Source organism: Pantherophis guttatus, chromosome 2 (assembly GCF_059756535.1).
Source record: "Pantherophis guttatus breed Tessera chromosome 2, ASM5975653v1, whole genome shotgun sequence".
In the NCBI taxonomy this organism is placed as follows: domain Eukaryota; kingdom Metazoa; phylum Chordata; class Lepidosauria; order Squamata; family Colubridae; genus Pantherophis; species Pantherophis guttatus.
The window spans coordinates 168,339,265-168,483,443 of record NC_142064.1 but is presented as its reverse complement, the minus strand read 5'-3'; the positions used below and the strand labels follow the sequence as shown (position 1 = coordinate 168,483,443).

General features: G+C 39.7%; 1 protein-coding gene and 1 long non-coding RNA gene across 2 annotated transcripts; one reads left to right on the top strand and one right to left on the bottom strand.

Annotated features, from left to right (window-relative positions):
* Positions 1 to 40,539: 40,539 nt before the first annotated feature.
* On the bottom strand, positions 40,540 to 46,509 carry LOC148115416 (uncharacterized). Its single transcript, XR_015732503.1, has 2 exons — positions 43,903 to 46,509; positions 40,540 to 42,734 (listed from the first exon to the last, which is right to left on the bottom strand). It is a non-coding gene; the product is annotated as an uncharacterized LOC148115416 (long non-coding RNA).
* Positions 46,510 to 48,079: 1,570 nt separating this feature from the next.
* On the top strand, positions 48,080 to 139,083 carry LOC117660302 (heparan sulfate glucosamine 3-O-sulfotransferase 3A1-like). Its single transcript, XM_034408361.2, has 2 exons — positions 48,080 to 48,477; positions 135,276 to 139,083. Exons 1-2 carry the CDS (start codon positions 48,080 to 48,082, stop codon positions 135,892 to 135,894), a joined length of 1,017 nt encoding a protein of 338 aa, XP_034264252.1. The 3' UTR covers positions 135,895 to 139,083.
* The last annotated feature ends 5,096 nt before the right edge of the window (positions 139,084 to 144,179 follow it).

Here is a 144,179-nt window from a genome sequence, read left to right as displayed (position 1 = left end):
TTATCCTCATATCATGAGCAAACCGTCTGCTAATCCATCTGTCTGCCTTTCCATTTATCCCCACCGATGGCTGTTTCATAGAAGTATTTATACCAACTACCCATCATAGCCATCTACATTTCTGCCCTCTCCAGGGACCAATTTTCAAACAAGGATAGATATGTGGTTTTCTAGGAGAGTTAGGTCTCCATCCATATTTAATATTGAGCCTGAAGATTCACAGTTCATTGTGAATGTCAGTACTGTAGCACCGGTACATTTCTCCGATAACTGGCTGGTAGTTAATTACTATAATCAATTAACTGGGAGGGGATGTGTCCCTATTATTCACTGTTACAAGTAGAAAGAGCTATATGTACATCTGAACAGATTTTTTGCAGCTGTAAAATTCCTTTGCTGCCTTTCATCACACTTACCCTGCACTGTCTCTTTGGTATCAGGGTGGTCCAATGTTGATCCTGTGGTTGTAACAGGATTTTACAAACAATACCACCCCAAACATCCAGTGCAACCTTGCTGGTGCAGGATACTATGGGAACAAAGGACACAACATTGTCTTTTTCCTCCCAACCGGTCTTGTTTCCATTCCTTCCATTCTAGAAAGAAGACTCCACTCAGTTGTTAACTAGACAGGCCACAATTCACAGTTATAGGAACAACCGACCCCGTGTCCCTTCCAAAATGTGTGTGAGTGTGTCTGTGTGTGTGTGTGTGTATAGCATGGGGGTGGGTGGGGGATGATGGTATTGTATTATATTATAAATCCTTCCCTGTGCAGGTCAATCGAATATGCCGAAAATGGGACCGATAATGCATCTCCTGTACGTCCCGCAGGAAGAAATTCACAGAAGTTTCTAAGCTTTCCAAAATAGATAGCTGCCTTTGGGGATTTGAAAAGCTTTCTTAGGCCAACAATAAAAAAGTTTTGTATGCCTGAGGAGGATTTCACCCCCCTCACCCCAAATACACACACACTCATTCTTTCGAGGATTAAGTATATTTGGTGAAAGCGACATGATGCGCCTTTCAGAACCGAAGATCCAGAAAGCATGGCTTTACTGGGTGAGTCATAATTCACTAAGTTTCTCCCAAATGAAATTGATGCTTCTCTGGGGGAAAAAATGCCAGTTCTAAAAGTTTATGTGTATACAAAGTGTATAATGGCAGTGCTAGAGAGAAGCTTTGCAATATCAGTATTTTGGCTTGAAATTATTTTTTCCTCTCTTCAGTTGTGCAGTTACCTACTTGGATTTGCAGAAAGATTCAGTTTGGAAATCTGATTTGAAACCAATTCCTTTGAATGGCAGCATCAAATCAACTTGCCAAATCAAATCAGAAACTCAGTCTGACGCATCCTATTGGATGCTGCCAAAGGAATTCAACATTTTGGAAGAGCCTCTGAGCGCATGTACAAAAGCTTTCTTTTCCGATTTATATTAATCTGATTCAGTGCTCAAAATCAAAGCATTGAATTGACTCCGTATTTTCTAAATAATTGAATAGGATTGGACTGGCAACAAGAATGGAGCTGACCATTTGAATTGCCCTGGAACTGATCCACACACTCTTACTGCATAAGGTTTCATGTCAAATTAATACCTGATACGTATCTTCTCAGTTTCAGTCCTCTAGTTCTTTTTTTCCTTCTTGCTTTAAATATTTTGAAAGAAGCAATGAGGGGAGGGAGGGAGGGAGGGAGGGAGGGAGGGAGAGGGAGACTACATATTTTCTCAATAATTCCAAACCAGATCATATAATAAAGTTGCCTGGGTAAAACTATTACCTGAATTTTCAGGAATAATTGACAAAGTTACAGCAATGAATCTTTCTGGGAAATAAGCTACACTGTCTTCTTCAGGCCTTGACTTCTCATGTAATGAAGGTAGAAAAAGTATTGGAGGAAAAAAATGTAATGTAAAAGTACCCTTAAACATGATCATTTGGGACGTGACTAACTGTGTTTTCTCTTGCACTGAAGGATTTATAAAAACTATTTGGCATTCTTTCTGGGTTGTATCCTTCCCAAGATAATTTGGTCTTCAGAGAAATAATAAGGAAAGATATTTATGTGCACACAAAACTTAACATTCACCCTCCTTCTCTACAACACACACACACACACACACACACACACACATACACACACACACGCATACACACAGACATCATTCAAGAAGCCAGCTGCTCTCAAGGGAAACAGGACTGGGATAACATCAATTCTATTGACATTGCCCAGTTGAAACTCTGCATCCCTAGAGACAACCCGTTTAATTGAGTGTGGTTATTAATATTGTATCATCAGCATCCAGATGGTCCAGAAAGGAAAATAGAGAGAGTGAAAGCGGGGGGGGGGGGCTGGGGAGGGTTGTACTTTTCTCCAGCTTACCGAAGACCTTCACATCAACATTCATTTCAGTCTATCTCTTTTTCTTGAATAAATAATCTATATACTGCTAAAACGCTAGTTGGCATGATCTTTATACTGGGTAAAACAATGTATCATAATAGGGCCAAATACCTCAAATGGGCTAACTTACAAAATGTATCCAAAATCTGAGATCCCTTCATTCCTAAGGGAATGAAATTTGGGGAAGTTGTGCCTGCTTGAGTGCTACTGGCTGCTTCTGGGATCATGTGATCTTCATTTTCAATATTCCATGACAGTTTCCCAGTCAATCTCACAATCTCTCACTCCGTCCAACACATCCTTCTTCTTCTTCTTCTTCTTCTTCTTCTTCTTCTTCTTCTTCTTCTTCTTCTTCTTCTTCTTCTTCTTCTTCTTCTTCTTCTTCTTCTTCTTCTTCTTCTTCTTCTTCTTCTTCTTCTTCTTCTTCTTCTTCTTCTTCTTTTTTTTGGAATTTTTTTGAATTTTTATTTCTTATACACATAATGTAAATGTACATTCTCTTATACATAATTGGTCATACATATACATATTTTTCTTAAAGAAAGCATAAAAATAAGGCATTTTGATTACATTCGGGGTTGTTCTTCTACCCTTTCTTTCCCCTCATTTCACAACAAACCTTCTCCTTCTTCTTTCTTTCCCTTCCCTCCCTCCTCTCCTCTCCTACTTTCTCCCCCTCCTCTCCTTCCTCTTTCCTACTTTCCCTTCCTTTTCCCAACTCCTCCCCTCTTTTCCCCCTTTCTCACCTTCTCTCCTACTCCTATCCCCTGTCCCTTCTTCCTCTTCTTTCCCCTTTCTTCCATTCCTCTCTCTCCCTCTCCTCTTCTTACCCTCTATTCCTCTCTCCTTTCTTTCTCCTTCAACACATCCTTCTTGACCAAGCCCAACCCCCATGTGCCCTACCTGAGTGATACAACACCTCTCGTGCACTCTTGTGCATCCTTCTCAAACGATGCTGCCCACCTGCACACCCTCTCTGATCCATACAGTATCTCTGTATGCACACTCACACAACCTTCGAAATCCCACATAGCACCTCTTGTGCACTCCCACCTACCATTCCTCATCCACACTCTCTCATACCCCCTGGCACCCTCCCCCACCTGACAGCAGCCATTTACTTGCCTGCTGGCTTCAGATTTGCAACTTCCTGTTGGCTTCCCCTCATGTTTTTTCCCTGCAAACTTTCCATAAGCAAAGTAAATAGGGAAGCTGGCAGTATTTCAAGGAAGGAAGAAGGGGAGGGAGGGAGGGAGGGAGGGAGGGAGGGAGGGAGGGAGGAAGGAAGGAAGGAAGGAAGGAAGGAAGGAAGGAAGGAAGGAAGGAAGGAAGGAAGGAAGGAAGGAAAAATTAATTCTGGAGCAGGAGTCCCTAACCCCCGGTCTGTGGCCTGGTATGGGTCTATGGCCCATTGGGAAGCAATCTGTGCAAATGGTATGCAAGTGGTATCCAAACGGAGTTTTGTGAGTGCACAAAACTCCACTTGGGCCAGCGGCGTGCACACAAATAAAATCATCCCCTTGTCCCTCCTCCTCCACCATTGCTGCTGGTGGTTTGTGGAACCAGAAAGGTTGGAGACCACTGTACTAGAGGGCACCTTCTTGCTGGAAGCATACGTAACTATCTCAAAAATAATTTTAAAAGAGGATTAAACAAGTGGTTGGCTGGACTTGGGAGTTTGTCCACTTCCCAAGACTTCAACTATTCCTAGTAAATAGGCCAAAATTGCACTGGGCTCTTCTATAAAACAAACTCAATGGACCTTACAAATAGTCCTCACGTAATGACTGGTTGCTTAGTGACCATTCTAAGTTATGAAGGATTTTGCCAGAGCAATTTATAATTTGATTTTGAGGTTTTGATGGCTGTCCGTGCCACCCCATGGTCATATGATCACATTTTGGGTGCTTGGCAACCAGCTCGCCTTTATGACCATTTATTGCATCCCACAATCACATGACTGCACTTTTTTGGGGGGTACAATTTCTGGTGTTTACTTCTGGTTTCCAGCATAAAAAATGTCCATTGGCAGAAAATTACTTAATGACTACTGTGTTGACTTAACAAGCATGGCATTTGCTTAATGACCGCTGCAAAAAAGATTGTAAAATCAGACACAGTCAAGTGGTGACCGCTTAATGACTCACGACCATAATTCTGGGCTCAATTAAGGTCCTAAGTTGAGGACTATCTACTGCTATATAATAAGCTTAGGTTTTTCTGGAAAAAGACAATAATGATCATGCCCTCCGGCATGACAGCATGCAAACAAGCTCTATATAAACTCTACAAATAAGATAGGCATGTGAAAAGAACATCTACAATTAACAATGTTTCTCGGATACATTACTAAGACGGCTCTCTCTATTAATGAATTAATAAAAGGCTCATTCACACATTGCAATAAGCGAAACACCGTTTGACAAGGGGGAAAATGGCTGCTTTACACCTTGTGGCACCAATAAATATGCCAACAGTGCATGAGTATGATTAGTTTCTACTGATTTCTTATCCACAGCGGTGTAGGTATGTATGTATGTGTGTTTGTGTGTGTGTATGTGTGTGCGCGCGTGCATATGTGTGTGCGCGTATGTGTGTGCGCATGCTTGTGTGTGTGTATTCCCCCTGAGAGATCAGTTAGCAAAGCATAATGTATCTATAAGTGTTTTTCCCTTCCAACTGGGACCCTTCAATTATATCACAGGTTCTGGTGAGTGTATCAATGCAGCTGTGATAACATTTTGCAGACAAGCAAGGAGAGACACCTAGTAAGAGAAAGGAATAGCTAGTTTATGGCATGGATTGGCAGAAGATCTTCTCCAAAAGAGAAGAAGTTTAGAACAGGAGAGATGAACTCCCCTCCACCCAAAAAAATAATGACTATATTATAGTTCAAAAATGACTACAGTAACTGTAGTACAGTTAAACTATAGTTAAAAAATGTTTGCTTTGTGGCCAGACATATGTATGTTAAATATTATATCTGAATGTTTAAAGGCTGTCAAATGTAGCATTTTGGCAAGTCTTTTTCAGCCCTCTTCCAGCAAATCTTGGAGTTTTTGGAAGTGTATTAAAACTCGCAGTGAAAAAAAAAAAAGGTGAACATGGTAAATAAACTTTTATAATTTTTTTTGGCCATTTCTGAATTTTGGCAGTACAGAAGTAAATTAGCATACCCCCCCCCCCCAAAAAATGTATCCTATGGCCCACAGTGGGAAATGCTGACACTAAACATGATTCTGATGAAAAGTTAACCATCATTTATTTTTTAACCCATCAAAGCTACCTTTAATGCCTGAATAATGTACAGAGTTTTTGCAAGTGATTTTTATTTTTTCATGCCAAGAAAAAGTTCAGCAGATGTATTTAGTCTACCAAGCAGTGTATATGCATTCATTTCTACTTCTATACTGCCAATTTGTTTAGTTTTATCTAGCCAGTTTACAATTAGTAAAGCTAAAAACAGTTAAAAATGGAAACAAATAAAAACAAACACAACCAGTTTAAATGTTGAAAACACTAAAAGGAGTTATCTATCAATTTGTGAAACCAACTTTTTTAACAAAAAAAACCTGCATATCAAGGGCAATCAAGATTTGGGTTTACATTTTTAAAAAATCATTATAATGGCCATAAAAATGTATAACTAAATGCCTTCTCTGTTACTGCTCCCCACTCACTGGAACAACATCTCCTCAGATGCTGGCATTTGGTGCCACCTACCTGATGTTCCAGAAGGTCCTTAAGATTCATGTCCTAGGCCTAAGGTTGGTATGTTCGTGGGGCTCCTGTTCAGAAGTGGATTTCAGCAGGTTCTGACCAGTTCTGGAGAACCGATAGCAGAAATTTTCAGTAGTTCGGAGAACCGGTAGTAAATATTCTGACTGGCCCTGCCCCCATTTATTCTCTGCCTCCAAAGTCCCAGCTGATCGGGAGAAAATGGGAATTTTGCAGTAACCTTCCCTTGGATTAGGGAGGGACTGGAGATTTTACAGTATCCTTCCCCTGCCACACCCATCAAGCCACGTCCACAGAACCAGTAGTAAAAAAATTTGAAACCCATCACGCCTCCTGTTGTATTTTCATTGTTATAGTTCTTTTTAGTCTGGCCTGCCCCATTTTGTTTTATGTTTTCAACTGCTTTAACTATGTATTTGCATCTTCTAAGGCAGACTCTACTGGAGTGGCTGGCCATAACAAATTTAATGAAGTACATAAATAAGATTTGAGAGATGACTCTCAAAACACTTTTTTTCCCATCAGACTTGGGGTTTCCCTGGCAGCAGGAAGCCTGCGTGTTGGCAACATCATGTAAAACATTTTGATTTTAACCCTCTTGCAATCTAATTTTTATTCATGTGTAATTATTTCAGTGTTTTAAGTGGTTTTATATCTTAATTGTTTATTTTATTGTACACCATCCAGAGATGAGTTGCCATATATATTTGATAAATAAATAAATAGCCAGCATGAACCTGTCCCAAGTTGTTACAGATCTGACTTGTTACGATGAACGGTTGCAAGAACTCGGCACATCTAGTCTAGTGAAGAGATGGCAGGGGAGATGGCGGTATTCCAATATTTGAGGTGGTGCCACAGAGAGGAGGGGGTCAATCTATTTTCCAAAGCACCCAAAGACCAGACAAGGAATAATGGATCGAAACTGACTGAGGACAGATTCAACCTAAAAAATAAGGAGACATTTTCTGACAGTGAGAACAATCAACCAATGGAACAGCTTGGCTTCAGAAGTTGTGGGCGCTTTATCACTGGAAGCTTTCAAGAAGAGACTGGACTGCCATCTGTCAGAAATGGTACAGGGTCTCTGGCTTGGGCAGGGAGGTTGGACTAAATAACCTACAACAGGCGTGTTAAACCCGATTGCATCATGCACTATATCGTGATGTATCAGGATGTTTTTTGCCTTTGCAGAGCTGGGCTGGGTGTGGCCTATGCGGGCTATATCTGCCTGTGGGCCGCCAGTTTGACAGGCATTACCTACAAGATCCCTTCCAACTCTGTTAGTCTGTTTTTTTCTCTTAGAGCAGTAATAATCTGACTTGGCATTGGATGTTATTACTACATGGTCGAATCATTCTCTGTTAGCTTTAGGGTACTCTGCGGGCAGTCATCCTGACAGGGAAAATATAATTGTTCTCCTTCTTCCAAGTCTAATTCCATCCAGTGTTTTTAAGGAGGAAAAGATCTAGCCTGAAACCCCTTCTTTGTTGGTCCCTTAGACTTATCTACTCTCTCCCTGTTTCCATTTAACACATACATGAAACTGCTGAGAGAAATCATTCATTGATATGGAGTCAAGTATCATCAATAAGCCAATGCTATCCTATTTTACATCTCCATCCTAAGCCACCCAAGTGATGCAATCAATATTCTTTCCAGAGTCTGAGGGCAAGGGAGAGCTGAATGCAGAAGAACAGGCTTTGGCTCAATTCAAACAAGAACCAAGAGGCTGTGAGTTTGCGGTTTCCTGGTTCTAGGAAGGTGTTTCCTTTAGTTATATATGGTATTGTACTTCCTTTCAAAGAACTGGTGTATAAGGTAGGGGTTCTCTGGACTCTCAGGTCCTGTTAGAAGAGAACCTGGTGTCTAGGCCAAAAGGGTCTTTGCACAGATTTACTGTGTGTGCCAACAATATGTGTTCCTAGATAAAGAGGTCCTTTTTATGGTTATTCGTGCCTTGGTCAATTCTTCTTTGGAATATTGCAATACACTTTGCAATTGGTTGAGAATGCAATGGTGCAAGTATTTACAAAGTGAGCCCATGTAACACTACTATTTTGCAAGCTTTACTGGCTCCTTATAGATTTCCAAGTAAAATTCAAGGTGCTGGTTATCGCCTATAAAGCCTTTCATAGCATGGGGCCAAATTAATTTCAGGACTGCCTGTCTGCTCAGCCCATGAAATACAGTAAAGCAGGTAAACTTCACATCCCAATATGAAGCAATGTTATCTGATGAGGTAGAGCTTCTTTGTCATAGTGCCTGCACTATGGAAAGAAAAATGATGCTTTGGGTTTAGGCTAGAGGATGAGATGAATCCATCTAGAATAAAATGGGCCATTCCATTGTATGCCATTGTCAGAGGAATTACCGAACTGGATAAAACAACATATTTAGCTTGTAGCATGATCCCCTCATATATGGAGGATTTTATATATATTATAAACTGCATTTTTATTGTGGTAAAAGTTGCCATAAGTAAGATATTAAACAAAATAAAGTTTCCTTTTACCTAGACCATCTCAAAAGAGCCACTGAATATTTATATTTAGTTTATTGTCAAGATATCACTAGCGAAGGTAGAAGAAATCTTCAAATTGGTAGCTGCTACCAACGACCTCCCATCGACCCGTGCGCTCCCACAGAGAGGGCCTCCTCGGGGTGCCATCAGCCAGACAATGTAGGCTGGTGACCCCCAGGGGGAGAGCCTTCTCTGTGGGGGCACCTACCCTCTGGAATCAGCTCCCCCCAGAGATAAGGAGAATCCAAGACCTCAGTGCCTTCCGTCGCGCCCTTAAAACCCATTTATTTAAACAAGCCGGGCTGGCTTAAGATGAAATTTTTAACTGTTTTTAAATGTTTTAAACGTTTTTAATTGGTAAATGAGTTTTAATTGGGCCAAATTTATATATCTTTTAATTGTTTTTAATATTTGTTCTGCATGTTTTTTAATCTGGCTGTACACCGCCCTGAGTCCTCAGGGAGAAGGGCAGTATAGAAATCCAATATAAATAAATAAATAAATAAATAAATAAATAAATAAATAAATAAATAAATAAATAAATAAATAAATAAATAATGATCTGTCACATGGAAAAGCTGGAGAATATGAACATCATATGAATGCTGTTAGAGGTTTGTATTTTCCCTTTCAATTGCAAGGATTAAGAGGAGCATTGATGCTCAGCCCAGAAAAAAAATTATCAATAGATAACTGGCTCTAACGACATCTTTATCTAGTTACCCAAATTCTAAATTCTGTGCAAAATGGGAATGTAAGGGGCATAGATTTGATTGACATGTTAATGTGAAGTTTTAATGTGTCTTCGAAAAGACAAATTTTGCAACACTTTTTTTTTTAAAAAAAAAGGGAATGAAAATGTATGTATTCAGGAAAATATGCAAAGCAATGCTTATTTTGATGAAAATGTATGAAATGTGTTGTATCAGACAAACTGCTTCTCAAAATATGCATACAGAAATGTGTAAATGAAAATGCAGGTGCACAAAATTATGTATGAAACTGTTCTTAAATGACAGAAGTTGAGTAAAGAAGACTTAAAGTTGGAAAATTTGAAAAACCAAAAAAAGAAGAAAAAAAAAGAAAATTTGCAGATTTGTATATACAGTATTCGTAGCAAAACATTTATGAAAAATCTTCCTTCATCATAAATTGGAGAAAACCTGTCTGTAGTTTCCTTAAAATGTTTCTTTCTTAATGATCAGGGAACACAAGAGGATGGAGCAATGATGAAGTGACATGATACAAGTAAGAAGAACAGATCTGAGACGAAGGGGGATTTATGCAGTTTAAGGCAAGCTAAAGCTATAGGAAGACTTAGCATTTTGAGCGGTGGCTCAGTGGCTAAGATGCTAAGCTTGTCAATTGAAAGGTCAGCAGTCCAGCAGTTTGAATCCTTAGTGCCTCGTAACAGAGTGATCTCCCATTACTTGTCCCAGCTTCTGCCAACCTAGCAGTTCGAAAACACGTAAAAAATGCAAGTAGAAAAATAGGGACCACTTTTGGTGGGAAGGTAACAGTGTTCCTTTGACATTTAATCATGCCAGCCACATGATCATGGAGACGTCTTCAAACAGCACTGGCTTTTTGGCTTTGAAATGGAGATGAGCACCACCCCCTAGAGTCAGGAACGATTAGCACATATGTGCGAGGGAAACCTTTACCTTTACTTCTTAGTTCTGCTGTCTGATTTCACAAGGAATCAGAGAATCAGTGTGGGGTCATTTGCTTCTAACAAATTTGAGGGGCTTTGGTGGATTCACATATGGGTCCAGAGGGACACACAAAGCAAGAATTGGCTAAATTAATACATCACCAATTTCAGTGTTAATTTCATTTCTTTCTTGCTGACCCACTGGAGAAAGCAAAGAAAGGAAACTGGAAACTGTAGCTAGTTACTTAGGAAGGATCTTTCCAATTCACAATAGCCTCTCCCTGAGCCCAGGTTATATTTTGTAGGAAATAAGAGCAGGTTGATATGACAGCTGTTTCCACCAGGTATATTTCAGCTGTGGGGTCAGATTATTTGTCTTTTTTTTTTCCTTCCCCGGAAGCATCACAGCCGGAGTTGATTATAGCATCGAAGGGGACAGTGTATATTCTGCAGAGCATATCGCTGTTACAAATATCACAAGCAAAACAGCAAACAGATGTCATCCAAGGGAGTTCATAAATTTTGGATGGTGAGCCATGAGCCATGCAGGGAAAGAAAGACATGGCAGTTGCCTGATGGAGCTACTCATTGGAGCTAATTGACTTGCTAAGAAATACAATAACATTACTGACAGTGGGGCACAGCACAGTTCTTAATGCTATCATTAGTTTCCTAGTGGGGACCTTGAGCTTTTTTTTTTTTTTTTAAAAAAAAAACCTCACTCAAGAAACATGGGCAGGCAGTATAACTCAGACCTGCTTTTGCTTGCCTGCCTCCCCTTATTTGCTGAGAGTAATTATTTTATAAACATGAATATTCTAATTTTTCTACATAGACCCTGGGAATACTATGATCTCCCAGGCTGCTTTTGATGGCCAGATTGAAAACAAAAAACATCAGGACATGTGGATGAAATATGTGATGCAGGCTTCTATTAAGCTGCTTCTGCCTTTGAAATGGATTGGGTAAACTTTCTTTCGAATGTATTGCTCTATGATACAACCTGTATCCAAAATATATCTTAAAATTAACCCATTTAGATATCTTGTGTTTAACATTCCTGTGTGTCTACTTGCGAGGAAGGTTAATCAACAGCTACAATAGCAGAAGGAAAACACAGAAGGTTGTAAGAAATATCTTCCTACTTGCTTTTTAGAAATGCTAAAATATCTTAGCTGTCCTCAGACAGGACAGAGCAACAAGTATGTTTAAAATGCCAAAAACCCATAAAGGGATGTCCCTTGGGGAACCTTGCTAACTAACAATTTATATGATTTTGAGGGGTTGAAGAGGATGGCTTTCATTAACCGAAGCCTTTTCATTTAATCAGGCCATTAATTTTCTCAAGGTGGTGTGGTTTTCTTTTGATTTTTCTGTATGTTTTCCCTCCTTTTGATTCCAAAGTTTTGCTTTGAAAGTTCACTAAGCTAGAAGTGAGCTTCCTATTCATAGTTCTTCATCATCCATCCACCCATCCACCCACCCATCCATCCAGGGATGGGCTCCTGGGCGTTCAGCAGGGTTTGGGTGATCCTCTAGCCAAGGATCACCAGGGTTCAGCGAACCCCCAAATGCCACCCCTGGATGGCCACACCTTTCCCCTCCCCTCCCAGGAGTCTCCACACAGCCTGTTCATCATTCCAGGTAAGTGCAGGGGCTGTGAGGAGGATCTGGGAGGGCAAAAATTGGGCCTACTGGAGGTTCTGGAAGTCTGGAAACGGGCCTGTTTCCGGCCTCCGGAAGGCCTCTGGACCCTGGGGGAAGCAGTTTTCACCCTCCGAGAGGCTCGAAGAAAGCCTCCGGAGCCTGGGGAGGGTGAAAACCACCCCCCTCCCCAGTGCAGGCGGCCGACTAGGCCATGCCCACCATAGCCACACCTACCCAGCAACAGGGCAGCGAACCCGTTGCTAAAGGATCTGAAGCCCACTCCTGCATCTATCCACCCACCTCATCAGGAATGGATGAAGAAAGAAGCCTTTTAAAACCTGAAAAGTGTGTGCATAGGCGGGGATGGAGGACCCTTTATTCTCACGAGCAAAATGTTTGGGGTGTTTGCCTTTTGTTAACATGCTTTTAAATCTAGAGTGGTTCCTAAACACTCTAAATCAGCTGTGGGATTTGCTTTCCCAAACTGTTGCGATGCGAAATATACGTGCAGCATTTCCTCTCAGAAGAAGATCCAAGTATAAAAGTATAATTTTAATTGGGTGCATGAGCTTTTCAGGGGGTTTTGGGTGCACTAGGCAGGGTGGAGAGGGAGGAAAGGGAATGTCTGCTAGAGCACCACTGTATCTCCACCATAGCAAAGGCAACATACTTGAAGCATGCTGTAAGCTTTTTCTCTGCTGCTTGAGTAAACCATTTAAGTGCTGTTAAGAATTGCTTTATAAACTCAGGACAGGAAAGGGATGATTGATTATTCCCCGCTGGACATGACACGGCTCTCACACTTCCCTGTATTTATAATATCTCTGTGCGTGCTGTACCTAGATCCTGCCATTACCAGTCCCACTTTACAGGGCTAAGATTTTGGCATAGGCTGACATAGACTTCATTGTTCTGGGCCACCAAGGGAGAAAGCCATTGTTCTTTCTTGTATTTCTTCCCCCTTCTGCCCACCAACATGTCCCCTAGTTACATTATTTCTTTACAAGCCAACTAGAACGGGACAAAAATGTTTCACATCTGTTCACATCATCCATCCATTTGCATGAGAATCAATGGCCACAGCTCACTAGTTGAGGGGGGGGTAGAGAGCTGAAACTAGTTGAGGATGGTTCCTCATTCCTATGCCAGATGTGACCACTTTTTAAACACATGCACGTCCAGAGTTGGATGTGATCTTATTCAGAATAGATTCATGGAGAACAATGAAATGCTAGGTTTTCTGATTAACATGACTAAGGCAAGTCCCTGCTGATTTCATGAGGCATATAAGATAAATTTTAGAAATTCTTTGGTGGGTAGTTTAGTTGAAGCTACTGTGTGTGTATGTGTGTGTGTGTACAAATACATACATGCATACATACATGAATTGCCTGCCAATCTCTGGTACAAATATTTTAATACTACAATAGGTTTAAATTCCTTCCTTCCTTCCTTCCTTCCTTCCTTCCTTCCTTCCTTCCTTCCTTCCTTCCTTCCTTCCTTCCTTCCTTCCTCCCTCCCTCCCTCCCTCCCTCCCTCCCTCCCTCCCTCCCTCCCTCTTTCTTTTTTTCATGTTTTCCACTTTTGCTCTATGGATATAATTCAATGACACCCTCAAAAGTTAACAGGACAATGTAATTAATCACTGAAGATCATTTCAATAGCCTAGAATAGATATGATTGGGAAGATGTTTGTTGAACTCAGATTCTAAACTCTAAAAATCTGATTGTAACAATAAAGTAACAATGCCAGCAGAAGAATCCCTAAGATGTCATAATATTCAAGATGGCACACATGATCATGTGATCAAAGTATGCAACACAAGGAGTGAGGCTTTAATTGTATGGTTGCAGCAGACATCTGGAATTTTTGGATGACCCTGAATACAAAAAATAATGATTCAGCATTATATCACATATATATTTCTTTTTATGACCCTGTAATCTCTTTTATCGGGGTGGAGTCAGGACAACTGAATGGAACTGAGCATTTACTGGCTGGATGCCCTTTCTGATGCCTATGCGGAGTTTGCAGCAAGTATTTTCTCTTTGCGCCCTGATAAACATCTGTCACTGCCTACTAGGATTGAATTCTCAACCTTCTGAGTGGCTGAGAATTCTAGGCCATTGTACCACTCCCTTATATAATACTTTATAGTGTTGAAAATATCCCACTGCACAAAATCTCATTCTAATTTCAAATCTATGGATGCTCTACATGCATAGATGTAGATGCTACTTCAGTAAATGCTAAGGCTCCAGAATTCTTATATGGAATACTAGTACTATCCCCATCTTTACTAGCTGTCCCCTCCCACAAACATCTTTTCTTTAATCCACTAGAATCAACAAGGCTGGATCAAGATTTTTGTAGGCACTATGCATTCTCCTAGTCAGTGACCTTCAAGCCTCTATGGGCATGATCAACCTAAAGTCCAACCCAGCCTTAACGGATCCCACTGATTTCAGAAGGGCCTTACTATTTTTAATTGAAGAACTGTTGTAATCTTAACTAACTTTAAGATCATTCAATTTCAATGAAGAATTAAGTCATGTTTAAACTTTCCCCAGAGATGTAAACAGAATGTTAACAATGCTTAACATTGGCTAAACTGTGGATCATTAATCATAAGGCTATTCACATCTCATCCTGATCATACTGGTATTAGCTCTAGTGTATCTCCTGTATGATTTCCCTTAAAGGCATTGTTTGAGATATGAGTGATATAAAACTAACAGCAAACATTCCCTTCTCTAAAAATTCATGTATTATTACATTTTTAAAACAGTTGAATAAAACTCAGGACTTTTGTCAATCAAAGAATAGCTTGTACATATTCAGCTGAAATTTTGTCAGAACAGCTGGACACAAAATGATCAGATGGGATGAAAATGAAAGATTCAGTCTTCATGACTCATTGGGCTGGGAGAAAGAAACAGTTTTGAGTGTAGTGATGTTCTCTATAGTTATGTCACCATAGTTCTATTACTTTATATAAATTGTCAATTCACTACAGAGATGTGATGTCGGGTTATGATTTGTTCCCCCTCTCTTTTATTTTTAACAATCAGTAAAAAAAAAAAAATAGTGATCATCCAAATAAGCAAGAAGTGAAAATACGTGTCCTTCTGCCTATACTCTCTCAGTCAGTGGTCTTGCCAAGGTGACTGTTACCAAAGGACATTGAATATTCTCTTCTATTAGGATATTGAAGAGCCGCCACAATTTACATCTTTGGAGGGCAGAGGTTCTCCCAGTCTGCCCCATCTCAGACTTGACATGTCCGGTCTTTAGAAGGGTTACTTGACTGGTATGTGGCTGATCAAAGAGTTGTTGTTTGCAAGAGCTGGTAAACTCCCTCTCAGACGTTTTGGCTGGGATGAAACAACAGTGGGAGGTTTTAATCTTCTATTTACATCTACTGTATGTTTCAGTCTATATGGTGTCTGAGTTTGTTGTTAACCATTTCAGCAACAGCATCTTGTTTCCCCTGAAAAGAGGGTTGCCCGGCTGCAACTTTGAGTTCTTCCTTGTCTTTTCAGACACAAAGTGTTATTGGCACCGAGAAAACAAGGCGAAGTGGGACATCGGAGAAACTCTGAGCTCTGTTCCAAGATCAGATCAGATTTTGAAGAAACTCCCAAATGGGTGCATTTTTGTATCAAATTTCCACCTCCGCTAACACATACTTGACTGCTGAAGGGGCAGCATGGTAGCTGGAAAATTAATTTTATCAGTGTGTCTAATGTCAAAGTGTCCTTGTTCAACAAAAGGTTATTTACAACCATTCATGAGATGACTGTTCAAAGTTACAATGGTGCTGAAAAAAGTGACTTACGACCAGTCTTTGCCCTTATGACTGTTGAAGCATCTCACAGGCATGTGATCAAAATTCAGGGGTTCGGAAACCAATATGTATTAATGATGGTTGCAGTGTCCTGGGTCACATGATCATCATTTATGACCTTCTGATAGGAAAAATCAATGAGGGAATGTAGTGATTTGCTCAGCAATGTGGCAAAAATGGTTGTAAAATCAGGTGCAACTCACTTAACAACTGTCTTGCTTAGTGATAGAAATCCTGGTCCTAACTGTGATCATTAGTCGAGAACTACCTATACAGGTCTACAGATCCAGAGACTAGGGAACTATGCTTCCTAGCTTCCCTTGTGCTTTGGATTTATGTAGATCTAATGTAGACTTTCCATTGATTGCTCATAATCCACACTTCAAAAAGGAATTGAAAAAGAAATTGAAATATGGGCTTTCCACCCTAGAGTTATGCTGATGCTACTTTCCTTATTGGTCAAGTCAAGAAACAGATATCATTTTTTAAAAACTAATCTTAGCTGAGTTTGACACAGTTTGCTCATTGCAGATAGGCCATCCTTACTTTCTGAATATGTTCAATGTTGTTTTTTTAATACTGACATCCAAACCAGTGAATTAAAAAAAAAACCAAACACATAATGTGAATAGATCTATATTTATATTTATCTCTTGTTTTGGGTAACCAGAAAATGTTGCTACTTTTCAAGAGATCCTTTGTGGCTTAAATATATATATAGAGAGGACATTAAAACTCCTTACTCTTCCTTTCTGTAATGCTCCCACTATTGTTTTTGACTGGATGTGTGATCATGTGGCTATGTAGTCTCTTAATATACATATTCCATCTAGTGTGACTAATGGGGCCAAATGAAATGTGCATCTGAATGGACATTTGATTAAAAGAAATCATTATTTATTTAGCGTATGGCAAATACATGGATTTATAGTGGGTCAGATGTTAATGTCTAGGGTGGGTGAATTCAGAGTGTGATGGAGTCGACCGTCAAAAGGCTGAGCCCGCTTTCTTGATGGTAGTTGAGTGCTCTTTCACCCTTGGGGCTTTAGAAGGCCTGTTTTGTTTACTCATGGTCATGTATTTAGAGAGCCAGGCAGGGGTGAAATGCTCCCGGTTTGGACCGGATCTCCTGATCTGGTAGCGATGGTGGCGGGTGGTTTGGAGAACTGGTAGCAAAAATCCCTGCCCCCCCACCATGCCCAGCTGAGCCGCACGATCATCAGAGGCTTTTTTTTTTACTTTTAAAAGCATTTTTTCTACAACCTCTTCCGATGAAAAAATGCTATTAAAAGTAAAAAAAAAAAAAAGCCTCTGATGATCGCGCGGCTCAGCTGGGATCATCAGAGGCTTTTCAAAGCATTTTTTTCTGCAATCTCTTGGCCGAAGAGGTGATAAAAAAAATGCTTTGAAAAGTCTCTGACGATCCCAGCTGAGTTCCTGATCGGCAGAGAGGCTTTTCAAAGCATTAGAAAAAATGCTTTGAAAAGTTTTATTTAAAAAAAAGTTGGCCATGCCCACCCAGTCACATTACCCCACCACCACCAAGCCCACAGAACCGGTAGTAACAGATTTTACATTTCACCCCTGGAGCCAGGAGTTCTACAAAGATGTTTGACTGCCAACTGTCATTAACAGGGAATTCTTCAATGTAGTCTGGCTGCCGATTGTTGCTAATCATTTGGTTCACACTACCGTGCTATCCAGGGTGCACCATGAGGAGGTGAACTAGCATCACACCAGGGATGAAATGCTACTGGTTCGGTCGGGTTCAGACCCCAACTTCCAGCGCTGTTCTACTTACCTTCCATAAGCTTGCTTTTGGTGCGCGCTGTGCGTGCACATTGTGCGTTTGGTGCGCACTGCACATGCATGCAAGCTGTTAAGTTCGTTATTGGCGTGGAATAATGACTGAGGCAATTTAACTCGAACACAAAGATTTATTGTTTAACAACTAGTAACCAGAACGCAACGAGAGAAAACTTGAGGCAGGCTGCTATTTATACCAGCAGCTGTCAGAGATATAGCCAATGGTTAACGAGTACGCCTCCCGCCTCAGGAACTGTCAACTGGTAGCCAATCAGCGGCTAATCCTGGTTGCTGACAGCAACAGGCAGAGGACGCTACACATGCAGCTCATGTTTGATGCGTAGTGTGCATGTGCACACACAGCACGCATGCACGGCCAGCGAACTGGTAGTAAACCGGTTCAGATTTCACCACTGCATCACACCCCATTAAAAGAAATGAAAAAAGACTGATGCTTCATGGATTGAAGTTTCCCTCCATGAAACACCATCAGCACTGTTACTCTTCATTTGTGGAGAATGACTCCTATTGTTACATAATTTCAAGGAGGTTTTTTTGTTTTTTGTTTTTGCCTCCTGTAGTAGCAGCATAGGAAATTCAGCAAATTAGTGGCTTTGCTGAAATGTCTTACTGACAGGCTGTACTGTGAATCCAAGCCCACTGCTTGGAGTTCCATGAAAGGCAAGAAGGATGAAACAAAATAATGTATGGCCCTGCAGCAAAATCTTGTTGTGTGAAGTGCTGGGGCTCATGTTGCAAGCCAGCAAACCATGTCCTCTTTCCAATGCTCTGTGCCATCTTTCCCCACTGCCTGCTTTTGATTTTGGTTGTATCTTACCTTCCTCACAGTGTAATGCAGCATTCCATAATCAGTAAGTGTGATTATTAAGCAACCCATGGGCTGCTTTAAGAGTACTGCTCATTTATTGGAGCAGTACTCCAATACTAGGAGCCCTCATGGCACAGTGGTTGGAATGCAGTATTGCAGGCTAACTCTGCCCACAGGCTAGAGTTCGATCCTGAGGGGACTCTCAAGGTTGACTCAGCCTTCCATCTTTCTAAAATTGGTGAAATGAGGGCCCATATTGTTGGGGGCAATATGCTGACTCTATCAACCACTTAGACAGTGCTGTAAAGCATATAAATCTAAGTGCTATTGTTATTGCTATTGTCTCCCCACCCCAACAAGGATTTTAATCCTTTTTTGATAATCACCTGATTATTTTGATAATCACCAACAAGCTAATCCCACTCTCTTATTTTTCATTAAACTGACTCTGTCTGCACTCATAAGAAGGGAGGGAGGGAGGGAGGAAGAAAGGAGGGAGGGAGGAAGGAAGGAAAGAAGGAAGGACACTGCAAATTTAAATTTTGTGAACATTCAATGCAATGCTTCTTAAAGAAAAAAAGAAAGATAGAAGCATGCTTTTCTCTCCTTTTTTTTTCCTGCTCTGTGTCTGTGGACCACGTTACAGAGAAGGATGGGTGGATGGGGCATCTGCCGCATACAGGCTTTAGCTACAGGCTGCGCTTCCAACCAGCTTTTTCAGTACCTAAAGCAGGGAGCAGTGAGCTCTTTAGCGCTATGGCACTGGGACTCTCGGTAGAATTAATTATGCTCAAATTGCAGCCCGATAGCAATCCGCTAATCGGCTTCACCAGAAGGATAATGATGTCTGACAAAAATCGAGCTGCCAAAAGAGAAAGCTGGGGGTGGTGGCGAGAAATGTAGCTTATTAAGTTGGAACAAAAGAAAGTGCTTTTTAAAAACAAACATTTAAGTGCTGTGCTGCTTCATTACTCAATGAATGGGAGAGTCCGACTCCCTCCTCCTCCTCCTGAAGAAGCATCAGTGCCTCTCGGGGTCTCCGCAAACAGCCAGCAGCTGCTACAAGATCCAGAGCTAACAGCCTTGCATTATTAGTTCTTCTGCTCTTTGAGGGGTCATGTTAATGAAGGACTGAAAGCTCCTTGAAGTGCTGGGCAAACACTGCAATTAAGCTGCCAACTAAAACCTGGTCCCTTCTAGATGGCTTGGCCTGCCACTGCCATCATTCTCAGCCATTTGAGAGATTTGCAAATGGATGATGGGACTTGCAGTACTACGCAACTGAAAAAGGCTGGGGGAAGATTGGTCAATACGTTCTGTAACTTTTCCAAAACTGCATATTTCAAACGTTGGACAGAAAGAAGCACAGGTTCCAAGAAGTTTTTTTTTGTTTCCCTCAATCATGTTGCTGAATATATTCCTCTTGTTCCTGAATCTGATGAGTTCTCCAGTGACTGACTCCAAAGATCCCTTATTTACTGTATATCCTATAGGTCTTTGTTACTCTAACTTCTTTGTGGTAGGGAGGTCCATGTAGCTATCATACAAAAATATAGATTGGCAAATGGTACCATTTGATTATGATACCATACTGATTAGTCTATTACTCATGTTTTGTGAATTAACTCAGATTTCAATATTATGGGAGTAGGGAAATGCATCTATTTTCTCAATATCAGAAATAATTTTAACTACATATGCAATAGATTTTACTTCTGCCCCAATTTGCCTTTTTTTTTCTACATTCAAAATATTGCAACTTTTCTTCCTAGAGGATGGCATTATCCTCTTAAAATTATATTGATTGTCCTTTCCGGCATTTTATGAAGAGTTACGAATTAAAGTAGGTGTGAAGAATAAATGGACCTTAATGTGTATAAAGGCACTATTATTCTAATCATTTATTTGCTATCTTTTCCAGATGATTTTTCACTATCCCATGGATTTTGTTTTACTTATAACTGCTGTTCATTGATTTAAATTTTGCATTTTTTTCTTCTGCTACAATTCCAGAATCTTTTCCTAATCAGTCCCTGCTAGTTCAAATGGCGTCATATATGAAAATCGGATTTTTTCCCCCTATCATGCATAAGTTTGCTCTTTTTTCCCCCTTTATTCAATATTTTAATACACACTCTCTTTGGAAATTTTCATTTTTCTTCTTTCTTTTAAACACTCCAAATAATTTTGCATTATTAGCAAACTTAGGAAGTTCTCATCAGATTACTCCCTCTCACTTTTAGCTTCATATGTTTCCATTTCGATCATTTATGAACAAGTTCAGCAGTTCTGATCACAATAAGAATTCTTGGAGTGAACTTAAAAGACAAGATTAGAATCTTCTAGTGATAGGCCTTGGACTTTTTTGAGTAATGAGTTGGGCAGAATGGGTATAAAATTGTATGATAAACTTCTTTTTTTCCTCTACCATATACAAATATAGACATTCTCCTGGTATTTTGCATTAAAAGCATATCAAAATTTGCACAAGTCCATTAATATTTATACATTCTGCCTAATGAAGAAGCCACTTACACTGCCTGTATTGCTAGTTCCAAAAGCAAAGTCAGGACTCAAAATAGTAACGGTCCATCACTGCTTCTATAACATGAAATGGAAAGGCAGTTATCTTTGTGAAATTTGCATTGGATGGACCAATGGTTAATTTTGTCCAATTGCTGTTGCAGCTAATTACAGGTAGTCCCTTGACTTACGACCACAATTGAGCCCAAAATGTCTGTTGTTAAGTGAGACATTTGTTAAATGAGTTTTGTCTCATTTTATGACCTGTCTTGCTACAGTTGTTAAGTGAATCACTGAAATTGATAAGTTAGTAACCTGGTTGTTAAGCGAATTAGGTTTCCCCATTGACTTTGCTTGTCAGAAGGTTGCAAAAAGCGATCACGTGACCATGGGACGTAACAACAGTCATAAGTATGAACCAGTTGCCAAAATCTGAATTTTGATCACATAGTCATGGGGAGCAGGGGTGAAATGCTCCCAGTTCGGACCGGATCAGGTGATCCGGTAGCAATTGTGGCAGGAGAACTGGTAGCAATGGCGGCACAAAGCTCCGCCTACCTGTCCGGGTGTCATTACTTCCTCGTTTTAACCAGGAAGTAATATGTTTTTTACATTTTGTGTGCGCATGTGACGTGCGTGCACTTTTGAACCAATAAGGAAGGTAAGTAGATTTCACCCCTGATGGGGAGGCTATAAAAGTCATAACTGTTAAAAACGGTCATAAGTCACTTTTTTCAGTGCCGTTGTAACTTTGAAGGATCACTAAATGAACTGTTGTCAGTCAAGGACTCTCTGTATATGAAGAAAACCTGGTTTAAGCTGCAAGGGGGCTAGGGGCTCCATTAATATTATCAGTGCAGTTTTCTTAATTGTCAATAAAGGACAATATTTGTAACTGATGGTTGACATGAGGGGGTCCCTGGTTCTCTCTGAGCTTGATTGTTTTCTTGCAGATGTTTCATTACCCAAACTAGGTAACATCATCAGTGCACCTAAATCAGTTACCTAATTTGGGTAATGAAACATCTGCAAGAAAACAGCCAAGCTCAGAAAGTACCAAGGACCCCTCATTTCTTAATTGTCCCTATTTGATTTGAGGGCAAGGAAAGACCTTGCAAGGGAAATTCCCATGAGTGGTGAGATGAAATGGAGTTCTGGGGTTTGCTTGAGTTACAAAGTCTCTTCATCTTTTAGTCTCTCTAACTTTCCACTTTCAATTTAGGTGCACTTTTCAATTCAAAATACATTGCAACAGAAGTTGCCTTCGGAAATTATGGGAGCTTCATCACTGGAGGCTTTCAAGAAGAGACTGGACTGCCATCTGTCAGAAATGGTGTAGGGTCTCCTGCTTAGGTGGGGGGTTGGACTAGATAACCTACAAGCTCCTTTGCAACTCTGTTAATCTGTTAATCTACATGGTCAGGCAGAGAAGCTTCAGAAGGAAGGATAAAATGCTAACTAGAAAGATCAGCAAGGCCAGCATCCTCTATCATTTTTGAATAATAAAGTAATCTTAATAAGACCACATAAATAGAACAAAGTAGAAAAACAGGAATCTCTTTGAGAGGAGAAGTATTCATGGTGTAAAGTAATATGCTCCATCAATTCAATTTTACCCATTGCACATTGACATAGTATTTAATTTTGTTAAATTTATCCATGAGTCTTGCTGAGGATCAGATCCCCTTTTGGCTTTCTGGCTAAAATCAAGCACATATGAGCAACCCAAGTCAGATGGTCTGTAGGCCAACAGAGAGACTTCGCAGGCTGCATTTGGTGCATGGGTCACTAGATCCTCACTTCAACATAAAATGTACAAGGCAATTTAAGTGATGCTCTTCCGATGCCTTCAATTGTTTTGGTTAAATGAAAATAAGTTTCCTGATGAGACTTATAATATTAAAATTATAAAAATGGAAATAGAAAACAAGAGGTTAAATTGTTCCAAAGGTGCTTTTTTCAAGAGGCAACTGAACTTTCTGGTTTTTATTTGAAGACGTTTCGCTTCTCATCCAAGAAGCTTTTTCAGCGCTGTTAAATTATTTAGAGGTTAAATTATTTTAGGAACATTTTAAAATAATAACATGAGCTATAGTTCCTGCATAATACTAATGTTTATCCAAACATTATCCTTACAGTCTATGCATGCCTACTAAAAGGGCCCACTGATTTTACTAGATCTGATGCTCAGCTAAATGTGTTAAGAATTACTACCGTAATAATTGTTGTAAAACTATGTGCAGTTGAAAAAATGTAAGATAGGAACTTCTAATCTCTGATATAATAATATGAAAATGCACACTTTTAAGAAGGGGGCAAAGGCAGGAGATTGGAAAGCGGAAAGATGGGAAAGCAAATCTTGTGATATGGAAGATTGGGAACAGCTGGAGAAATCATTTGCTACCCAGTCATTCAGCTAAATGCTTGCCCATCCATATAGACACATTATGATTATTGTGATTTTATTTTGTGAAGCAATAAGGACCAGATTTTCAAAACATTCCAGTGTGCAATTGCCTGCACAAATCGACCAATTGAACACAAAGTCATGGATGCTGCATATGCAAATCAGGCGTGAAATTGCATCGACATTTTGTTGCCCTAAACTGTTGAACTACTGGCTGCAGCAGACACCCAGTCCCTGGAAAAGACCATTTAATCTTGGCATATGTGTGTTTTCTCTATTGGCAATGATCAGGAAATCTCATTGCCCTAAGGGGGGAAAAAGAGATTTGCAGGTTTTGAGACAGATAAACAAACAGATCCTGTTTTGCTCTGAATTTTTTTCCCTTATAGCTTTTTTCCCTTATAGCTTTTTTCCCTCATACATTTTAAAATTTTATTTATTTATTAGATTCTCCACCCCGCCATCTTTATTACAGGTAGTCCTCAACTTATAACCACAATTGAGGCCAAAATTTATGTTGCTTGTGAGAAATTTGCTAAGTGAGTTTTGCCCCATTTTATCACTTTTCTTGCTGCAGTTGTTAATAGCATGGTTGTTAAGTGAATCTGGCTTCCCCATTTGCTTGTCAGAAGGTTGCAAAGGCTCACATGACCCTGGGACACTGCAACTGTCATAAATATGAGACAGTTGCCAAGAGTCTGAATGTAAATCACATGACCATGGGGATGCTGCAATGGCCATAAGTGTGAAAACTGGACATAAGAGCCAGTGTGGCACAGTGGTTAGAATGCAGTAGTGCAGGCTACTTCTGCAGCCAGCTGCCTGCATTTTGGCAGTTCAAATCTCACCAGGTTCAAGGTTGATTCAGCCTTCCATCTTTCTAAGGTGGGTAAAATGAGGACCCAGATTGTTGGGGCAATAGGCTGACTCTGTAAACCGCTTAGAGAGGGCTGTAAAGCACTGTGAAGCGGTATATAAGTCTAAGTGCTATTGCTATTGCTAAGTCACTTTTTAGTGCATTGTAACTTTGAACAATCACTAAATGAACTGTTGTAAGTTGAGGACTATCTATACCTTCATAACTAACTCAAGGCAGTAAACAGACATAATACTTTTTTTCTTCCCTTATTTTTCTCCTCCTGTTTTTCTCCTCCTATTTTTCCCACAACAACAACCCTGTGAGATAGACTAAGCCCCAATAGAGTAACTGATTAAAGGTTGTTCAGCTGGCTCTCATACTTAAGGCAGGACTAATTTCATAATTTCTAGGCCATCATCTTCACCATTACACCAGTCTGAATCTTATACATACCCTTTGCCTTAGGGAAAAATATAAATATCAAGATTAGAACATATGCTCTCTCTCTCTCTCTCTCTCTCTCTCTCTCTCTCACACACACACACACACACACACACACACACACACACACACACAGAGAGAGAGAGAGAGAGAGAGAGAGAGAGAGAGAGAGAGAGAGAGAGAGAGAGAGAGTGAGAGAGGACATTTAAAATGTTTTAAACACCATAAAACAAATAAAATGCATCAGAATAATAATCCAGTGCTAAACAGATACCAGACAGAAGGCTTTGTCTGCCATTGTCTGGGAGAATGAACAGAAGTGCAATTTTTCCTATATTTTTTTCTAACCTATAGCCAAGTTTTTGCAAAGGAAATCCAAAGTCATTACAAATGGAAAACAAAACTTCTTACAATTTTTTTTAACAAATCAGCTTCATATAAAGTAAAGAAATAAGAGAAGGAAGATTATTAATATAGGAAGTACAATACTGAAACAATACCAAGAAAAGTAGTTGTCTCAAGAGTCAAAGAATTGGCGGGTTTTTTCCTTTCTAAGATCAGAGGAAAAATGGTGTCAGAGGAGAAAATCAATATTAAATTCTTTCTCCTCCCCTTCCTGCCTGTGGTCATTAAATCCTTCCAAAAGGTAGAATGGAAGCAGGAGAGGGAGAGCAACAGATCCAATAAATCCCTTCCTCCCCATCTCATCGTCCACTTGGAAAAATTGATCCAAATACTTTCTTTCCCATTATATGCAGTGTGAGAGAAACAGCTTAATAAATTTCTTCAGCAAGTAAGTTGCAGGAGATGCAGATGCCTTCTTGGCCTTAAATTCTTCTTTGTTGGTCTTTTGCTGCCATATCCTGGGAACTGCTGAAGCATCCTAGTGTCAGAGCATTCCAGATGAGAAATAGGCTGCTCTGCCCAAGCTGCAATCAGAGTGGGGGAGGGGGAAACACCACAAGAAAAAGGCAGAAAAATGCTTTTCAAAATGCTTTTGAATGTTTGCTGTCACAATGGTTGCGGTTGGGCTTAACAAGGTAATCATGGCAAAATGGCAAAATGAGCACCAGCACTGAAGGGCCACCTTTTCTTGAGGATTCTCATCACAATTCAGATGTCTAAGAAATATGGGGTCATACATCAGATGCTAAGAGATGATAGAGGGAGGTTCATGTTGAAGATTGTTCCAGTATGTCTTTCATCCAGAAGCCAATAAAAGGACAGTTATATTGAAACCACTGATTTAGAAGTTGGGTTGCAAAGTCATAGGCAAAAGGACAAACAATTAGAAGCAAAGTTCATACAGTTCTCAGCAGCAAAAATTGAAGATTATGAGAATGTAGAATAGGGGTATCAAACTTGATTTCATTGAAGACCTCATCAGGGTTGTGTTTAACCTTGGGGGGCCGGGGGGGGCATGGCCAGGGTGGGTGTGGCCAGCTCGACGTCACTCATGTCGGGGGTGCCTGTGATGGCCCGAGCACTCTGCCAGTGAAAATGGAGCCCAGGAGGGCCATGCGCAGCCCTCCCAAGCTCCATTTTTGCTGGAAGAGGCACCACAGGCTGATTCTTCACTGTTCCCAGGGCAGCCGCGTGGGCCAGATCTAAGCACCCCGTGGGCCATATCAAACCTGCGGGCCTTGAGTTTTACTCCCCTGATTTAGAATGTGAAAATTAAATTTTAGCTATTTTACACAATCCTGGAATGTGTAAAATAGCTATAAAGGTAAGATGGCTTCAGAATAAATCAAATTGTTTTCTCTTTCTCTTTCTATTAAGCCATACCAAAATATAGTTATAGATTTAATTATAATAACTATTGGCAATTATAAACTTACATCAAGCCAATTTAAAATGACATAATTTCTTTCCAGATGTTAAAGACAATAAATGCGTGCTTGTTAACCACTTATTGAAAACAGCTAATTACATCTTCTCTCAAGGTTGTGCATCTGTTGTGAGAAAAGTGTACAATGAACGTGCTCTCCTTTATTTCTGGGAAAACATTCAGAAACCAAAACGTTTCGTCTCGGTGCCATTTCAGGATGTACTTAACTTTCATGCTCACTTAGCTTTATTTTCAAAAATAAAAAGTAAATGAGAGTTTCTTCTGCCGCAGCTTATTTTTCTGTAATCCTTTGAAAGCTGTTTATTTGCCTTCTTCAGAAGAGCTGGAATTTATTTGGCTTCCAAAAGCAATGGACATAAAATTTTATAATACATATACCAGTATTAATACAATTATAACAACCACAAAATAGTTAATATCTTGACTGTTGTTAATTGGCAGGCGTTCAATTAGAAAATAACACTATTACTACTGTGTTTTCCCCAAAATAAGACCCTGTCTTATATTTTTTTGAACCCCAAAATAAGCGCTTGGCCTTTTTTTCACGGAGGTCTTATCGCTTTGGGGCATGTGGAGCAAGACGAGACTCCTCTTGCCATCTTACCTGATTTCCAGCTCTGTCTCCCTAACCCTAACCAGAGGAAATGGCGGGGACAGGCTGTGCATGCATTTAAATATTTTCAGGAAGGGCTTATTTTTTTGAAGGGGGGGGCTTATTTTAGCGCATGCGCTCAAAAGCCCGATTGGGCTTATTATCCAGGGAGGTCTTATTTTCGGGGAAACACTGTATCCCATAATTAAACTTAAGTATGGACTATACACATAGTTCTTGACTTATGCCCACAATTGAGCCCAGAATTTCTGTTGCTAAATTGAGACATTTGTTATGTGAATTTTGCCCCATTTTATGACCTTTCTTGCCACAGTTGTTAAGTGAATCACCGCAGTTGTTAAGTCAATAGCATGGTTGTTAAGTGAATCTGGTTTCTCCATTAATTTTGCTTGTTAGAAGGTTGTAAAAGGGGATCACCTCACCCCAGGACATTGCAACTGTCTTAAATATGAATCAGTTGCCAAGTGGCCAAATTTTTATGACATGACTATAGAGATTCCGCAACAGTCATAAGTGTGAAAAACAGTCAGAAGTCACTTTTTCAGTGCCATTGTAACTTTGAACTGTCACTAAGTGAACTGTTGTAAGTCGAGGACTACCTGTATTGGTTTTTTATTTTTAAAGCATATGCATGGGGGAAGGGGAGTAGAAATTCAAAGCAGGAGTCATCTGCTATGCGAACACCCTAATGCAAATTATGAAGATCAAAGCTACACCATTCTCCAAACAAGGCTGTAATTTGAATTTTATTTTAACTCTGGAATATTTGTTCACGTCTCACTTTTTCCTTCTCATTTTCTAAGCTAGAAAAGCATTGCGTTATTGAAAAAGACAGGGGCAAGGAATATAATGGCAGAAGTTTCATAAGCGTGCAGTGCTTGAAAAAAATTCCTTTAAGAATTTGAGTTCCAAAGGGATTTGTAGCAGGACCACCAATCTAATCAAGTAAATGGCAGATGATATGAGGAGCATCAATGTTCATAAAAAATAAAAAAATAAAAAAACCCAATAAAAAAACCTTGGGAATTTAATTGTCTTAAGTAGCTGGTAGGAAAGAATATTGAATAATATGTTCTTAGTGCTATCAAGATAACCTTGCTTACTCAAGGTACAACTTTGCTTGTATTTTGCTTTTATTATTTGGAGAAGTTGTTAAGCAGGACATAGAGCTTTTATTTATTTATTTATTTTTAGGATAAAATAGAGGACAATCACTTAATCCCAAAGATTTGTTACTAACTGTGGCAATGGTTCATATGTTGTGAGATCTTCACTGACTGTTCTTTATGGCTTGGGTGAGATCTTCTCATATTCTTTGGACATAATTTAGAACAACATATATGGTCACAATTCATTACAAGTTTCTTCCATCAATGAAATGAATGGGAAGATAAGCAAGAATCAAGAGGATCCATTAATTTAAACAGGAATGAATAATAGATATACTATTCTGTTGGATAGCACCCAATATCAAGCAAGCCTTGTATAACCAGAATATACAGTATCGTCTTCTTTCTTTATTCTGATTGATTTCCAAATTCTTGGAATTATGCCTCCATAATTAGAAACTGGGCACTTTAATGACAAGGTTGTTGGTCTGGGAGAGTGTCAAGTTATATGTAAAAGAAACATAGTCTTTAGATGACACTGGAAACATTCAGGATATTAGACTATAAATCTTCCTGGTTTATATGTCAGAGGGAGTGATTTTCTTGTTTGGTGCATTAGTTTATTAGCGCCATAAATTCTTGGTGTTGACTTCTTATGAGAAATTGCACCAAGAGATAGAAAAATAATTGGCCAGAAGCCAAACACAGATGCTTAACATGGAATGGAATGCTCCAGAAACAGAAAAGGTAGCCCAGGGAACCAAACTAATCTGAAGATAGCCCTTTAAAAAAATGGGATTGATATGAATCTGTATTGCACTTCAAGTCTTCTTTAGATGTTTTCCACTATTCTCAAAGAATGCATGGAATCAAACGACACAGTCCATCATCAGTACCCTTTGTCCTCACTGACTTCAGCTCCAATTGTTCCTTGGGACACAAGGTTTCATTTTTAATATAAAGAATTCAAAATGGCTAACAGCATAAAAATATATTACAAGATCTAATTGTCAAACATAATAATATGGACCTTATACCAGTCCTGGATTGTTGAATGTTGACAGAATGAGGGCAATGTTCCAGGATAACATTGCAGGATGTAATCGGTGTTGGTCACCAGGACCAGTCTTCCAAACTTTTGGACTCATGTTGGAACCTATCTTCAGGGAACTTCTCTCTCTGTGTGCGGAGAGAGAAATTCCCTGAAGATGGGTTCCAACACAATTCTGAAAACTTGGAAGACTAAATTTCGGGCCCCGATGTCTGACTCAGATTGGATCCTGTAATGCTGACAGAATTGAGTGTGAGTCATTAAAAATGAAAAGATGCTATTAGCATGCTTAGGTGAACTCCAACATATACAGGAGAAAAAATACTTGGGGAAAAGCCAAAAGGAGATCCACATTAAAACCACTGTGATATCGTAGTGAAATGCTCTCCAGAATGTGGAGTATTGCCAGGAAGAAAAATAAAGAAACGAAAAAAGGTGGTAATAAATTAGCACTTCAGAATAGTTTCATTCCTGAAGACTTGCTGGTGGTTGGCACAAGGCACTGTGACATGATATACTGATACATCAGTGGTGAAATGTAAAATTTGTTGCTACAAGTTCTGTGGATGTCACTTGGTGGATGTGGCTTGCTGGGGGTGGTCATGTGACTGGGTAGGCGTGGCCAACTTTTAAAAGAACTTTTTTAAAGCATTTTTTTTTTACTACCGGTTTGAGCGAATAGGTAGTAAAAAAATGCTTTAAAAAAGTTTTTAAAAAAGGTTCCGGCGATAGCGCGGCACAGCTATGATTTTTGGAACCTTTTTTAAAGCATTTTTTTTACTACCTATTAGCCGGAACCGGTAGTAAAAAAATGCTTTAAAAAAGTAAAAAGAAAAGGTTCCAACGATCGCACAACACAGCTATGCGGCGTGATCATCGGAATCTTTTTTTTAACCTTTTTAAAGCAATTTTTTACTACCAGTTCGCCCAAAACCGGTAGTTTTTATCACTACCGGTTTGCCTGAACCGGAGTGAACCAGTAGCATTTCACCCCTGTGATACATCTCTCTTGTGCATGGATGATGGCAACTGGAATGCACACTCAATGACACTCAAAGTTGATTATCACATATAAAAATATTCATGGCAGCTTCCTAATTCAGCCAAGGCCCTCTATGCTAGAGACAAGTCTGTTGCTTACCCAAAGTACAGCAATCAAACTCATAACCAGATCCTGTTTTCATGGGGTGCACACTGATTTCAGTTAAAATCAAAATGGACAGGACTGGTCCTACCGTAAGACCGAAGGAGATGAACGTTTCACTTAGCAAAGCTATGAAAGCTTTTTCTGACCATTGCATTTTTTTTTTCTACCAGAGAAAGGGCATTTTCTGCCTTATATCCTAAAATAACTGGGACAGCTTTCTTGATTGGGAAAGGTGGATGCAGACCATTTGCTATCTGGCATTAGGTAGCATAATGTTTCTTTGTTTTGTTTTGTTTTAATTTGGCACTCCAAAAAGAGCCTTATTAAAAGAAAAATCAACTGTTCAGGACAAAATGCCTTCATTATTTGAGGCCTGAGTTTTTGAAGTATAGTATTAGGCTGATAGTGGAAAGATACTGTAGTTGGGTTTTACCTTGGAATTTTTATGGCAAATAATAAAATTCTGCATTTCATAGTCTCACCGGGAAGAAAAAAGGGTAATGTGTTCCAACTGGCTGGCACTGAGGAAAGAATAAAAACCATCTGGTAACTATCCTCCACCCAGACAGCAGCACCTGAACATGAATAAATAAAATAGCAAGAAAAGAAAACCTGAATAGAACTCAAAGTCCTTTGTGATCCATGATCGGGTTTTTTTTCCCTTCTTGATAAATCTTGCTAAAGCACAAGCGATGCTATTGATGTAAAGATCAGGGGACCATGTCTTTGACAGGAAGAAATTCCTGAATTGTGGAGGCTCACACACATGACAGAAAATTTAGCTGTATTTCTGAATTATGAGCCACTATATAATGTGAGCAAATGGTTCAAAAGAATTGATTCCTGTAAAGAAAAGCCATAAAACGAAGTCTACTTTAACAAACAAACATGGGATGAAAAGAGAGATAAGGCCAGAAGAACAGCATGGCTAATTCTTTTACATGTTGCATCAAATATGAATGATTTGCTTTGCAAAAAAAAATATTTGAGGGAGAATAGGACACAAATAAGAGGATGGAGCTACCAGAGATCTAATTTCTCCATTTTTGGTGATTTCCCTTATCTGCCAATTTTTATAGGTTATGGAAAATTAAACTGGTGGAATGTGGAGCTTCATTAGTTCCTTTAGTCCTTTTTCTCTATAATTTGAGAACTGGGAAGAAGTCAACAGAATGAAATTGCAGAGAAAACTGATCAACTGCACTTGAAAATGTCAAATGTGGCTCAGTCTCTCAAATTTAAAGCCCAGAGAGATTAGTATCCTCTTTATTTTATTTTAGAATATTCATCAAGTATGTTGCAGATCTATGTCAAAATAAAACATAACAAAAGAAACTATAAAACTGCTATTTAAGCCTGTCAAGCTATTGCCTGGTTTCTGCTAGCAACCAGAACTGGAAGTGGCTAATCCCAAGAACATGTTTTCCAAGTTCTGATTAGTAAGATTAATTAAGAAGTTTAAAGTAAGAATACAAGAATCCCGGTGTGTATTCTACTTTTGAATGAAAAATCTCTATATAAGCAATTCAAGGTGCTGGTTATCACCTTTAAAGCCCTTCATGGCTTGGGATGAGGTTATCTGAGGGACCGTCTCTTCCGGTCACATCTACCCGACCCACTAGAACAGGGAGGCAAGGAATGTTGCCGGTCCCATCCCCTAAGGAGATACATCTGACACAGAGGTGGGGTTCAGCAGGTTCTGACTAGTTCTGGAGAACTTGTAGCGGAAATTTTGAGTAGTTCGGAGAACCGGTAATAAAAATTCTGATCGGCCCCACCCTCATCTATTCTCTGCCTCCCAAATCCCAGCTGATCGGGAGGAAATGGGGATTTTGCAGTAACCTTCCCCTGGATTGGGGAGAGAATGGAGATTTTATAGTATCCCTCCCCTGGAGTGGGCTGGGAATGGAGATTTTACAGTATCCTTCCCCTTCCACACCCACCAAGCCATGTCCACCAAACCAAGCCATGCCCACCAAGCCACACCCACAGAACAGATAATAAAAATTTTTGAAACCCACCATTGATCTGGCGGGACCCAAAAGAAAGGCCTTCTCTGTACTGGCTCCCTCTCTCTGGAACATCATCCCCCCATAGATTAGACTGGCCCCCACTCTAACACTCTTTCAGAAGATGGGGTTCTATCAGCAGACCTGGGAACCCAGAGTAGGATGGAACCTATTAAATGGCTAGTATGATTGTGTGTTGTCACCGGGGTGGGGGTTATTATTTTATTATTTTCCTTTTTTATTATCTTTATTTCTTTTATATGCTGTTTTTATATCCTTGTAAGCCGCCTTGAGTTGCCATGTGCAAGTAGGCAGCGATATACATTTTCTAAATAAATAAAGGAAAGGATTTGAACTTCTAAGAATCAGGAGACTTCACTCAAAAGTAATATTCCCATTTTTTTCTTGCTTATCTAGATATTTGCCCAATTTCAAATACAGTGAAATCATCTTTATCCACATCATCCCAAATGTAGAAAATAAAAGGGACACATGTATGAGAAGTAGTAAATTCTTCCCTACATATCCAAATTCCTGAAATCTGTTCTCCCAGCTTTTCCCCCCCTCTCAGTACAATTGTAAGGGAAGAAAGAAATTAAGAACATGAGAATTATCTAGAAACTTGATTGTTTTTTTTTTTTTAAATGGTTGCCATTTGTAGCTTTCTAAGCAGGGTGTGTGGATATGATAGGCGTCTGTTACTTTATTCACTAAAAACTAGTATGCAAAGGCATGTTCTCTTTCATCCTGATATAGCATTTTTAAAAAATAAAAATAAAAGTAATATTTTTGGTGGGAAATAAAAATATTAGTTTCAATGAGTGACAGATATGTCTTGCCTAAATTAGAGCAATCCTTGAGATAGTGTAGGAAGTTAGCACCCAACCCCTCCTAGAAAAATGAAATATTTTAGGAAATATTAATAGGGCAGAATATTTCCCCAAAAACGGAGGCAGAAACTCAACCCCACCTCCCTTGTCAATGGGCCATTAAAGCCTGGGCCAGTCTATTCTACATAACAAAGATAGGATTAGCCCTCTTACCCATCTAGAAACAGATCTCACCACATGGCACCTGGGGAGATTACATCAGCTAGCAAGGCTCAACCAAGCCTGGGAGACATGTTAAAGGTGTTCAAGGATCGAGCCCAATAACTCCATTACACAGGTATTCATTTAATCAGCAATCTTTATTCATAACGTGTCTTTTCCTTGCAGGTGCTGTACTGGAACTGGCTCTGGACCACATGGTTGGACCTTAAGTACCACTGGGGCGGAGCTAAGGTAAGGAGGGGTCAATGGGTTAGGGTGGACCCTGGGAGTCGATCTTGCCAGCCCCCCTGCCTCCTGGCCTGGGCATGAGGTCAGGTATTTATACGTGACAAGACAGACAGCCTACAAAGTTAGCTAAGAACCCCACCCCCTGGGAGTCTGACCACCAATCAGAGTGCATTTCTTACACAGGAACATGAAGCTCTAGGGTGGGGTCCAGAGAGGGCATAAAACCAAAGCACTCTCAGCATCTCGGGCCTTTTTCTGCTCAGGAACTCAAGGCATGTGATCCTGTTCAGGAACTCAAGGCATGTGATCCTGTTCATCAATAAACCTTCTTTCCAAGCAATTTCCATTAATCCAGTGTCTTTTTCCTCCCTTGGAATTGAACCCAGAAGGATATTTCTTCCAACAATTGTCATTTGCAATCTTGTTCATAGACAATGAGAAGCAGAGGGTCAAACAATAGGATTATATATTCAGAGTCAAAGTCTTGACTGGTATGGGCAACCATAGAAATTGAATAAATAAATAAATATTAACTTTTGTTGCAAACATCCCAGTTGCCTAGTTTCTCCCTCCAATGTGTGGTTTCCAGGGCCGGATTTAGATGAAGAGGCCCTAGGCCAGTGGTTCTCAACCTTCCTAATGCTGCGACCCTTTAATACAGTTCCTCATGTTGTGGTGACCCCCAACCAGGGGTGGGTTCTAAATTTTTTTACTACCGGTTTTGTGGGCGTGGCTTATTTTGTGGGTGTGGCTTAGAGGTCATGTGACTGGGTGGGCGTGGCTAGCTGGTCATGTGACCGGGTGGCCATGGCTATATGTATAGGGACTACTCAGAGGGCTGAAAAAAGTCATTTCTGACAGGTCCTCGCACTTTTGACTGGTCCTCACACTTATGACCATCCTCACATTTATGCCTGTGCAGCATTCTTAACAACCATGTCACTCATTTCACAACTGCTTCTCTTCAACATGGTATAAGATAGGGCAAAAAACGTAAAATGTGAGGACAGTCGTAAATTCGAGGACTGGTCAAAAGTGCGAGGACCAGTCAAAAATAACTTTTTCAGCCCTTTGAGTAGTCCATATGCATAAAAGGATACAGCAATAGAGAGGGATGAAGGAAGGGAAGGGAAATTAGAGTAGGAGTGAGGGTAAGAGAGGGAGGAAGAGAGGAGGAGAAGGAGAAAGGAAGAGGAAGTAGGGAGGAGAAGAAGAAGGGGAGGAAGAGAAAGTAAGAAGAAAAGAAAAGAGAGAGGTGGTAGGTTTGAGGAGAAAGATTGCTGTACAATAAAAAAGATGAAAGGGAAGAAAGCCCAAACAAATATTAAGATATTAAGATAAAGAATGAATTGTTAAACTTTAAAGAATAAAAGAGAACAAATAGCAATAAATAGCAATAATTAGAAACACACATACAAACATACAACGTATTTTCTTTGAACAGAGTATTTGGCCGGTTCATAAATTTAAACAGTTGTAGGAGGTTAGCACCCACCCCTTTCCTAGAAGAATGAAATATTTTGGGAAATATTAAAAAGGCAGAATATTATATTTCCCTACCTGGATGAGAAATGGAGAAGCATATTTTACAGACAAAGCAACTCCCACCTTCCTGCCCCCCACCCTTTGTTAATGGGCCAGAGGCAGAAAGTCAATCCTTTGTCAAAGGACATTTGCAACACAATAGCAACAGAAACTAACACAATGGGCCCCATCAAGCCATGTGATCCTGTCCACCATTAAACCATCTTTCCAAGCAGTCTCCATGTTTCCAGTGTCTTTTTCCCCACTTGGAGCAGAACCCAGAAGGATATTTCTTCCAACACAGTATTTAGTCATTTCAATTAAATTTACAATTTTTATATTTCCTTTTTACCATATTTATTCCTCATCTATTTTTTAAAAAACCAATATTACCCTTCATCCTCATCTCTAATCTTAATCAAATTCAATTTTTCCCTTCTATTCTATATTATACCCCTTCCCATTGTCATCTATTTTTATATCCATCCTCACATTGGTTAATTATGTAATACAGTTGTTTAATACAAATTCAACATTTTAATATAAATCAAGTAGTTATATAGCTACCTTTTTTGTATATTAATCAATATGAACATGAATATTCCAATTATTTCCATGCAATCCAATTTCTTACAAATCAATTAATTATATTTACCAATAATAATAAACCAAATAATTTCCCCCATATATTCCTCCAAACCACAATTTAACCATTTCTGCTTTCAACACAATATACAATTAATAGTATCTCAATTATTACAATTCCCTAGTTAAATAGAGCTTTTTTTCTTTTGTGTTTTAAAATCTTGAACCTCCTCTTTTGCCCTAAATTTCCCATTGTTTGCAGTTTGCACCTACCTTTTTTGGTGAGGAAAAAGAAATCTCTCTGCCTCATTTTGTCGTTGCAGCCAAGATCCTGCTTACTTTCAATTTCCCTTTCTCAGCATAGCTAGGGGGGGGGGAAATCTGCTCCAGGAATTTACCTCTTTGCAGCTAGCTAGCAACAGAGCCCTCCGCAAAACAGCTGAGAGTAGGGTGGCTCTTTGAAGCCCCGCGGCAAGAATTTAAAGTTTTTTTCTCCTCTAGCCATCAGCGGGGACTCCGGAGGCAGCAATAGATTGGGAGTGGGCGGGGTAAGCGAACGGCGACCGGGCGATCCGGCAGAGGGTGAGGGTGAGTGAAGACGTGGGGGGGGGGCGAGAGAGGGCTTTGGCGACCCCTGGGAAATGGCCGTTCGACCCCCAAAGGGGTCGCGACCCCCAGGTTGAGAACCGCTGTCCTAGGCTATTCCACTTATGAGGTCCTTTCACCTATAGTGAAAGTGTAATTTTAATTTTGCTAATAATTTGAATGTAGGCCCCTCTTGATCTTGAGGCCCTAGGCTGAAGTCTAGTTAGCCTATAGGAAAATCCGGCCCTGGTGGTTTCTGTATGCAATGGTGCCTGAAATCTTGCTACTGTTTTTTTTTTTAAACTCCTTGAATTGGTTTATTTATCTAAACTTCCTTGTTGGCTTATTTTTCTCCCTTCCTGCGGTTTTTTCTTTTGTTTTAAATCAATAGACTTTCAGAAATACTAATTTATGTAGTGTTTTCCCATCTTAACAATCAGTCATCAAGTATCATATATTTTGATTTTACTGCATGAAAAATTAATAATTTAATTGTGTTCACCCTCTTCTGTCTTTTTGTCATGCTAGCAGCATTCCCACCTGCCTATCCATTTTAATCCTACCCTTCGATGTGTTTGTGTTGGTGTATTATGTAGTGTGATGAGAGCAGTTAAGGATGCTGAAGATCAGTCAGAGGAAACGGGTTTGCAGAACCTAGATGCCTAGGGGTCAGGGGTCTCCAACCAAGCCAGCTGAGGAATTCTGGGAGTTGAATTACACAAGTTTTAAAGTTGCCAAGGTTGGAGACCCCTGATCTAAATGACATGATTGCAAGGGATTAGCAGACTGTAAGTGAAACTGAAAAATCACAGCTCTTTTTATCTTGCTATTCTTTGTCATCCTTCATCGCTTTCACAAAATCATAGAACTTTAGTTATATGTAATGACTAGACTAGCATCATTTAGTCTAGTCTAATCAGCCAGTTTATCTAATCATCAAGAAGCTGCCCAGAGTCACTTTTTAAGAGTGAGATGGGCAGCATATAAATGTATCTGGTTTAAATTAGGAGAATTTTTATTTCTAGCATATATAAATCAATCCCTTCATCTTTACCTTGTTATAACAAGCTTATTTTGGATTCCTAAATTTGGACTCTGCAATGGTAGAAGTTAAGTAGCTGTGAAACAGGGTTCTGATAATATTTCTCCATGCGACAACTGATCAGTCCTCTTAAATGCTTCCCCTACTTCCATTGTTTTAATGTCTACAGATAGTACAATCTGCCAATTGTACCAAATATTTTTTTTCAGAACGGAAGCTCTAGCATAGAGCTTGTCCAACCCAGAACAAAACCAACTCTCTTATTTTAGATTGGAAGAAGCACTATTAGAGTGATTTAATCTTTTCACAGAAGGAGAGATTTTAGCAAGGTCACCCATCATTTATTAATTAACAAATTGGCTACATTATACAGTCAGTTTCCAAAGGTGTCTCTTCAAGTTTTGTTTCACCTATAGAACCTTCTCACACGTGCTAAAAATAACACCAGAGAACCTCTCGGGTATATTTGGTGATGAGGTTTGGAACCTTTTTTTTTTATTTTTTTTTATAGGAAACTGCCCATTGTAAACGGTGGATATGAATCTTCACTGACTCCTTTGCTGTAGACTTTTGTGTACTCGTGTGCAGTGGTGAAATCCAATTTTTTTTACTATCAGTTCTGTGGGCATGGCAGGGGAAGATATTGCAAAATCTCCATTCCCACCCCACTCTGGGGCCAGCTAGAGGTGGTATTTGCCGGTTCTCCGAACTACTCAAAATTTCTGCTATCTGTTAGAACCTGCTGGATTTCACTCCTGCTTGTGTGGCCTTTGGATTTGTTGCTGTTGTTCCCATTTAATCTGAACAGCAAAGGAGCTTTTGTTGCATAAACATTAACGGGTCAGATAGCCTCTTGCTGATCAATCTCCCCTTCCCCCCTGTAATTTCAGTTTCTTTCCCTTTTTACTGCTGCATGAAAACAATCCCATATTTTCTTCTGATTCTTTTTTTTCAAATAGAGGTGACTGCCTTTGGCTTTTAACCTTGTAATTGGTTGTAAGGAAGTCTTAGCCTAAGTGCCCCCTCACCAAGTTTCACTTTTAACCTTTAGGGCAGTGTTTCTAAACCTTGGCAGCCAGAAGCTGTGGGGATTTCAGCCTTCAGAATTCCCAAGTCAGCAATGCTGGCTGCAGAATTCTGAGAGGTGAGAATTGAATCCCACCCAGATTTTAGTTACCCAGGTTGACAAACACTGCTCTAGATTCCTCTAAAGAATCACTAACTACAAGAATGAGTCAGCAAGCCTTGCAGTTTCCAGAGGAATAGGTAAGTATCCAGACCATTTGCACAGTTTTTTTTTTTTTGCCTAAAGATCCCGACACTGTAGGGGAAGGAATAAGGACCACAGTGCTTTACCATTTCTGTAACAAGGCTCTTTTCTGAGCAAAATAATCAGTGCAATGAGTGCCATATATTGAACATCTCATTTTTGCCTCCGTTTTATGGCGTCCAGGGATTTGGCTCTTCTAAATATTCCAAACTCATATGCAGAGCCTAAACTGGTATCCTCCATTTGAGGAAAAAGCTGCCAAAATGATGAACTGCCTTTGGGTTAAACAGATTCAGTACATTGATTTTTCATAAAGGGGCCCCCAAGTACAAATAGTTCAGTTTAATAGAACTGCATACAGAGTTTAAAACAACTTGTAGCTGTGCAATCCATTGGGTTAATAGTGGGTCAGGCAGTGAAGTGTGCAAGAGCATGCAGTATAGAATTTTTGCATGGGAAAATCCCAAATTCTCAAAATAATTAGTGAATTCCATAATTAGAAGAATATGTTATACAAATATGGAAATATGAGTTTAATTCACATGCAGCATTGCCTGTGTTAATCAGTGCTTGCCTTTCAATTAAAATGCACATTTATAAAAGAATTATCTTGGAAAGGTGAGTGACTACAGCCACAGGTGAATTTGCCCCATGATCTTTCCAGTTGATAAAAAGTGCCAGAAATTATCTGAGAAGTCAAGAATAGGGGCAAATGCCTTCTTTGGAGCAATAGCAATAGCACTTAGACTTATATACTGCTTCATAGTGCTTTACAGCCCTCTCTAAGCAGTATACAGAATCAGCATATTGCCCACAACAATTTGGGTCCTTATTTTACCCACCTCAGAAGGATGGAAGGCTGAGTCAACCTTGAGCCTGGTGAGATTTGAACTGCCAAATTGCAGGCAGCCAGCAGCCAGCAGAAGTAGCCTACAGTATTGCATTCTAACCACTGTGCCACCACAGCTCACTATACCATACAAAGTTTAATATTTTGACTCTTGGGGGCATTTTGCCTCCAAATAGTATATGAATTATCTAGATTAGCAAGCTGAGGCCACAACTCAACAAATTTTGCCCTCTGAGCAAGTCTTCAGTATCATCCTCAAAGTTTCTACAAAAGCTGCTCTTAAACTGTAATTTTAAAACTACTAAATCCATGTGAGGATTTTCATACTATTTATTTCATTTTCATTAATATTTATCCTGACCATTCTCACTTTAGGAAATTTGGTAGTCTCTACAAATTGCTAAAAAAACAAGTATAATACTCACAGTGAAATAAATTGTGTGTTCCTAAACTAGATTAATTTCAGTCTGGGTTTGATTTAAATTATATTCTCAGATGGTTCTGCTAGTGTTAGGCAACTCTCAATGCTACCAACTTTGGCATCTTGCTGGTCTCCTTTAGTTGAAATGGGAATTCCAATCCATCCTAGTAGGAAGGAGCAATTCAGTAGTAGAACTACTCAAAAATTGAGAGAGTGAACTTATTTTCATTGATATGTACAAGCAGAAGCTGGACCTCCATCTACAATGGGATGGACAATCCCATTCAAGACAATCCTTCACTGATGAGACCCAGGAGCCTAAATGGCAGGTCTCTGTGAATCAGGCAAAATCAGATTAAAATTGTTTCATTTCGAAACAGCAATTTTATTACATGATTTAATAGTATAGCCTTTATTGTCATTGTATATCATGTACACAACGAAATTGGTTTTAGCTTCACTGGTGCAATCCATGACAAAAAAATAATAATTTCACTTGGGAAAGTGATTTGATTTGATTTAATTAAAATTTAATTTAAAACATTAATTTCTACATGTGTGCAGAATTAATTCAGACAAATCTGATTCAACTTGACAATTCAAATCAACTTTCTAACAAACTGGTCAGGTAACATTCAAAACTGCAACAAATATGTAGCTTGGTTCTTTCAAACTTACTGATTCAATGTTTGTATGACCATAATCAAAATCAGAAAAGAAAATGGAGGGAGATTTCTATTCCTTCTCTTAAATGTTGGCTACAACAGGGGTGGAGGAGATATTTTGATCCAGAGACAAGAAACAACTCTGGACAAGCAATGTCAAGGGTACATATGTATACATGATGGTTTTATTTGCTATATATCTATTTTAACTTATTTTTATTTGCTTTTTGGTTTTAATTGCTATGAGCCACCCAGAGTCGTTTAGATGAGATGTGTGGCCATTCAAATTGAATACAGACAGACAGACAAACAGACAGACATGGGTGCTGTTGTTTTTAAGAGCACACCCGTTTGCTAAATTGTCATGATCTGGTCAACACAATCATGTTTCTAAATTGACCATCCCTCTACAAAATGTGTTCCAAATAATTCCAGATTCTGGAGGACGACATAAGACCATTCCCCGACCTTGCATCTTGTTCTCATCCAGATTGTCACCATGGTAGCTGCATAATTGAGTGATATCATCTACTCAGTACTGCCACTATGGAACCACTATTCCCACATGCAAGAACCTTGTCATGTCCTCTTAGCCTGTACATGTGACAAAGAATGTGGGTAAAGCCCTTAGGGTGAGAAAGAAGGAAACAGATAGTATAGTTATAGGTCTGTGTAGGATATTTATAGATATTTATAGTTTATGGAAATAGTAGTTTGGGATTTATAGTTTGTAGTAGAAGTAGTAGTTAGGGATTTGGCTGGTGGGTTGTAGAGGATTGAAGTCAAGAGTTATTACCTATAACATATCATTTCCATTGTCAAATTCTCATTTAAGTATCCTTGTGAATGGCCTTTCTTATCTTGGAAGTATTTTATTTTCCAAAAAAGTATTTAAATAGTTTATGCCTGAATCTTGCTAATTTTACACAATATTTTAATTCTCAGACTCCTGTACAGATCAAATTAAGCTCTTTACTTTTCCAAAACAGCATTTTAATTCAAAAAGCATATAAGTGCTGCAGGCAAGAGCCTTGATCATCCAAACTATTATTTAGTTGAAAGGGCTTGTTTCAGAACTGAAATCTCTCTCTTTTGCATTTGAAACATTATTTTATTTTTATATTTTTATTGTTCCATTAAGTCCAAGCAGAAATCCAACTCAAAAACAAATCACAAAACAATATTTACTTTCTTACATTCTGAAGAGGGAAGGTCAGACTTTATAAAACCATCAGGGAAAAAAGAATCACATGTATGCCTTTCATGAAACATGGACCTTTAATTTCTCAATACCTGTGAAAGATTGCATGAACTGAAGGGTCTAAGTAAGGTGAGGCATAGGGCAAATGCAGAAAAGCAAAACAATGTAAAATGCTCTGGGATGCTGGTAAGCATGTGGACCAAGCCACAAAACTCATTTTGGATTCTTTTTTCACTGAAGCACAATTGGCTATTTTCTACAAATGGCAAGTTCAATAAACTGGTAGGCAGAATGTTTCCAGATATGAAACAATTAAGACAAATGCATGCAGATGCACAAAAGCCAATCATTCCATTCATTCCAATGGAAAGGAACACATATGCAATCCCAAATTTAACATTACTGAGTTTGGGTGATCTAAGTTTCTGACAAGAATTTCTTAGCTGTAGCATAAGAAAAAATAAGCCCCATATAACAATAACAGAATAGCAAAATAACAGAGTTGGAAGGGACCTTGGAGGTCTTCTAGTCCAACCCCCTGCTCAAGCAGAAAACCCTATACCATTTCAGACAAATGGTTCTCCAATCTTTGGTTAAAAATCTCCAGTGTTGGAGCACCCACAACTTCTGAGGAAAGTCATTCCACTACTTAATTGTTCTGTCAGAAAATTTCTCCTTAGTTATAGATTAGTTCTCTCCTTGATTAGTTTCCATCCATTGCTTCTTATCCTGCCTTCAGATGCTTTGGAGAATTTCCAAACACAATTTCAGCCATAGCCAAAACTTGAGCAAAAGCTAAAAAGTTGCTTGCAACTGTTTCGTTAGAACCTGAAAAACAAAATATGTTCTGGGGGAAAGAATGAATAAATTAATTGTTGCATTACATACAGCAAGATTTGCCCCTACTTCTGCCCCTTCTGATCCTGATATATTGCAGAGCTGAGAGTCACTTTGACAGAGAAAGGATGTTTTGCCTTTCCCTTCGGAGCAGTTTAAAAAAAAAAAAGAAAGAAAGAAACCTCTCAAAAATTGCTCCCTGTGCAGCAATGAAGCATTCAAATAGCCTCTTTTGACAACAACTGAGACTATTTTAAAGACTTGCAGGTCAGAGGAAAATTCTACTTTAATATCAGATGCTGAATGGAAATAAAAATGTCCCTTCCTCTTTTGGGGGGGGCCAGCAAGTTTGGCTAAGAAGTAGAGTTTCAGGGAAAAGGACAGACCTGACTTTGGGGTGTTCTCTTCTGGAGAACCGGTAGCGGAAATTTTGAGCAGTTCGGAGAACTGGTAGTGGAAATTTTAAGTAGTTCAGAGAACCGGCAAATACCACCTCTGGCTGGCCCCAGAGTGAGGTGGGAATGGAGATTTTGCAATATCCTTTCCCCAGGAGTGGGGAGGGAATGGAGATTTTGCAGTATCCTTCCCCTGCCATGCCCACCAAGCCATGTCCACAGAACTGGTAGTAAAAAAAATTGGATTTCACCACTGGTTCTCTTGGCTTTATAGGCCTGTGGGCTGCAGGCTGAGGTGAGGATGTCCCAGAGAATTCTACCCTTGTCCTACATGCTATTTAATGATTGTGTGAACTATTTCGGCATTGGAGTGGAAGATTGCCAAAAGGTTTAGAGTACTGTATCACTTCCCTTTCTGGCCTGTTTCAAGGAGACCATTTGGAAGCTGAGGTGGTACTTGAGAGGTGTAGTGGAGAAACTGAAAACTGAGATTGAGAATCTGAAGTTGAATGCAGAATTTTGGATGGAGAAGTGCACTACATTGGAGAAAAATATAATCGGGGGCTCCTTCTGGATCTTTGTATCTGGAACTGATAACAATGAAATGTTCTTCTAAGGCCATGATGGTGAACCTATGGCACATGTGCCAGTGGTGGCATCCAGAGCCCTCTTTGCTGGCATGCATGCCATCGCCCCAGGTCAAATCTCTGTGGTGTTTGTTTCGTGAGCTTCTCTTTCCCTGCAAACAACGAAACAGAATCTCACAAAAGAAAAAGATCTTACCTCTTGCCATGCTGCTGTTGTTGGGATGCCCCGCCTCCCACTGGCCAGCTGGTCTTCAGGTCTCTGCTGTCCATACATGCACACGTTCATGCATGTCCGTGTTGTGGCTCCGTTACCTGAGCCTGTGTCATCGGCAGGAGACGACTCCGAGAGTGAAGGAGAGGAGTTGGCAAGGCCTCCCTCTCCAGGACCCTCCTCTCTGGCAATGCCTTCGGTGTCCGCCGAAGGTCAAGAGATAGGCCCGGGGCCAAGCACATCCATGCAGCCACAGGTGGACAGTAATGAGGGAGATGAGTCTTGGCTGGATCCTCAGCAGTGTCGCAGAGATAAGCGCGCGCAACAGAAGAAGAGGCGTGCCAGAGATTAAGCTGAGTCACTGGACCACACCCCACAGGGTATAAAAGGGGGTGAGGTGGCCATTCAGAGTCTGTGACGGACAAAACTAACTACCATCGAGTCACATTGCATCTTTGGAAACAACATCTGCCTTGGATTTAATTACAGACTGGACTTGACAATTCTTGAACTGTGTGTATTTTGTTTATGAGTAAAGTCTTGGCAAGCAGCTACTGGGTTGCTGCCAATCCTCTTATCGAAAGAATTGGTTGTTTGCCAGTTTATTTAACCCCCAGCTGTCTCTTTGTGTGCGTGTGTGAGACGGGGACAGAACAGTCCGTGCATGTCTGCATGTCCATGCATGTGTGCATTTGCACATGCATGCACCTTTCAGTTTGGGCATGCACGTGCGCAGTTTGGGCACTCGATGTCTAAAAGGTTCGCTGTCACTGTTGTAAGGAGATAGATCTCTACAATCTTGACTATAGGCCAGTGGTGGAATTCAAATTACTACCAGTTCTGTGGGCGTGGCTTGGTGGGCATGGCATGGCTTGGTGAGCGTGGCTTGGTGGGTGTGGCAGAGGAAGGATACTGTAAAATCGCCATTCCCACCCCACTCCAGGGGAAGGTTACTGTAAAGTTCCCATTTCCTCCCAATCAGCTGGAACTCGAGAGGCAGAGAATAGAGGGGGGTGGCGCCAGTCAGAGGTGGAATTTACCGGTTCTCCGAACTACTCAAAATTTCCGCTACCGGTTCTACAGAACTGGTCAGAACTTGCTGAATACCACCTCTGCTATAGGCACATGCTTAAGTCTCCCACTAACATCTGCTGGACTTTGACAGGGCCTCTTTTGGACTTGTTTAATAAAGGAGTAGAAGGTATGTCATCCTTTGATATTTTTTAAGGTGATAAAAAGCCTGCTAAATTTAAATTGTAAGTTAAGCCTGAGAGAATCTGAGTAAAAATTTTCATAAACATAATTTGTCTAATATTCCAGAAATTATTAGAACCATTTCAAGTGACCTTCTTGTTGGCTTTGGTACACTTAATATCAGTCTGAATCTAAAATGCAGTTAAATGTAATAGATCATTCAGTCTCCAAGATGAATAGTGGAAAAATAAGAAACATCTAAAGACTGAGTGTATGAGCGTGCCTGTCTAGGAACTGCCTCATAAGTGCAATGATTTGTCTGTATTTTTACACGTTTTTATAAATATAATCCTATAATTTCTTGGGATCCAACCAATTTATGCAAAAGATTGTTGGAGAAAAGATTAAGAAAATGGTGTCAGCTCTAATAAATGCTACTCTGTTGCAGAGATTAAGAATGAAATCCTGGTATGTGCAGGGAATCAACAATGAACTGCTTTGTGAAAATATATCTATCTCTATCTCTCTATCTCTCTATCTCTCTATCTCTCTACTATCTGTCTGTCTATCTATCTGTCTGTCTGTCTGTCTATCTATCTATCTATCTATCTATCTATCTATCTATCTATCTATCTATCTATCTATCTATCATCTACCTATCTGAATATATGACTGAGAGAACCTTACATTGTAAAACACTCCAGAAGTGGAAACAAAATGTAAATCTATGGATATGTATAGATTCACTTAAGGGTTTTTAACCACAACAAAATGATTCTACTACCTTTTACTTATGAAATTTTATTTTCAGCTTGAAGAACAACATTGCTTTGGAGGAAAATGTGTGAGATGTTTTTTTGTCACTGTTTACACAAGCATCTGCTTCCATCTGCAGTGCAAACTGTGTTGAAGTGCCCGTTGCTATTTTGTCTTTCTGGCTGGGCTGTTCTATGATAGGCCTTTAGCCAAGATGCAAAAAGCTTTCCCTGTTGACTTACCAGCATCTGGTACCACACAAAATGTTAAAAGAGACAGACAGGACTCCTGCCTCGAAGTATAATCCTAACCTGGAAAAACATTTTTAAAAAAAGAAAAAAAAAAGATTCATTCTAGAGATTGTGGGCAAGGCTTTGATTCTAAATATTTGTGGTTACTTTGCTGTGGAACTAGGATGTACACTTCGTTTAAATATTCCTGTTGGCTGTGTTCATTTCTCACTGGTTTTATTTTTCTTCATTTCAAGGCAGTAGACTTTAATTTCTCTTGACTATCGGTATGTCCCCACAAGTGGCCAACATTAAAGGAGGACCTTTATTAGATGTGTGTGGATCAGGGTAATTTTAACAAGATTGCATTCCTGTCTGGCAAGCTGGGGAGCGAAGAATTCTCATCTCAGCAACCACCAGAAGTAAAAACTCTTTTCTCATCGCTGCATTTAGTCAACCTCAAAGAGGGTTCCACGCACACGAGTCTATTAGGCAGCTCCCCCCACCCAGAGGCTTTGCTTCCCCTCCACCTTCTCTAAACAGTTTGAGCATCAGACTCCGAGCCAGCTTTATCCCAAGCCGTCACCCACACCCCCTTCCCATCTCTGGGAAGAGAGTGTGTGTGTGTGTGTGTGTGTGTGTGTGTGTGTGTGTGTGTGTGTGAGAGAGAGAGAGAGAGAGAGAGAGAGAGAGAGAGAGAGAGAGAGAGAGAGAGAGAGAGAGAGAGAGACACTGCACAAGAAGATCCAGAGATCTCCACAGAAGCGACATTCAACCGTAACGAAACCTCCCTTCGTTCTGAACCGCAAAAGGAGAAACTCCGGAACCTGACGAAGGGGCGTGTCCTTATTAGTTCTGTCCCCGCCTCCATTCCGAATCCCCTCAGAAAGGCAGATCCGCCCTTCTCGCTTTTTCTCAAGCTTTCATTGGTTTCTGGGCACGTCGCTAAACAGCCCGGCGGGGTTCGGAGATTGGCGGGGGGGGGAGTGTTTGCCATTCGGAGAAGTTTGAGCTACAATCGAGAGCTCCACGTGTGGCAGCCGCCAGAGCAGCCGGGAAGAGAGAGAGAGAGAGAGAGAGAGAGAGAGACTCCCACCGGGAAGGTGACAGACGAACGCTTGCGAAGGACTTTCCGCCAGTCTGTCCAGCCGTTCGCGGCCAGGTGAGGACCTCTTTCCACCGTACTCCTCTCTGGAACAGCAGGGCAGCTTCTGCTGGCTTCCTGGAACCGACCTCTTGTTGAGTCTTTCCATCCTTCCACCGAAATCCAGAAAGCTCCGCCTGAAGCTGGTCCTGGAGACAAGAGTACCAAACCTGTGCTCAGTCCCATCCCCAACCCTGGACTGGCCTTCAAAGAATTGCGGAGGTCATCCCGGCTGCTCAGATCTCCGCCTAGCAGCTAGTCCGGAGAAAGGAGGAGAGATGTATCCGCTGAAGATCCTCGGCCAGGTAGCGAAGTGCGTGCCGCCGGCTTCTCCGGACCCAGCAGCTGCTTAACTTCCCGGGATCTTCTCCTCCTCCGCCTTGGCTGCGATTTCAGCACGGCAGAAGAGCCGTTGGCAAGGCGGCTGCCAATGTTACCACCGCTTTAGATGCGTTGCTTCTTGGCTAGCTTGGTTTAGTTTCCAGGCGGCCAACTCGACCCTGCCGAGACCCTCCCACGGTCCCCGGGAGCTGGGGCGCGATGCTCCCGTCGCTGCCGGGCCCTTGCTTTAACCCCCGAAAGGCAGCAGCCTTCTCCTGCCCTTCCCTTCCCTTCGGCCCTTTACGCCGTTGGAGCAGGAGCCCCCGGCTTCCCGCTAGCGCGCGGGAATGAGGCGCCTGTGAACCCCACTCCCCGTTGGAGGTGGGGAGGGGAGAGACCACAGCTCTCCTTCGCCATCCTTATCCAGATCGGCCGTCCATGGGGCTGTCCGCTCCCCGCCGAGTGCAAAGCGGCTGAGAGGAGGGGGCGATGGCCCCTGCGCGGGGGGCCGCCTAGCATGGCCCGGGGAGGGACGCCCCCCGCCTCCTCGTCTGGCCCCGAGCCCCTGCCCCGCCGCGCCTTGCGGAAGCTGCTGCTGGTTCTGGGCTCCGTGCTCATGTCTCTCTACGCCAGCTATTGCTTAGCGGGGGCAGCGCGCGTCCTCACCCGGGATCCGGCCCCGATTCCCGTGGCTCAGGGCGAAGAGACGGCCGGCACGCCCCGGGATCCCTTACTGCAAACCCAGCCGGGGGGAGAAGGCAACAAGCGGCTGCCGCAAGCGGTGATCATCGGCGTGAAGAAGGGCGGCACCCGAGCGCTGCTCGAGTTTCTGCGGGTGCATCCGGACGTGAGGGCGGCGGGCGCCGAGCCGCACTTCTTCGATCGCAACTACGGCCGGGGACTCGCCTGGTACCGGTACGTATGTATGTATGTATGTGGCTCTTGAATGGCGCCAGCAGGGCAACGCTCCAGCCTCTTTGGGTGTGTCAGGCGCGGCACGACGAGAGGGCGGCCGGGCGGCCCTTCTTCTCCCTTCCCGGGTGGGTTGGAAAACTCGCTGGGAAAGCAGTGGGCTCCCTTTTTCCTTGCCTGAGTTTCCCAGATCTAAATTTAGAGCTTCGTGGACAGCCTGCCTGCCTGCCTGCCTCACGCATCCAGTAGAGAGAAGAAGAAGCCAGCATAAACATCTGGGAGGAATTCTCCACAACTGTCTCAAATTAATACCCGGACTAAACTTGTACACCCTGGTATCGTCGGCTTCTTGGTATGCGAAACCAAGCATGGGGAGGGAGCCAAGGGTGAAGTGTTGGAAGTGCGGTTGTTTCTGAGCATGTGCAAAGTATCTTTGGTCTCACTCAGAAATGTAGGTACCCTATGTGTTCCTGGTTTGAAATAAGCTTGGTATTCAGGGAGAGAGGGGCATCTGGATCTCTAAATATCTTAGGTTTATGTATGTGTCTTTGGGACTCTTACAGGGTGTATTCTGAAGTAATCCAATAGAAAACTGCCTCTTACAACTCCTAGTTATAATATGCAAAAGAGGCTCCCTCCTCTTTTGCATATTCACTATCCCCTTTTCCTTGTAAGGTTATTAAGTCTGTAATCCTTCTTTCCTATAGTTCCAGGGTAGCCTGTGCATTGGGATGATCTCTTATCCACTTGGATATGAAGTGGATATCCCAATGATCAAGGTCTAGTTGAGGACTTTGATTTCTAATTACACCCCTCCCCCCCAAACCCCCATCACCTATAACTTCATTAATTCTTACCTTAAGTTCAACTCCCTCCAGTTCTCTTTGTCCTCTTGTCTTCTGGCCCCCTAAGCGATAACCCTCTCCTACCATTATAATGTCCAGGCACCCGTTCTTAAACTCACCTTTGTCTTCCTATCTAAGCCAGCTCCTTTATAAAATATTAGAAGAGGAAATTCTTTGCAACATTTACCCCAAACCTCTCATTTCAAGCCTCCTATTTCAAGTCCCATGATATTCTACAGGAAGAGAAAGAAGCTGTAGGCAGTATTTATTTTACTCTATTGAATGAATTAGGTAAGAGTATATTTAGAACTTTCTTTTTCCAACCCCGAATACCACCCTCATACTTGTCTCTGAACTCTTCAACCCATGGCTCTTAGTTCATTGTTGTGCCCAGTATGGCATTCCCTACACACACACACACACACACACACACACACACACACACACACAGAGAGAGAGAGAGAGAGAGAGAGAGAGAGAGAGAGAGAGAGAGAGAGAGAGAGAGAGACACAAACACACACACTACACACAGAGGGAGGGAGGGAGGGATGGGAGAGAGAGAGGGAGGGAGGGAGGGAGGGAGGGAGGGAGGGAGGGAGGGAGAGACTCCATATATTTTCCAAAACGATTGCTTGAAATTAGGGTTACCAAACCTGGGTTGTAAAAATCTGACCTTGAGATGATATTAAAGAGGGATGGGGCCTTCTATATCTATATCTATATCTATATCTATATCTATATCTCTATATCTATATCTCTTTATTGCTCTTTACTGGAGATTTGGGTTTTTGGGCCCCAGAGCTAATTTAAAAAAAAGCCCATGAGCTAATAAAAAAGCCCATGGCTCTGCAAATTCCTGGAGTAAAGTCATTGATTTGCTCTAAGTCCTGTTCTAGCACTTTTTCATTTTATTGTAGAGGCTGCTGCTTTTACACACAGTTTTACACCTTTTGCATGTATTTGGAAATGAAACAAACTGTATAGATTCCAATATAACTTTTACCACCTGAAGTGGTCCAACTGGTTTCAGATTGCCAGCTTGGCTCTTTTACCTACTCTGATCCTCTTATATAAATATTGCAGACAAATTAAATTGACCTGCAGACTTGTCCATTTCAGTAAATAAATCCTTAAGTAAACTACATTCCTTCCATGAATCTACTTTCCCCGCCCTGACCAGCCATCAACCCTGTTCATATCTGACCTTTTTCAGGCTCAGCATTGGAAGTAACCTTGCATGGCATCTGTCCTAAAGTGCCTTCATTCTTATCTTCAGAAGTAAAGAAAGAGGTATATGAGCATGAACAACAAAAAGAATCAATCAAAGTCTCCATTGGGATGAGGAGGGAACAGACAAAAAAAGAGATACATACTAAACAAGATTTTGGTGCAGGAAGTTTTCACCAACAATACAATGAGTGCCTGTATGAAATGGCTTAGCACTCTGGGAGGAGATAGAAGAGAGATGCTTTAAATCTGCATGTGTATTCTAAATCAACCAATGTTTGTCCATATATGTTTACTTTGTGAGAAGCAGGCATTATACTGTAGAAATCTGACTTTACAGCAATAGCAGCAATATACACATCCCACAAATTACCCATAGTTTGCTCAATTAGACCAATTTTCTGAATCATGCACTCAGCTAAAATGTAGATTGTATTTCATGAGATGTTTTGTGAAAATACAGCCAGTGTCATCTACAAGAGAGATACTGTTAGTGACTTCCTTCCTTCCTTCCTTCCTTCCTTCCCTCCCTCCCTCCCTCCCTCCCTCCTTCCTTCCTTCCTTCCTTCCTTCCTTCCTATTAACAGAATAGCAAAGTTTTATATGGTGTGACTTTTACTCCTAGATTTAAAAATTCAAAGTTAGGCTCACTGATTTTTAAGAATGGTAAGTATAAAAACTGGTTTATCCTTTCAAGTATATGTGCCTGATCTCCACCCAACCCCCAGCTTTGGACAACATTTGGACAGATGGTAAGAAATTAGTGCAATTAAATGCCTTTCTCCTTCTGTAAATATTTCAGCTATTTGCTATTTGCGGTCTGAAAGTACTCAGGGTTCTGTAGAAAATTTCTGCTACTTTCCAAGCTATCTTTTCTAAAAATTGTAAAGCCCAGTTTAGAAAATTTCATTCAAATCAGTAAAATTTAAATTTATTTCAGTAAAAACCAAACACTGTTAATTTTCCTTGGGTTGGGACATATGGTTTTCAATCAATAATTGATAGTTGAGTCAGATGTTCATTTGACGAAGAGCCAGATGTCTTAAGAGCCTAGGAAACTGTTTTATAAAGAGTCTGGTTATTGGTCTAGTTAGCTCAGTTCCGGCTCCTCTACATTAACTAAAAAGAGTTCAGATATCAGTATTTCCCAGCCTTCTGTGGAAATGTCTGTCCCTCTCCCTCTCTCTCACACTCTTTGTGTGTGTGTGTGTGTGTGTGTGTGTGTGTGTGTGTGAGAGAGAGAGAGGGGGGGGGAGGGAGGGAGAGAGAGAGAGAGAGAGAGAGAAATCTGGGAATTCATGTATATAAAGGACTTACTTTATCACTCTCCAATAATTCTTCTTTATTTCAATTTCAATTTCTAGTCACTGAAGTGTCAGTATTTTGTACCTAAATAAAAGTATTATAATTGGGAATAGGTGTTTGTAGGCTACAATTGTAGAAGTGTTGCAATCCCACTGGGGAAAAAAGAAGATGGATAGCCTTGTCTCCATCTCTCATTTCTCATTAATATTGTTCAGACCGAACTTCTCTCTGCGCTCTGAAGCAGCAACTTATGAGCACTCCATTCCACTTAACTCCACAGGTTGTCCTCGTAGACATCCACATTGTGCTCTGTGTTCCTGTGTTCCCACAGTGGTGTTAGTTTTCAGGGGCTTCCCTGCAGCTGAGCTGATCAGTGTCTGACTCCAACTCCTGAGCTGCAAAGACAGTTTGTAATGTTAATTCCTAGAGTGGCAAGCAGGTGCTTTCCTCACTCCATCCTCACTCTTCTCGCTCCGGGCTAAAGTCAAGGCACCGTGCTGTTTGCTATCACTTTGGTAGGGCTGGCTTTGCGTTCAAGAAAATACGATACACGGATAAGGCTGCAGTCCACTTTTTACACTGCTCTGTCAGTCATCTGGCAAAAGCCATGGTTGGATCATGGGAAATACGATCATAGAATTATGGGGCTGGAAGGGACAACAAAGTCAGTCCAATCCTCTGCAATTTGCAGAAAAAAAGTTAATCCATCCATGAAGGATGGCCTAAGGTCCCAGTGTTGTGCTAATGTTACTATCACAATGTCTTTCCTTTTATTAAAATAAATCTGGATAACTGCAACTTATGGCCATTATTTCTGTGCATTGTGTAGCGTAGTCACTGACAAGGTAAAGTTTTATAGGGATGATCTGGTGGTGATCTGTAGGTATCCTAAACTTGCTATTGTTGTGTGTGTGCGTGTGTATTGAAAAGATTCTTGTCCTAAATGTCAATCTGCTTTGTACTTTCTAGCAATTACATGTTGGGAAAGCTGGCATATGACATAACGTGGTACAGAACAGTTAACAGCCTTGCCGATAAGAGAGTTGTAGTCTCAACTTCTGGGAGTTCTAGTTTCAACACATCTGAATGGTTCTAGGCTGGAGTAGACTGGTATAGTGTTTAGGTTAACTGGACTTGGACTTGGGAATGGACATACATATTTTCCATCCATATTTTGAGGGTAAAGGATAGTGTAAACTAGGCGCCCGTTAATGCTGAGCCAAAAGAGAATGCTTTGAATCAATATTTTGTTAGCATTAGAAAACGTCTTCCCCCAGGGTTTTTTTTAAAAACGGGCACAAGTGATTTGAATACTACTTAAAAAAAAAAAAATTGCTAACAGCATGAGAGCTTGATTAATTTGCCTTGTCCTCAGGAACATCACCATGCAGCTTAAACATATTACCTGCAAATTATTAGACTGCTTTCCTGATCCCTGATAATTGATTCAAAACACTGTGATTAAATGAAATCTTAAAGACACCAAGAACTTGTCAGAACTCTGACTTACTGTGATTAAGCAACTGGTTGGAGTTTGTCACTCGGGCTCCTCCTATAAGAGGGAGTGGCTAAACAAACCGTGAAAGTACTTTCCATCGTTTGTTTAACATCTTCTGGCTTGTTCTTCTCCTAACAAGCTTGTTAGGAAGTAACACTGCAGTCTTTCTGCTTTTGATGGCATGCTAAACAAACCGCAGAAGGAGCTTCTTGGGAGAAGCCAAGTGGAAACAATGGAGTTGTTCACAGCAGGCGGAAATGTTGGCTTAGTATCATATGTGAATGCAGCCAATACTGAATAATGCCAAGTAGCCTGGATGTATATTCACTCGTTTTCCCATCACCTGCACAGAATTATCCTTTATAGTGTTTTATAGAATTGTATGAAAATCGTAGCTCAAAATGTTTTCTTGATTTTTTTTTGAACATTTTGGGGAAAGATTTGGACAACTGCCTCCCTCTCCGACAGCTGATATTTTTGTTGCACTGTGATCGGGCTCACATACCATGGTAAGTCATAAGGTAGTTGATTTGATATTGGCTTAGTGTAGTGTATGAATGCAGCTAATAAAAATGTGTTCAGTAAACCATGGTTAACCATTTCACAATTCATTTTGAGCCAGCCACAGTGGGTAAACCCTAGTTTACCATTTAGCATGTGATATAAACTCAGACAATTATGTTTATTAATGCAGTAATTCTTTAATTAAAGATATCACTGTGTCACGGTGTAAAGCAAGCTCAGCAAATATGTTCATTCTGATATAGCCTATTTCAACAAAATACTTAATGCCAGTTTGATTCACAGGTTCACAATGGTGGGTTTACCAGAGTAGATCAAGGATTATTTTAGAACTGAAGTCATAATGCTGGCTGCAGATTTCAATCCATGCTCTGCTTGGGAGGGAAAGTGACAAATTCTAGGAAAAACATACTCATGCTTTTAATGTTTCTGGAGATATTATTGACCATATCTCTATCACTGTCTACACTGGAACTCCAGCTAACTGATTATAGAAAGTGCAATTGTGTACGTCCCAATTTGCTGCTTTGATTCCACTCTACACCAGGTACATAACCAACAACAACCTTAGTACTCCCATTCCCAGAGTACGGAAGCATCTCTTCAAGCTATTCATACATCTTGTTTCATTTTTAGCAAATGAAACTTATTAACATTAATACTGGATAGACCAGCCCATAGGTTTTGAGATCCATGTAGCTCAGCAGGAAGGATACCTGGGCAGGACACTCCTATTAATTAAAATGCCCATTAATTAAAATGCTGTTTTTTGATAAGAAACCATGGACTTGCAAAACTCTCATAAATGTCCCTAACAAAAGCAATCCCTGGTGGTTCTCTGGACTCAGAATGGAAGTGTAGAACTTTGAGTCCACCCAGGAAGAATATTCCCATTTTCTATTTACAAATCACACTGAGGAGAAAAGAGAGACTGTTCCAAATCTTCAGCACACCTTGCAAAATCCAAAGAGCAGGACCCTAATTATTGCACCACATAAGTAGATGGGAAACAGGAACATCCCAGGACTTTCATATTTTGTCTTCCCTAATACATAGAAGCCAGGAGCAGAGCAAAAGAGCCCTAACTGGAAGGGAGAGCTTTATGTTTTATATTCATGGTCCTGACTCTTTGACCTATGCTAGGAAAGGAGACAATACTCAACTTTCTGGGCATACAAAAATATAAACATTCTCTCACTGACACTAAACGATATCCAAGTAGTTCTCCTGGGAACAATGCAGAAGCGGTAGCCATTGCTGTTTTCAATTGCCTAATCTATTCTACACTTCTGGGATTATCTGATGGTTTTGTTTGTTTTGGAGATAAGCCATGATCATCTAAATGTTTCCACCTGCTGCAACCTGTGACCCCCACTTAGATCTTACATGGACCAAGTGTTGCCATGCCTAGCAGTGCATGTGTCCATTTCAAGATCCATTTTCTGACAGTCAAAATTGGAATATATATGTCTTGGACTAGTTGTAGGTCAACTGCATTCTTCCTGTGAACGCTGGAAAAAAAAGCAATACAGTATGTCATTCTACTTCAGCCCTTCCTCCCCATCAGATTATCCCATCACATGAGATGAAATGAGCCTCCCTTCTGGCCTACATAGAAAATAGATGACACTGGGTCTAAGTCAGTGGAAGAACAGTCTGAAAATGGAACTGGCAACAAGGATAAAAGAGCAGGAGGTAACAGCTAGTGCACATGTGCAATTGGTTATCATGGAGTAGAAGACCAAAAGAATTGGGCCAATGTTCAGGTCTCAATCCCCCATTACAAGGCACTGAGAAACCATGGCTAAAGAATTAAAAAAAAATGGAAAATTACCTATTTTGGACATGCCTTCCACTAGTTCCACCTCAAAGATTTTCCAGTGGTTTTTTTTTTAATCTGAGCCCTCTCTCTGCCATTCCACTGGCATAATGAGCCTCTACTGACTCCTTACTTAGTGCTTCTTCTGAACAGAACTGTTCCTTCCATTTTCTGCAGCTGGGATTCCAGCAAGTCTGTAGTTGTGTCCAATTGAGTCATTGATTTAAACAAACCACTTTTGAGAATGAGAGAGTTTTTTAAAATTTAATAAGGCTTGGGTATAGAAGTTACATGAAAAGATAGCTTTAATCAAGTCCAATCAAATATTTTTAATGGGCTCCATTTTTCATTCCCCAGGAAAGAAAAAAAAAAGAAGCCACAATGAGGAAATAAACATGAAAGCCATAGGGCAATTGCCTTATTTGCAATTTGCAGATGCTTCTCCCACGTGCTTCTGTCATTTGAAGTTAATAAAGTTGTGTCCTCTGGCAAGTTAATATGAAAATAGCTTGTTGGCTCAGCAAGCAATTTGTCTTTGTTTGCATGGCAAAAAATGTTTTGCTTCCCATCAAGAACACAGGAGTAAAACAAAAGGGCTCCTGAGCTGGGATCAGTGTACATTTAGCAATGAAAGGTCCATGTTATCATCAGAAATCTTTCACATTAGAGGGTCAGGACAGGAATGTTAAGGTTGCAGTTGTAGGGTTACTAGCTGTGGGAATCAAACTTGGTGGAATGTATGTCCAAGGGAAAACGGGCAACATTTCCCCCCCCCCCATAGAAATATATCCAATTTGCATCTACCAAATGATAGGTCAACCAAAAACAAGTGCATGCTGAAACTCATTTTTTCAGAATTCTTCATGTTTCATAAATATATAAAATAATGTGAATATTGAAAAAAGGTCCTTACCGAACTAGAGTAATTATATTAAAATATTCACACAAACACGTTTCGTTACATGGAAAACTCAGAAAACTCAGTGAAGTGTAGATTAGGAAAAATGTGTGCAAAGATGTATACGAATGTCCTTCTCCAATACCAATGTGAAAATTGAGCCCAAACTGGATTTTAGAAATAGGGCAACATTTGGGGAAGGGTAAGAGAATGATAGTGAGCACACTGGCAAATAATCACTATTAGTTTTGCTTTTTTCACATTCAGTTTTCTCTAAACCTCTGTTGTAGAATGTATAATGATGAGAGGCAAGAATAAAGTAAATTATGGGAAGTACTATATCTTCTTTCTCTAGTTAGCACTTTTGGGTCCAGTGGGACTTCACAATTGGACTATTAAATTCAATGTGATTGCAGATATAATCATCTAGCTAAAAGAAGGTTCCTGCAATGAAAAATGGGAGAATGTTGTATGAGTGGATGTCAATTTAAGTCCCTTTAATTCTACAGAGACTGTGATATATAGATGATTTTTAGAGAATAAAAACTTTTTATTCCTGAAACCTGAACTTGTCTGTGGAACGGTATTTTCTTAACTATGCAGTTACCCAATTTTACATGCTTTGAAAGAGGATCAGAAAGGAAACATTTAAAGTTCTGAGGCTTTCCACATGTATTTTAAGTACTTTTTTCTAAACCTGGAAAATAAACACCTGATTCTGGAGACACTTGCATGGACATAATTTCTGGCAGCTATTCAGTGAAATCGCTTATCATGTGATCCTAAAGAAACATGGCGTATATTTCATTGTCTTCAGTGCAATGTCTTAGAGAGGAAATAACATTTGCATGCAGAAGCCAATACACATTTAGTAAAAAAATAATTTTTGAAGCTTTCATGATTTTTAGATAGATGTATTGATCTTGAAAAACATTTCAGTGTGTGGGCAGTTGCACTGTATCCCTTGTACAATAAAGAGAAACTCAGACAATAATCCTTTTGTTAGAGTACACCTTCATTCTTCTTTACCATAGGCTATCTGAGTTATCTTGAGAGAAGATGTTATGTAACAATGTGGTATAATTCGTTACCAACATTATTACACATCAGGACTGTACATACTTCATATGGTTCCTTTTCAGGTTGTAGTACAAGAGGAACAAAATGTGAAGGCTGGCTTTTGGCTGCATTTGAAAGTGCATTGAGAAATGTATTTTTCAAGAGCAATGGTTTATTGGTTAAACATTTATTCATCGTTTAGGTTTCTTTGGGTCATGATGTTGTTTGTTGGTTGTTGGTACAAATACAGTGAGAGCCAATTAGGTCAAGGCACAGTGATGTGTGATTCCCCGAAAATAATACCCTGTCATATTTTTTTGAACCCTGAAATAAGCACTTGGCCTTATTGCCGTGCACTCAAAAGCCCGATTGGGCTTACTATCAGGGGACGTCTTATTTTGGGGGAAACAGGGTAGAAAGCAAGAGTCTGTGAGTTCAAAGTTCCATGAAGCCAGTTGGTTGACTATGGGTCTCTCTCTCTCTCTCCCTCTCCCTCTCCCTCCCTCCCCCCTCTCTTTCTCTCTGTCTCTCTCTCTCTGTAAATCTTTCCATGAAAACTGTAATGACTCATTCATAAAGTCATTAGAGTCAAGAATGGCTCATAGAGAAAACCGCCTATGGTAGGTTCTCTGATACCTGCAAAATTTGATTTGATTATTTTAATGTTGTAACCTGACCTAGGTTAGTTTAACTACACATTGGATATTGATCTCAGTAGCACAATATTTGTTACATGTAAACAATGGGTTTCTTGGAAACATGTATCTCTATGGAGTAACCACCTATTGTGTTCGATATGGTATGAATCACTTTGATGCCACTGCCCTTCTAAAATGCTGTTCCTGAAACCTCAGTATGAGAACATTTCATCTGCTAGGGTTTTAGATTAGATTAGATTCCTGGGAATTGGAGACTCGGCTATTTTTTTAAAGGATTACTTTTTCAGGGACCTAGTGTTTCAGAATAAGTACCTAGGTACCTCTCTTCAGGAACATGATGTCTGAAATGAAAGAAATATCTGAAAAAAATATTATGAAGAGGTTCATTATTTGTTTGTTTGTTTGGCTTTTTGGAAAAAGTAGATAGGTTGGAAGCTTCTTGGATGAGAAGTGAAGTGTCTTCAAAGGAAAACCAGAAAGTTCAGTTGCTTCTTGAAAAAGCACCTTTGGGACAACTGTATCTGTAGTTAAACTGCAGACTTTGCATATGGAAAATGCAGCAATTGCTACCAACCTGGATCACTTTGAAAGGAAATCCAGAGTGAATATGCATATAGGTGGCCATAAGTTATATTGGTTATGTATTCTTTAATATCAGAGGCAGTATCCTCCACAATATTAATCTGTAGAGATTATGAGCAGGAAAGCACTGCTGAACTCCTGTCCTGTTTATGAGCTTCTTACAAGGTTCATTCTGGCCATCTGGAGAACATAATCATTGACCTTTTTTTTTTCTTTTTTTTTCTTAGTGCTATAATATCAGCTTCAAACATGGAGCACATCACCATCAATTATACTTATCAACCTACTTTTTAAAGACTCAAAATACATTGTTATTTTCTCTCAAAATACAATTCTTTCCTTTAAAAAAAAAAAGAAATGGTATCTTGTGGACAATTGAGTTTCTACATGAAATCCAGCAAGTTCTGACAGGTTCTGGAGAACCAGTAGTGGAAATTTTGAGCAATTCGGAGAACCTTTAGTGAAAATTTTGAGTAGTTCAGAGAACTGGCAAATACCACCTCTGGCTGGTGGGGTGGGAATGGATATTTTGCAATATTCTTCCCCTGCCATGCCCACCAAGCCACACCACACCCACCAAGCCACAGCCACAGAACTGGTAATAAAAAAAATTGGATTTCACCACTGGTACAGTATATATATATATATATATATATATATATATATATATATATATATATATATATATATATTCTATCCATTTAGAACTTTTTTCTTATAGATAGGCCTTTAATACACTATGACCTTAATTTTGACTTGGTCTGATGTTAAAAGAAGGTACCTGCAAGTAGATCATCCACATTTCCTCTCTGGCAATATCACCCCACTATCACCATCATTTGGGGGGGGGGAGGTATCTGTATAGCTGTAAGCAAATATGCAGCTTTTTAAAAAGTTTTAAATCAGGTGTAGCTTACAGAGGTGTGTATCGGGTGGTATTCACTTACCTTCGCTATCGGTTTCAAATGTGAGCGTGTGCCTTCTGCGTATGCACAAAGCATCAAAAATGGGATGTGATGACATCTGGGCAGGTGGGCGGAGCCTCCTGTAGCCATCACTACCGGTTCGGCCAAACCGGATAGAACCGGCTGAATACCACCACTGGTGTGTATTCAGATTGAGCTTGTTTTTTTAATATAAAAATTTACCTGAAATGCAGTTTGGAAATGGAACTCTACACTTATGATTTTGGACATGTGTTCATTCAGGAATAGACATGACAGATTCTATTCCTCTACTGGGAAAAATATCTGTATTGATATCCTAACATATTAAAAAGCAGATACAATGCATTATTCATAAACATGTGGCCACAGCATAGCTCTTGTGTACGGAGAGAGGAGCAAGCACAGAGGGGCTTCTAAACAAAGGGGTTCCAGAATAAATTCTCTCTCAGATTAGAAAGGCTGTTCTGCTGAGCTATCTGGATGTTTTTACTGCTTAACTGAAGATCGTTCCACTCCATTATCAACTCTGGAGTTATTTGAATTCATAATGGTGTCAGGTTATAGCAACTAAAGTCCTTGATTCAAATAAGCTATTATAGGTAGTTCTCAACATACAACCACAATTGAGCCCAAATTTTTGTTCCTAAGTGAGACATTCGTTAGGGTTGCCAAGTGTCTGAAAATTGATCACGTGTCCATGGGATGCTGTGAGGTTGTAAGTGTGAAAAATGGTTATAAGTCACTTTTTCAGTGTGGTTGTAATGGTCACTAAATGAACTGTTGTAAGTTAAGGACTACCTGTATTTGCCTTCATTTGTTCCTGGAGCTTGTATAAGCCCCTCTGAAAATAAGCCCTCCCCAAAAATAAGCCCTCCCCAAAAATATTTAAACACATGTGCAGCCGGTCCCCGCCATTTCCTCAGGTTAGGGTAAGGGAGACAGAACTGGAAATCAGGTAAGATGGCAAGAGGAGCCCCATCTTGCTCCACGCGCCCCAAAATAATAAGACCTCCCCAAAAATAAGGCCAAGCACTTATTTAGGGGTTCAAAAAAATATAAGACAGGGTCTTATTTTCAGGAAAACACGGTAGCAGCTATTGGGAAGAATATCTGCTTACAAAATTGCCTTCCACAACTCAGAGAGGCTCTTAAATTCAAAGAGGAATAGCAGTTTAGTGCTTAGGAAGTGACTGGCAATTTCAGTTCTATTGTTACATTCTTTATACAGTACTCAATCTTCCTTTGTATAGTATAACAGTCAAAGTTTTATCTCTGGTTTCTGCAAATCAGCATGCTCACAAATATATGTATTGGAAACATGGATGGAATAATTAGCATTTTGTTGCATGCCCCTTAGTTAAGGGGTAAGATTTCTGTTACTCAACCATTGATGATCACTCCCAAGGCTACATCCCAAGGTTGGATGACTATTTTTGCCCTTTTCTGTTGATCAGATGAAAGAAAAGGAAATAAATACCAGGAGAACTTGGTTTTTTCTGAGTGTTGATTACATTTTGAGGTTTACAAAATGACCTTAGATTAATTTCAAACTTCTTTGTCAGAGTTTTAGGAAGGAGAAACTCTGGTTGTTGGGAGGAAACCTAATTTATCAATATTTTTTCAAGTCTCTTCTGCAATACATTTTGAGGATTAGAATTACATTTTCTCCCATCTTCAAAGTCTAAAGACCATTATGTTTGAAGTACTTAGATCTTTTTAACAGTACGAAGGAAAGGAAGTTTCCAAATTATAACTTTCATGATAAAAGCTAGAGATGCTTCTTAAACAAAAATGTTAAATGTGGAGAAGATCAACCCCATTTTCTTTGGTATATTTGGTATATTTGCTAGAATATTGATGATGATTTCAATTTATTATGGCTGCTCCCCCAATAGATTCTTGGCACAAATCCAATGACATAGTTAAAACACTTAAAAACATAACACAAAATGTGACAGCCAATCCTAAAAAGAACTCTAACAGTAAAACATGATAGGAGCCTCACAAACATACTAATTGTGAACAAAGCCAGCTTTCCCCCCCCCAAGTTTTATTTGTTTTATTTATATAACATTCACTTTTCATCAAACAGTGTGTATTTTGGGCACAATTATGTTTAAATAGTTACATTTATACATCTTTGTTGTGATAAGTCATCACCGTCATATTAATAATATAACAATATAATATAATAACATTAATACTTAACATTTAACCTCCTCATCTTTAACAACTCTCCTCTGTCCCATTTCCTCCATTTATATCTCCTCCTTTCTAACTTCAATTTCTGTTATCTAGCCATTGATAGAATACCTCCCATATCAAAAAAATATTCAGTTACTTCTTTATCCTTAATAGCAAGTGTTAATCTATCCATTTCTTCACAATCTAATATTTTTTAAATTACATTCCCACAGAGCCAGCTTTTAAGGATCTTCTGGAATCCCAAGAAAGTAAGGAACTTACATATCTCGGGGTATAGAATGCTGTTCCAGAGGTTTGTGTGGGAGCAGCAACAGAGAAGGTCCATTTCCTCTGTCCTACAAGATGACAATGTTTAATTGAGGGGACCTGACACACACCCACTCTGTCCAAACATACTCTAGCCAGCCAAAATGTTTTGCTTATTGTGCGTGTATCTTTCCAAACTTTCTGATAGTCAGAGCAAAAGACCTATTTGTAATGAGGCTCAACACAATTAAACTAGACTAATGCAGTCTGTGCATATTTATGCTAAAATATATTAGCAGAACTCAGTGTTAGGAATGTGCAATTAGAAGACAGCAGAGTCTTTAACATCAGCGTCTAGTTCTCTTTTCCTTTTAATTAACAGAAGAAGACAACAGTGACCCCTACAGTTTTAAGCAGATTATGAGCGATAGCTAGTACAGTCAGGAAAGATGAAAGAAAAGTTTTTTAAGAAAAGAAAAAAAAAAAAGCTCAGAAAGATCTCCATGTTGCTTTTCCAATGGAAGATTATAAGTAACACTGGGACAAAGACTAAGTAAATATGATTAAACTCTTTTCAGCAGCAACAACAGTTATAAAATGTACTGTCATTCCAGCAAATCTGCCTGTTAGTCAATTAAAGCCTCTCTATTTGCTTACGGATCAGGATAAGAAATGCAACACATGTTGACTCAAGGGGAACAAAGTCTCTGGTCCCTCTTGAAATAAGGCAGATCGCTTACAAACACACTTCTTTAAATCCCTGACTTGTGATTTAGAAGCTGCAACACCTATAAGGACCATTCCATGTGGATTGAATATTAGAGGGGAATGTGAAGGCCTGCAGCAGCTTTCTTGGTTTCATGGCTGTGAGTTCCCAGGTTCACAAGGGAGTGAGGGAGAGAGGGGGGAGGGTAGCAATTCACAATGGTCTCATTGATTTAAAAATTGAGGAACTGCTGAACAAGTCTATTGAGCAGACAGAGTTCAGTAGCAGGTGAAGTCTTCCCCAACCCTTTCTGTGCACGTAATGTGACTTTGTATAAAACCTGGAAGGGGGGTGGGGGGAAAGAATGAGAAAATCTTATTCAGGTTGTGTTAAAGTGCATGAGAACAACGCAGTACTCTGGTGGTGGCAGCGGGTAGAGAAATTGTCTCAATAAAGCATATTAGAGCAAAGAGCTGTTTCAAAAGGAATGCTTTGTTCCTGTTCCTTTGTTGAACCAGCCATGGACTGGCTTGCTTACTAGAATTCCGTGAGCCTGTCAGTCAAAACCATAATATCTATTTTGTAACCAGGTATTTACATTTTGCCTTTTTTTTTTTTTAAGGCTGCCACTATTTACTAAAGGAACAAATTCCTCCAGCTTAAAGGCAATGTGAACAGTTGAAAGATGGTTCTGTGCACTGTTTTCATCGGAAACTCTGTGGGGGATTAATGATTGCATTTCTTGAGATGTTGGACCTGGGAATTTGCATTGTAAATACTAATTTGTCCATGAATAAAACTGAGATGGAAAGGATATGAAGAACATAGAAATTGGGTATGTCTAGACTAATGAAAAGAAGGACTAGGGGCAACATGATAGCAGGACTCCTACAAAGAAGATAGGGTCAACCCATTTTCCAAAGCACCAGAAGGCAAGACAAGAAACAATGGTTGGAAACTAACCAAGGAGAGAAACAACCTAGAACTAAAGAGAAATTTCCTGACAGAACAATTAATCAGTGGAACAACTTGTCTCCAGAAGTTGTGAATGCTCCAACACTGGAAGTTTTTAAGAAGAGATTGTATAACCATTTGTCTGAAGTGGTGTAGGGTTTCCTGCTTAAGCAGGGGGTTGAACTAGAAGACCTCCAAGGTCTCTTCCAACTCTGTTATTGTGTAATTGTGTTATTCTGAATCTAAACCAAAGGAAAGTTCTTGGTTTCTTAAAAGAACTGGGAGGAAAGCCTATTCCAGCAGCTGGAGGCAGCTGTGGAATATTGCTTCCTGTGTGTGGCTCCCCAGCCATGATACTTCAAGCCCTTACTTATGTGGAAAATTGAGATGGGGCTTAAAATGTTGGACCTTGTTGTAGGTCACACATACTGCAGCTGACAGGACTTGGCAGCAATCATATCCTGAAGACCACAGCTATAAGCATTACTGCTTTGGAAACTAATCATGTGAGATAGTACTTGACATGCCACAGAAGGGAATGACAATGTGCATTGCATTATTAAGAAAGGGATGTGGGTTGGTTCATTGGCATATGGATTGCACTGAGTGGAAAGGCGACTATGTTATCCAGGTTTAATCTTAACACACAGGAGAAAGTCAATTTGATATTCTCAGGATGCTTTGCATCAATTCCCATCAATGCTGGATAGTAAGGTTTATGGCATAGGATTGTGGAAATTATAATTCAATTTGGTGAGACCAGACTGGTGTGACTGCCTTAAGGAATCTTTGGATGTTTATAATCATTTAATTACTCTCCTCATCCCGTTGATAGAAATCCTATTTTTCATGCTCCAGGTTCAGTTGAAATTCTGCATTCAGTCAACTGTTGGATTTTCCACTCAGATTGACTTTTTTTTCAATCCACTTACTTGGATAGTGAATTTTTTTATCCACTCATTTTTCCCCTGGGGAATATAATTGGCTTCCCTTAAATGCATATGCTTAATATTTTAAATAGTTGGTTTAATCCAAGAGGTCTTCTTATATTTTTCCTATTTGTATTATTTTTCCTTTCTTTTCTGTTCTCTCTCTTTCTTTCTCTTTATCTCACAGATAAAAAAAAAATCTGTGTACAAAGCTTCTTGTGCTTGATCTAAATATCTTTACATCCAGATATCCCTGCACAGAATTTGTTGGAAGCAGTTGCTGAATTCTCGCAAATGGTATTAGAAATGCTGCTTTCTCATAACTGAGTTTATGCCAGTATCTTCCAGAAGAGGATCAGCCTATGCATGTAAGATATTTCCTTCAGCCAGATGGTGAACTCTTCGCCAATAGCCCTGATTTCAAACCACAGCATCCTATGAAAGCAGCTGTCGGCTCCTTGATGAGCTTTTGAACTGTGACCTGTGTTTGCAGGGGTCGGGCTTTTCACAGGCCCGCGGTTGAGATGGTAGCATCCTTCAAATTGGACTGTAACCAGGACTTGCTGCAGCTGCAAGGTAACTGTGAGGGAATGATTCTGAGACTGCTACATAATACATCTTTAGAAGTCACTTAATTAGTTTATGGCAGGAATGAAAAGAGGTCCCAGCCCAGATAAATGTGACATCTGGGAATAAAAAGGAGAAGGTAACAGGAGGTCAGATTTCAGTACAAAACATTTGTGTTCAGGGTTTGGGGGCTTTTGAATATTTGAGTGTCTTATCATGTATTTACACATATATTTTATTTATAATATAATAGTGGTTTTTGTTATAGTACAGAACAGGGTGAATCATTTTCTCTTATGTCAGAAATCTAATAATTGCTCCAATTTCAGATGAAAGCAAAAATCAGCTTTTTGTAATAGGAAACCTCAAGATATTTTTAAATTGACTCTCACATCACTGTTGGCTCTCAGTATCAACTCTCATTTTACACAAGACTAGTGTAAAAGAAGATTGGATTGAAATTTAAGGTGTTCCTCACTTAACAACCACTCATGGGCAGTGGTAGGATTCAAGTAATTTAACAACCGGTTCTCTGCCCTAATGATTTCTTCCAACAACCAGTTTGCCAAACTGCTCAGAAAGTTAACAACCAGTTCTCCCGAAGTGGTGCGGACTGGCTGAATCCCACCACTGCTCATGGGCCATTCAAAGTTACGAAGGTGCTGAACAAGGATACTTATGATCAGTCTTCATATTTACGACTGCTTCAATATCCCTACAGTCACAAAGTTTGCCTTTTGTGACCTTGAGTGCTAACTTCCAACAAGCAAAGGGAAGCTGACAGGAAATTGTAAATAATAACCACGTGATGTCCTTGCTTAATGACTACGGTAATTTGCTTAACAACCATAACCAGGAGTACAAGAACTGCTGTCATTAAGCAGCATGGTCATGTGTAGTTAGACTTTACTATTGCATTGCTTGAAATTCCAGTCCCAATTACCAATTAAGTGAGGACTTCCTTTATTGCTAATTCCATATTGACTAACCATTTAGATATTGTTGCACAAGCTACTGAGTCTTAACATATTGTTAGTGCACCCATCACTCATTTTTTTTGTTCTAGGTGGAGTAAACCTTCCTTGGCCATAAAGGGAAGCTTTCTAGTTTGCTGATGGGTTTATTATCGAGATATCATGTGGCAACGCCTCCTTCATTTGACATTAGTTAACCCAGAATTATCACGGCCAACTCTTCTTCTCCTTTGCCTGTGTGTTTGTTTCCATATCTTTTCTGACTCATACGAAAGGGTCCCCTGAGGCCATTAGTATCTTTACAACATGAAAAACCATATATGAACATCTACATTTGAGAGGTGGCTGCCTTGCAGACATGGATCTATGTTAAAAGCCAAGATCTTGGCTGGAAAATCCTGTTGAAAGGGGCGCTTATCATGTGAGAACAGGACTTGGTTGAGTGGGACCTTAGTGATTCCCCGGAGCTGTCATTTCTGTAGTAATCCCTACTCTGAAGTTAGATTTTGGTATTTGTCATTCTGCCAGGTGAGGTTGAGTGCCATCTAGTGCATATGCTTGGGGGGAAGATAAAAACCAAAAATCCAGCACATTGTAAATCCTGCTAGAGCTTACAAGTCATCTGAGATAAAAAGCAAAAATAAAACCCACTTCTGAATAAATAATGCTGGTGCTCTTAAATTATGAAGGTGTTATTTAGAGATAAATAAACCTTGGGGTAGTTTCTGCAGTTGCTTTATGTATTCAAAGTCTGTCTGGAATTAACTCACTGAGCATTTCAATCTTTTTGGGAATTGTGCAATTGTACGGGGTTGTGTTGTTCAGAATAAGGAAGTTTCAGTTTTTCCTCCTCACTTGGTCTCCTATCCAGAAACCTATATGCCATAGTTACAACACACTGTATAAAAATCAGAATGCTATCAGAATACGATATGCTTTGCAATATGACCTAAAATAACCAATGTTAACAATCTTCTACTAATATATAACCTGTCTGAAAAATTCTGACCTGCATGAATTGTTATTCTGTCCTTTTTGTTTTATTTCAAGTAAAATACAATAAAATGAACATTTGGGCCATTCAAATAAACATTGTACAAGCAAACCATAGCTGGGGGAAAACACTTCATTAAAAAAAAAAAAAACTTTCTTTTTTGGCTTTGTTGTAAATCAGTGCGATATACTGTACATGAATTCCGAAAGTATGTATATATATTTCATGTTTATTGCATTTAATGCTGTAAAATTCCATAGAAATAGCCACACTGGGCATCACAACATAGAACATGGGGGGAAAATGGGACCCCACAAATTCACCCCATTGCATTCAGCCTTATCTACATTGTCAATGAGTTTCCAGTATTTCTGCCATGGGAAACAGCCTACCTGAAGTTGCCAGGAATCTCATCTGGGGATCTTTAGTAAAGAAAGCATTTACAGGTAATCCTTGACTTACAATCATTTGTTTAATGACTGTTCAAAGTTACAACAGCACTGGAAAAAGTGACTGATGACTGTTTTTCACACTTACGAGCATTGTAGCATCCCTGCGGTCAGCTGATCAAGTTTCAGACGCTTGGCAACTGATTCACATTTATGACACTTGCAGTGTCCCAGAGTCATACAATCACCCTTTGTGACCTTCTCACAAACAAAGGAAGTTCAAATTCAGCTTACTCACTTAACAACTACAGTAATTGGCAACTATGACAAGAAAAGTCACAAAATGGGGTTAAAACTCACTTAGCAAATGTCTTGCTTAGCAATAGAAATGTTGTGCTCAGTTGTGGTTGCAAGTTGAAGACTACCTGTATTTACAGAGCCTCTCAGATACTAAGAGGATGTGAGCTTAAGAAAGCCTATCTGTTTTCAGGAGTATAGCTGTCAGAGAGCCATCAACTAATAAATTCCTGCTCTTTCTGGCCAACTGTTGAGCACCAAGAACTCTGAGCTAATAATCTCTTCCCAGAGTTCCCTTCTCCATAAACATGGGAGGGAAAAGAGCTTCTGGGCCTGTATGCATCCTATACTTGCAAAGAAAGAGAAAGGAATGGAACCTGTAGAATTTGTGGAGTTTAACTACTCTAGTTGAATGACTATCCCCTAGCTACTTCCCTGAATTATAGTCCATTAGTTCACAAATTGCAACAGCAGGTAGCAACGCTGAAAACTTGAGGCCCATTAGAGTAATTGAAATACCCTTATCTCTTTTGCCACACACTGTAAAAGCTCTGTTCTTAAGATTCATCCACTTTAATAACAGTTTTACAAAGTGGTATCATTCTCTTCTGAAATGCTCCTTCTGGAAGTCCCAGAGTCAGTTGGCAATTGCCACATAATTGGGAAAAGGAAACTATGATACCATGGATGGAGCATGTCAGAGATCTTCCAGCAATCAAGGAGCTACTCCTTCCTTCGCCATTTTATATCGGAGAGGTTTTTAATTGTGACCATTAGTATCAAAATTTATGCACACTCCTACACCCTGGGGTCTTTTGGAAGTTTTTATATGCTGCTACACAGTTCCCCAAGGGGGGATTTAAGGGAATTGCTCTTTTAAATGGGTCTTTACCTGTGTGTAAAGATCCGCAGCCCTCTCAAGATCTGCCTTGTCAAAAGTAAAATAAAATAGTGCCTGCAGGTAACATTTGCAGCAGTTGTAAGGATTGGGTCCCCCCCCCTCTTCTTTGCTTGCATTCATCATTGCTGTGCTAGTTATTTCTGTTTTTGAAAATGAGCAGAGGAGGGGATGTCATTTTGACTTTTCACTTCAGGCATGGAATTGTTTAAGGCCAGCGCTGAGTCTTTCTACTCTGATAAATGTGCTCCTGGGCTTTAACTGCTCATTTTCAAACTGCAAGGGAAAGCCCACACAGAATCTGAAAAATTACCTCAAGCACGTTTTGTAAAAAAAAAAAAAAAAAAATAGAGGGAATAGCAATAGCACTTAGACTTATATACTGCTATACTGCTTCACAGTGCTTTACAGCCCTCTCTAGGTGGTTTACAGAGTCGGCATATTGCCCCCAACAGTCTGGGTCCTCGTTTTACTGACTTCGGAAGGATGGAAGGCTGAGTCAACCTTGAGCCAGTTAAAATCGAATTGCCGTACAGGCAGCCGGCAATCATCAGTCAGCAGAAGTAGCTTGCAGTACTGCATTCTAACCACTGTGCCACCATGGCTGTTGTGACTTTGCAAACATTGTTGCATTATTTATAGGGCTACCAGATCTAGATTCCTCTACCAGGCAGTCTGAAAACTCTTAACTATTTGCTGATATCTAATGGTCATCTGGATGTTTCCAGTCTTGATTTTGCTAGAGAATTCCAACTCTGTTGCTTCTTTTATCCTTCTGAATTTCTGATCATGAATATGATAATTTAAGGGAATGTTTCTTTTATTTTGTATTGATAGGGAAAATGCTATAGATTTACAACAATGTAGGCTGGTGGCCCCCAGGGGGAGGGCCTTCTCTGTGGGGGCTCCCACCCTCTGGAATCAGTTGCCCCCGGAGATAAGAAGAATCCAGGACCTCAATGCCTTCCGTCGTTCCCTGAAAACCCATCTTTTTCAACAAGCCGGGTTGGCCTAAGAAGAAATTTTTAAAATTTTTAAATTCTTTTAATTAGTCTGTGATTCTTAACTTTCGGGCCAAAATTTATATATATTTTTAAATGTTTTAATATTTGTATCCAATGTTTTTTATCTTGGCTGTACACCGCCCTGAGTCCTCAGGGAGAAGGGCGGTATATAAATTGGAAATTAAATTAAATTAAGGGTGAAACCATAGCTTTGCGAGTCTACACCTGTCCCAAGCATAATCTGCACTGAAAATCTCCAGGTCTTACAAAAATTAATAATACTTACTGTCTTGTCCAGTAGTCTAGCTCAACATATGGGAGTTTATAACTATGCATGCAACAACTGTTCGTGAGTGATTTAGGTTGCAGTCTAAATCCACACTTGAATAAACAATTAACTAGATATTTGGAATTGTGTGGAACTGTTCAGATACTATAAGAAGGATAAAGAAACATGAATTATTAGGATGGAAACTATATATGTAAGCCCCATCTCCTAATTACTTTCCCACTTCTTTGGGAAGTTATAGAAGTCTTATAACACTTCCCCTGCCGTGTTATAAGATCCAAAGGAACTCTCACCATTTATACAGTTGGACACTAATGAAAGCCTCATGCATCCAGAAACCTCACTTGTTCTCTGGTTTCCAATAGGATTCTGAGTGCAATTCACACTGATGGTTTAAAATCTTACATACTGTAACATAGGACCATGTTATTTGTCAGATTGCCTCTCCTTAATAGTTTATGTCCATCCCAACACATTGAGCATGTTCCAGGCCCCATCAGTGAAGCAGCATTGCTTGGTGGGTCCTTGGAAATGCATCTCTTTGTCATGTATAGTCTCAACCCTGAGATATGGATGAACCCAATCCTGCTTTCTGCTTCCAGAAAGTCATGGAGATCTGGCTATTTACTTAGACTGTGGTGCTAATGGAGCTCAGATGTGAATCCAGGTGTATCTTGTTAGTTCAATTTCTTGCATTAGGGTCCTACATTTGTTACTTGTTATGCTATGGACTGTGATTTAGTTCTTATCTTTTTGCCACCAAGAGTGGTTTTTAGAGAGTGGTGGCCATAATAAATAAATGCATTCAAGTTAATGCAGACAAATGTCTTCTGCAGGATTACAGTATGTGTTATGTAAATCTCTTGGAAAAATATTCTAAAGTGTAAGTGTGTGTGATAAATGCAAAGGTAATAGGGATAGGAGTCAGAGCATATAGTTCAAATATTTATAGTTTCTGAGGAATTTATGCTCCATCTTCCTATGTGGAGTCAATTTGGAAACTTTAGGAGAATACTAGATTAATTGAGCTGAACTGCCCCCATACTGTAAGTATTGATTTTGGAAGGATGCGATGGGTGAGCAGCTGGAGGTTTAGTAGTGAATACCTTGGGGGGGGGGGAGAGAGAGAGAGAGAGAGAGAAGGAAAGAAAAGAGATATAACCCCAGTATTTTGGTTACATCCCAGCTCAGATAAGCCTATCCTTTCCCATGAAACTAACACTGTAATTTCCACAAGCATTCTCTTTCCTTCGCCCCTTCTTTGCTTACAGTATTCCTTTGTTCTAAGAGCTGCAAAAGGGCAGTTGGGATCTAGCCCAGGGGTAGCTGAATTTCAGTCCTTACCTTCTGAACTAGGGAAATTGTGAAAAGAGGGCCATGGGAGAGAATACCAAAGCAAGTGGAATGAGTGAATAACAGAGTTGGAAGGGACCTTGAAAACCCTATACCATTTCAGACAAATTGTTATCCAGTCTCTTCTTTAAAACTTCCAATGTTGGAGCATTCACAACTTCTGGAGGCAAGTTGTTCCACTGATTAATTGTTCTAACTGTCAGGAAATTTCTCCTTAATTCTTAGCTCCTTAGAATCTTCTTCTTCATGCTGGGAGCAAGGAGCACTAGCCTGAGGAATGCTTGATGAACCTCAGGATACCATCAACGACCATTTGAGAGAGTTGAAGGCTCATTTAATTTAATTAATTCAATTTAATTGATTCAATTTATATGCCGCCCTTCTCTGAAGACTCAGGGAGGCTCACAATACATTCCAAAAAATCATTATTAAAAAACATTTAAAAATTAAAAACATTAAGAACATGGCCTTTGGTGACACCCACCTGTGATGGCAAGAAAATTGAACAGCTAGAGTTCTTGCAGCTGAATCTGTATTTCCCAGAAGGACTGAACGGACTGATGAAGGACATCATCAGAGCGATATGATTTGTTGGTGTGGTTTGCTTCTCCCACTCTCAATGGGGAGATTTATCTGATTGGCCCCCAGGGATGAGCTGAACTCCCCTTACCAGAGAACTCTTCATTAATTTGAGCTGAATTTTTAAGAAGTAATATTTGTTTATGTTTTTAAGAAATTTTATTTGTTTGCTCTGCTGATGTCTTTCTGTGTCTGGTTTTAGGGATTGGGGTGGAGTTCATAATAGATTTGGATTGATCAGAAATACTGATTTGGATTTCTCTAACTGAGAAATATGTACAACAAGCTGTAGACATACTGTATAACTTACTGTCTGTAAGGATGTTTCTGTGTTTACCCATGGCTGGTACTTAATTGTGAGGGCCCAGAATGTAGAAGAAGTTTACTAGAGAGAAATAAGCTTAGAAAAGAAAAACAAACAAACAAACATCACCAAAGAAAATCCCACTTCTATAGGGGCAACATAACAGAGATATTTATAGCTCACACAGTTGGATACTCATAAATATTGCAGTAATCCAGATTCTCTTCTGAGCACTGGGAGAACATGTTTGGTCAAAAGAGTCATGGAGTCTTCCCTTTGCCATTGGCCCAAAGGAGCAGATGTGACAGGAGTCAGGGGCTGCTTGACAAAATATTGAGCATTGTTCACTTTCCTATGGGATCGGTTACATAGCAGTTCCAAGGTGCAGGCCAATTTTCATCCAGGAGCACCAACCTGCTTCCATTCCCACTGCCATCTAAGATGGGTGTTTGAAAACCTCCAGCATAGAGGATTGGCATACCCAGATCACTATTGCCATTACTGCTTGCCAGCACTGGCCAAACTGGAGCAGCCATCATTGCTGCAGCCCCTGGCAACATCAAAGACAGATAGCAAAAAGTTCTGCTATCCCAAAGCTGCTTTCCTAAACTCTTCTCTGGCTAAAAGTTAAGATGCTAGTTAATATCAAATGACAAGATTTACAAGATGCAGCCTCCATTCATTCCTCCTTGTACTCCTTTTCCTCCTCCTAATTAACATGTCCTCTGACTTTAGTTGGGTCAGTAAAACCAGAGAAGCTGTCTCAGATAAGGCTGAGAAACATCTGAAGTACATGACCATGTAGAATGTTGTGCTTTAAACCGTGCTGTCATTGGAACACTACTCTTCCTTTGCTGGTATTTGCCTTCACAGATAATCACTGCTTTCAGGGCTTGTGCTATAAAGCTGAATGTTCAGCCTACTTATTTTGCTGCAAACATCATGACTTCCCCCTCACTCTCATGCCCAGCGTGATAGTTCCTGAGCCGATACTTTTGGGAAGAGGATGACAGAGTAATTTGGGACTATGGAGAGTGGCAGTGTGCCCCTCGGTGACCTGCATCTCCAGAGATGTTTGTCATTAGGTGCCTCCCTGGCTCTCCTGAGCACTTGAGTAATGGCCCATTATCCCCTTTAATCCTTACAATAACAGAGTCAAAATGTCAATGGGGTCTCTCTTACACAGACCATTGAGCAGGGGGAGGTAGCAAACAACAATCCATATGACTTTAGTGTTTGAAAAGCCTAAGGAAAGTGAGAGCTACCAGCTGTCCTGGGACAAGTCTATCAGGCAGATCAAGTAGGTATATTGTAACCCAGAAGTAGATTTAAGGAAATCAGTGCAGCAGTGAAGATGTTGACTTGGAGTTGAATGGCTCCATGAACTTAAATCAGCCTTCTCTAAACTGGTGCACTTCAGATAGATGTGTTGAAGTATCAACACATCTGGAAGTCGTCATGTTAGAGAAGACTGAGTTTCAGATGCCATCCTTTGTATGAAATACTAAAGCCATCAATATTTTTCCACTGCCCCAAATTCTCTCTAGACTTAGTCTAGTTTCACTATTGGCCCTACCATTTCTCCTTCTGGTCTGGTGGTGGAATGATTTTTTCATACATCTGAAAACTGAACAGATGCAGTTACACCTCTCTAGCACAATTTATCAGGATTATTCCTTACTGAAAGGTAAATCACTAGTAGAGTAGAAATTCTGAGCATGCCGTTGCAATGGAGATTACCTTCTGTTAAGAATGACTTCAGACATTAAATTCATTTAGTTCCAATCTGATATTTACTTTGTGGAGTCAGCTGTAACCAAATTTGAATTCAGTTAGCTCTGAAGCTTGGGAAATCAAATTATGAAAAGGGCTCAGAAATACTGCCCTCTGCTCCAGGATTAAAAAATAAATAGCAAGTAATGGATGCATAGCAGAAGTCTTCTAGTTACCCTTATGGTGCAGTTTCTTGTACACACCTGACTTCAATCAGCTCCAAAATTTAGCTGTATGGTCTAAGTGATTGTGCCCCCTATTTGTCTGCAAAGCTTCCTGTACAGGAGTTGATGACATGCATGGGATGGCCCCAAATCACTATTTTTTGCAATCCTTTGGTTAAAAAAATTAGAACTATGGTTCTGAAGTGGAAAAAACAAAGGCTGCAATTTTAGATTCCTCTCTCCCCCAAATGCCAATAAAACAGAACAATCCATGCCATGCCCGCATGTGTGATATAGCCTTCACCAAAATCTATGAACTTGAACTTCATTATTATAGATGGTTCATCTTATATTTATCTTTGTAGCCTCTTAACAAGCCCCAAATATCTCTTGGAACCTGGATCAAAAGGAAGAGGTGTAGCTTTACAGCAGAATGACCCAACAATCTTTCTGAGATACAGTATGGCTGAGTTCACAAAATATTCTAACTCTTAAACCTGAATTTATATCTAAGTTCTCCCAATATTCGTTGCCCCACAAAATAATGTAATAGTTTGATTATATAACATACTAAGACACAAAACCAAGAGGATCTCTTAGCTTGGACTATTGCAGGAGTTCTCAGATTTTGTGCCACAACCCCCTAAAACAATACACAAATTTTTGCAATAGCCACTTCCCTAAATATCTAATCTAATTAATGCATTAGGATTAGAGTGGGCAAGAAATAAAAGTACCATTACTTAATAATTACAATTGAATGTGTGTTACATGTTAAAATGAATTCTTAAATATATGCACAGTTTTAATCTGCGTATTACAGTGGCACTCACATTTACAATATCACAGTCAATCACTATAGAGTTGCAAGACAAAATGGGAAGCAAATCCCAGATTGAGCTTTGATGGACCATTTGCTTGCAAAGCGAGAGTGTTGTCAAAACTCAGTGTTTTGTTTTGTTTTGTTTTTTTGCTATATAAACCTGCAGCCCAGCCTGTATAGAGTGGAGAGCAAAGTCCAAAGTGAGTTTTGCCAGTGCTCCTTTTTTTATTTATGGAAGCCCAATCAATTGTGATTAAACAAAAAAAGTGATTCTCCTCTAAGTTTATGCTTAGTTCATAAGACTATTTACCAAAAACTCCTACATGTAAATGAGTATTTTAATTTCAACTGTAATAACACAAGGGCTATCAATAGATTCAAACTCAATGTAATTCGCTCTAATTTTGATTGTAGGAAATATGATTTCTGCAATAGAGTAGTAAATGTCTGGAACACTCTACCTGATCCTGTTGTTAGTCTCGCTAATCCCCATACCTTTTACCTTAAACTGTCTACCGTGGACCTTTCATGTTCCTTAAGAGGTCCTTAAGGGGGCGTGCATAAGCACACCAGTGTGCCTACCCTGTCCTACTGTCCCCATTTATATGTAATCATTCTATGTGTTTATGGCTATGTTTTGCCTATTTATATTCTTTTATTTGTGCCAATTTTTTTTCATGTGTCCATGTCTATGTCTATACTGTTACTTGTTTCCTTGTACTTGTTGATAAACAAACAAACAAACAAACAAAGTAAGTAAGTTAGTTGATGGAGTTTGAGAACTCTGGACAATTGTTATGTGTAGACTTACCACTATGCTATCTACAATTTTGATCAGCAAAATAGGAACATTGTACTGTACATACCTCATTTGTGCAGTGTGGCCCAATTTTGGAATATATCCTATAGGGCAGGGTGTCACCCAGTAGCTTTCCAGTTGTTACTGAATTACAACTCCTAGCTTCCCCATCCAATTGGAGTTGTAGTTTGGCAATACGCAGAAGGGGAAAGGATCTTTTTCTCCTACTGTGTTAGTGCTTGAGATGACAACAATCTTGCAAAGTTTCAGTTTGAAGATTTGATAGGGCCTAATATGACACAGGTGAGTTGCAAAACGCTGATTGACAATGTATTTGTGCATGTGGCAGACCTATCTAGAACGTAAAAGTCTCCTTTGAATGACCTAGCTAGACAGCTCTCCAATCAGACAAGATTGCTGGCTTGCTTTTTAAATATGAATAATGGCTTTCTTTTACCAATCTAGTGATGTTTCCTGTACTCTGTCCATTCATTAGTAACTTTGAAGTCAATGTGCAGTTGAAGGAGTGCAAGAGGGAAGGAGTTTTATCATGGTATTCAGAATCTGTTAGCATAACTTCAATCTGACAAGTCTGGCAAACCTCATGTCACACATGCTTTGGTACTCAGAACCAAATGATTAAATGGAAAAGCTCTCGGGGAACCCAAGGTGAGAATGCCAACACTGACCTACATTCATGAGGCAACCATTTAACTGAATTTCATGAGTTCAAATGCCCGAAGTTAAAAGTTGCCAGAGTAACTGATGATGGGATCATAGGATCAGAGGTGATATTCAGCAGGTTCTGATCAGTTCTGGAGAACCGGTAGCGGAAATTTTGAGTAGTTCGGAGAACCAATAAATACCCTGGTTCTCTGACTGGCCCCACCCCCATCTATTCTCTGCCTCCCGAGTCCCAGCTAATCAGGAGGAAATGGGGATTTTGCAGTAACCTTCCTCTGGAGTGGGGTGGGAATGGAGATTTTACTGTATCCTTCCCCTGCCACACCCACCAAGCCATGCCATGCCCACCAAGCCACCCCCTCAGAACTGATAGTAAAAAATTTTGAATCCCACCACTGCATTTGATGCTCTGGATGGGATTGCTCACACATCAGCTTCTTCTGTAGCCCACCTTATAAGAGGTCTTAGGACACCTGTTTGCATGTAATGTCTGCTCTGTAGCTTCTATATGGATTTCACTAGGTCTACTGCCTGGGATAAAGCAGGAAGTATGTGTCCCATATTCCTCAGCTGTTGTGCTGTACAGAGATTTCAGGGTTTTAGCCCTCCCTGCTGTAATCCAGTGATCTGCTGGACCTGCTAGGACACTGATGTCCTAGCTGCAAATATTAGAAGCTGTATGGAAGGCAGACTTAATGCCCAGTTTCTGGCTCGTATCCATGTGGCCCTACTCCTATGCATCTGTGCAATACTGTATCTTTAACCTGGGTGGAGGTGAGAAATGTTAACTATCTATTCATTCATTCCTGCTTTTCTATTAAACAATAGCAACAGCACTTAGACTTATATACTGCTTGACAGTACTTTACAGACCTCTCTAAGCGGTCTACAGAGTCAGCATATTGCCCCTAACAATCTGGGTCCTCATTTTACCCACCTTGGAAGGATGGAAGGCTGAATCAACCTTGAGCCCGGTGAGATTTGAACCGCCAAATCGCAGGCAGCTGGCAGGCAGCAGGAGTGGTCTGTAGTACTGCATTCTAACCACTGCACCACCATGGCTCCTAAACAAAAACATCCATTATCTTTTTCTACCTTTCAGCTCTGTGAAGGAGATGAGCAGTTATTAATTTTGATAAACAAACAAATACCCAATTTCTGGCTCATATCCATAGATAAATCTGGTCAATTATGAAAAAAGAAGCCTTTGCTTTTCCAATCTATCCAGATACTTAAGGTCACATAGTTCTATATCTCTGTCTATTATAGGTAGCCAGGCCAGGATAAAACTGGGAAACAGCTTGTGTTGACGTGTGAAAAATTGTCCAGCGTGGCTCAGGAATGCCTTGACATGGCAGCAAGATCACTAGCAGATGTTTCCTGCTGATGTTGAAAGTGAAAGCTTTGGGATTTAATTAGAACAGGTTCATGTTGAACACTGAGTACAGACTGCAGTTATAGTCTCATATGATCCCAGAAGTCTTCCATTCATAGAAATTAGTAGATGAAATAACTTGCCTATCTTACCTGTATAGATAAATATTTATCTGAGCTGAATAATAATAATAATAATACAAAAAATCACCTTACTCGGAACAGTTTACATCCTCCGACGATACCTTAACAGTTCCTAGGTCCTTGGTTAGGACTCAAGCTGCTGAGCTATTAACCAGCCTCAAAGGCTGTGAATCTCACTAAAGATTAACCAACAACAACAACAACAACAACAACAGTAACAACAACAACAACAACTTTATTGTCATTGTACATGTATACACAGTATACCCATACAACAAAATTCACTTAACACCCAAAGACCAGGTCCAACACACATAACAATCCCCAAACACATTCCCATCCACCACAAATTCCCTCTAAACCATCCAAACATCCACACAACAGACCAAGTAATGCTGTCCAACAGCTCACTGATGGTGGCCCTTAGTTAATTGTTGAGTGAAATTATAGCTCTGGCATAAAAACTATTCAGAAAACGTAAGGGCCAAGTTTCAATTGTTCTGTATCTTCTGCTGGAAGCCAACAGTCCAAAAAGATTGTAAGCAAGATGGGAAGAGTACTGAATACAGGTAGACTTAGGAATAAGCTGATGTGCTTAGGAGAAAAAAGAATTATCAAGGGTCACAGTTATTCCCTAATATAGACTTTTTAAAAAAGTATTAAATATTTATACAGAACATAAGTTTATAATTATGATAAATGTGAAATTATGATAAATGTGAAAAATACTTTCAAAAAAGGGCTGTTAAGTACCTGAGAACCTATAGTGAAATTTGAATAAATTAATCATTTATTGATATTCTGTGATACGTTAATGATGATGATAATTTTAAAAGCTTTGAAACCCCTGTGAAATTCAGAAAAAAAAAAGCATTACATTTTGGGCAAAAATCTGAGGAAAAAATATGCAATGATTTAATTAGCCATTTGGAGAAGATAGGACTATTGACAGAAGATGAAATTTTATAATAATGCACTGTTGCCCACTTACTGTTTGTGTGATTTCTCAATCTAGCACTCCTGTGATAAGAATACATTACAAGAATTGTGTAATGTTATAAATATGCACAACTTGGCCTAATTACTAGAATAGTTGCAAAGAATTTTAGCAAGAGCTGAAAGAGAGCAGGAGTTGGCCAATAGAAGGCTATGAACAGTTCTTGTGAATGATGAATTTGATTTCTTCCTGAATCAGTGTAAGCATGGACTGAAAGCAAGATTTGTAGCAAATTCCAAAGAGGGTGTTAACACCTTGGACCTAAGTCTTTCTGGTCTTTGGAATCAATTGCTTTTGGAAAAGCTAGTCATGCATCTCCCATGGTGCTCAATCCCTCAGTCTGGGTAGCCACTAATATAGGTCAGTGATCACCAACCTTTCTGGCTTCGTGGACCAGTGAGGAGGGGAAGGGAGTGGGAATGGTTACACATGAGCAGCGGGTGAGTGTGCATGCAGCTCCCACAAGTGGAGCTGAGTGCATGTACACACGCTCACCCACTGCTTCTGCAGCCTGGTTCTGAACAGGCCAAGGCCCGGTAGTTGGCCTCAGCCCAGGGATTGGGGACTCCTGTTTCCTTTTTTTCCCTAATTGGCTTGGCTTGGCTCCATTATTTGCTGTCTCTCAATTTGGACCAATGCAAGTTTCTGACAAAAAGCTGAGAAAAGCAAAGGCAAGGTGAGGGATAGAAGGCATAATCATGCATAACAGCTCAAATAACCATATGTTTGGTCAGCTGGACGTGGTACATTAGGGATTACCACCCACCTGCCCCCTTCCGTGAATTGTTAATGGAACTTAATAGCTAATTTACATTGTCCTCTGAACATGGCATATTCTTACTTTCAGCCCTATTAGAAAGCTGTGGGGAAAATGGTTTGAATCAACATCGCAGGAACACAATAATCATGTAATTTCTGTTTATTGCATTGGAAATGTACACTCATCACACTGGCTTGGTCATGTAAATCGTCCCAGAACATTTGAATATACTACTTCTTTCTGTGCGATTCTGGCATAGACCCATAAACTGCATCAAATTTAAATGGAGGACTGCATAAAAAGATTATGTCATCTAATGAAATTTATTTTCCATAGCTTGGATTGCCAATGGACACCTTATTATTCTTATTCCTATTTCAAATTTATTCTTATTGTTCTTGTTTTTTCAAAAAAAAAAGAGAGGTTTTTTTTTTTTTTTTTTTTGCTATTTCTGTTGCAATATTTGTCCCTTTTAAAAAGAAATAGTAGCAGTAGGAACCATAAACAAGGAGAATTAGAACTGGTGTCTTAAGTATACAATATTTTTCCCTCTGTGTTTGGCTCCTTTCTTTTTTTTTCCCCTTAGTATTTTTCCATCAGTGCAAAAGATTTGAACTTCTGTCTCGTAAATCTTAAGATCTTGCCCATGGGGAGTTATGGGAGGATGAAGTGAAGAGGAAGTAGAAGTCAAAGAAAGTTTTGAGTATCTTAAGGTCTCACATCAGGATTGGGTTTCTTTTGAGTCTGCCTTTCACACTGGACATTTTTATAGAGCCATTCAATCCCAGGATGTAAGAGAGATGACAAGTAGGCAGGACAGGGCTATAATGTCAGGAATTGGATCAAATTCCTCTTTTTTCCCCTCCTCCTGGGTCCTTTTGCACAGCCGTGCTTGGTGACAGGATACCCTGTGTCTAACTGAATACGTTCAGTTGTCCTTAATGGGCAAAACTGTTTTGAGTCCTGCTGTGTTTCTGGAGAACATTTCCTGTACCCTTTAAGGAGAGAGGAATGGATGATCACTTTGGTCAGGCTATGGCTAATTGTCTTCTGGTTAGGTCATGCTCATTTGGAATAGGATACTTCATTCCATCATTCTCTTCGCTTAACTGTTTTCAGAGCCATTCCTGGATATCGCTGTGTCCCTCTTCTTCAGCAGGTTTGCCGTCAGTGGCAGCTAGATCAGATTCCAGAAGAAGCCCCTGTTCCAGTCCTTTTTGACAAGATCTGGGCTTCTCCTATAAAAGAAATATGTGTCTGTGATTATGATTACCACTATGTGTACAGTGAGACAGCTCCTAAAAGGAAGAAATAATTTATCTTGATACATGAAACTTTGCTCTTCCTCTCCCTTGAGTATCTGTATACTCTTAACCTCCTACAACCATTTGAACTGAAAAACGAGTCAAACGATGCATTTAAAGTTATTGAAAATTGATTACATTTGTTATTGTGACGCTATGGTATATGTGGTGCTTCTGGCCTCAAACATGGAATTTTACAGAGGCTTTCAATGATGTCATTCTCTCTTTGTTCCTTCTGTCCTCCCCCCTCCCCCCCACCGCTACAACCCACAATCCTTTTAATTGGTAGCACTAAGCACAATACAGCACCCACGCAATGTGGTGTAAGCATCGGTTTAGCCACAAATAGCTAAAATATAACATCATGTTTGAAATGGTTTTGGAAAGCATGGTTACCTTTTGCATTTCTAGGTGGCTAGTCATGGTTAAATGCGTTTTCTAAGAGGTGGATTAATTAAAATTGTGTTTACTGATAAATTTTGTATAAACAGCTAAATGAAATGTAGAGGTCAACTATAATTGGCAGAGATCTGGAAGATTAGTTAGGCGCTTGTGATTGACAGGGGGAGCCCTGATAAGCCTGGGTGAGGTTCCACAATGACTCCAGGGACATATCAATGGCACTAAACCAAAGAGCTGCTCCAAGGTATCACCAGCTTGACTTTAATGAGCATTTTTATATGACTACATCTGGATCATATTTTTGTTAATACTCCCCTCACCTTATAACCAAATCTGGTTGGCCCTGAGATTATGTCATCAGCCCTTTTATTACACAACTGTCAATTAGATGGATGGTTAAAATCTATTTTTTTTAAAAAAGGCACAAAATCACAATTGCAGGGAACTGTACGCAATCACAGAAACACAAATAGTAGAAAACGGGGAAGCAGTCATCCTTGCCATCTTTCACAGTTCTCCATTGAAAGGACACATGAGCATTGAAACAGAGGGAGAAAAATAGACATTACGCTGGTGGAAATGCTTAGTAATGTGAGCAAAGCGGTTGTAGGCTTAATTCATTAAAACATAATTGTCATACTTGGACAGGAAAAGGGATGCAACGTCACCGTACTATCGATCTTCAAACAACAAAGCACCAGTAACAGAAAATGAAGCCAGCTGCTCAGACATTATGAACCAGAATGCTACCGATAGGGGCTTTTTTTTCTTCTTCAAAGCTGCCTTTAAAAAAAATATAAAAACTATGCAATCTAAGTAGAAGGCAAATTGGTGTAGAATGTCAATTGGTATCAAAAGCAAACAAAACTCTAATCTTGCAAGGGCAGGCACTTTTTGAAAGGAATCTAAGGAAATGATGGGACATAGTTTCAGCCTTAATTTGCTATTTAAGGATACTCCTTGCTTGTTTGTGAGCTTTTGGATCTTTTATGGGTTATGAAAAACTACGGAAGCTATATTAGCCACAGACCCAGGGGTGAAATCCAGCAGGTTCTGGAGAACCAGTAGCGGAAATTTTGAGTAGTTCGGAAAACTGGCAAATACCACCTTTGGCTGGCCCCAGAGTGGGGTGGGAATGGAGATTTTGCAATCTCCATTCCCCCAGGAGTGGGAGGGAGTGGAGATTTTGCAGTATCCTTCCTCTGCCACTCCCACCAAACCATTCCCACCAAGCCACACCACATCCACCAAGCCACACCCACAGAACCAGTAGTAAAAAAAATTGGATTTCACCATTGCACAGACCCAATAAATTGACTTCAGGGTTACTTTAAGCCTATCAACAATTCAAGAAATCTTCTACTCAAGCTCTCTGTTTGACATCTACTGTAAGTGGCTAAGTACCTCTGCCTGCTGTGATGTTGTGACAAATCCAGATTCCCCTTCCCTGAGACTGTATGGCTAAACCAAGAGCGTGCTCAGAAGAAAACTTAGCTGAATTTCCATTCTAGGCTAATTTTCCCATAGTTTAATACCGTTCTAAACAAATAAGGTAGGAAACACCAGGAAAATGCTTGATTAGCTCATTTAAGTTGTTAATGGACAGCCTGATATTATCTTCTTCAAATCTACTCCTATCCTTTCTATGAAATCATGTTTAGTGAATTCAGCTTTGCCTTCAAGTCACTGAAGATGAGTAAAGGCTGCTGTGAAATCCTCAGGAATCTCTTTGTAAATATCATCAAAGTTTAAGACTTTGGGTTAAATTTAGTTATCAAAATCTTTATTCCTGTCCTATTTGAAATTGCTCCTACCTCTCATTTACGAATCTTCTATACTGGATTCTTTAATAAAGATACTAAATGGAAATTAGACTTACTTTGCCTAGCCAGAGAGTAGTTTCACCAATGTGCTGTATATACATACTTAGATGGTATACAAGAAGAATGGAAAGCTTGAGGAAAAGGGCCTGGCCTTTCCCTTAAATGCAATTCTTGGGCTGTTCACTGAGACCGACTTCTGCCACCAATAGCCTCCCACTGACCAGTCCGCTCCCACAGAGAGGGTCTCCTCAGGGTGCCATCGGCCAAGTTATGTCGGCTGGCGACACCCAGGGGGAGGGCCTTCTCTGTGGGAGCCCCAACCCTGTGGAATGAACTGCCCCCGGAAATACGTAAGATCTCCGACCTCCGGGTGTTTCGCTGCGCTCTGAAGACCCTGTTGTTCCGCCAGGCCGGGCTATTAACATAACGTTTTAAATTGGGATATTTTAAATTTCTGGGATTTTAATTGGAGCCTAATTATTTAATGATTTTAAATTTTAATTGTTGTTTTGTTTTTGTGTTTTTAAATAGGCTGTACACCGCCCTGAGTCCTTCGGAAGAAGGGCGGTATAGAAATAAAATTATTATTATTATTATTATTATTATTATTATTATTATTATTATTATTATTATTATTATTATTATTATTATTATTATTATTATGTCATTTCAGTATATGGCATAAGCAATGGCTACATGTCTGCCTCTGAATTGTATGTCAAGTGGAGTCTGGCAGCCTCTTCTCTTTGCACAATCAGAGATGTAGATGCTACTGGGACTGTCACATCTACCTTACAGGATGGTTTTAAGGATTGCTGAGTTCAGTCAAGAACTTACGTGTATAATGTGAAATATAAATTCCTCCCTTGCAGTGGTGAGGTAATGGCTGGGCTTCTGGGTGGTACCAAAATTTTAATACTTAATTTAATATTTAATTTAAATATCAAAACAGGTAATAGATGTGAAAAATTCAGGATGGACTTGGCTGAATAGGCAGGGGGTATGAATAAATAAAGGGAACACAGAATGGGATAGGATAGGATAGGATAGGATAGGATAGGATAGGATAGGATAGGATAGGATAGGATAGGATAGGATAGGATAGGATAGGATAGGATAGGATAGGATAGGATAGAATAGAATAGAATTTTTTATTGGCCAAGTGTGATTGGACACACAAGGAATTTGTCTTGGTGCATATGTTCTCAGTGTACATGAAAGAAAAGATACATTCATCAAGAATCATAAGGTACAACACTTAATGATAGTCATAGGGTACAAATAAGCAATTAGGAAACAATATCAATATAAATCGTAAGAATACAAGCAACAAAGTTACAGTCATACAGTCATAAGTGGAAGGAGATGGGTGGTGTGAACGATGAGAAGATTAATAGTAGTGCAGCCCATTGAGAAAGGGAAAACTAGACAGGTTTGAGAGAAAGCACAGAGGGAACAGGAAATTCTTTGTGAAAGGATTAACTATGTTTTGTTTTGTTTTGTTTTGTTTAAACGTGGTCCTTAAAGCCAGGTGGAAGAGAGGAACATGAAGGATCTAGTTGAGAGACATGGTGTCCAAAGTGAAAAAAAAAAGACAAAGAGACAATGGGCAGGTGGTAAAGAACTAAAAAGTCAAGGAGCCAGTTAGCTGGTGACACACAATTCACACACTGTACAACAGCCAGTCCTCAGCCAGTTTTAGAGATTGTCGTTAGAAGGAGGATATATATTTACCTGGCTTTAACTATATTTTAGATTTACCTGAGATGTTCTCTTTTGACTGTGCAGTGTTATCTGGCAGAAATAATTACTGGAGTAAACAATAGCTACTTTTATTCCCCGATGGCTTTATGTCAATGAAAATGCCTCTTTGTGTTTTCTAAGTCGGGAAGTACCTGACTTTTATCACTCCTATTTTTCAATGCCTTTTGTGTTTCTAATGTTGGAACACTATGTTCCCAGGGTCTTAGTCACCAAGACTTTGGCTTTCAACAAGACTTGTAGTTGAATATATATTAAGGGAACTTTTTTCACGTTTAGCATTAAATGCTTCTTGCCTCTGTTCGAAGGCAGAATGCTTGTGCAGCCATGCAGATTTGGCATGCTGGTTTCATGGCTATTTCTGGGTTGCCCAGGCAATCCACCTATTATATAGAAAGCTGATTCATATTGAGCTGGTAACGTACGTAAGCTCAGAACTTTTTTTTCCCATTTAAATATATTGCAGAGATATCAGCAGGAGTCAGAGGCACGCTGCTATCAAATGCCAACCTTACTAGGATGCTGTCTTTCCCAACTTGTAAATTCTTCGCTCCTGCGGTGCGGGCTTTAATTTCTCATTATTATTGCTTTAAAAATACCGATATTTACTGTACGTTGCTCATTTGCTACTAAAACTAGAAGCATTAGAGCAGCAACTGCCAATTACCTCCCAGGCAGGGCAGCACACAAATCCTTCCATTAGCTTCTCTGAAGCCAAGGTTCAGAGCAAAGCTCTAAATGGGCTGTAATCGAAGAATGCAGCAGGGGTGGATCGCTATTCACAGCCTCCAGGTTGATGGCTGCTGTCTGAAGCCTGGGAATTAAAGTTGTCATGCTCAAAGGTTGAGTCCCAGTGGTTCTGTCATGACAGAAACGGACAACTGCCTCACTTTAGTAACGGAGAAGGTGTTCAAATCAAAGCATGTGCATTTCCAAACTATATTCTAACAAATATATGGCCAGATCTCTGGAACAATGTTTCTGTTTAAAAAGTGTGGCCCACAGGCTCATAAGTGCCTCTTTCGTGGTTTTTCAGCGTTCCTCTTAAGTGGATTAAGCCAAAAAGCACCTGTCTAGGGGAGGGCAGTTCTTGGATGTGGAAAGGAGAACTTTTAAGGCTCTCTTGAGCATCAAGCTTCACCAACTCTACCATTGGGGCAGGGAGTTGAATTTCAGCCTTGGGGATCTTGCTCTGTGCCTGTAGACTTTCCCTGGTTCTTTACATGGAAGAGGAAACAAGTTGTCTAATATAATTTCTAGTAAATATAGTCCTAGCAAGGGGCTGGCTTACTAGGGATATGCTTATGGAGAGAATATCACTGCATGGTGGCGCTGTGGTTAGAATGCAGTACTGCAGGCTACTTCTGCTAACTGCCGACTATCAGCTGTTTGGTAGTTCGAGTCTTACCAGTTCAAGGTTGACTCAGCCTTCCATCCTTCTGAGGTTGTAAAATGAGGACCCAGATTGTTGGGGGAGATATGTTGACTGCTATGAACTGCTTAGAGAGGGCTGTAAAGCACTGTGAAGCAGTATATAAATCTAAGTGCTATTGCTATTCAGTATATTCTAGCTATTTCCCCTAATGTGCTGAGAAGTAAGAAAGATAGCAAGCATTAAATATTGTTACAGATAGTCCTCAGCTTAGAACCGTAATGGAGCCTGCCCATTGTGATTGTTAGTCAAGGTGGTTGTAAGTGGCTCATCATGTGACTGGACCCAATTTTACAACCAGTGGTTAAGTGGTTAAATGAACCTTTGTTTGCTACAGGTGCAAGCCCAGAAGTAAATGCCAGTTTTCAGCAAAAGCATATAAATATCACGGTCAAGTGACTTTGGGATGCTGCAAATGGCCATAATTGCAGGCTTGTTGCCAAGTGCCTGATTTCAAAATCCCAATTGTTGGAATTGCCAAGGCCACCTAACTCCCCCCTGCCACATGGCTGTAGTTGAGGTGGTCTTCAGAACTGGTCATAACTACCTTTCAGAGGGGTCCATTGTAACTTTGAATGGTCACTAAATGACTGGTCAGAAGTTGAGGACTACCTATAGTCCAGTTGGGGGATTGGTAATTTTTTTTTTATAAAAAGTCAGAATCTACTGGCTGGCAGATCTACAGACTGAAAGCATAGCAGCCAGCAAGGCTGTCACCACTGCCCAAAAGGTCCCATCCCACCCACTCTTTCACCCAACCCCTTAGGTATGGGATAAGTTGACCTCCTTTAATTAATTTGTAAGAATAAACTTATTTACAAATAAGTAAATAAATAAAGAGGAACCTGGAATCTGACTGTCTTTTTATAAGAGCCTTTCATGGGTTGTTTAAATATGTTTTATGACATAAACTACAGTTAGCTACATTGTCATACCTTCAGCTATAAATCATGATTTACAGATCCCAGTGAGTAGATTCACCAAACGTTGTCATTCAAAGCTAAGCCACCCATGTAAAGTATCCCTTCTCCAGACCTGAGTGGAGAGAGAGCAATTATTCCAATAGTAAAGGAGCAGTATCTTGTGGTTAGTCATTTCTATAGCCTCCCACACTACCATGTATTGAAAACAGTAGTGGATGTGGGATAAATACACGATGTTAGTTACCTCCCAGGGCTGTGCTAGGGCTCCATGGCTCTGCCTAGCATTATCACCGCAGAGTGCCTAATTGTTCATTAGATTGGCCTATTGAAGTAGAGCACACCTGCTGGGGATGAGTAAATCCAGCTCTATTTGTAGACACAGTACCCTAAATAAGCTAGCGAAGCTTAGGTAAATAGATTCCAAGATGGTAAATAAGCCTCTTAACTCCAGTGGCTGTTTGCTGGTGGAACAAAAACACAGGGTAATTCGAAAAACAAAGTCTGTGCCTCAAGCTCTCCTGGGGAAAAGAGCAGCGGGCCTGATAGCATCTCTGGATTGATGCTCTGGTAGAAAAGAGAGAGGCTGACTCAGAGAAGCAGATGGCTGGGGTGAAGAAGAGCCAGGAAGGATTCAGTCTGCAGAATGGCGAGAAAACTCTCCTGCCTGTATCACACATAACATTAAGCCGTGCGGTTGTTTGTTTGTCTTTGTCTTGGCATTGTGTACACATTTACCCACATTGTTAATAATGGGTTGTCTTGTGAAAATGTCTCATTGGGGCTTGCTGACTTCTCTCACTTCATTTTGAGAGAAAGAGTATCCGACAAATATCCCCATGGCCAGCAGCACTTCCATCAATAGGCATTTCGGCTTCAACCAGGGGGGTTGTGGCCTATCCCTCAATTCCAATGCTCTGAGCCACAGAGATTGCCAGTGGAAGGAGGATGTTCAAGCTAGGATACTAACATAAAACCTGGTCCTGGGAATCATTACAGAGCTAAATGCAAAGTATTTAGAGACCTGATATATAGACCCCAATTTCTAGGATGCTCCAGTAGAGCACACAAACTCTTGGCAGCTATTAAGAATCAACTTCAGACTTTCCTTGTTCTCACAATATCAATTGTGTTCTGGAACTGAGTCAGTTTATTACTGATTTTACCTTAAGTCCTCCTGCCAGAATCAAAAGATTGGACCCAAAAGTTTAGGGCCTGCCCTTTGCAGGAAAGGTGAGCGCGGCTTTAAGTGTTGGATTGCCCGTTGCTGTCTTTGAAGACACAAATGTGCTAATGCCACTTCCCAACCTTTGCAGATGGTAGACTGGGTTTCCCACTGCTTGAGGCATGGTTGCCAGACAATTGCAGATGTTCCTGAGATAACATGAGGTGTTTTGAATAAACAAAGATGATAGGTTAGGATGCCAAGTGAATTCACACAATTAGATTCTGTCATCTAGCAACTTCTGTGGAAGATGAATCTGGGGAACTATCATCAAAACATCTTCAACTATCCTTTTGCACTTACGTTGAATATATGGTTTTAGCTCATCTGATGTAATCAAACTTTGATGAAACATGGAGTAGTTCCTTTGCACAGTGCCCCCAGTGGCAATGATCTTACTTACATTCTTTGATTTTTGCTGAGTAGATGAATGAGAATGAATCCTCTGCCACACCATATAAATTGTTTATTGTATTCTGAGTATTCTGCTTGGTGAGCTGGTCTAACCTTGTATCCGAGAAGTTATCTTGAGATTACTGGATTTGGATCTTCTTGAACAGCAGTGATGTATCCCTTAGATGAGAAAATAGTCATGGGGAAAGGGTTGACTTTGCAAAAGGCAATATATGCTACAGTTTGAGAGTAGAGCATGTTTTGCTCTGTCTGAGAAACAAGCTGCACTCCTTGATTGGACATCAGGAAGCAACATGCAGAGTTGACTTACAAGTCATGCATGGAGAACATGAAGGTGCTAAGGGGCCTTTTTTGTGTGTGTGAGAAATGGGTGAGCCTTCCCACAATGGCCTGGTGCTTTCATTCATTATGCACATCTCTTTACCCTGGCCTTCATTACTCACCTGCTATCTTATGTCATTAAGATATCAAGTTCATTTAGGTACATCCACATTGGCAGTTTAATTATGTCTGAGCATCGGTCCGTATTTTATTCATGGGCTAAGCCATGGTGGTTGTCAGACATCAGGCTCAGGAGATAAAGGCAGAGTGGCTGCAGAATGCTAATGCCCTGCTAGGTCCTGTCTGCCAAGTCACGTCCTGGTTATTATTGCCCACCTGATTATTTCATTCATTAACACCACATACATCAGCTCTCTTTGCCCTGGATTATTGTGTACATTCGTCTTTCGATAAACAATTACATGACAAGGTTGAGACAGGAGGGGCAGGGGAAAAGAAAAGCCCTGATGGGATTTGCCTGCTTTGGGTCAGGGACAAAGTGCTGAGCACAGAATACCCTGACACAATTGGTTCATTAATCAAATGAGGGACTGTGCCGCATCACATGCGCCATGGGTTCCTAAACAATGCTGGGCCAGATTTTATTGTGTTGGGCTGGTGGCTTAGTTGAGATGGAAGGGAGGATATTTGCAATTTGTTGACACTTGGAACAAGGGAGGAGATCCCAGCGGCAAACCTTTGTAAAATATTCCCTATGGGAAAAAAAGAACACAATTTCCTGCATTTCTATTCCCCCTTCCCCACCATAATTGGAGAGAGAATTCTTTAAGAAAAGGGCTGATTTACTTCACATCAACCAATTAGTTTTGATTTTTGTTTAAAAATATAGGTTTTAAGGAAGCCACATATATATATATAGGTTTTAATGGATTTTTGTCTGTATGTATCTGTCTGTCTGCCTGTGTGTTTGTCTATCTCCTACCTACCTACCTACCTCTTAATGGAGAAAAAGGTATTTAGCTTCTTCCATGTCATCTGTGATTTGGGATGAGTAAATCTATCAATTTCAATTCATTCATGTTCTCATTTTCTCAGCGACCAAGTTTCTGGTTAGTCTAGTTACCATGTCAGATTAGATCTTTCCAAACATTCACATGCATTTTCGTGAATGCTTGTAACATATGCACTCAGCACCCATGCTTCCTAATCTTTCAGCAAGGAGTACCCCCAGTGCATTTTTGTATACATGCTAACTCTTAATGTATGCATTTTTATTTAAACATTTCTGTAATACATGTGTAGTTGAGAAATGCACGGGTGCCATTTGTACAGCATTGCACTGCAGCATTCTGAAAACACAGGATTCCATGAGTCTGTATATTCTAGTCCTTCTTTTCATTTAGTACTATATGTGTGTTTGTTTCAAAGCCTCTGCCCTTTTGGGTTTAAGGTGTCCCTTTTCATTCCAATAGATGAGAGAGAGAGAGAAATAGATAGATAGATAGATAGATAGATAGATAGATAGATAGATAGATAGATAGATAGATAGATAGATAGATGATAGACAGACAGACACAAACATGGACACACAGAGGTGAAATAACAGAAACAAAGATATGAAGAATGACTTCAGGAATATGAATGGGCCTGATATTTGTAGCCCAAAGTCAGAGGCTGCAATACAAATAAAGATTTTTGTTTTTGCCTTGCAATAGTAGAATATACAGTATACAACTGTAAAGTCTGTATACTGTATATTCTGTAAAGTCTGTAAAGATGCTGTATTTGAGAATAATGATCTTCTCTAAGGGGGTCTCCTGCACTGTAAATATGTCCTTTCTGAGGGAACAAATGACAAATATCTGGCAATAAACAGTGAGGTTAAAATTATATTTTGGAGGAGGAGGAAGAAGAGGAACACTTTGTTTTGGGTGGTCTAAACAGTTTGAGGATCCACAAGGCAAACGTTCTGAATCATTTTTACAAAATAAAAATGGATGAAAGCTGACTAATAATAATCTGTGGCTTCCATGCCATCTTCATAGAACTGTAGAGCAAACCCAAGCCCACCCAGAACTTCTTGGCGTAGTACAGAAGAGAAATGTGGCAGGATCACAACACACTTTTGAAACTTTTATTTCTGTAAATATTCATTCACTGAGAAAACGTGACCCTTGGCTCTATTTTCTTTTCTCCTTTTTAAAATGTGGATTTGGGTACATTGATATACAGATTGAGATTAATTTTGCATCTGGCAGTAGACTCTTTGTCTCAGCCCTATGAAAAAGAAATAAAGTTATTCAGACTTTATCAGCATTATGTGTGGGACAATAAAAGCCCTGCCATCACTGTTGGTTTTGTTGTTGTTGTTGTTGTTGTTGTTGTTGTTGTTGTTGTTGTTGTTGTTGTTGTTGTTGTTGTTATCTTTATTCATTAAATATGAAACTCGGTCCACTGAACATTCAAAAATGCATCATAAATACCATTGACTGGTGCTAATGGTTGATACGGGTTGCTTCCAGCGTCCTAGGTATCAGCCAAGTACCTTCTTAAGATGTATGATGTTCCAAGTAGCACAGTTTTTTGCAGTTCCGCTGGTGCTTATTGCAATTTGCTGATATATGTTATAAAATTCTTGGACATGGTACTAAGTGCCCCGATGACAATGGGTATGTTTCATCCATAGCCGTGTAGTTTCGATGTCCAGGTTGCGATATTTCATGATTTTTTCCAGTTCTTTTTCTTCAACTCTGGCATCTCCTGGTATCGTGATGTCAATAAATTGTACGTTTCGGTTTTTGACAACTGTGATATCTGGCATGTTGTGTTCCAAATGATGATCCATCTGTATTCGAAAGATCTTCACTTTCTCATTTTCTATAACTTTTTCCACTTTATGTTCCCATGACTTTTTGGATACAGGAAAGTTGTATTTTTTACATAATGACCAGTGGATTAATTAACAACTCGGTCATGTCTAGCTTTGTAATCATGAATGCAGCAAAATCGTGAATGTGATTTTGCTGCATTCACATATAAAATGTGAAACAGTTTCAACTTTGTTGTTGCAAAGTCGGCAGTTTGGATTGTCGGTGGATTTTTGTATCTATGCTTTCATGGCATTAGTTTCTAGTGCTTGTTCTTGAGCAGCCAGTATTAAACCTTCCATTTCTTTCTTGATGGTTCCCATCTTAAGCCATGCCCATGTAAAGTTGTCATCACATTATTCTCTTTTATTCATTAAAAATAAAACTCAGTCAACTGGACATTTAAAAATGTGTCACAAATACCATTGACTGGTGCTAATGGTTGATACGGGTTGCTGCCAGCATCCTAGGTATCAACCAAGTACCTTCTTAAAATATATGATGTTCCGAGTAAAGCAGTTTTTTGCAGTTCCGCTGGTGTTATTGCAGGAAGCTGCAATTTCTTGAAGTGTTTTGTGAAATTCTTGGACATGGTACCAAGTGCCCCGATTGACAATGGGCATCACTGTATATTATTATTATTATTATTATTATTATTATTATTATTATTATTATTATTATTATTATTATTATTATTATTGTTATTGTTATTGTTGTTGTTGTTGTTGTTGTTGTTGTTGTTGTTATTGTTATTGTTGTTGTTGTTGTTGTTGTTGTTGTTGTTATTATTATTATTATTATTATTATTATTATTATTATTATTATTATTATTATTATTATTATTATTATTATTATTACGACGACTACATTGAGTGCTGGGATCTTTCCTCTACAACATTGCATTCTTTGAAGATTCTTATTTAAAACTCTCCAAAGCCTGGTTAGAAATCATCATTTGGATCCTTTCAGGACAGATTGAGGAATTCTTTGTGAGCCACTTGGTGCTTGAGATCTGTGTTACATTTTCTTCTGTGGAAGATATCTCCAAGTTCCAGGAAGGCCCCAGTTGTCTTTAGCACCCAGAGGAAAAAATCGAAGGAAAAGCTTCAATTACTTGCATGAAAAATGAGTTGCCTAAGAGGAGGCCTCTCCACCAGCCAGCAGGGCTTGTTTTTAAAACTGAATTATAGAGGCAATTCTGTCCCCTCAGCCTCCCCTCCTCCCCCCCCGCCCCGTTTCTTTGCGGAGACAAATGCATTAATTTTTCTCAAAATAGACAAGAGGGAAACAGAGGGAAAATAAGATAATAAGAGTTTCCGAAGTGATTTATATGCCTTAGTGAAAAATAATGTGGACTAGAATGGCCAACATTTCAGTACCTTTTTTGGAGACCTTGGGTGAAGACAGGGAAGTATGGAAAACCACCTAAATAACATTGTTGTTCTGAATATAGGCTTCACTTTGTAATGCCCTTCCCCTTCCCCCATACTCTTTGGGTAAATACACTTATTGCAGGCCTCCAATAGACATGTGTGTTTCATTAATTAGTATACTTTGCTTTGCAGCCATTTACCGTTTGGATCAGGGGTGAAATTCAGCAGGCTTTGGCAGATTCTGGAGAACCAGTAGCGGAAATTTTGAGTAGTTCAGAGAACCGGTAAATACCACCTCTGGCTGGCCTCAGAGTGGGGAGAGAATGGGGATTTTGCAGTATCCTTCCCCTGGAGTGGGGTGGGAATGGAGATTTTGCAGTATCCTTCCCTGGAGTGGGGAGGGAATGGGATTTTGAAGTATCCTTCCCCTGGAGTAAGGTGGGAATGGAGATTTTGCAGTATCCTTCCCTTGCCACACCCATCAAGCCACGCCCATCAAGCTACACCACTCCCACCAAGCCACGCCCACAGAACCGGTAGTAAAAAAAATTGAATTCCACCACTGGTTTGGATACTAATAATATCTGGAGTTTGGAGATAATTTCTGGATGAACCAGGAACAACTCAACACAACTAAACAGAAGGTAGAAGAAAACAGTCAACAATCGCCACATGTTCATTATGAGATAAGATACCTTTAACATGAAAGGTGATTAATAGTAAAGGAAAAAGTAACAATCGATAGGAAAAATTGTCACCTTCAGACCACCAGCTACCACGTAGCTAGACATGGCTTCCCATCATTTCTGGGGATTTCTGCGGATTCTGGATAATGTCAGGGCAACAGCAGACAAGGGCTGTTTTTTTGTTTTTGTTTTTGTCCCTAATCTAATCTGTGCTGCACCATATAGAACTTTATAAATAATAAGCAGTACTTGGAATAATTCAACCTGGAATTGTACTAGCAACCAGTATAGCTATGAGAGTGAACTCTCTTCACAGGTAATGAGAGAACAAATAGCAAATTGGACTGTTTTAGAACAAAGCGCAGATGGAAATTTTTCTTCCCATATGAAACAGATAATCTATTATGTAACCCTGACTCAAACCCTAGTCAGAGAAGAGTAGAGTCACCATAAATACTGCCTACAAAACACAGCTTCTCCAAGAGAGGCATACTTCTGCCTCTTTGAAACACCACCCTCAAGAAAGATTGACTACCTTTGTAATCCACTCCTTGTTTCCACTCACCTGAAAAAGCCAGATTGGGCATGTCATTAGTCTGGTTCTTTTCCCCAAAGGTGACCATGAACAAAGCTTCAGGGAATCTGTGGACCTGAGCACATCTGTGAACCTGGGCTTTGTCATATTTACCATAAGGCTTTGACCACCATTCCCTGTCAGAGTTTGTTGCAAAATCACATCCAGAAAGCACACACAGGCAGACTGATGTAGCAGGATTCATTAACTTCTTTATAGACATAATAACACATGAAGTAATATATACAATACCAAGAGTGGTTCTTCAGTTTCAGATCAGTTCAGAGAGGCAGACTAGACTAGTTCAGACCAGGGGTAGGTTCTACTTACTTTTACTACTGGTTCGCATCGTGCCCGCGCGCGCGCATGCGCAGATCACCTATGATGATGTCCAGGTCAGTGGGTGGAGTCTCCTGCCGGTTTTACTACCAGTTCTTGCAAACTGGTCTGAACTGGGGGCAACCCACCACTGGTTCAGACTTGTTTGCAGCTTCAGAGCTCAGAGCTTAAAGCAGAGCCATGCCCAGGCTCCTTCCAGTTTCAGTTTCAATTCAGCAGACCCCATTGGCTGACCCAGTTGCTATGCCTATTCATTGGGTGACCTTATTACCATGTCTTCATTCCAGTTCATGAATATTCTGATATTCCCCTAGGCATAATTTCCCTCACTTTACTCTTCATTGAATACTTGGAAGCCATCCAGTATCAGCAAGTGACATAAGTTTCAGAGGAACACTCTTTTCTAGCCTTTAGGAATCCTAGTGGCACATTGGTTAGAATGCAGTATTGCAGGCTACCTCTGCCCACTACCAAGAGTTCGATCCTGACTGGCTCCAGGTTGACTAGTCTTCCAGCCTTCCAAGGTCGGTAAAATGAGGACAGATTGTTAGGGGCAATATGCTGACACTGTAAACTCCTTAGAGACGACTGTAAAAACATTATAAAGCACAGTGGTGGGTTGCTCCTGGTTCGGTCAAGTTCTTGCGAGCCGGTCGTAAAAGTGGCGGGAGGCTCCACCCACCCATCCAGATGTCATCATTGACAATCTGCGCAGGCGCAGAAGCTGCACGCGTGCTCCTGTTGCAGACCAATAGTAAAGGTAAGTAGAACCCACCCCGATAAAGCAGTATAGTTATTGTTATTTACTCATTCTATCCTTTCTAGCTGTTTTCCAAAGACAATGTGCTTCGATGAGGCAGCCTTTTATGCCTCCTATTTTGTACTACTTCCACCTGTATGATTATTGTTTTTGTTTTGTTTTTGTTTTGAAGAAGCGGAGTTTTTGCCAGAGATATATTTCAATTTACAGATGTAGCACCTACATGGATTACCTAAAATCATAACAATATCCCCCCCCCCCAATTAAAACTTGTTGGGTTTGATTTTTCCCCTATTCATTTAATTTTAATTATTGAAAAATTAATGTAGCACATTCAATGTGACAATTGCTAATTAATTTGGGTAATAAATGTTTTTAAATAGCTATGCTCAGATAATCACATTATTTTAATGAGTAAATAAAAGGAGGTTTTAAATGACTACAAATGGGAATAAAAATATCTCCTTGAGAGTTTGGTGCACAGATTAGTATGATGGGAAGAACCTGAGAGCAACTGAATGGAAGTTGAAAGTGTAGGATTCTGAATTTAGATACTGGAGGAAAGAGCCCACTCTGGACTGTGGTTTTAGGATGATGGTCATATCACAGGAATGTACTTAGGGGAGTTTTCCTTCCACAAATCAGGGCTTGTCCTATTCAGGTCATCTTTGACTTATGACCACAATTAAGCCCAAGATTTCTGTTGTTAAGCAAGACAGCTATTAAATTAGTTTTTCTCCATTTCACAACCTTTCTTGCAACATTTGTTAAGTGAATCATTGCATTTGTTAAATTAGTAACATGGTTGTTAAGCGAATCTGGCTTCACCATTGACTTTGCTTGTCAGAAGGTTGCAAAAAAATGATCACACAGCCCTGGGACACTGCAACCATCATAAATACAAACCAGTTGCCATGCATCTGAATTTGGTTCACATGACCATAGGGATGCTGCAATGGCGGTAAGTGTGAAAAACTGTCATAAGTCACTTTTTTTTCATTGATGTTGAACGGTTGCTAAACAAATGGTTGTAAGTCGAGGACAACCTGTACATCACTCCACTGAGCACACTGTGAATTCAGTGAGCGAAGGACGGGAGTCTTACTCTTTTTGTTTGGTGAAGCTTATTTATGATGGTTGATCTGTCTCAGGGTCGTATGATCCCCTTTTGTGACCTTCTGACAAGCAAAGTCTATGGGATAGCCAGATTCACTTAACAACCATGTTACTTACTTAACAGCTGCATGATTTATTTAACAACTGCAGCAAGAAAGACTGTAAATGGGGCCAAACTCACTTAACTTTTAAATTGATGGCCAAATTTTATATATCTGATTTTAATTGGTTTTAAATTTTATAAATTCATGTGGTTTAATATTGCTGTACACCGCCCTGAGTCCTTCGGGAGAAGGGCGGTATAGAAATTTAATAAAACTTAAACTTAAACTTAACAACTGTCTCACTTAGCAACATAAATTTTGGGCTCAATTGTGGCTGTAAATTGAGGACTACCTCTATATGACTTTTATTCCAAGTCATTTTTTTAATTTGCTCCTCCTCTCCTCTCCTCTCCTCTCCTCTCCTCTCCTCTCCTCTCCTCTCCTCTCCTCTCCTCTCCTCTCCTCTCCTCTCTTCCCCTCCCTTCCTATGCCCTTCTCTCTTCTCCTCTCCTCCCCTCCTCCCCACCCCTCCTCTGCCCTTCTCTCCTCTCCTCCCCCCTCCCCTCCCCTCCTCTCCTCTCCCCTCCTCCCCACCTCTCCTCTGCCCTTCTCTCCTCTCCTCCCCCTTCCTTCTATAGCATATGCTTCAAAAAAAACTTACATGTTTGGTGACATCATATAAATCCAGCATTTTGTCTGGAACTCTTACCTAAAAATATAAGTTGTGGCATTTGGGTAATCAAGCCATCATGTCTATGCCTATCATTTGCCTCCCTTTCTCTTCCATAGATGCCCATCTGTCCTCTTCTTCCCATTCCCAACTTTGTATGGCGAATGCTACTGACACATCCGATCACAGAAACGGTTACTCAAGTGCTGATTCATAAAGCTTGTTGAATAGGAAAGCGTCTGATTGAACAGACCAACTTCCTGAATGGACATAATTAAAACCTAAGGAGATTTTTTTTCCACAGATTCATGGGTTTTCAGAAGCTGAAATTTGCATATTAATAAGAGCCTGTTCAAACTGATTGGCTTAATGTGTTTGGAGTAAGTATAATTAAATGTCATGGGAGATATATTATAAAGTAATGAAGCTGGAAGTAATTTATCAGAAATTGAGCCAAGACAAAGGCATTTCACATAATAAACAGTTTTTTAACCTTCTTTTTTAAAAAAAATAATAATAATTTGCTTAATCTGTACTCGGACATGTGTTTATTATTACATTGCCAAATAAACAATAGCACGATGTTGTTGTTTTTATCATCTCCAGGATAGGGATTTATTTTTTTAAAAAAGTATTATTTTCTCAAGGATAAAAGTTTCAATCCATCAACCTTAGAATGAAAAGGGCACCAATCATATTTGATACCACAGCATATCATGCCCTTATTGCACTCTCCTTGTGCACTTTAGAAGCAGTTCATTTCCCAAATGTTACTGAGGTTTAATGAAAACTTCCAAACTGAGATTTGTTGTTGTTGTTGACCATTCTTTCCCTTGTAATATCTGTCAGATAGTTCGCTTTGTTCTTCCTTTGTCTTGTTCTGTTTTAGCTTTTAAAAAACAAAACAAAAAAACCCCAAGGATATAGAGGAATGTTCTGACATTCTGTATTATTATTTATTATAAGTAGTTTATGCTTTCATTTCAGCAAGTTGGAACCAGCTTTTATTCTGCCAGTGGGGGCACCAGAAGTGATCTTTGTCAGTTCCTTCTACCTTTCTAATCCCCAGGACCTTTTCTTCTGTTCTGGAAGGACCTACAACATTGTGCTGAGGCTTCCTAAAAGACAAAGAGGATTGCACAAGAATGAGCACAAGGGTATGAGTGGGGGGGGGGAGAGAGAGAGAGAGAGAGGGAGAAGAAGAAGGAGAAGGAGAAGGAGAAAGAGAAAGAGAAGAAAAGAAGAGAGAGAAAAGGAGAGAGAGAAAAGGTGACACAGAGAGAGAAAAGGGGAGAGAGAGGAGACAGAGAAAAAAAGGAGACACACAGAAAAAAGGAGAGACAGGAGAGAGAGAGAGAAAAGGAGAGAGAGAGAGAAAAGGAGAGAGAGAGAGAAAGAGAGAGAATGAGAAAGAGAAGAGAGAGAAAATGAGAGAGTGAGAGAATAAGATAAAGAAGGAGAGAAAGAAAAGGAGAGAGAGAGAAGGAGGGGGAGGGAGGGAGACGCTTTTCATTTTGGCAGGATTCCTCTGGTGGATCAGAAGTCTCATAGTGCAAAGTAAGGTTTTCTATATGTAGGAAGCTTTGTGTAACCAACAAAATCTTCATAAAATAGTTTGCAGATAAAACCCAATTAAAATATCTTTAAAAACTAAACTCCACTTTTCTTTTAAGCTATAGTGAGTATAACATTACCCTAAACTTTTTTCTCACCAATTTTATAGCAGAAACGAAAAGCTAATATTGACAGTTCATAATTTTGAAAAGTCTGTTTCACTTTCTTTATATTTATCTTCATTTATACATTTATCCTCATATTTCTTTCCAAATAAACTGTGAATTCAACTTGGAATCCATCCATGAGTATTAGCTGGCTCAATCATTGGATTTAATCCATTGTTTTATTTTCTATTTCTGCTCCATTTTATGTATCTTAAAAAAAAATGGCTTACACATGATCATCTTATTCTTAGAGAGAGGTGAGAAACATTGCAAAATGTTTGTTGGTCTAGGCATTGCACTGATACCAGAACAGGTGCATCTGTTCACCCAAAGAAACAGATGGAGTGATATTCTACATTGTACAAGAGGATGTTTGCTTGCATAATTGGATTTGCACTTCCTTCCCCAGCAAACACCTAAAATCCTCTCCAAAAGGGGTTTATCCAGAACATATTTGGACAGCACAGGGAGAAAAAGCACAGAGAATCTCTTCCCAACCCATCTACTCATGAGAATATTTCTGCCAATGGAAATATATTACTGAACTTCCTCTTTTGCTTTATATGCAGGCTCACCAATACACCCATCAAATAAAGTGAATTTATGTGAGGAAGTGGGAAGCAGTGTATCCATGCCAATCACCTCTAATTTTTCAAAAAAGTATACAGAGTTAACATTTCCAAAAATCATCATAATTAAACTTCTCCCAAGTATGGAAAGTACATCAAACAAGTAAACATAGTCATGGCCAAGAAACAAGAATAAATTAAGAAGTTAATTAGCCTTAAAATCTCCCCCACCAAAAACAAGCAAAGAAAACCCTAAACAGCTTCTTTAAAACCAAAATATCAAGCTTGTCCAACTGTCATGTTTTGATCAATCTCCAAAAATGTCAGGAAAAAAGTGTTCAGGGTTAAGACAAATTCATGAAAGCATCTATATCAGAGGTATCAAACTCAAGCCCAGAGGCTGGATCTGGCCCATGGGGTGCATAGAACTGGCCCATGGGGCTGCCATGGAAACAGTGAAGCACTGGCCCGTGGTGCCTCTGACAGTGAAAACGGAGTTTAGGAGGGCCACACGCAGACCTCTCAGACCCCTTTTTGGCTGTGACAGCCTCCTGCAGCCTTCTGCCAGCAAAAATGGAGCTCCATTTTTACTGGCAGAGAGCTGCAGGACACCGTCATGGCTGAAAATGGAGCTCAGGAGCCCGTTTTCAATGGCAGATTGCTCAAGCCACCACAAGTGCTCCCAACACAAGTGACATCAAGCTGACCACGCCCACCCTGGCCATGCCCACCCCAGCCATTGAGGTCAAATACAACCCTGATGCGGCCCTCAATGAAATCTTTGATCAGTTTGACATCCCAATCTATATTGTTATCATTTTTTTTGTTAACATTATTGATATAGTGACATAAAATAAAAAAGGTGTTACAGGAAAATAACGTTCAAGTAGCCTCATCTCTTTTTACTCTTTCCCTTTTTTCTCTTCTTTTTTCCTCCAACCAGTGACTATTACTTAAACATTTTTACATTCTGCTTTAAACTTCTTTAATTATTGATCATTTCTATTTGAGTAATTTTTATTATTGTTTTTAAACAGTGCCTCTTTTTCTTCAAAATCTGCCCTGAGTCTTCGGAGAGGGGCGGCATATAAATTTAATTAATTAAATTAATTAAATTAAATTAAAATCCAAATTCTAAATGTCTTAGCTTGTCTGTGTTTCCTTTATGTTGAGCTTGTACCCAGAAAAGCAACTGAAACCCTTGATTACTTTAATTAACTGATATCCGGTTTGTGGTACATACCGATAATTGTTAGTACTACATTGTCGGTATAGCATTTCAATTGGTGTTCCTCTCTTTGAATGCTGATCCCAATTACCTGCTTGGTTTGTTGTTGTTGTTTTGGACCTTGCTGGTCAAAACATTTAGGGGGGCAACAAACAGTAAAGAAGAGAGTAGGCACCTTGTCTTTTCCCTTTGGTAATTGAATTGCAGAGAGTATTCCATTCTCTGCCTTCTTTGCTGTTTGCTGTTGATATCTCCTCTCCATCCAGGTTTTTAATTTTTCTCTAGGATTAATTTTGTTTAATACTGGCTGTAAGAAAAGTCCATTCCAAATTATCAAAAGCTTTTTCCACATCTAGTAATAATGATGGATTCTTATGGATTTATAATAAATCTGTGGTTTATTTCTGGAATATCACCTGTCTGGTTCCTGTGTATAATTTAGGGCACAAACTTCCTCATTTCTTCATCTAATATAGTTGTGAATCTCTTCAGTAAAGGAATTGATCTAATATGACTGTGTTTTCTTCAGCTCATTCACTTCTTTGTCATCGTAGATGACTTGTCTCACTCGTCTTTGGTATTGTTTTCATTGTAATTTCTAGGAATGCATTATGATGATATTTCTTTGCAAGACCTGGGTATAATTATGTATGTTTTGCTTCCAATTTTACCTATTTTTGGAGACATGTGCTTGGAGATGGGTATCTTGGGGCCCACTTTTTGCCAGTGATTGCTGCTCACCCAGTTAGTTTTAGGATGAAGGGCTCCCTTTAAATCCCTGTTTGGGCAGAGGGCAGTTCTTTAAGTCCATAATCTGTCCACAAGATTATGGTTCTGTGCTTTCTCTGCTGTCCCTGCTTTCAAATGGCATTCCCCTTGTACTTAGACTGTCACTACCCTATTATGATTCAAGAAAGACATTAAAACTTGGCACTTCCAAATCTTGGGCAGGCCGATATGACTGAGTTCCCTCCTTCAGTAAGACTATTGGTTAATATTGGCTTGGCTTACTGTAGTTGGGAGGATAAGCTGCTTAGAATTAGTCAAGACTGAAGCAGCATATGAGGATAAATAAATAAGTATCAAAATACATGAAAAAGTCAGTGCAAACTTTTTTTAAAAAAAATTCTCAAATTCAGTGAACTGCTTCTTATAGTTCTAGACAAATAAGAAACCCAACAATCCCTGACCCACCCTGTAAAAGAAACATGATCAAATGTATTTGTTAACTACTCCCTTTTACCCCCTTCTTCCCCCCCACTGCACACACAAAGAACGTGCAACCACAATGTTATAAGGTCAAACAATTTGCTAGCCTGAAACTCGAGCTCATTAAAGTTGTAAGACAAACAATGAGGCAGCACTTTTCTCCAGTTTTATTTTCTGGTTGCACCTCCTGAGCACAGGAACAAAGAATGACTGCAGGAAAAAACCCTGCCTAACACAGGAGCTAATACTTCTGGCAGCGGGAAGCTGTTTCTTTGCAATCAAGTCCTGACTGAAACAAACAGAGCAGACAGTCCCTAGAGATGTTTCAGAATGAAAGGTTGTTGTGTGTCAATTTTCATTAAGAAGAGTCAGAGTTGAGAGGAGAGGAGCCCAACTTAGATTAATTTAAGTAGGGCTCACCTGGGAGTTGAGAAATCTCTTCTAATTTGGGAGCTGCAATGGAAGCATTAAGTAAACATTCTGTGATGGTCATTGCTTTATTGACAAGAACTTTCCATAACCACCAGGGATGACCAAGGTAATCTTGAGTACCTATCAGACTATGGTATCTTAAGCACTGAAGTTAGTCTAAGCAGGTTTTTAGTGAATGTTTAGGATTAATCTAGGCTGGGGAATTCCATTTAACTTATTCAATTTAGATGCTTATGACTCCAAATGACTCTGAGGGCCCCCAAATACAAGACAGTTTAAAAAACAAAACCCACAAAACAGGTAAGGTAAAAACCAGAATAACAAATAAGCAAACAACATCAGATGCCAACCACTATGTTCAGACTGTCCCATCGTATTTCTACCAATTTTGCTACCTTATCTGCCTTCCTCTTCTTGAATGAAGTACTGTATATAATGACCTACACAAATCATGACAATTTGCAAAGTTTGTTTAATATACCAAATCTTCTTGAAAGGTCCATTGGTGGTGATGTCACCAATTGAAAGTTTATCTTCCTTGTCTTTGAGTATAAAGATGATCTGAAACCACCGTCAAGGGAGGCATTTCTAGCTCAATGTGAAAGCATGTTGGCATATCAGAAATGTGACTTGATTCAGGCAATTTACAGCCCAGAGTGAGTGAGGTGCTTTTGGGTTCTTTCATCTTTACTGATTTTATTTTATTTATTTATTTTATATTGGATTTCTATACCGCCCTTCTCCCTAAGGACTCAGGGCGGTGTACAGCCAGATTAAAAAACATGCAGAACAAATATTAAAAACAATTAAAAGATATATAAATTTGGCCCAATTAAAACTCATTTACCAATTAAAAACGTTTAAAACATTTAAAAACAGTTAAAAATTTCATCTTAAGCCAGCCCGGCTTGTTTAAATAAATGGGTTTTAAGGGCGCGACGGAAGGCACTAAGGTCTTGGATTCTCCTTATCTCTGGGGGGAGCTGATTCCAGAGGGTAGGTGCCCCCACAGAGAAGGCCCTCCCCCTGGGGGTCACCAGCCTGCATTGTTTGGCTGATGGCACCCCGAGGAGGCCCTCTCTGTGGGAGCGCACGGGTCGCTGGGAGGTCGTCGGTAGCAGCAGGCGGTCTCGCAGATAGCTAGGCCCTATGCCATGGAGCGCTTTAAAGGTGATAACCAACACCTTGAAGCGCACCCGGAAGACAACTGGGAGCCAGTGCAGCTCGCGCAGGAGCGGTGTTACATGGGAGCGCCATGCTGCTCCCGTCACTACCCGCGCTGCTGCGTTCTGGACCAGCTGGAGCCTCCGGGTGCTCCTCAAGGGGAGCCCCATGTAGAGAGCGTTGCAGTAGTCAAGGCGAGAGGTGACGAGGGCATGAGTGACTGTGCACAGGGAATCCCGATCAAGAAAGGGCCGCAACTGGCGAATCAGGCGAACCTGACAAAAGGTCCCCCTGGTTACAGCCGTCAGATGTTCCTCCAAGGACAGCTGCATATCCAGGAGGACTCCCAGATTGCGAGCCCTCTCTGTGGGGGCCAATGACTCGCCCCCAATAGTCAGTGATGGAGTCAACTGACTATATCGGGATGCCGGGAGCCACAGCCACTCAGTCTTGGAAGGGTTGAGCTTGAGCCTGTTCCTCCCCATCCAGATTGAATATTGGAAGAGAGATCCAACCTAGCGTTAAGGAGAAATTTCCTGACAATGAGAAAAATTAATCAGTGGAATTGCTTGCCACCAGAAATTGTGGATGCTCTTTCATTGGAGGTTTTCAAGCAAAGGTTAGGCAATCATTTGTCCAGAATGGTACATAAGGTTTCCTGTTTGAGAAGGAAGTTGAACAAAGGACCTCCAAGATTCCTTCCAACTGTGTTATTCTACATTCTATCACCAGGATATTTGAGATAATATGATGAAGTTCTTCATTGGAGCCAGATACATGAGTAGTAGTCCAAAGCATTTGGAGATAGGATCCAAAAGCAATACCTGTTTTAAAGTAGCTGCAGTCCACTTTTTGGGCAACATACCTCAAATGCATAAGAAATAAAGAACCAGTGTCTGCTTTGGGCCTTACAGGACTATACAGTGAAATGAAATTCCTAAACTGCTTTTTTTTCTTTCTTTCTTTTTTTTTACGTATGGCACATGCTAGCCAGGGATCACTGAAGTGGCTGGCTGCCTCTATGAAAGGAATTTTTGGGGGGAGGTTTATCTTGCCCATGGGATGCCTGAATGCAAGTAGGCAATCAGGAGAGGCTCCTTTCCTGTTCCTACATGGTTTATTCACTGACGGGAATCAAGCTGCCAAGCTGCCAACCTCAGTGGAGCGCAGGTTCAGCGTCTTATTGCGTGAGCCACCGCACTCCCCCTCCATAAGCTGCTATGCAGACAAAGGGATGGGTTATTTTGCACCTTTTGTGCAAAATGGAATACTGTACTAACCACAACTAAGAGTTGTACGGCTTAGAGGCAGCCCAACTCCTCTCTGTTTTTGAGTATGTGCAAAGCCAGTATAAAGTTATTGCAGTGACTGTCGTGCTTGTGTTAATATTTATCCTATTAGGGATCAGCTCAGAGCGGAAAATCATTCAGGAGGAAGGTGAGTGTTCTGCCAGCTAAGTGCACAATACTGACTGCAGAAATAGAAATGGGAAAGAGTTAAAGACTTGAGTATTCAGGTTGTATAAACTGTAATGATTTCCTTGTTAAAACAAAGAAAATCAATGAGGTGCACAGCTAATGGCATCAAAGGGATCCCCCTTGTCAATAACACTTAAGGAACTGACAGCCTCCAGGAGAGTTGCAGATGTGCTTTTCGGAATCTCTTCCATCTGGGATATTCATAGGTAGGACAGTCTATAGAAGGATTTTGCTGCTCTGCTTCTTCCCTAACCAGAGTTAATTCCCTAATCGCAACCCCCCCCCCACACAAAAGGGATTAGATAAGGCCTTCTGATATAGACCTACTTAGGCCTGGAGCTCTCACCTCACATGGTACCCTAAAAAGAAATATCTTCTCGCATCAATAATTAATCAGGATAATTAGGAGAAGGCTTGCACTCTGCAATTAGCTGTGATCTGTGTTGATTTCACCCTGTGCCCTGCGGTCCAGCTGGCCCTTTTGACTCAACACCTCTGAAGGCCAACTGGCAGCAATTCAGAAGCTAAAAACATCACATCTATTAAGTAGGAAACAGCAAAGAAAGGCAAATTTCTTATGCTACTCTATTCATATCATAAAGTATCAGTTGCCATCAGCTTATATAGACAGATGGCATAATTTTGTGCAAAAGAAAAGATAGAAGGAATTCTGATTTGGCCACAAATATATTGGAGTTGTTACCAGACCAGTTGGAGAAATGGAGCATCATTTCCCTCCCTCCCCAAAGTTCCATTCTTATTTAGAAACTAAAGCAGTGTGCTGTATATGGCCAATCAATGATCAGAATGACCAAGCTATTATGCAGAAGCACATATCAAAAAGACAAACATCATCTTCATCCCTTACTTCAGTGTCTGGTAACATATTACCGATACACTCAAACTGAACACAATAGGGAACAAATAGCTTCTGTAAAAAAAACAAACAACCCTACATATATACCTAAAGATCAAGATTGATAGAAACATGTCACTTTTAGAAGAAGACAACAACCAAGAACAAAGCTCCTACTATCTACCTTAGTCCACTCCAATGAAGCCCCTCTGGAATTGAACAATTGCTTTCACAGTCTGCCACTGTAAGAAAATATGCAGACACCCACAAAAGAGAATTCATCAATAGTTTCTTAAAAAAGAGGCACAACCCAGCATTCCTGCGACAGGAAGAAAAGTATCCCAGACTTCCCCAAGAAAAAAAAAAAAGGCGAATATTGATGATAGAAGAATAAATTCTTAGGGGAATAGAAACTATAATCCGCAGAACAGGCAGTCAATCTAAGGAGGTATATTGTCTCCCTGGAGCAAAAATCAAAGAGATAACGGAGTACCTTACTAAAATAATCAACCCCGTGGATTACTAGCCCTTTTTTCCTTCCCTGCACATGGGGACTAATGATACAACAATGAATCTGAAAACAATAACAAGAGATTACGAACAGGTAAGGAAGCAAGTGAAAGAATTAGGAGCACAAATGGTGCTTTCATCTATACTTCCAACAAAAGGCCAACATCAGTGAGGGAGCAAAGGATTTGAGAAATGAATCACTGGCTTAAAAACTGGTGTTGTCAACAGAACTTTGGCTTCCTAGACCATGGGCTGCATTGCCTACATGAAGAGCTACTGGCAAGGGATGGGTTGCACCTCACAAGAACTGGAAAGAATATATTCAGAAAACAAGTGACTTGTCTTATCAAAAGGGCTTTAAACTAAATTGAGGGGGGAGGGGGGCAATCTTCATGACCTTTAGAACCTAATTCCAAGTTAAAACCACTATATAACCAACATAAGGAGGAAGGGAGTAAAAAGAAAGAAGAAATAAAAAAAGAAAAACATAATGTAGAGAGTTATAGGAAGGATGGAAACCCCAGTTACAAAGTAGGCGATATAAGAAATATACCCAAGACCTATAAAGGATTCAAATGTCTATACACTAATGCTCAAAATTTAGGGAACAAACAGGGTGAACTTGAAGTATTAGTACATGAAGGCAGATATGATATAGTTGCCATTACTGAAACTTGATGGGATGAAACTCATAATTGGAATGTACTGATGGAAGGATGCAAACTATTCAAAAGAAACAGAACTAACAAAAGAGCAGGTGAAGTTGCATTATATATAAAAGATCACTACATCTCTACAGAAACACATAAAACCAAGGATAAAAACCTCCTAGAATCCTTATAGTTCAATATAAAAGGGAAAAAGAATGACCTGTCTGATATTGATTAATATAAATCACCAGGACCTGGTAGTTACATCCCAAAGGAGCTGGCAAATATTATTTCAGAACCATTGTACCATATCTTTTTTTCAAAAAAAATCCTGAAGCACCAGGGAACTGCCATAGAACTGGAAAAGAGCTGATGTGGTTCCCATCTTCAAAAAAGGAGAAAAAAAATCCAGGCCCAGGAAACTACGGGCCAATCAGCCTAACATCAATAACTAGGAAGTTACTAGAATAGATAATCAAAAAACAGATCTGCAAACATCTAGAAACCAATAAAGTTATAACTAGAAATCAGCATGTGTTTGTTAAAAATAGATCATGCCAAACCAATCTTATTTCATTCTTTGACAAAGTGGCTAAATTAGTAGACCAGCAAAATGCTGTGGACATAGTATACTTAAACTTCACTAAGGTATTCAACAAAGTAGACTACAACCTACTAAAAAAAAAAGTGGGATAGACAACATCACCACCAGGTGGATTTGTAACCGGCTAATAAACTGTACTCAACAAGTAATCCTTATTGGTACTACATATACATGGAGGGAAGGAAACAGTGGTGGCACCACAAAGTTCTGTCTCAGGCCCAATACTCTTCAATATTTTCATAAATGACTTAGATGGAATAAAAGGGGAATTTGCAGATGACACTAAACTGGCAGAAATAGCCAATATCCCAGAAGACAAGCTCAGGATCCAAAAAGATCATAACAGATTTGAACGGGCGCTATCCAACAACATGAAATTTAATGTGGAGGAAATTGGGGTTTTAGCCTAAGCAGGAAAAACCAAAGGTACATGTACAGATTAGGCAAAACCTGGCTCAAAACAGTAACTGTAAGAGGGACCTTGGAGTCCTAGTGGGTGATCAGTTAAACATGAGCCAGCAGTGTGTGACAACAACCAAAAGGGCTAATACAGTCCTTGGTTGTATCAACAGAAGCATAGAATCAAAATCACATGAAGTATTAGTATCACTTTATAAATCTTTAGTTAGACCACACCTGGAATACCGCATCCAGTTTTGATCACCACATTACAAAAAAGTTATTGAGACTTTGAAAAAGGTGAAAAGAAGAGCAACTAAGATAATTAATGGTCTGGAGACAAAAACATATGAAGAACGATTTCAGGAATTGTGCATGACCATTCTAGAGAAAAGAAGGACAACTAACATGATAGCAGTATTCCAGTATTTGAGGGGCTGCCACAAAAAAGAGATCAACTTATTTTCCAAAGCATCAGAAGGCAAGACAAAAAACAATGGTCGGAAACTACTCAAGGAGAGAAGCAACCTGGAATTAAGGAGAAACTTCCTAACAGTGAGGACAATTAACTAGTGGAACAGCTTGGCCTTCAGAAGTTGTAGGTGCTTCATCACTGGAGGTTTTTAAGAAAAGACTGGATAGCCACCTATGTGAAATGGTATAGGTGTCCTGCTTGAGCAGGGGATTTGACTAGAAAATCTCCAAGGTCCCTTCCAACTCTATTCTGATTGATATTCAGACATCCAATCAACCTCCCCCCAAGCCCCCCCCCATGCTTAAGTTAAAATAACAAAATCTTACTTACTGTCTCATAGGAGAATGTCAAAAAGTTGTTTTGCATGAAAATTGCTGAAGTCTCTGATAATTTTGATGTAATCCTCTAAAATCATGAGCCTCATGCAAGAACACTGAAATCTGGTGAAGTTGTGGTAGGTCATTCTGTATGATTTTGCAAAACTTTTGTCAGTCATTTAATGTTGGAATTCTGTGTATGTCCATCTAGAGAGCTCGAACCATATTGGTGGTCATTGTCCTGCATTCTTTTCAATCGTGGGTTTCAAATTTTTTTACTATCGGTTCTGTGGGCGTGGCATGGCTTGGTGGGCGTGGCTTGGTGGGCATGGCAGGGGAAGGATACTGTAAAATCTCCATTCCCATTCCACTCCAGGGGAAGGTTACTGCAAAATCCCCATTTCCTCCCGATCAGCTGGGACTTGGGAGGCAGAGAATAGATGGGGTTGGAACCAGCCAGAATTTTTATTACCGGTTCTCCGAACTACTCAAAATTTCCACTATCGGTTCTCCAGAACTGGTCAGAACCTGCTGAAACCCACCTCTGATTCTTTTGAAGGACATGCTTCTTAGTTACAATGTCCTTGTTCGGTTTGCTCAACCAAGCAGCTTTTTCTTTGAATAGCATGTGTTTTTTTTCTAGTTCTCTTAACTGTCTTATAAATGCCTACCTGTAATTGTCATCCTCACCTTCCATCTATATTTTCTTTCTTGTATTTTCTTTTACAGAGATAAGGCAGGAATTCCAAAACGTTTCCACTATGACTGCTGCTATAAACGATTCCAGGATGGTTTATAATACTCAGCACACATTTACCAACATTGAAAAACTGGGAGCAAAGTTTAGGAAATCAATGTGCTCCCTCTTTATCAAATATCATTAATCTGAAGGCAGTTATTATTCTGCATAGTATGGTTGGGGACATTCCCATGGAAAGAGCTAGATGTATGTGCTGTGCCTAATCCAATGCATTGGCCCTTTGATTTAGTTATGTGTGCTGTTATTGATCTTATATGCAGGATCAGAGCATAGATGGTGAAGGTCTCACTGAACAAACCAGAAATACATTTGATTGCTTTTTAACTACTTCTTTAGAATATATTCTACATACATTCTCATTCACTCAAATATAATATACCTCCAAATAGGGAAACGTAAGAGAGAGAAAAGGAAAACGAGAGAGAAAGAAAAAGTATCTTACACTCAGTGGTGGGATTCAAAATTTTTTACTACCGGTTTGGTGGGTATGGCTTGGTGGGTGTGGCAGGGGAAGGATACCATAAAATCTCCATTCCCTCCCCACTCCAGGGGAAGGTTACTGCAAAATCTCCATTTCTTCCTGATCAGCTGGGACTCGGGAGGCAGAGAATAGATGGGGACGGGGCCAGTCATAGGTGGCATTTACCAGTTCTCTGAACTATTCAAAATTTCCACTACCAGTTCTCCAGAACTGGTCAGAACCTGCTGAATACCACCTCTGCTTACACTGATCCAAGCCAAGGAGATGAAAGAAAGTTGGGAGTTTCTAAAGAGGATTGCAACATCTGAACACCATATTTATGCATAATATCGGTGCTGATTCTCACAACAAGGCTTAGATTTTTATGCTGCGTTCTGGCCTTATATCTTTTCATCTTGCTTTGATATGTAAGTTGTTCATTGGGAGGTGGGGAAGGGGAACTTGTTTTCTGTTCTTGACAGAAATCATGATTTTTAGCCAGTTTATGGATTCTAAGAAGTGTCGCCTGTTGCTTGTAATCCACATTCCTCACTCTTTTAATGTCTCCCTTTTGAGCCATTTTGTGTAGCCAAAATAGAAGAAAGCATATAGAAGCCATGTGGAATAAAAGGATAATATACACCAGAAGAATTTGTACTGAGAAAATAAGGTATAGCTATTGTACAAAAAAAAATATAAGCCTATGTTTTATATTAGTGCTAGGTTTTGTTACTCAGTTATAAAAGAGATCTACTTCATGATAATTGTGGCATACAAATTTATATTGCTAAGAAGAGCAGTAGTGCTAGGGAAAGGACTATGTCATAGCCATTTGTTAAAGAATTTTTCAAGATTGAAGTATTTGTAGGATATTCACAAAGCTGCCGACTCCAAAATTTGCAATAGCAAGCATTGCAAACTATATTCCCACTTTCTCTAATGTACCAATCTTAATGTCCTGTCAAAAAGTTCCCATATATAATTTCCCTTGATAATTTCCTTCCTCGGCAGCTTTTTTGCAACGAATTGTAGATAAATTAGCTGTTTCTGCACAATTCATTTACTAAATCATATACTTTTTTCAGATGAGATAAAATTTGCTTTGATATATTGTGATAATATTATGATTTATGATATTATGATTTATGTACAGTGCCAATCCTTTCCAGTGGTTGCGTAGGCTGCATCTGCCTAAAGGATGGGCAATTTGAGCAACTAACTTCTTTGGGGAGATGAGCATGAAACTATGCAAAGACTAATAGCATTTCCAGCAGAAGAGAGGCTAATGAAATCTGCAACATTTCTCTTGTAGTGGAGGAACATTCCCCTATTACTGGAGAACTATTAAAATGTGTAAACCATCCAAATTATATACTAAACTATACCTAATTGTGGCCTAGGTGATAAAAAAATTGGTCTGATGATGAATAAAATAGTGATGGCTTGGTAATAGTGACATAAATATCATCCCACTTTCCTCCACCTTTCCCAGGGCAAAAATCTAAAGTTTTCAGGTCCTGGAAGAAATTAGTTTGTCCTTCCCATCCTTTCATCTCTGGTAACGTCAGAAGTTCATAAAGCACATAATTGCTAAGACATTAACATTATTTTACACTGAAGCCAGCAAACTACACTGAACTTCACTGGTATCAAGATTTATTTATTATCTTGGGTATAGTTAAGGGTTTTACATTGGGTGAAACAAAATTGATATTGTATATGATAACAGCAGCAAGATTGTTGATAGGTAAATACTGGAAGAATGAAGTCTTGCCCACTATCGAGGAATGGACTTTGAAGATGGCCAGTTTTGCAGAGATGGCGAAGATTTCAGCATACTTAAAAGATTGTTCACAAGAGACTTATGAATGGGAATGGAAAAGGTGGATAGAATATGTTCAGAACAAATATCAAACTAGAAAGTATCAAATAGCTTTTATTTAAAAATAATGTATTAGAAATATTTTAATGTAATGAGGTAAAGAGAAAAATTATACAGGGGAGGGAGGGGTTCAAGTTTATATATAAGTGTTATATTAAGGGTTTTTTATTTTTTTTTATTTTTTTGGTTGTTTTTCTTTTACCAGTTATGAGTATATTATAGGGAAGTCTGGGGGGAGGGGAGGGTTAGGGAGGGTTAGGGAGGTTGGGAAGTTTGGGGGGGGAGGTGGGGGGGGGAAAGGGTGAAAATGTAATTGTAAAACTTTTGCAATTAAAAAAAAGATTTATTTATTATCTATCAAAATTTAAAGCCACCCATCTCCCTCACAGATGGACTCTGGGTGGTATACAATAAAATAGGAAAAACATAAAAACAGTATATAAACTTTCAAAGAGGTAAACAATGTTAAAAAAATTAATTAAAAGTGTGTGGGGGGGAGGACTTTCAGGGGAGTAGCCAGACCCATGCCTGTGTGCTCTCCGCTGCGCCTGAAACAAGGCAACTGAGCCATGTTTTTACACCTTTCCAGAATGCTAGAAGAGTGAGAGTCTGCCTCATGTCTGGGAGAGAGGAATGTTCCATAGGGCAATGGCAGAGAAGGCTCTCTTCTTGCACCCCACCAGTGAGAATTGTTTGGCTGACAGGGTCCTCAACATATGTTCTGTGCCTGATCAGGTGGGATGGGCCGATGTAAAGGTATGAAGAGAGTTCCGTAGGTAACCTGTCCCCATGTCATGTATGGCCTTAAAGATCATAACCAACACCTTGAATTGGACCTGGAAGCAGACTAGGACCCAGTGCAGCAGAAGTGTCCCGTGCCCCATTCTTTTGGCCAGTAGCCTCATTCTGTTCCAGCTGAAGCTTCCAGATACTTTTCAAGAGTATCCCCATGTAGAGCCATATAGAGACTCCATGTAGATTTATTTTTGGATTCCTGGTAATTGAGAAATATATCTGTCCAGTTCTTTATTTAGGGTAGGGATTGGGTCATTAATCAGTTGTTATACATACTGATAAGCTAATAATATTAAGGAGCAACAGAGCTCCTTTCTTCTGCATACAAATCCATCCCTCCATTTAATAGAAACTCGTGGCTTGATAGATTTTGCAAACCACTACAGTTAATAAAGTTGAGTGTTTTCTTTACTTACTCATCAAATTTGTATTCTACCATATTTATACATTTTACCTGTGGAAATCATAGTGCTAGACTAATAATTTCAAGTCTTAGTGAAACATTGATGGTATCATAGTTTCATATCTATATACGTTTTCTTTTTCATATATACCCTGTTTCTTCCCAAATAAGATATCCCCTGATAATAAGCCCAATCGGGTTTTTGAGCGCATGGCAATAAGGCCAAGTGCTTATTTCAGGGTTCAAAAAAATATAAGGCAGGGTCTTATTTTCAGGAAAACACGGTACATAAAACTTTAGTTGACACAATCCATCTTATATTGGTTGGCTCACATGGCCATCGAACATCATTGCAAAGTTATGAGGAGGACTTTGGGATGGTGGACTGAGAGGAACTGGTAATAGGAAAGTTGAGGAGAGGGCTTTGCAGTTTATTGGTTTTCCCTCAGATTCTTCTCTGCAGTTTTAGTTCAATACTAAAGTTCAAAACTGAGAGTGAAAGACTGTTTCCCCCAAATAAACTAGCTGCAGAAGAGTCAATAAGGTTTCTTAAAGGGTCAGGAGTCAGAAGGTAATGGTTACAAAGAAGGCCATTGTGAATGACCTGCAAATAACACTGTAGGAGCATAATCAGCCATTTATAATCACCGGTGCCATGATGGGTGGGTGGGGAATCACTTTGCTGATGGCATAACTACAACCTAATTTGGAAAGTTTGTTAGAAGACTAGTGCAAGAAGCTAAACAGTCTGTTATTAACAGACCAAAGCAATTGAGCTTCTGGTTCTGCCCTTGAGCAATGACTCTCTTATAGCCTTGTCAATTTTACTCTAAATAAAGTTTTCCTGTGATTGAATTACAGGAAATACATAGGCACGGGAGCTATCCTCTATATTGCATGGAATATAATCACATCTGCTGATGGGAAGGGGCAGAAATCTGGAGAGGGAATGTGGATACAATGAACTTCTGACTCTCAGAAAAGAAACTAGTTTCCTGGAGATCATGGTAGTTGACCTGGAGAGGGTGAGCCAGAAAGAAAGATATTTAGATGAGTCTGTCAAGAGCCATCCCATTCTTGGATTGACAGTCACTTTGCTCTTTTGATGAAGGAAGGAGACATTTTAAGAACGAGAGAAATAGATTACTATTTTTTTTAAAATGAAACATATCTTGATAGAATTCTTTTGTGATGTTGGTATGCTTTCTAGAGCAAGGGAGGATAGAAAATGATTCATTAGGCATATAGAAAAGTTGATTTGTGATAGGCATTTTGACTCTCCAGTGATTTATTTGCCTGTGGGAAAGATTACTAATAATAAATAGGTTGATAGATTGTGCACTGGGATTGGTAATTGTGTTGTCCTGAATCTAAAATGAAGGTTTCAGGGTGAGATACTAAACATCCAGGGATATCCAAGGTTAAATGTTTCCTTGTTACATATGCCAAAGTTAGGTAGAGGGGTAGATGAGAGGTTTCAGTCAGGGGTGAAATCCAGCAGGTTCTGACAGGTTCTGGAGAACCGGTAGCAGAAATTTTAAGTAGTTCAGAGAATCTGCAAATACCACCTCTGGCTGGCTCCAGAATGGGGTGGGAGTGGAGATTTTGCAGTATTCTTCCCCCAGGAGTAGGGAGGGAATGGGGATTTTGCAATATCCTTCCCCCAAAAGTGGGGAGGGACTGGAGGTTTTGCAGTATTCTTCCCCATCACACCCACCAAGCAACGCCCACCAAGCCACACCCACAGAACCAGTAGTTAAAAAAATTGGATTTCACCACTGGTTTCAATTCATGGGTAAGTTAGTGGCATCAGGAGATAGGATATAGACTTGCTAGTTCATGAAGGTTGTTTTGAGAATAGGCAAGATGAACAAGAGGAATAATCTTTGGTTGAGCCCAAGTGTGACCTGAGCGCTAGTGCTTAAAATTCATTAGAACATACAATAATAGTTCAAATAACTTGTAAGAAAAAAAAAGTGAGTGAAGTTGGAGAGCATCTGATTCAGCTCAACCCATCTCTATGGGATGAGACTGTAAATATTCTGATACAACATAAAAGTGTATAGTACAATAATATTACTTAGTTTGTACACTACTGCATAAGTGTTCCTGTACAGTGCTAGAGGTCCCTTTGCCGGATTAAAGAAACTGAAATGCCCCATATAATGCAAGTGATGACAGACAAAATATAACTAATATCTTAAGAGAAAGGTATTATAAAAGGTTTAAATAAAATAAAACATTCTTATAATTTGCGATGTAAAGACTGAGAGTGAGCTTTGATTGAATAAAGCCATCAGGAAGGCAATAATAGGAGATTTTAAAGTGGTCCCGGCAATGTTTACATATATTTGGCAAATGTTACAGTATACGGGTCATACCTCTTTACAAAATGCTAACATTCTAATCTTGGAAGAGAAGCTATTTCAAGGAAGGAGCACGCCATTCAAGGAAGTCTTCTTCCTAGTCTTCATCCACCTTCATCCAATCCCCAGAGGAAAGTGTATCAGAAACATGTCCTTCCAGATTAAATCTGCAGGATGAGCAGAGACTGCTGGGAGAAGATAGTTCCAAAGGTAAAGTCACAAAATCCCCAACCCTTTGAATTGTACAAGGAAGCCTACTAAGAACCAATGTAGCCTCTGTAAACAGCTGCAATTCTGCAGCAGAATTTTGTACCTCCTGCAACTTTCAAATAGCAATAGCACTTAGACTTATATACCGCTTATTAACTCCCTTGGGAGTTGGGCAGCATAGAAATGCGATAAATTAAATTAAATTAAATTACCCCTTCATAGTGCTTTTACAGCCCTCTCTAAGCGGTTTACAGAGTCAGCATATTGCCCCCAACAACCTGGGTCCTCATTTTACCTACCTCGGAAGGATGGAAGGCTGAGTCAACCTTGAGCCAGTGAGATTTGAATGCCAAACTGCAGCTGCAGTAGTGCACTCTAACCACTGCGCCACCTTGGCTCTCCAGAAGCAGCCCAAGTAGAGCTCTTTACAGTAAATCAATAGTGATGGGATAAGAACTTGAGCAACCACCCCAGAGCATGCTGTTCCACAAAAGGTTTCATCTGGGACAACAGTAAAAATTGGAGAAAGTTTATCCTGGCCATGGGCTTAACTTACAACTCAATCAGGAGACTGATTTTTTTGTATGGCTTTAAGCCATGATGTATTTAGGCAAACACCTGAACAATATCTGTGGAACTTCTGTTTTATATCTGCTGATATTAAACAGTATATACTGTACTGTATATACTGCTCTTTATTAGGATAGGTTTATGGCATTTTCACAAGCTTTCTAATATTGACCCAGTGGATTTTTGTTTTGTTTTTTCTGCTTAGAAAGTAAAGGCCAAGCTGATGGATTCTATAATGCTAGATATGTGGAAGCCCAGGAATTTGTTGGCCGCTCAAAATTGTTTATTTGCTGTGAACATTCTGATTTTGATTCATTTCTTCACTAGAAAGGTCACCTTTGGAATGACAGCAGCTGGTTGGATTGCAAAGCAGCACTACTAAGCTACAGCACAGTATTGCTGCTTTATTAAAGTTAATGGGGAAAAAATCACCGTATGCTTGGCTTTCACATTTCATCCTCTCAATAAAAGTGTGGCAATGCCTTTGACCTGAAGAGAAACTAGCAGGGCACTTAGTATTCTTGGGAGCTGACACTGCCTTGTCCTCAAAACAGTATTTCAAAAGCTTTATCACCCTTTACAAGTTTTCATAATGTTTTTTTTCATAATAAAGCATGAAGGGAGCCACTGGTGCAACAGCTGTCTCCTGATGTTAAAGCCCAGTAGGTGGAGTCTCAGGAATGCAGGGCCAACTAGCTCAATTCTGCTATCCTCCTCATATTCCAGAGATCCATTTGCAAAGTGGGACTTATGAGCATATGCATGTCAAGTCTGCTCAAGGGTGAGTGAGTAAGGAGAGGTGGTTTTTTGTTACATGCTATTCCACCTTAAAAGAAGTGCCAGAAAAAGAGTCATTCCATCACCTTGATATGCTAGAACACTGGGTTCAGTTTCTATCTTTGATCATGACTTTTATACATTCTCTAGTTACTTTCTCAGCAGAGAGAGATTATTTGCCCCATTCTTGAGATTGAGGGGACAGATGCAGATAACACAGAAAAACATTTACAGATAAATAAGTTTGAGAACCTATGTCTTGTGATAGCCCCACTGCATGATTTTCTTGCTTGCTATCCTAAGTGTCCAATCCATCCTTTTGAATTGTCTTTAGGAAGGAAAGATGCACCAGGAAGGCTTTTCATTCCACTTCACTACAGGTGACATTCTAGAATTACAGAGACCATGTGTTCTAAAGCTTGATTTCTTCCTGCATGTCAACTACACTTGTTAGGAATTTCTGCGGTTCCAGGCGATGGGCAAAAGATAGGATAGGGTAGGGTAGGGTAGGGTAGGGTAGGGTAGGGTAGGGTAGGGTAGGGTAGGATAGGATAGGATAGGATAGGATAGGATAGGATAGGATAGGATAGGATAGGATAGGATCAGAGGTGGGCTGCTGCCGGTTGTTCAGATTCTTTGCTGTTCTGAGAACCGGCAAATCGGACCACTGGCTGGCCCTGCCCCCACCCATTTTTCAGGCTGTTTTGGACTGCTTTTGGGGCTTTTTTCAGGCTGTTTTCAGGCCATTTTTTTGGCCAAAACCAGCCTGAAAAATGACCTGAAAATGGCCTGAAAAACACCTCCAAACAGGCCATTTTTAGGCCATTTCCAGGCCATTTTTCCAGCCAAAATAGGCCCAAAAAACGGTCTGAAAATGGCCCCAAAATGGCCTGAAAACAGCCTGGCTGCAAGAGGAAGAAAAGCCAGATGAGCTGGACCCAAACATGTCCTGGTCCCCTCATCCTAGAAGCAGCAACCTCGCACTCCTCCCCTCTCTGCTAGCCCCCTTCTTCGCATGGTATCACCCAGCATGGGTGGGCAGCATTTCATGATGGAGAGGGCAGCATTTCTGTGTGCTCCCATTTCTGTGTGGCACTCTCCTCTCAATGCTAGTGGCTGCTGCTGCCCCCTTCTCTTTCTCCTTCTCCTTCTCCTTCTCCGTCTCCACTGCTGGGCAATCCCATGCGGAGAAGGGGGCTAGCAGAGAGGGGAGCTTCTGGGATGAGGGGACCCGAGAAGCGTCTGGGTCCAGTTTACCCAGCTTCTCTTCCTCTCGCAGCCAGCTTTTCCAGTGTAGCTTAACACAGTGTCTCTCACACACACATGCACGCACACACACACACAAACTGGTTGGATCTTTCTTTCCTCCCCCCCCCAGAGACTCCTGGATTCTCTCCCCAACCCTGCCTGTCCCATACAGGTGACATAGAGTTGGCCAAGCCCACTCAGTCACATGGAAACCCCCCCCCAGCCACCTCAACCCAGCCACGCCCACCCAGCCAGTCATTAGGGCAGAGAACTGGTTGTTAAAAAATTTGGAGCCCACCACAGGACAGGACAGGACAGGACAGGATAAGATTTATTGTCATTTTTTACTGCACACTGGCCCACATTAAAAATTAAATTCTGTTGCCTGCTCTCAAAAGAAAGTATATATCTACCCATACACATACATAGGTTGATGCTATATGGAGCAAAACTATGACTCAATCTGGATGTTCTGTTTGGATACCACAAAGCCGTACTGTCCATACACATTATCCATATATTCCAATATTATGCAACAGGTTTGCTTCTGTTACATTGAGTATGCCGATCAGAGATCTCTAGCTGCTCATAGCACCCTTTCTTCTTCCTTTTCCAGCCTGCCCGCTTAGCTTTGTCTCTATCTTACTTTGTAATTTAAAAAGGGCTTAGAACAAGCATCAGGTTACTTATCAGTGAGGTAAAAGGAGAAGCAAGATCGCAGAGCAGAAAAAGGGAGTGCTTCTGTGATAAGATTCAGCTTGACAGACAGAGCATAGAAACAGATGCCACAAGCTGCAGATGTAATGAGATATATAAATATTGAGACCTGCTGGAATAAACGGAGGCATCCTCTCCCATAAAAAATGTCTGCTAGAGCCTCAGCCACATCAGTGGATTTGCAGCATCGGTAGTTAGATCTGTTTGATTTTAGAATCGGAAAAAGATGTTTTGCTTAGGAATTTTAATCAGTCAAGTTTTATTTTCCAGCACACACTGTGACTTTTCAGTTTTTAACAAGTATGTTAGATACTCATTCAAGTCTCTGTGACTGAATGGAGACATCACTCGATGAAGCTATACAGGCAGTCCACCCTCAAGTATCTCTCTAGGGCAGGGGTGTCAAACTCAAGGCCCGGGGGCAGATCCGGCCTGTGGGGTGCTTAAATCTGGCCTGCAGGGCCACCCTGGAAACAGTGAGAGACTGACCTGCGGTGCCTCTGCTGGAGAAAACGGGCTTCTGAGCTCCATTTCCAGCTGTGATGGCCTCCTGCAACCCTCTGCCAATGAAAACAGAGCTCGGGAGGACCCCATGCAGCCCTCCCGAGCTCTGTTTTTGCTGGTAGAGAGTTGCAGGAAACCTTCACAGCCAGAAACAGAGCTCAGGAGCCTGTTTTTGCTGGCAGAGTGCTCGGACTGACACAGGTGCCCCCGACATGAATGACATCAAGCAGGCCATGCCCACTCTGACCACCCCCGGCCCCCCGAAGTAAAACACAACCCTGATGCGGCCCTCAATGAAATCAAGTTTGACACCCCTGCTCTAGGGAAACAAACATATTTTCCTTTCTCTGTTACATGTTTATCAAAAGAATGTTAACCACATGGTTCCAGGAGCTGTGTCACTATAATGGGCATCAAGGCTGGAAAATAACACCTCCAAATATCTTATTTCTCATTTTCTTCAGATTTCCTACAAAAGAACTGTGTAATGTAAACAAGATCCGAATTGGAGTCCAGCTAGGTGTCCACAGGAGAGAAGGCTAGAGTCACACTTCTTACATGTCTTAGTTTTGTTAGAATATCTGACTGCTGTTTGTTCAAATAAGATTTTCATGTGTTAGTAAGCATAGTCATGTTTTTGCAAGTCATGGAATAATGGACAAGTTGCAAAAAGGCAGATTCCCACTGAATATTGAGAGTGGGAAGCCCACTTCCATACACGGCTTCATTGCTATTTTCTGAATCGGGGGATGTGGCCACACATCACTGTCTTCCTTGGGCATTTAGAGCTAGGTTGAGCCTTTCAACACCAGATTTCTATGGACAATAATATTTCCTTTTAAGGTGACCATTCAAATATTTGATGCCATCCTATCACTCCATTCTCAGAGATGAAATCTAAGAGAATCTTATTATTTCTACTTAAAGTAGAATTTGTCTAAAGACCACAAGAAGGTACTTTAATATAATGAAGGGGTGAGCTCAGAACTAAAAACTAACACAGCATTGAAAAGCAATGAAATCAAGTTTGACACCCCTGCTCTAGGGAAACAAGGTAACACTACTCAGAGTATTTATTTTATTTTATTTAAAGCATTTATATAGACACCTAACTTCTAACCAACTCTGGGTGGCTTTATCAATATTTTAAATAAATAAAATAAGTTAATTAATTAGGAGTAAGTCCTATTGAATTAGGCAGTGCATATTTCTGAGTAGAGAAGTATATGGATTATTACTGTTAGAGAATACAGTTCAGTTTAGCTATCATTTCTTCTTGTTGCCTGAATTTTTTTTCTTTTTGGCAGAACATTGAGGAGTCGGTTCATGTAAACCCTTCCACTTTTAACTAATAGCAAGGATGTTATTTTTCTGACAAGCATAGTTTATGTGACGTAAGGACTTGATTCTGATTCAGCTAAGCATGTATGCTGAAGACCTTGAACACAAAGATGTTTTCATTAGAAAAGAGGGGAAAGCATTACTCACTGATATGTCAAGAATAAGTTGGGCACTTCAATGCAATTCTGTTTTTCATTCAGTGAAAACCACTTAAATTGCTTTCTTCTCAACATATTGCACTATTCTTAAACTCACTCTATGCCCTCAAATAAATGTTTTATTGGCAAAATAGCGATGGGAGAAAAAGCTGAATTTGATTATCGCTCTTTCTTCCCATTTAAGCTAACAAGCTACCACGATCACTCATCAAACTCTCCCAAGAAGTCTGAATCCAACCCAGAAGCATCCTCACTTTCGCCAAACTCAGATTACTGAAAACATGCCAAGGCCATCATGAACCAATCAATGTTCCTTTCAGCTGACAAATTGGAGATGCAAGGAATGGCATTCAATCAGCGCCCTGTCCACTGAGCCATAAGACGTCTCAGCATGGCAAACTCATTGTCTCACTTCTGTTCCACACAAAATGGAAAATAAATTGCTAAGACCCAGACTCATCCACAAACCTCTTCATGCTGTGGTCATTTATCTGGTTGTTTTCCAATAACAAGCCACCAAACCACAGAAAAACTGAGCAGCTCCTCAAAGCAGAAGCCCTTAAACTGTAAAGTCACATTTACCTGTTGCACTTACCTGTCCCTGTGAATAACGATTGGACCAGGTGTCGGCATGTTTGCAACTTGTCACTTTTCTCAGTAGCTGCAAGCATGGCTGCATGTTGCAACATTGGGAGGCGCTTAGGAGGAAGGAAAGATACCTTCCCCACAAATGGGACACTGAAGCTCAGAAGGCAGATTGACTTCAATTTAGGAGGTGGGGTGAAGAAAACACTCTCATTAGTTGGAAAACAGATTGACCTCAAGTTCCACAGAACTGCAATATTGGCATTGCTCAAATAAATTTCAGTGGAGAAAGGAAACTAGCAGGCTTTATGTGATCAAGGCAGCTTTAGAGCCAGTTTCAGACTTCAAGCACAGATTCCTTACACTGCATAGTTTTATTGCTGATAATAAATAAAAGATTGAGCTAAAGACTTGCTGACAATAGGTAAATCTTAAAGGATGCTTTGCACAAAATAGACAAGTACATAGGGTGGCAGTTTATTCATTTCTTTTTTAAAAAATGGGGCCAAGAAGCAAATAACTGTTTCAACTCCTACCCTCAAAACAACATTATAGAGCACTGCTCACCAGAACAACTAGACACAAGGAAAAGTTTTTTTCCCGAACGCCATTACCTTGCTAAACAAATAATTCCCTCAACACTGTCAAACTATTTACTAAATCTGCACTACTATTAATCTTCTCATTGTTCTTATCACCCATCTCCTCCAACTTATGACTGTATCAGTGGTAGGTTTCAAATTTGTTTTACTATCAGTTCTGTGGGTGTGGCTTGGGCATGGCATGGCATGGCTTGGTAGGTGTGGCTTGGTGGGCATGGCAGGGGAAGGATACTGTAAAATCTCCATTCCCACCCCACTCCAGGGGAGGGATACTGTAAAATCTCCATTCCCTCCCCAATCCAAGTGAAGGTTACTGCAAAATTCCCATTTCCTCCCAATCAGCTGGGACTTGGGAGGCAGAGAATAGATGGGGGCGGGGCCAGTCAGAATTTTTACTACCAGTTCTCTGAACTACTCAAAATTTCTGCTACCAGTTCTCCAGAACTGGTCAGAACCTGTTGAAACTCATCTCTGGACTGTATGACTGTAACCTTGTTGCTGGTATCCTTACGATTTAAATTGACTGTTTTCTAATATGATTTGATTGCTTATTTGTACCCTATGATTATCACTAAGTGTTGTATGTTATGATTTTTGACAAATGTATCTTTTTTTTTAATGTACACTGAGAGCATATGCATCAAGACAAATTCCTTGTGTTTCCAATCACATTTGGCCAATAAAGAATTCTATTCTATTCTATATGTCTATAAAACCTGCACATTCTAATTTAGAAACAGAAATCATGATTTAAAAGGAAATGCATTTCACCATAATGGAAAAACTATAAATATGTAATCTGCATTGCCAGTGAAGATAAGCATATTCAAGACTTGAACTTCCCTTTTTATGGTTATTTAAGTTTAAGTCAGATTTGAATTGGAAAATAGGATTTTTTTGGAAGTGTAGGGGAATGTCCTAGAGCAGCCTTTCAAATAAACAACATGTTCCTGAAGCTTAGGACAGATATAGCAATAGCATTTAGACTTTTATACTGCTTCCTAGTGCTTTACAGTAAGTGGTTTACAGAGTCACCATATTGTCCCCAACAATTTGGGTCCTCATTTTACCGACCTTGGAAGGATGAAAGGTTGAGTCAACCTTGAGCTGGTGAGTATCAAACTCCTGGCAGTCGGCAGAGTTAACCCGTAATACTGCATTGTAACCACTGCACTACAATGGCTCTTGCCATCATCTGTTTCACTTTACCCAGTTTCTTATATATGCGATTTCTTGGTATCATTCATTAGTTTATGAAGTTGGTGTAAGATGAGGCAAACATCCTGGTGGCTTCCAGAAGCTTTAAATCAAGCCTCCCCTTCCCTAAGAAGGTTGGAATCTCTACCCACAGCAAAGATTATTGGAGATGGGGGAGAATCATACAGACTGTTTCCAAAATCTTTCCCAACCTGCACACATTTCAAATAGAAACCAACTCCTCATTTTTCTGCAATAGCCATATTGCCTAGGAAATTTTAGAAGTTGAAATCCACTGAAGTGTAGCCAGGTTGGAGAAAGCTATATTACATGATATTACATGATCCATTTTGCACTTCTAGCAGATATGCTGAATTGGATCAAATCAATCCTTTACTCTGGTCTTTGACCAACTACTTTGAATAAGGCGAGTCCCTCCTCACACCTTTACCCCAGCCTCTGTTTTTGTTATTCAGTGCCTACCTGAAGAATTCTAATAGAATACCAAATGAGATTGTGCCAGTTACTGGAACTAACACAGGGACCAGTTTGCAAATGCAAATGTAAATTCAAATCCCTGTTTGCACTTTATTTTGACCTGAGGAAAAAAAGGCTGTTAAAGAACTACTGTTGAATAGTACCCGACAAATGAGAGATCTAAATGGCCTGCAAAGTCACTCAACATGTGAAACCTCCCTGACTAAAAACCACAGGCATTTTGTGGCATTGCAAGGAAGTCTAAAGAAACAGGCAGAATTCATGTCCAGAAACTTCTTCCAGGGGATGGAAAAACACTGCAGTGACTGCTTGCTTGCTGGATGCTTCAGCAAAGAAATCCGTATTGATCTTAACAAGGGATGTGATAGATGAGCAAAGAGGTCAGAGGGAGCCATTTCTGCCATGTTCTTTCAGGGTAAACATGGGGCAACTTCAGACAGAAATGCTTTCTTCTTACAGCCCTGATGCAAAATTGGATATGACTTTTGAAATCGATGCTCCAAAAAGAAGAGATGTGGTTTTCCAAAGAAGCAATGAGATTTAATTTTACTTGTTCAGCATGCAACAGTTGACTGCATCGAACCAATTTCTAAACAGTTCATTCCCTACCTCAGTCCCCAGCAGAGAGATTTATTGGAACCACCAATGCCTGTTTTTAAAGGTTGGTTTCCATACTGCTTGAAGTGTTGAATAGATTAAGATGGGGCACTAATTTCCCTCAAATCATCACTTTAAGGCAGTGTTCCTATGCACACACTTCCATTATATTTCTTCAGGAACTTTCAGCATAGTGTGTTTAGAATGTCACAGTGGATTGTGGCCATAACCAACAGATGTGGTCAGTTCCATCAGGGTGGCAAACTGACTTTAGTGAGACTTAAAAGCAAACTATGTTGCCATAAGAAACCTTCTCCTGGAGGCAATTTCCTGATTTAGGTCTTATTACTTTTGGAACTGCCTTTGGGTCAGAGTCTTGCTGTGCATTTTGGGATTCATCATAGCAAATGCCACATTTGTCTCAGCCTAGCCAAAAATTAGCATATCAAGTCCTGTTTCTTTTACCAAATAGAATGACGGTTATCTTAATGCACAGTAGACTGTTTGTCTGAAATTTTCAAACAGGAAGATACAATGTCATTAAATACCAGAGGTGAAAAGGCTGCAAAATTTGTTACACAGAAATAGACTTGCATACCCCTCCCAATTATTCCCAAATCTTATGGAACCCAGTGGTGGGTTCCTCCCGGTTCCTCCCTGTTCCGCTGAGCTGGTAGTGGTGACGATATGACGTCACTGAACCAGTTCTGCCCCCCCGCCCCCATTATTCTTACCTTTTATTTGGCCCCACTCCCAATCTATTGCTGCTTCTGAGTCCCAGCTGATGGGCTATAAGGAAAAATTGTTTAAACTCTTGCCGCAGGGCTTCAAAGGGCCACCCTACAGCTGATCAGTGGTAAAAGGCAGTTTGGTGGTAGACCAGTGCCTCCAAAAACAAATGAGTAGACCAATGCCTGCAAAAATACATGAGTAGACCAGTGCTTGCAAAAATAAATGGGTAGACCGGTACAGCTCTGCAAGCAGTTAAAAGCCTGGTAGACCAGTACCTCTGCTAAATCCTAAACAATTGTCACATGACCATCAAGCCATGGCCACAAAATAAGCCACGCCCACAGAACCGGTAGTAAAAAAATTTAGAACCCACCCCTGATGGAACCAACACATTTTTTTTTCATAAATTGAGTGGAGATACAGATTTGGTTCAGGTTTATTCTAGAAAGCAAATGATGCCTTTCAAAAAGAGAATAATTGGCTGGTTTTCTAGGCTTTATCTAAAACACTCTCAGAGTACTTCCTTTTTTCTTTCTCTTTTTTATTTGTGAATATTTTTATTTTGATTTTACTGTCAATCAACTTGCCAGCTGTCAGTGTTGAAAAAAACTTGATGAATACTAATAATTAATAAGAAATTAATACTAATATTATTAATTATGATGAATAGAGCACATATGCAATAAGTAACAGATTATATTTGCAATGTTTCCTAATATTAGTTGGCATACTCAGGAAACTCTGGATCAGGGCTATAATTGTTAATTGCATAACTTAGGTTGTTCAGTTGGATTCAGACATTTCTCTGTGGAGGGAAACTGCCTTTTTTAAACAATCCTTTACAAATAATGATTTAGGATTCATCTGAAAAGGATCCTTACTTGCTAATAAGATCAAAGCTAGGATACCATTGCCTTGGCGTTGCTTTCCCGAATTTGTTTTTTCAATTAGTTTTATTAAATGTTACAGTTGTGCAGATCAAATGTAATACAAACTACAAGAAATAAAAAATAGAAAAAAAATCAAAAATGCAGAATAGTAAAAAGGAAGAAAGAGAACAATGTAAATGAAAAAATAGAAAAGATTACAATATAACAAAAAATAAATATTCCCCCTTCATCTCAAAAGAAATTCTCAGATCCTTAAATCTGCATCACTCAGTCCGGGATGATAAATAAAATGTCCATTTAGTGATTCTAGAATAACATCAACTATCTTTAACCCTGATCAAAAAATCCATGTTATATTCTCTCCCTTTGCTTTTTACAATTTTGATCTTTAATCTCTTCAAATAATATCCTAAATTTTTACATCTATTCTTTTCACCAAGTCTTTCAAAACTTTAACAGGTCTCCTTTGTATATCCAATATAGGAAAATTATCCAAGTCACTCTCCCTTTTAAGTATTAAAATATCAGCCAGTTTAAAGATCCATTTTTAAAAAAAAAAAAAAAATCAAAACACAGCCATTTTCGCATGGGAAGCATCTATTCTATTAATTTGAAAATCCCATTTCAAGTCAACTCTTAGTATATTTATAACTTTTCAGAAATAACACTCTGATCACCCTTTTGCCATTTATTCCCCAACATTTCTAAGTCCTTTAAGTTACACTTAAAATTTCTTTTGTTAAGAAGGAGACTCACCCAATGAATGCCATCAAACCTTGTCATTCCAAATGTTGTTAATGTTTAAAAAGCAATAAAAAAGTAATTCAAAAAGTGATTTAAAAATGAGGCTTAGCCATGCTTTATGTCCACATAAGCTACATTACAATTCTGAGCATAAATGAAATCCCTCAACCCCAGCTACTCGATTTACCAGCCGACCATAAACTTTTCAGTTCTTGCAGTCTGCTCATGAGAGCTGTTTGGAGTACATGTCCTTTGTCTGGACAGATTTTGACATCCAGGATCTGACTGTACTCTGGTCAGTGTTCTCCCCTATAATACTGTCCCTGCTCCTTTATGGGTATTTAGCTCACTATGTCCTTACAGATAGTCTGAGAGCATGTCCCTTTTTTCTTAGTGCTGTCATATGTCATAGTTACCATGATAACTGTTGGCTGACTCAATACAGATTTCTTAGTTTCAAAAGTTTTCCACCAAAATGCCTGTAGAGTCCAGTAAAAACCAAGATGGAGACTGCAATGGTTTAATAGAAACTTCAGTAGTTTTCATGTGTGGCACATGAAAAAACAGAACTTTTATTTCACCAATGCACTTGTGAACTTGACTTTTTTTTTAAATCATATGCTATAAATGTTCCTGCTTCCCTGAGACATCAAATCTCATTTCATTTACCTTGCTACAGTCAGCTCAATGAATGTAATAGTATAAAAAGCATGCAGGATTATACAGGTTGCACGATTTATCTTCTGATTTTCCTGGGTTTTCTTTAATGATGTTGTTGTACCATTAGCCCCTTCCAAAGGGGAGGCAATAGGAACACAAAATAAGGAGTTTACGTAGGTAGAAATGATTTGTAACAGTGGAGGAGGAGCACAAGTGGAGATCAATGAGAAGATCCACACCTTCTACCTTGGCTGTGCAGAGCCCCAATCTGATCAGTTCTTAGAAAGACTTTTTTTTTCCTTATCCATGAAACTGAAATGGGAATACAGTTTCAAATGAGATCACTGAATGAAATAATGTGACATCTGTGACATTTGTTTATGTTTAAACAAGGATAGAATTGCACTGTAATTATATATGTCTGTGGTTCTGTGTGGTTTTGTCTGCATGTCTATGCAAATGCACACACACACACTGACACACAAACACACATGCACACACACACACACACACACACACACACACACACAGAGAGAGATGGAATTTTCTAATGCTTAGTTTATATGCAACCAGCTATCATAACATATGGGTGTCATCTTCAGATATTTGCCCAGATAGCCATCTGTCTATCTATTTAGCAACTGAAAATATTATTTGATTTCTTCTCCTAAATAGACACTATAATTTGTGTGTGTTACTTGCAATGTACATTACGCACAAATGAACAAATTCTGGAAGCAGCAAAACCTGTGAGGTAATAGCAAAGGCACCAGGAAGCCATGATCCATGATGAATTGAGGTTTTCATCAGACCTGCCCACCTCCGCCCCTTTTTTTCTTCCTTTTTAGAATGTTGTTGACTCAGTGTTGGTGGGAACATGTTTTCATTTTACTTCCTCCTGCCCACATATGCAAAAAATAACAAACCCACAACCTTGATAACTCTGCATTAACAAACAGCTTTCATATTTAGCACGCTGTCATCTGAGCAGCAAAGCATCTCCTGAAAAACCACACCTAACTAACTTACATGATGTCTGGCTAGGTTGCTTTCTGGAGAGTTCTGTTGTGTACACTTTCCTGGCAGAAAATGGAAATTGGAAGGATCAAAAAGAAGTTTTTAGTCAAAGAGTAACAAGCAATAATGTCATGCATGTCATAACTCGGTCTAAAAATCATACCACTCAATCGTTGTCTTGACTCTACAGTATAAAACTGTAGCTGACTGAACTATATGTCATGAAATAAGGGAATGGGGAAGAACCTTGCTTCATTGTCCTCCACTGAGATATATACCCAGGAAATGAACTCACTTGGCACTGTGGATGCCCTGCTCTTCTTTGCATTCCACAGGGCAACCAAATGTTTGACCAGCCATACTAGCCTCAAAATCCCTGGAATGTTTTGGGATGGACCACTCCACTCCTGCAGAAAACAATAGTCACTGCAAGCCTAAATCTCAGTGAAATGGTATATCCAGAGAACAATTGTAAACTTTCCCACTTTTGGAACATCCTCCTGTCCAATGGACAAAACCAAATCCAGAGCTTGACCTGCCCCATAAAAGAAAATAAAAGAAAGACTTATTCTGTGACTGACTAGCTGTCTTTTCCCTAGAGGATGGTTATACCATAAGAAATACAAAAAGTCACACTTGTCTACTGCAAGACATTTAGTGTTAAGATATGAAGAGCCAGGTATTACCTGTATGGTGATCTGAAGGTATACCTGTTCTTGATTAGATTCTAAAATCGGACAAAAGAGTTGAATAAGAATTGTTTAATTGTTAAAACCCAATAAAACTCAAATAAAATAAAATAAAATAAAATCGGACGAAAGAATTTGCTTAACTTTTTTTTAACAATCAGACTTTTTTTTAAAAAAAAATTAATAAATGCATCCTAAAAATCTCACCTATTTATATAAGAGCTAAGCTATCCAAGAACATTTGCAGAGTTTAGGATTTTGCATTTTTCTTTAGCTCTTTGGAGTACCTGGTAATAATTATTATGACAAATGTTTCCAAATGTATGGAAGTAAATATTTCTAATTGTCTACCGATTAATATGAATATTAAAAGGTAATTAAAATGCTTATGTAACTTTGGGAAAGAAGCTGGAAAAAAGCAAAAATTATTAAAATGAGAATCATTCAAAGACTGCTACGTATTTTGAGTGATACATTTAAGTTTTTAAAATTCAAATTTCAAACTATTAAACCATTTTATATATAAATGCACATCAGTCCTCCAGAGTTGAAATTTTAGGGGGTTTTTTATCTCGTCTTTCCACATTAACAGATATTTGGCCCTACAGCACAGATTTATTGATGTAATATTCTTACTAATCTGGGAACTAGTCCATGCTATGTCAGCTCTACTCCTAACAGTCATCATTCTTGGATTTGTATATGGTCCCACACTTTTTCTACACAGTACTTGCTTGTGTCATTTTTACCTACTCATTCATGTCATCAAAGAGAATAATTTCCCCTGGATTGCATACCTTCATTCTGCATACCTTCAGAATGTTGCACAATTTTCCACCAAACTCATATTTGGTTCATCTATTATTTATTTATATTTCATATTTCTAAACTGCTCATCTCCCTCATTACCATCATTTACTGCACTTAAGATGTAGATATCACCTATGTATGAGATTGTACTTTTAAATGCACCTACAGCAACCTAGTGGACATCAATTCATTCTTTCTAACATACTTTGTAGCTCTTTCATTGATAAGGAAACCTACAGCTTAATTTTCCTGAATGCATTCCTCTATCCCTCATGGCCATGCCACCTTCATTCAGTTCTATTGTCTTATTCCCTCTCATTTACTTCCACAGATACACAGCTTTTTTATTTTTTTTCTTTCATTAATTTCTTGACTTTTTAACTTATTCTTATTATAATCCAGGTCACAATCTTCAGTATGAGGTGGCTGATACCAGATGCACCCATTGATATTGACTTCCAGAGAAATGTGAAAAACTAAAGGATGATTGTGTTCCAGATCATGTGTTGGCTGTGAATGAGGATGCTTCTTGAAATGTGAATCAACACACTTTTCCCTGCTCCTATTTCTAATCTGAATATGTGTCACCATAGAACATCTTTGAATTGATAGTGACAGGCCATCTGCAGATACTCCATAAGTACCGTCTTTTTAATCAGCAAAACTGCAGAAATTAATATCTGAAAGTACGGTGTGGTTTATACACGTTGTTTATTTTGTTTCCACAAATGAGACCTCAGCTGTTGGAACTTGGCAACTTGAACAGAGAACTGAGTGTCATTCTGTAGGCTGCAACTTCTACCAGAACTGTGGGGGGGGGAGTTTACTCTGGCACATACTTAATGGCAAAAAAACTCAACCTCTGAGAATTATGGCTAGGTTAAGTATAAGGCAACTAAAGATCAGAATAAACAACTACAGTACTATATGTCCATTTGTGAATGCATTCAAAAATGGGACTGCTGTACCAATATGCGGTGATATGTCACTCTTTGTTCAATGTGCCCAAGGGCATCCACATGGAAGCTAAATCTGTGCTGTTTACAAGCTTGCCTACTGCTGCTCTTTTCTTCATCAGCTGAAAAGTCTATAGACAATTTTCCATTCAGTAAATCACCATCAGCCACTGCAAAACAACAAACAAATAAAAACTCCCCAGCATGGGGAAGAGAAATGAAAGGTGTTAGGTTAAGAGGAGCTAATCATACTGTATGCAGCTGTGTGTGTGTGTGTATATATACTACAGCTATCTTGCTGAATGCATGCCCTTGGGTATTAATGGGTAATACCCATTCCAGAACTAAACTATACATACGGTATGCCCTGGATAACAAATCCATAATCCATTGGGAAGATACATACATTTGCTATTTCCATGAAGTTCGTCCTTGTGGAATGAAGATGGTCAGGTCGGGTCATCAATATCTTTTAGTGCCAGGTTAGTAAACAAGTTCATTGGATGTGACTGATGGACCAACTCAAAGCTTTGACTGATTTTCTTTCAGCCCTAGAAGGTCGTCCAGATCAGGGAATAGATTTCACAAAAAAAAAAATAGTACTATACTTTATTGTGAAAGGCTATGGTAACAAAACTTTGCAAGTGATTCTATTTTCCTTCCTTTCCTCTTATATCCTAGGACAGTGATGGCTAACCTTTTTTTCCTTGAGTGCCAAAAGCGTGTGTGCGCTATTGCGCACACGTGCATGCCCACACCTATAATGCAATGTCCCTCCCACATGCCCTGCCTCCCTGCACATGCAAGCATGATCCCCCCATGCATGTGCACGTGACTCCCCCATGCTCCCCTCCCCCTGCACATGTGCGCACGATCCTCCCTTTTGGCCTCATATCCCAAAACAGTGCTGGGAGAGGGGAACCTCGCCTCCCAAAATGGCTGGGAGGGGGAAAAAGCCTCGCCTCCCAAAACAGGGCTGGGAGGGAATCTCCAGAGATCTGGGAAGGCACGGGCAGCAGAAAGTGAGGAGAAAGGTAGCCCCCCTCCTCCCTTCATGCATGCGTGCACGTCTCCTGCTTGCAGGATAGAGACCCAAAAATCATCTGGCCATCGGGAAGCATGCATGGTGGAGCTGAGCTGGGTGATGGCTTGCGTGCCCGCAGTGCCATAGGTTTGTCCTCATGGCCCTAGGAGCTTAGGAGGATAGCCAGCCTAAATCTAATACTTGTCTAATACTTGTCTCTGTGCTTTGGACCCAAAGCAAGCTTATGCATTTGTTTAATGGATTCTATATAGTTTTTCCAAGGTCATCTCCATGGCTTCCCACATTCTCATGTATAAGCTTCAGATGCCTGCTGGCCTCACATCTAACTATTTAAAGCAGGTGTCTCCAACATTGGCAACTTTAAGACTTGTGGACTTCAACTCCCAGAATTCATCAGCAGCAAAGCTGTCTGATGAATTCTGGGAGTTGAAGTCCACAAGTCTTAAAGTTGCCAAGATTGGAGACCCCTGATTTAAAGAACACCTAGTGCTTAATAGACAATCAACAGTTTATACACAGTTACATTATATAGTGAAAGCTCTATATAATGTAATTAAGTATAAATCCATTCAACATATAAGTATGTCATTAGATTGCTTGAAAGTAGCGCCTGTAGGACTTTTGTCAAATAGGGGATCATCCTCAGTATGTGAAACATTGGTGCAAGCTTCAATATTCTAAGTTGAGTTTTTGAAATAGCCAAGTAAACATGGATTTCAACACTGAATGCTGAATTAATAGATGCAGCCAAAAAAAAAAAAAAATACTCCTCTTTAGAGGAGTTACCTTCCTTAAATAAGTACTTAAGCCAATGCATCCTCCATACAAACCTCCATACAAATGTTAAAATGAGAAGAGCCTGTAGTACAGTGGACTAAAGCACTGTTATTAACATCTGCTGGCTTGCAATTACTGCAAGTTCAAATCTCACCAGGCTCAAGGTTGACTCAGCCTTCCATCCTTTCAAAGGTAGGTGAAATGAGGACCCGGATTGTGGGGGCAATAAGATGACTTTGTATAAATATACAAAAGTATGAAGACTATTGCTTAATGCATTGTAAGCCACCCTGAGTCTCCGGAGAAGGGCGGCATATAACTTAAAGCAAAAAATAAAATAAAAATAACAATAACAAACGCCCATTTGTTTGGGCAAACGGCATTTCAAAATTACTCTTGCCAAAATATTTCTGTAGCCCTGATCATTTTCAGATGCCACCAGTCCATGCAGCCTTATGTCTATGGAAGATGCCCAAGTCATTAGTTAATCTCTCCAGGGTTGTAGCACAACACTGCTAGTGGCTCCCAACAATACAGAGTCAGCGGTTTCAGTCTGCCAACAAGCCGAGTGTTCATTTCTTCAGAGTGTGAAACAGATCATTGTGTGGCCAAAATGCCAGCTAGAAGGTTCAATTCTTCATGTAAATCCACTTGTAAACATAACTGTTCTTTGCTATTTACTTGGTAAATGGTTCTTATTCATAAGAGTGCATAATGTTCCACCTGCCTGTATCTGACCTTATGGTCAATTTTCTGGGGAAATCTGATTTGGAGGAGCTGAATTATGGTGGACCTTTTTTTTGGGGGGTGAGCTTTATTTTTAACAGGTGATGGTTGTAGATCTTTCTCTTAAACAAATGGTCCTAGCAACGCTTAGCCTCATGAGCTTAGGAAACCAATGCTAGATAGCATGATGAGATAAAGGCATTGCCTGTATAATCTTATATTAGAATGAAATAATTTTTGAAATGTGATGAGACCTTTTGATATAGTACTGTATAACTGAATAGTAAATATAGGAAAAATAATAGCTCACAAGACTCTTGCACTAGAATAATTTGCATATGCACTTTTTTCCAGAGATCATTTAAATGTTTTAAAACTCCTTCTCCTATTCTCCCAAATTTGTAAACTAACGAATGTGATGTGGAAGTGGCCAGAATGCTGAATTTGGATGTAATTGTCAAATGCCCATTCAATTAGAGAATCCATTCAATGTTCCTGACCTTGGCCTAATCTACATAAGACACCAATTGGTCTGCCATTTACCAATATTCCCATGTTACAGAACAAATGGAGATTCCTATAAATAGGGTTACAACTTTCCATGAATTATCTTGTCCGATACAATATTTGTTGATAAGATGTTGTATCACTCACTAACTGTGGTTGATCTCAAAAAGCTAAGTGGAATCCGACCTAGAGACCATCAGAATGTACAGGGCTTTAAGAGTAGATCTCAACTCAAAAGACACTTTATTCATTTAAAAAAAAAACAAAAAACCTTGTGCTCAAATGTTTCAAAATTTCCTCCATAGCTGACATCCAGTATATGAGTTCCATTATTTTCTATGATTGAGCTGAAAATAGGCATGTACAAATGTGCAGCTTTGCAAATTCTTTCCTCTGTTTTTCATTAGGGAACTGATGCCAAGAACTCTTGATGGCCAGATCACCATGGAGAAGACGCCCAGCTACTTTGTCACTAAGGAAGCACCAGCTCGCATCTCCTCTATGTCAAAGGACACCAAGCTCATTGTGGTGGTGAGAGACCCGGTCACCCGAGCCATTTCTGACTACACACAAACCCTTTCCAAGAAGCCAGACATCCCATCCTTTGAGAGCCTGACCTTCAAAAACAGGACTACGGGCCTGATTGATACTTCTTGGAGCGCCATCCAGATTGGCATTTATGCCAAGCATCTAGAAAATTGGCTCCTGTACTTCCCGCTTGGGCAAATCCTTTTTGTCAGTGGGGAGAGACTGATCAGTGATCCAGCAGGCGAGTTGGGCCGCGTCCAGGACTTTCTGGGCCTCAAGAGGATCATCACAGATAAACATTTCTACTTCAACAAAACCAAGGGGTTCCCATGCCTGAAAAAGGCTGAAGGCAGCAGCAAGCCCCACTGCCTGGGCAAGACAAAAGGACGGACCCACCCTGACATTGATCAGAAAGTAGTACAAAGGCTGCGAGAATTCTATCGGCCATTCAACATGAAGTTCTACCAGATGACGGGCCATGACTTTGGTTGGGATTAAGGTTGAAAAAAATAGTAATTTAATCATATTAAAAGGAAAAATATATTTTTGTACATATCAATAGAGATGGAAATCTAATATTTGTGCTAAAGTCTAGTGATTCCAATTAATATTTTTGTTTTAATGCAAACATATATTTACTTGTTTTGTTATTCAAGATTTATGATATCCAGTTCCACAAATCCAGAAGACTGCCACTTAATTTATGGATAGGACTGTTGACTATGAGACCTCACAGAGACAGAGATGTTTATTTTCAATATGTTATTTTTGGAGTTTTTATAAAATAATTTGGTGCCTCAGTCTGTGGATTCTAGTATCAGTGCCCAGATGGTTTTTTTTTTTTAAAGCAGCTTTAGTTGGTCATGTTGGTAACCAAATAATCAGGATTTTTCTAATTTGATCTATTCTACTCGGTCAATTCATATAAGTTAGATTTAAACTTCTGCATTGCTAAAGTGGCTGAAAAGAAGTTTTCAGTGAGTTTCAGGGTAAAAAAAAGTCACTAAACATTTCAACTCTTTGTACACATTACAAAATTATTTATGCACTTGATCCTCATGTGACTTAATAAGGACATTAGGACAGCAGCCTCTGTCTGGCAAGAAACCAGATTTTATTCAAAGCTGCGAGGAACAGAAGATAACATTTTAGCTTTGCTGAAACATTCTAATTTCCTAAGTAAGGATACTTTTCTGTTTGTATGACTAAAGCTAATATACACCCTTGAGATCGGGTCATTAGGCATTTACTGAAGAGTGATGTGAGGCCTTGTCCAAACATGTGACCCCCAAATCTAGATGTTTTCTCAAAGAAGATCCAATATCCAAACTAATTAAGATAAAATATCTTCATTATAGTTTGAAAGGCATTTCAAAGCCTTATTCATCCACCCCCGACTCACCCACCTGTTGTCTCCATAAAGCCTTATATTGGCTCAGATTTCCCTGCCCACAGTCCAGTGACAGATGAGTTGAGTTGATGAGTCAACAGTAGGAAAAAAGAAAGCCAAGTCATTTTCCCTGTCATCTCTCCCACTTAAACTCAAGAGGTCATTGGGTCATCAGTCACTACCTCCAACCAACCAGGATGGCTTTCTCTTTCAGCTCAGAATGTCCAACTCTCCTCTTTTTCTGAAATCGTGCCATAAAACATTTGAGTAAATATTTTATAGCTACCCCAACAAAGAAGGGAAAATATTTTGTTGTATCTCCAACTTTTATGTCTTAGATGTTTCTGAGCTCATCATTCATTCCAACAGCTACTGGAACAGCTGTTGTGCCTGTGACTCTAAAAGACAAAACACTTACAGCAGCAAGATGGACGCAACCTGTATTATGTTGGATTTTTTGAGCTGAAACTTCCAGGTTTCCTGAAATGTATGCCACACTGCAACCATTCTAAGCACTAGGAACCACAACACTGTTTAATTTATGGTTCATCCCCCAGTTCCCCTTTCCCACCCACCCCCAAAAAAACACCCCATGGAGCAATGAAATTATTCTCAATTAAAATTTATGCCATAAATTTTAAATTTTATTTATTTAAATTTTAAATTTTAAATAAATAATAACATGAGTTTGCAATTGGTCTGGCACTTCTATACCAAATCCTAGACAATTGTTTGCTGACATGACAATCTACAGTAATTACAGATCTAGAATAATTAATTGTCTCATTGTCTCTGTGAATATTTGTACCATTGTACCTTTCCACATAAAATTATGCATCTTTTGATATTTCTGTCAGGTTCATAGTTACACTTGTAAAGCCAAACAAGAAGTGACAGTGGCTGATACATGTCTTATTCCATTTCTATCACTTTACTGCTAAAGTAAAAGCTGAAGAAACACTCTAAATATTCCCAACTCCAACACCTTATTTCTCACCAGTCTATTGCTCCAGGCTGATTTCTTTCACCTCATAGTTGAAACTGGAAAGGCTTAAAAGTTGATGGAAAGAACTTGTAGCAAAGTAAAGTGCAGATTAGACTATTTGTTTATTTGATTATTAAAGTAACACGTACCGCATTCTGAAAGCAAATGACCGACCAAAACTCCACTTCATCTAGCTTAGCCTTAATTTTTCAAGTGTGTCTCACTTTTGTTAAAAACTCAAAGTGGCATGTATCAGGGGAGCATGTGTCGCTCTCATGCTTGCATAACATATCCCAGCAAAACAATTTAGTGTCATGATGAAATACTATATGAGTCAAAAATTATATCTTACAACAAATGAATGCCTGTTGTCCTTTCAGAGTCTGGAGCAAAGCAGTTTTGTAATATCTGAATAAAACTTGTGAGTTATTTTCTCTTTTTAATTTCCTGGAATTTGGGTGAAGATTTCCAGATGAAACTTTTTTTTGTCTTGGAGCAGTGTTTGCATCTCTGTAAATGACATCGAACTGAAATGTTCTAACATGGAAGATATATTTTATAAAGTTGTGATGTTCAGCTCTTGGAGCAGTAAGAGAATCAAAAAATGTTCTCAAAGGTAATGCTCTCATTCACTCACCAACATTTATGCCTGAATTATATCTTTATCTAAAACAATATCATCAGACAACTTAAAGATAAGTACTGATTTGTAAATGGCAAAACTTTATGGGTTTTTTTTTTTCTGTAATGGCTAAATCAGGGCCTTGTTCCACCACTGGAGATTGCAATGCCTTTTTTCTGAATGTAAACCTACAACTTCCTTGCTGAAAAGCTAAAGGATACAGCTTTTATCTTGCAAAAATACACTCACAAGTTGGTTGCTAAAGAAAATTTCAAGTCAGGTTGTCAAGAGTATGGAACGAATTCCATACTCTTCAGAACAACTGATACAATGAAGGCAAATGGATGCAGTATCATTTTATATTTTGTGAATTTTGCAGCTCCTTTTCAAAAACATATCATATGAAGTTTATTTATTTTAGAGAGTTATTGCTTTCTTTTTCTTTTCTTTCCAGCATTGTAGGGTAAACTATCTAAAGCCTGCCAAGAGAGAGATCCATACATTTTTTTTAATTGATGGGGCAGGGGGAATTTCTTTCCTTTGTATGTGCTATTTTATGTTACTTCTTTGCATTGTAATCCTCTCATTTCTACACTTTGATGCTATTTCTGTAAGAGTCAAAATACTTTTTAAATTTAATTTAAGGCTGAAGAAGCACATATTTTAATAAAGTTTACGGGTACAAAGAAATGTTGCTGTATTTGTGGCATAGAAGCAAAACGTTAGGAAAAAACCTGATGCACATCAGAGCTGTTTCACATAAGTAATCGTTTAAATCAACTTTCCTGCCTCTGTTTTTAATATATGAATGTTAAAAAAGAAGGAGCATGGACCCATGAGTCCATGAGCACCAATGGGTTTGGAACAATGATCTGATGGCCAATTCACTCTACACCCAATCTTATTTTAATGTTTTAAGATTATTATAATTTGCAAAAAGAGATAAATGGGAAGCAGTTTGAATTATCACCTTACATTCTAAAATTGCCTCTAGATCAGGGGTCAGCAACCTGCAGCTCTGGAGCTGCATGTGGCTCTTTCACCCCTCTGCTGTGGCTCCCTGTCACTCAAAATATGGGTCGCAACTGCTGATGTGTGACACCTGCCGGCACACAATTTATTGAGCTTTTCAACCCCTCGTAGGCCAACCATGGATAAATCCAAGAAAAGTTTCAGAAGAAAACAGAACATTTAATTCAACTACATATGCTAGTTTTGTGGCTGCTCAAGAAATAGTCAGGCACTGGAAGAGTTTTGTGGCTCCCAGTGTTTTCTTTTCTGTGGAAAATGGGTCCAAATGACTCTTTGAGTGTTTAAAGTTGCAGACCCCTGCTCTAAGTCTTATAAAGACCCCATAGGAATATTGTAAATAATTAATTGAATATTTTGTTAAACATGACCAGCTTTTTGATCATAGACTCTCTTATTTTCAGTCAGGAACTGTGAAAAAAGTATGATAAACTTTTTGAACTCCAAAGACTGAGTTAATCACACAGCTATACCTCCTGACAAATCATGCAAAGTGACATAGTAACAGTTCCCCCCCATCATTTGATGCATACATTTTTTTTAACTTGGAACCTACAAAAAATGTTATGTTACAGTCTTATCTAAATGTGCCATAAAGATGACATGTCCTAGGCTCATGTGCTAAGATGTAAAGTGGTGTCTAGGGTGCAGAGTGAATATATCTAGGAATAAGTAATAGATCTACAAATCTAGTGAAACTCAGGAAGCTGCCCTATTGTGTCAAAACATTCAGCCAGGTCCTTTTACCTTAATATTATCAATTGTGACTAGCAACAGCTCTCTGGGGGGACCTTATATAAAACTTTCTGCTTGCAAAGCACATCTTCTTTCATGAATCACAGTCCTAGTTGCCCCAGGAAAGCAGATGATCATCCTTCAAAAATGTTCCAATAACAATCTCACTGAGTAACTTGGCAGCAGGATGTCCAGTTGCCTGTGCAGTCAAATAAAATGAAATGTCTATTTATTTGTATGCATATACACAAGGATTAAATTCTATGAAAATACACTCCCAGACCTCCAAGTATGATGTTAAAATCATATTATTTAAATAGAATTTTTTTTATATTTATTCCTAGATTGAATGTTTTTTTTAAAAAAAGTTACCTGGAGTTAATTATGCAAGCACTGCATTCCTCTTAGATAATATGTGACCAGATTCTAACTAAAAGATTCTATACTATATTTCATACATACTGTACACAATGCATTTTACGTTGACAGGCATTTAATTTTTTTAAAAACGTAACTGAATGAAATTTGCAGGATATTTCTCAGGCTATGGAGTCTGGTGAAGAGATGGAGAAAACTTTTGGGACATGGAGGAATTTAAAAATAATAATTGGATACTTCTTTCTCCAGATAGCATATATATTCTTTCAATGCTGGAAGTCCATATTTCTTGATTAAATTTTTCCAAAAAGAGGTAAACACTTGTTACAATAGAGGAAGAAACATGACTACACATTTTATTTTGCATTTCAGTTTCTTGAAAAACTAGACAATAATTTTTTTAAAAAAAAATGTTTAGACTGTGGACACCATAGACTCCCTGAGGAGAGAACTAACACTTTGTGGGTGTCTAAAAAAGTTGAATGAAATGGAATAAATGTTATACACAAAAATGAAAATGAAAAAATAAAGGCAGCAGCTACAGTACATCTATCTGAGTTATTCCAGTGCCAGATATTTTGGTTATCGCGTGTTTCTCTCTTTATTCATAAAATATATTAACCCATTTACAGTGCAGTCCTTCTACTCCCTTCTTTTCTATAGTACTGCTACAGAGTTTCCTAAATCTCTTTGCTGCCTTGTCATGGTCATCTGGATTTTTGTAATCCAGATCTAAGAGCTGTAAGAATGATTGAAGTGAAATCACCCTCCATATTTCTTCATTTACCAGAATGAATCATTTGCAGGGTTTATTTTTCTTACTTTCTTGGTTAAGCTTCCTTCCTTCCTTCCTTCCTTCCTTCCTTCCTTCCTTCCTTCCTTCCTTCCTTCCTTCCTTCCTTCCTTCCTTCCTTCCTTCCTTCCTTCCTTCCTCACTTTCATGGCAGAAAGCATATTTGCTACATTTGCCATTATAATCCATATCAAAGGGACATATTTAAAACCCTTTGTTCAAGCATACTTTGCTTTCAGTGACATACAGACCTAATGTATATGCAAATACATATCCTCATATAGAAAAGGAATTCATATTTGCTTATGCATCTGAAGGCAGAAGCCATGCAAAGCAGCAAGCCTTACCTGCTACAGGATTATCTACAGAATAAGTCAAGATGGTGACTGCAACTATACAATCCCACATACGCCTGTGGTTTGTTTTTTTTTAACATGGTGATGTCCCATGTATGTAACTGAAAGTTTTTGGAAGAGAAAAAAAAATGAGTTCTAAGCTAGCAAGGGATCTTCTTTTTAAGTTAGGTTCTGACTAGAGAAAAATCTCCTTTCTTCAGCTTGTACATCATTTTGCATAAAAATATCTGGGGCTTCTCAAGCTCGTAGAAAGAGGGGAAAAAACCATCATTTAGAAAAGAAGACTGAAACCCTTAAGTCAAGTTCAACTCTGGGTATTTGCAGACAGCCATATAATTTTCTTAGCTGGAGCTGGTTTACAACTATCATCTTGTAGAATATTTTTCAATTTCCTCAAAGAGTAAAAAAAACCCAGAATGTCCTAATTTTCTCCCACCTATGTACTAAACAGGCCCAATCCTAACTAGCTTCCAAACTCAAAGGTCAGTTGCCACTTCTAAGTTACCCTTCAAACTCTTATTGAAGCTGGAAGCCATACTTTTCCATATGGTCATAGAGGGAGGAAGAGGTAGTGGTGAGACTCCTCAGATGCCAGAAAATCCACAAGAAGCTAGGAGCTGCAAGGAGATACCATATAGTGGCAACAAATCTCAGTCTGCTGCTCCTATCCTCTAGTCTACACTCTGTGGCAAAAGCTAGAGTCTGACTTGTATGGAAATGAAAGTATTGTAAATGGCATTATTGGTGCTGGAAATATGACTACCTTTTGCATTTTCAGCCTCCTACGGAGACTAACAGTTTGATCATTAGGAATCTGGTACAATCTAATGGATGGTACCAACAGGTGTCCCAATGTATAGAATAGCAATAGCACTTAGACGTATATACTACATCATAGTGCTTTACAGCACTCTCTAAGCAGTCTTATAAAGTCAGCATTTTGCTCCCAACAATCTGGGTCCTCACTTTACTGACCTTGGAAGGATGGAAGGTTGAATCAACTTGAGCCAGTCAGGGTCAAACTCCTGGCAGTGGGCAGAGTCAGCTAACCACTGCCCCACCATGGCTCTAGAAGTGTTATATTGGTCTTGATCAAAACCAGGCCACTTGGTCTAGTGGTTGAGGGACCAGAGTAGAAAGTGGAGGGCCATCACATTGATCCTGCACAAAGCCGGTCTGGGTGTATTTTGGCGTCTCCCTCTCCCTCTGCTCTAGGAAGAACAAACTACTGCAAAAAGCCTTGCCAAGTAAACTGGAAGGACTAGTCCAGGCAGATATCAAGAATAAAAAACTTACAGGAAGGAAGGAAGGAAGGAAGGAAGGAAGGAAGGAAGGAAGGAAGGAAGGAAGGAAGGAAGGAAGGAAGGAAGGAAGGAAAGAAGAAAGGAATTATCATCATTCCTTTTGAAAGTCTTGGATGCTAACCTCTTCATTGTCCAAACTTCAGGATTCTTCAGGCTCCAAGGGATTTTTTTTAATAACAAAATACTTTTAGAGGCTTCATGTTTTTCAACATTGGCAGTGTAGCAGTTTAATGAAATGGAACAATTCCCCTACTTTTTTATTATTTTTAAAGGGGGGAAAGCTGTACAACAATCCCAAATGGTCTTACAAAAATTCTGGGCTTTATAATCCCAGAATTACCCTTCTACCTTTTTATTTCTTTGCAATTTGCTATCATAAAGCCCCATCTGTTTCCTTTGGCAGTTCCCTTGCATCATAAAAGTACAGAGTTGTGATGTCTGTAGCTTCTGACTTGAAAGCCAGGCTCTTAAAGGAGAAAGAAAATGGGAGCACAGTAAAGATTGTTTTGGAGAAAGAGTATGGACACAATGTTTGATGACGTCCATAAAAATAGTTGGAGAAATTGGCTAGCACATGGAGTTGCTATCTGTGGACAAAGTGTTTTGTGACACTTTTAGAGTTTGCTGTTTGATGCATATGCAAGCTAGAGGGCTTCAAACAAGACTACTGGGCCAAGTAATTTTCCAATGACTTCTGCATCATAAAATTTGTGACAGAGTTCTGTGTGCAAAACTCTTTGTATTGGGTAGTCCATAAAATACAATGCAGTTTGCACAATTGGGAAAAAGAGAATTAACTGCATAGCTCTCTCCCCTTTCCATTTTTCTCTTTTCTTTTTCATTTGTTTTCAGTGCATTAGATTTACATATTGTCTTTCCTCCAGGAGTTCAAAACATTATAAATAGCACTCCATTTTTCCTAGGAGAATACAGATTGAGGGAAAGTTAGTGGTCCAGAATCATCCAATCTGCTTTCACATTTAATGAACTATCTGAACTTAGATCTCCTCTGCCCTTGTCCATAACAATTCACCAGCTATCCATCTCTTTTATGACATGGGCAGGTTGTGTCTATCTAGGTAGTAAACCAGGGTTGGGTTCTATTTTTTTTTACTACCGGTTCTGTGGGTGTGGCTTATTTTGTGGGCGTGGCTTGATGGTCATGTGACAATTGTTTAGGATTTAGCAGAA

Excerpts from the sequence above, each read along its gene's own strand:
- LOC117660302 (XM_034408361.2), top strand. The coding sequence starts at position 48,080 with ATGGCCCGGGGAGGGACGCCCCCCGCCTCCTCGTCTGGCCCCGAGCCC. Across the intron at positions 48,478-135,275 it reads CGGGGACTCGCCTGGTACCG|GGAACTGATGCCAAGAACTC; the intron begins GTACGTATGTAT and ends GTTTTTCATTAG.